General features: G+C 35.4%; 2 protein-coding genes across 3 annotated transcripts; one reads left to right on the top strand and one right to left on the bottom strand.

Moving 5' to 3' along the window:
- The first annotated feature begins 36,508 nt into the window (after window positions 1-36,508).
- On the top strand, window positions 36,509-39,653 carry LOC145689905 (V-type proton ATPase subunit S1-like). The gene has a single exon (XM_081764237.1). It carries the CDS (start codon window positions 36,535-36,537, stop codon window positions 37,831-37,833), a length of 1,299 nt encoding a protein of 432 aa, XP_081620363.1. The 5' UTR covers window positions 36,509-36,534; the 3' UTR covers window positions 37,834-39,653.
- Window positions 39,654-54,367: 14,714 nt separating this feature from the next.
- Window positions 54,368-114,413, bottom strand: Letm1 (Leucine zipper and EF-hand containing transmembrane protein 1). 2 transcript variants are annotated; one of them, XM_081764213.1, is made up of 12 exons: window positions 114,063-114,413; window positions 109,491-110,056; window positions 101,903-102,046; window positions 96,352-96,495; window positions 92,410-92,613; window positions 82,498-82,749; window positions 81,334-81,477; window positions 75,483-75,584; window positions 74,872-75,000; window positions 70,985-71,181; window positions 55,844-55,994; window positions 54,368-55,085 (listed from the first exon to the last, which is right to left on the bottom strand). In XM_081764213.1, the coding sequence occupies exons 1-12, from the start codon at window positions 114,121-114,123 to the stop codon at window positions 54,864-54,866; spliced, it is 2,316 nt and encodes a 771-aa protein (XP_081620339.1). In that variant the 5' UTR covers window positions 114,124-114,413; the 3' UTR covers window positions 54,368-54,863. The 2 variants fall into 2 exon arrangements, with proteins under 2 accessions (XP_081620339.1, XP_081620349.1); XM_081764223.1 differs by lacking the exon at window positions 109,491-110,056 and having other exon boundaries at window positions 114,063-114,410.
- Window positions 114,414-126,289: the final 11,876 nt, after the last annotated feature.

Raw genomic sequence — 126,289 nt, 5'->3', positions numbered from 1 at the left:
CAGTTCTATTCTAAATGACCATGCACTTAACAGTTTCCAGAAAATCATATATATTTATTAATCAAACTTGTAGTCAAGGACCATTCATGATTCCTGATCAAACTTGTCATTAATCCCTCCAATCAATCACACCGGAAGAGTCCTTTCTCCATGAACTCCCGTTCCAACTTTTATTTTCTGATGACAGCCTAAATGCTAAAATACTGAGTTGGTTTAGGTAACATACATCAAGGTCTTATATATATATATATATATATATATATATATATATATATATATATATATATATATATATATATATATATATTCGTAATACTTAAATTACGAGTATTACTTGCGCTTATTTCAACAACGTAATTCATTTTCTAAACAAAATATAATTACTATTTAGGAGCAGAAACCTTGTTAATTTGTAGAACTATTGCGGACTATACTGTATGATAGAAATCATTCTTATTATTACTTAGAAAGGGAAATTAAACTTCACCCTCGAAGTGATTTGCTCAATAACCTTAAAATATTCGAGATGATTGAAATATACGTTAAATGATACTTTTTAATGAATATTTCTTCTGCTTAGTAAAAGTATGAATTTTATTTAAATAATTAATAGATTAATATATTTTGTGTAGACAAACATATTAACATATTTCGCTTAGACACAATTGAATATATTATTTGTTCGTTTTGTCAAGATCACCCGCGCTACTGAAATTAAATCTGAATAGCTTATTTTAATATGCAGATAGTATCATGTATCATATGAGGTATACAGAAGCCTAAAATATTTATGTCTTCACATCATTTGTACTCTGTGTTTCTGTGCATACCTTTTGTTATTTCACTTTCAGATAGTTGTCTGAGTGTATTTATAAAAACTATAAAAATACTGCATTATTTCATGCTTCAAAAATATGATGCTCTTTAATCCATTAGTACAAGGGTAAGTCAATAAGTATCTGTAATCAATTTTTATTATTTATTACACAAGTGTACAGTATTTTCATTCGTATCATTTTCAATGCACCTGGTTCACCGTTGCACAAGCATTCCGATACCCTCTGGAAAATAGGTTTTTGGTTGCGAAACAAGACATGAATGCACCGTTCCCTTCACCTGTTGATCAAAGCTGAATCGACGGCTTCTGAGAGCATATTTAAGTGAACCAAACAGATGATAATTCGACGGAGCGAGATCGGTACTGTATGCAGGATGCTTAAACACCTCGAAACACAGCGTCTGAAGAGTTTGAGCGGTGTGGCAGGCAGTACTTTGAGGTGCATTGTCATGCAACCCAAGAACGCCTTTCGGCAATCGACCTCTGCATCTATTACGAATTACAGGCTTCAACTTCCTTACCAGCATATCCCTGTTCCTTTAATTGTTTATTGTTGACCCCTTTCTCAGGTAATGTTCCAGGATTGGTCTTTGTGACAGTCCCAAAACACCGTGAGCATCACTTTCTTGACTCTTGAATTTCTTCTTGACGAGAGATCCAGGGTGTTTCCATTCCATGTTCTGGTGTTTGCTCTTTGGTTCAAAGTGATGAATCTATGTTTTATCTCCAGTGATGATTCACCTGCGAAACATTTCACCTTCGTTAGCATAACGATCCAGTAGGTGCTGGCAGATTCTCTACATTGTTTCGCTTGTGCTCTTCATCGAGTTTTTTCGGAACCAAACTCGTACAGACTTTGTGAAAGTTGAGCCTGTTATGCATGATGTCATATGCAGAATTACAAAGATTTTGAAAGTAGTTCTATAAACTGGATTTAAAAGAAAAATCAGCTACGAACAGGCCTAACTCAGAGATGGAATTGGTAAAGAAAAGGTTAAATAATTATTTTACAGTTAAACTGAAGTCTCGATTCAGGTATATTCTGATGGCCAACTACAATCTTCCTGTTTCACATGCAGGTTGAAAAGAAAAGAACAAATTATACATTTCCATTTTTATTCGCGGGCTGGATGAAAAACTCTATTATTTTTTTTGCTCTACGAGTCAATTTTGAAAGTTACCAAATGCAAACCTTCACAATATCTACAGTCTGAATAACAAATGGGAATAAAATCAAGACGTCTGAGGTGAATGGAACAGGCAGCTTATATATGATATATGGGCGAGATGCATATAATCCTAGTCGAATGTAGATTCAATGAAGTCTTTGTTTCTGCGGGGATGAAACTTCGAGTTCCTTGTTAATCTATAGTTACCCATGTGACTTATTCTGTAATATGCTCTTTGTGACAGATTTACTGTTAATGGTTTCGGCTTTGACCTCCGGTGAATAGTGCCTCAGATTAATGGTGTACGGAAAGGGAGATTACAAGGTTTAATTCCAATTTCCACAAGGTATTATGCAAAACAATATACATTTACTATATTAAAATACTAGCAGCGTTCACCCCGCTTCGCTGCGGTCACCCCGGAACGCAATAAACGTTGTTACTTAGATAATTTTTACTTTTTCGCTTTCAAGTGATATGATAAAAACCATAGAAGATTGCAGTAAATGTTAACATTATATCGCCTGTCATTTATGTTAACCTGCCCCGCTTCGCTGCGGTCACCCCGGAACGCAATAAACTTTTTTACTTAGATAATTTTTACTTTTTCGCTTTCAAGTGATATGATAAAAACCATAGTAGATTGCAGTAAATGTTAACATTATATCGCCTGTCATTTATGTTAACCCGCCGAGTGACACGGTCATGCGGGTTGCATATAAATACGTTTATTTTTATACCTATGATGAACTAACAAAGGATTTGTACGTTATGGACACTTGAATGGTCAATTATCTCAAGACACTGGTAATTAAAAATTAAAGTGATATGATAAAAACCATCTAGGGTCCAAATCCTAATAACCCCCCAAAAATGAAAGAAATTGGTTCAGCCGTATTAGCGTGATGAGCTAACAAAGGATTTGTGCGTTCTCTTTTATATAATAGATGAATAAAACTTGAGAGCGTTTCCCAAATGATGAACTAGGATGCTTGAACCCCTCCCTTGATGACATGCTGTGTAAACCACTGCCTTAGATACAACTCGACTAGTAGCTCGGATACCACTTCAAGCAATAGGGGCTGAAAAGGGGCGTTAAACTGTATTCTCTTAGGCACTAGTGTCTCTGGCATATAAAATTTTGGGGTACACCAAAGAAAGTTATTTAAATACCAACCTGTTTATTATCTTCGATTTCATTTCTTACCTTTCTGCTTACTTTCACGTTTCCCTGAGGTATATCAAGAAATATGTTATAATCGTTTTACAGCCTGAATATTATATTCCAAATAAATATAATTATTATTATTTATATGTTATTCTGTCGTTGGTAAAAAAATTAAATTAGAATAAACTATTGAATATTTTGTACTTCAAAATATTGGGGGAACTGTCCCCCTCGTCCCCCCGCCAGAGATGTCCGTCCTCTTAGGTCATCAAGCCTCAATTTAGAGAGGACACTTATGAATTCAACCCATATGCGAATTCAAGCACAATCCCAATACTTCAGTTGCTTTGTTGTTTGTTGTTGTTTAGCGTCCTTTTTCAACGCCGAGACGTGTATCTACATTTCGAACCACCGTAAGGCTCTCTCACCGGGAATTAAACCTGGGACCCCATGCACCGAAAACACACCCGCTAGCCACTAGACCAGCGGGAAGAGCTCAGTTACTTTTTAGTCTAAATATATTGTACATGTATACAGGGTGTTAATAAACTAGAGCGACCAACTGAAAAGATTGCTAACATCAAAATAAGAGAAGAAAAAAGTTCGTATGGACCTATGAGAGGAAAGTGCATAATTTCGGAGCTAGAACACTCCAAAAGCATGGGGAAAAATATATCAGAACACGCACTCTTGCGAACATGAGGAACCGTGGAGCTGGCGGTCCATATAAGAGTTTCTACTTCTCGTCGACATATCCCGTATTCACTGTTATCAATGTTTGCTTTGTGTATATATGTGTGTGTGTCTACTTTGAACTTATCTTTAGGTTCGAACATACCTGGGGATTCCTCATGCTTTGTGGGGAATTCCTGTCGCACCTATTGCACGTTGCTGAAATGTGCATTTTTGGATAATATTGTGTTGTTACTTCCCGAATGTTGTCATGTAATCGTCAGCTATTGGCGGATCTAGAAGGTAAAAAGTGGAAGGGGGGACAGTCACAACCCAGACTACGATATGCATATCATGAGTTTAATATAAACTTTCAAAAATATATAAATAATAGCTGTAATTATTTTTGCCACTCAAAAAACTCTGTTACCTAGGCCCCAGGCTAGATCCGCCACTGTCGTCAGCTCCACGGTTCCTCGTATTTGGACGACCCCAGTTCCGAAACTATTCACTTTTTCTAACAGGTCCATATGAAATCCCCCTCTTATTTTAAAGAGAGGAATCACCTCTTACAGTTTGTTAGTATCGTTTATAAATATCCTTATAATAAATTCGTACTTAGGGCCTACTAAAACTGAAATTATAACTAATGAATAGCATTACGTAATTAACTATTAAATAAAACTAATATACATGAGTTTTCTCGGTGGTCTCCCGTTCCCTTCCACTTCCTTTCCAGTTTCCAGCATTTTTTATAATTATTTAGTTGCATTTATCATCCGTCCCTTTCGTTCTAGACTAAGATTTCATTTCACTACTCGCCAGTGATGTAATGCTAGAATTTTTGGTAAGTATACTCTCGATCAGTTTCAAAAGTATAGCGTATACGCAACATTAGTTGGCATATACGCACCCCAATATATTCTTATTCTTTTGTAAATTTAAGGTTAGTATACGCTGGACTACAAAAATTTTAGGTGAGTATACGCCGTATACTCCCGTATACGCCGTATACTCCCGTATACGCCCCATTACATCCCTGCTACTCGCGAATATTTTACTTCGATCATCAGCAGATTTAAAGAAAATAATACATAAGTATTAAAATTAACTTTCAAAGTTTAACTCGACTTCTAAAACAAACTTTCTTTTTTTCTTTTCTTTGTTTCATTTTAAACTAATGTTCGAATGGGAATTTCACCCACTTCCCAACTATGCAAATTATGTCACATTTACCATACCTTTTAATAGTTGGCACCACTGCTCAGTTGTACTCCGGTGAGCATGGCAGTCACGCGACTAGCGAAGAATGACTAATATTATAGCGGGAAAATTATTTTCATTTTCTATAAAAATTAAATATTTGTAACTACAAATTCCATAAATCACATATTATAATGATTTCTAACATATTGTAATATATTTGACATGTTTTCACCCATGACGAAAGGGATGGAAATATTCGAAATAAGATAGTTGCCAAATGATTACCGTAGTAAAGAATTGCTTAAGACTTCGACGAAGAGGCTATGCTTATGCTATGCTGCAAATTTTTAGCAAGGAATGGTTGAAGGACGTTCTTTGTATAAATTAAAGAAGGCTTATATACTATGAAATTTGTTATTTATAATCTCCATGCTTTAACCATGTCGAACTAAATAAAGACCTAATTCGCCTGCTTTAAACTATTCTGTCTACTTGAGGTCATTAGCCCTTGAAAAATCTCGAGATCGATTCGAGATGAGTCACACATAAAACAACGCAGTTAGAATACATTTTTAAAAATCATATTACTGAAGGATACTTTTTTTTTTTTTTTGCCTAAACTGCTTAAATGGACATCGAAAAGAATTCATTCTTACTTGAATACAAATAGATCAACTGCAACATTGACACGAAGAGAACTATTCCCGCATTCTCTTCTTAAGACTTCGATTGAACACTCAAGGTGCGTTCGTCCCATTATCGCGGGACAATCCCGTATTTATTTCGTTCCACCGATATGTCATTTTGTCTCGTTCTTTGTAATTTACTTCCAGGAACGCAATTAGGGGGAGCAAGTGGAGCGCGTATCCCTGGCTTGTGATTGAAGGCACCTAAAAGGCAATAGCAATGACAAGAGTCTTAGAGATAGTATGTAGACTAATTGTTTCTTTAACAGTTATTTCAAGCCAAAGAAGTTTTAGTCAATTGAAATCTATTAATTACTTTAAGAAGTGTCATACCGCAAGAAAGAATTTGCTTTTGGCTTTAGCGTCCCTTTCAGCAGCGAGGCTACATGAGACGTGGACCTACACAGTTTACCGTGTAATCCGAACCACATGGGCTCCCGCCGGGAATCGAACCCGGGTCTCTCATGAAAAAGGCGCGTGCGCTAACCGCTTAATCACGAGGAAGCTCAAGAAAGACTTTGAAACGTGAATATTATTACTAGCGAGCACAAAAGAGTCAACTATTTTTTATGGTAAGATAATCAATCTTTTTGCTGCGATACATAATAAAAGCTCGCAGGTTAAATAATTACAATTTACAATTAATACCATTGCAAATGAAGGGGGACGCGAAGGAACGGCGTCTCCTTGGTAAAAGTTTGACAAAGAAAATGAAATGTAAAAATGATTAGAACCACACAAAGATGTGGATACAGGAAGAAGTATTCGTTTTATTATTTATTTCATTCCCTCTTTAGTATAAAAGGAAACTGACCCCTAGATTTGAGTTTTGGTGACGTAGCCTGATCAGATTATATCCACTAATGACTGTTCTCTTAGTTTTGGGATTCCATTTTCATCTCTGATTATTACTACTCTACTAATGATTATACTTATTTTGAAGATTTATACTTGTGTGATTATAATGATCCAGGCACATTTTATTTTATTTCGTTAGTAGTTTCCAATTACAATACAAAATGAAATGAAATCTTTAAGTTTAACATCCCACGTTTATGCCGGTTAGGCTAAAGGAGACTGTAATAATGAGAAATGAGTGAAAGGGTGGAATGAAGAAAGTGGGAGGATACGGGTGAACCCCGAGAAAACCCACGAGCACGGTGTTTGTCCACCACAAAGTCCACACGGCGCGAGCTGGGATCGAACCAGGGACCCCAAGACCAGAGGTGAACGCTCTACCACTGAGCCACCGCGCCCCCTCCAATTACAATACAAATACTGTATTATTCGCAATGAAACAATTTATTTAGAATATACTTAATAAGTTTGTGTAATTACCACCTCTCTCAATAATAACTTTATAATGTAGCAGACATCTATATTATTTTATATTGATTTCTAATTTTTTAAACTAAAACTTACGTAACTTACAAACTTTTGAAATTCATGATAAATTTATATTTCTGTTATGTATATACAATGTATGACACATTCAACCACTTGTGCTTGCTTTGGGTATATCGTACAAAAACAGGTGTTTAAGTTTAACTTGATTTTTCTCCATTTTAAAAAATGTGCGTTAGACCACTGTTGCGCTAACCCCCTCAATTGTTTTATTGTATACAAATATTGTAAAGCATAACTAATGGTGAACAAAATGTCGCTCATGCGTACCAAGGTCGACAGCAATCGGTCACTGACACTTGTATAAGCTCTTACCCTAGTATCGCATCTCTATACACATGCATAAGTTGGTGCACATCTTTCTGTTCCGTTCCAATTGTCAAGATTTGATTTTCGATTCCAAGTTAGCACTCCTGTCACTCGTACACGCCACGGAATTTGACAACATGCAAGAGGACTTTTTGTCTTCCTTTCATGTCACAAATCACCTCCCGAAGTATGCACACATCTTTCTGTTCCATTCCAATTGTCAAGATTCGATTTTTGATTCCAAGTTGACATTTCTGTCACTTGTACATGACGCGGAATTCGACATGCAAAATGATTACTTTTTGTCTTCTTTTTATGTCACGAATCGCCTCCCGGAGTTTGTGCACATCTTTCAATTTCACTCTGTATATTTCGCTTTGTTTTGGCCTACAGTATATAATGGCATACCTTTCGAGTCTTCATATGGAGACGCGAATTGCACTGTAGGAACGTTGCAAATAAAGAACCATATAGTGGATCTACATACCAATCCATCAAAAAGTTACATTGATTCTTTCCACATGTCAATTGAAGTCACTAGACGTTGACACTAGCACCACTTATTAGTGTAACAATCGATGTACTGTACATAACTATTTGATGGATTCGTAGAGCAATGGTAATTGTTGCAAATTAATCTATGGCGTTGCCACATAGTAACATTTTTTATTCCTCATAGCGGCAGAAGGAAACCCCGGAGGATATATCATTATAAAGCATTTTCACCAGGGTGCGAAATCATTTAAAAATGGTGGGGGGGGAAGAAGTTCAGCAGTCCATACTAATGCCTCACTGTGCTTCACACATGAAGTGGGGGCTCCAAAAAGTTGAAAAATTCATGTATTATTATTATTATTATTATTATTATTATTATTATTATTATTATTATTATTATTATTATTATTATTATTATTATTATTATTATTATTATTATACATGTTCAAAGTAGTCGTCGTTGTTATTTAAAATACTTTAATAATGGTATTTATTCATTTAACCTAAATCAGTACACTTATCTACTGCATTTAATATACAATTCGGTGCGTATGGTCCAGGGTTAAGACTCCCATGGGAGCACAGTCCCCTTGTGTTTACCATCATAAGGAGGACTACATTCACGAAAATAGTGGTGTGAGATCTAGAAATCAGAAATAATAGCGCGTGAGAACCGATGTGCTAACCAAGCATTAGACATACGAAGTTAGACGCTCCACCTGACCAGCTATAGAGTCCCATGAACTGTAGAGTCAGAGTATAGTTTTTATTATTATTTGTGAAATTCACGTTTCTTCACTGTATTTAGTGTTTCAGTTTGGTCGCTCAGATATCCGGCCACCTATATAATTCTAAATAACACTATGTATCTATATCGTATTATTAGGAAGAATGTATTATTTTAAATAACATATGATTTCAACACAAATACTTGAAGGCACAACGAAAAGCCGCGTTATCTCAGTGGTAGAGCGTTCACCTCAGGTGCATGGGATCCTAACTTGCAGCAAATTCTGCTTATGGTATATAAATACTGTGTATGGGGGTTTTCTCGGATCCTACCGTTTCGTTCCACTTTCTTAATCCACCATTATTATCTATCTCATCATGACCGCCTTCCTTAGCCTTGGTGGATATTCGTAGTACGCTAAACTTTAAAAAATGAAAGCACAAGCAGAACAATACGATTAATTTGGTGATTTAAGTTTACCATTTCTTTTCAGCAGCGAGGCTATGCGATGTGGACTTACAGTTTAAGGTAGAATCCGAACCACTGTAATCGTTCAAATTTTTGTGAGGCGCTCCCACTAGGAATCGAATCCGGGACCCCATATACCAAAGATGGTACGCGCGTGCTAGCCACTAGACCAGTGGGGAGAGCCACAATAATACGAGTATTGAATGATTTATAGACCTAATATATAGTTTCCAATAACGTATTACGTTAGAGGAAAAATTTAAAATTAGACTTCTTCTCTTCACTTTCTTTCCGTGTGTAACGAGAGTTGGACATGTGATGGTCAGACGAAACCCACGTATCAGCAGCAGTAACAGCATCCCATAATTTTAAAAGAGACCCATTCAGGGGCGGATCCAGGGGGCAATTGCCCCCTCCCAGAAGAGAAAACTTTCTTATTTTATATAAAATAAAACCCATCCCAGAATTTGGTGCTCTTAAAAGTAGCTCTAAGTAGCAGTATTACAACCTCCTGCCAGAAGTCCGTCCTGGATCCGCCCCTGGGTTCATTGAATTCAATTGTCAATAAAGATTGCAAGGTACTCATCAACGTACGGTTTCTTTCGGAACTTTTAATAATATGAGCAACATTGAATCCACGTTCACACGAGCAGTTGATAATGGCACAGAGCTAACTTTCCTCGTTAAGGCTTTACGAAATGGAAAATCATTTACCGACTTAGAACTTGACTTGTACTCTCTCCATTCTGACACTGCATTCAATCCCAATAATTGAACTGCATTATATAGACCCTACGTCTATGTTACCGTATAAACCATGCTATTACGATCTTTATTTTCAAACACTGAAAAGCATTTTAGCATATCATTTGAACGGAACCTTCTTTCCACTTCATCTACTAAATCCTTGATTACCTGCCCCTTTATTTGATCAAACTCCCTATCATTACTCCCTGTACCAGACGCTTGTCTGCTGTGCACTAAATATTTTTCTCTTATAGAAACCCCTTATAGCCTATAAGGACATGCTACTGATTTATTTTAGCACTATTTAGGTGTGACTATGAAGTTTTTTTTTTTTTTTTTTCATTTTTATTAATTTATGACATTTGCTTTCCATCTGTCCTTCGCCACCTACAGATTTTGGTGGGAGGGAAATGCAAGCATAAAATTTTTGGTGGTGGGGAAATTCCCCCGTCCCCCCGCGATTTCGCACCCTGATTTTCACTCTATTTTGAGATGTAGAATGGCTCTGTTGTCCGTAGGTGTCATTTTTAGAACGCCGATATATATATATATATATATGTGTATGTGTGTGGTTGGCCTTATTATTATAGTAAACACATAGTAGGGGATAACCTGCTGAGAAATAACTTGAATTCTAGACTATAATGTGAAGTTACGTAAACATTTATTTGAATATCTGCATAGAACTATAGTAAATTAAGATAGATACATACATTTGTTACAGTTAGTATTTAATATGTCCGCCCCAGGGCTTGATAACGGTCAATTTCGCTGTGGCATGCTCAACATATTTGTTTGTATTGTCTCCTTGATTATATCGTTGTGTGTCAAAATTTCAACAATTATATGCATTGACATTATTTTATTTATGGACAAACTCCATCCTCGTTGACAGCATCCTTTAAAACTTTCCATACACTCTCGATTGGATTAAGATCTGGGCATTGGCAGGGCAGGGAAGCACTTCCAGATCCATGCCCGTGTGATCTTCTTGGCGATGTGGGCGTCATCTTGCATGAAGACACAGTTTCCGTCCGGATATCATTCTTCTAGTTGTGGAAGCAGGACATTTTCATCACTATCCATGGTGCTTTATGGGATGCTTAACTTTCTGCACTGTGCATGCATCCAAGAGTTCCTTTCCAAGTTTTCTTCATGCAAACTGGGTTCTGTCGTCCATTAGTTCAAGGATTGTTTCGCCAGAGAAACACACCTGTGAGCAAACAAAAATCATTTTGTGTTGAACCTTCCAATACAGTGTCTGCTATGAAACAAACCACAACAAATTTGACTATTACCCTCCCCTACAAAAAATAAAAAAAAAAACAGTGACTGTACTAAGCAACAGTTGCTTCTTTCGTAGTTTACGGGACTGTTCTGCTACTCACTTATATTTCGGAAGTTTCCACTTCAAGTTTGAGAAGTTTGGAAAACATTTTTGTATTCTTCTGGGTTAGGCGGATCAAGACACCATCATCCTGTGAGGTTATTGGTAAAAAAATAAATAAATAAATAAATAAAATAAAAAAAATTAAAAACTCATTTTCATCCACACTTGCGCTTTTGGTTTGGGCTCCCGGAACACCCGGATTTCAGTGAATGGTTTAATTTGGACACCACTTGTTCCGAAACAGACACTTTGGCAATTTCACTTTGTGTCATGGAGATATTCTCCAGCAGAACCTTGATCTGGCCACGCCTTCTTGGAGAAAGGTCTGCTCTCTTCTCCATTTTAATGTCAGAACGTTCAGGCTCAATAATGAGAAAACAATTCTTTCCTTATGAGCTTTTGCTTGCATACTACACGTAATAAACACCTACGCCAAGAAAACACAGACAATTTCACAGCATCATCTACATTGCACCATTTCTTTTTCTCGACATTTGCCCACTTGTTTTTCCAGCCAGGAATAGTGTAAAATTTACGGAACTTTTGAACCTATTGATAAAAAATAGATTTTAAGGGTTTATTCTCAGAAAAATTGAAGAAATTGGGAAAAGAACAAATCCTTTGTATTAGGTTAATTTTACTAGCAATGGAACCGTTTTTCTCGAACGATGAAAAATCTAAGCTGAGAAATTGCAATATTGCGAATATTAAAAACAAAAAACAAAAAAAAAAAAAAAGAAAAAAGATAAAAAGATAAAAAAAAGAAAAAAGAAAGAAATTCGAAAATAATACTGTCTCATTATTCTTGAAAATTAATAGTCTGCACTTATTTCCTTTATGTGCTTTTTAGTAGTTTGTTCGTGGATGTGCATTAATTACAGAACTTTTACAATTACATACAAGTCTACCATCATGATGCTTTTCTGTTGCAAGAAATAGGGCTCTTGAATGAAACTGAGTTCTTAATATGCTCTTTGATCTGGTGAAGTCTTGTTAGTTTTATCCAAATTACTTCTTAAAAGAAAGAGCAATAGGTAAATTTCACTAATAGTCGTGCACTAACACACATAATTACTAGGAATATTCTAATATAGACTTTTATATAAATTTTATGTACAGAATCTAGCGTGTAAACAAATACCTGTTTTCTAATGCGACAAATCATCTATCTATCTATCTATGTATCTATCTATCTATCTATCTATATCTATATCTATATATCTATATATATTTAAATATATATATATATATATATATATATATATATATATATATATATATATATATATAAAGATATATACGTATATATATATATATATATATAAAGATGAAAATGACTATGTTTGTAACTTAATTACTCTTGAAGCAAACGACCGATCTCGATAAAATTTTCAACATAGATGAGGTTAGGGCTAGGGATAGTTTTTATCATTTCACTTTGAAGGTGCAACTTGGGGAAAGGAGAAAGGGAGATATATAGAAAAAATTACGATATTAGTGTCGAATCCATAGCTTTCGGGATCGCTGAGCTGAACAATGACACTTCCGATACCGTTCAAATCAAAATTCAGCTTCCATTAGTACTACTCTTAAAGAGGATGGTGACAGGTAAAAATAATTGAAAATGGCCGATATTAGTGTCGAATTCATGGCTTAAGGGTTTCCTAAGTTGATTGGTGAAAGTTTTGGTGCTCTTTATGTCCAAAATGAAACGTATTCTTCAAGTGCAAAGAACGGGTATTCTGCAAGTCTGTAATAATAACGAACGGAAGTTTCTCACATTCAACCTTTTAATATATTTGTTGCTGCTCAAATTTACTCACTTATGACGTGTATGTGTGTATGTGTAAATAAGATCATATCTCTTTTTGAGTTGTTCGAAAAATACACAAACAATAAAGAGAAATTTTACCAGAAATCAGAAAACTAAAAAGTAAAATTAGAAACCTGTTGCTTTAAGCATTTTTCCTGTTAGCGAAATACATTGTATATATGCTGCACAGGTTACAGCAACTAAGATTAGCATCAGGCGAAGAAATAGTTTTTAAATTATATTTTCGGGTTTTTGCCAATATTCAAGAACAAATATTTTTTTCTAATGGGTTTAAAATTTGGGAAATTTTACACAGCACAAGGAAGATATCCCTATATACTATATATTTGATTTTAACATATTAAATAAAATGATTCTGGCCCCGTTATTTTAACACTTTCCTCTCATCAAGCGGGAACTTCATGAGATTGCTTAAGATGATTTAAATATGTTTATATTAATTAATCTAACTAGGATTATATTTTAGTTTCTTTTGTAGCGATAACTCCATTCTATCACGGTGCTAACTTTAAAGAGTTTGGATGAGTGGTGCACATACATTGGTTGCCACAACATTTTCCTATTCTAATACAAGAAATATAAGCACTCAATGATCTTAACTGTAAGCTAGTAAATGTAAAATAGTTTTCATTTTTAAAGCATTGTATAGTAAAATATTCGATAATTTTAATTTTCCCAAACTTTCCGTTTTTTTCAATAGTTTTCATTTTAAAAACATAATGTAGTAAAATATTCGAAAATTTCATTTTTTTCCGAACTTTCCGTTTGTTTCTAAGTTCGGGAAAATAACGTAAAAAACTGTTTTTTAAAACCCAAAATTTCCGGTTCTTTCCAGGTCTCCTCAACACTAGCCAGGAATACGCTAGATCTTACCAATGCGGTGATATTGTGGCATTATTTCTCTGCACGGATACTCATCTGCCAGCACACATTTCGTGTCGGAACTGATATTTCTGAACGAATTGTTCTTAATGCAATGCTTAGAAAACGACAACGAAATACACAAACAACACATAAATACATTTTGCTATAATAATTTGGTCAAGACTTCATATATAAATACTCTAATGCGAGCAATTGCTTCCTCGTAAACAGCTGAGAAGCGAGGTGTTTAATAAACCGCTAAATCAAATAAAAGTGCTTATTTACTTTTGCTACACAAAATAAACGTTGATCCATGTTTCTATCTTCATGACCACTCTAGAAGGGAAATAAGTTATTCCTGCCAGGGATGAAAATTTTCTTCTCCAGGGGAGAATAAAATTTTGTCAGGATGGGAAATCTCTGGAATTCCCTTGCCAATTTCTACACTGATGTTAGCTCTCTAAGTAGAGATGGGCACGAGTCGAGCTAAAGCTAGAATTGGACTCGAGTTTCGAGTCGAGTCAAAGGTAATTTTCTCGAGTTGAGTTCCGAGCCGAGTTACTGTTTTTGAGGTCGAGTTTTGAGTCGAGTCAAGTTTGATAAATGGCCCACTCGTTCTACTCGTTTTAACTCGTTTTGAAATTATGGTTTGGTTATAGACTAGCGAAAGCCACGAGAAATGTAAGAAGTAATGTGGAATACTTTTAGTGTTGTTCATGACAACTTCTCGACGACCAAGATCTGCAGTCAACTAGTTTTTAGTATTCAGATACAAACTGCCTACCTTCCATGGCTATACATGGCATTGTAATAATAATAATAATAATAATAATAATAATAATAATAATAATAATAATAATAATAATAATAATAATAATAATAATAATAATAATAATAATAATAATAAGTGGTAGTAGTAGTATTTTGGTAATTATATTGTCTATGTAGGATATTTCAAGAGAGTACTTGAAGAGAGTACACTTAGGATTTAGCTCGATTTGGCTCGTTTTAGCTCGATTCGACTCGAAACTCTACCCAATTCGAGTCGAGTTGGAGGAAATTTTGTGAGCCGAGCTCTGGAGTCGAGCTGAAAGGTGTCTGTTTCGAGTGGAGTCGAGTTTGAAAGAAAACTCGTTCGAACTCGCTCGTGCTCATCCCTAACTTTAAGCCTATGAGAAACGCAATCTATATTTTTAGAAAATAACATCAGTAAAATTTAAATGTTTTAATAGAAGCATCTACAACTTTATTTTCAACTTCTCTCCGAATGTAGGTACAGAGAGGAAAAAGAGAGAAACAAGATTAAATGACCTTGTTTATATACAAGTCTTTCCTTTCATTACGTAACATCGTTAGTACAATGCTATTACCTGTTTCTCGGTTACATGATATGCATTTTAAACACTTCAACAGGCTCTTAAAAGTAATGTCTATTGAATATTTAATAATAATAATAATAATAATAATAATAATAATAATAATAATAATAATAATAATAATAATAATAATAATAATATGTATCCCAAGAAAACTCCCATTTAAATAACATGGGAATTTCTTCATTCCCCTTTTGATCCCCTTCGTCCCCTTTAAAAACCAAAAATTATTCACTTTTGGCAAGCTTCTTTTCGTATTTCAACCATCTAATAAAAAACAATATTTTGTATCCCAAGAGAACGCCAATTTAAATTACATAGGGATTTCTTCATTCCTCTTTTGACCCTTTAAAAACTAAAAATATTCACTTTTGGCAATTTTCCTGTAGGTTAGTCCCAGAATGCTACAATTATGTATAATTTCATCATTCTAATCCTGCCAGAAGTGCCTAAACATTTTGGGGTATAGATGATATGCCATATAAATAACATGGGAAAGATTTTTCAGTTCCCCATAAAACCACTCTACAATTGGAAATTTTATTTTCGTTGGTATACTTAGATAACGTTAACGAAAACGTACAAACATACCGAATTTTAAGTTTTTATTCCAATTCCAATTACCTAAAATATGAGATTATAGATTTAAAAAACAATTTAAATAACATGAGGAATTTCTTCATCCTCCCTTTAGACCCCTCTAAAATTATAAATATTTACGTTTGGCAATTTTCCTATGGGTTAGTCTCGAAAAGGTACAATCATGCCAAACTTAATCATTGTAGCCCTATAGGAAATGCTCAATAATTTGGGAGTGTAAAAGGTGTCCCATATAAATAACATGGGAAAGATTTTTCAGTTCCCCATAGAAATACTCTAAAGTTGGAAATTTTTATTTTTAGTGATTTTGTTAAATAATCCTATAGAGAACGTACAAGCATACCGAATTTCAAGTTTCTATTCCAATTCCAAGTATCTAAAACATGAGATTATCGTTCCAAAAACGGCCCATTTAAGTAACATGCGGAATTTCTTCATCCCCTCTTTAAATCCCCTAAAAATTAAAAATATTCACTTCCGGCAAATTTCCTATGGGTTAGTCCTGGAAAGCTACAATCATGCCAAATTTCAACTTTCCACGCCAACCAGAAGTACCGCTTTATTTTGTCAGTTCATGTAGTTTTATTTATAGTCAGGATAAGATGTGTATATATTTTAATATGTAGCCTTCTGTAGGAATAAGAATAACAGTTTGAAAATAAATATGGTAGTTAAAAAAAATCCTATTAAATTAAGAAGTTCAAAATAATCTATAAAACTAATTCTTCCGCTACTAAATCTCAACTACTTTAATCTTTATCACCTTTCCTTGCGACTTTCAGGTTGAGAAACCTCGGCCTAAACACATGAAACAAGGTACAAGGTACGCAGAATAAATCAAATATATATATATATATATATAAAAAAGAAGTATGACTAGCGCAGTAGTTCTCAACAGATGTTTCGCGACACATTGGTGTGAAGCAGTTCCCTAAGGTGTGTAGTGAATTTTTGGAATTTAAAAATCATGAAGAATTAAATAATAGTTAGTTAAAATCACGACAGACTTCAGCGGTAGCAATAATGCTCAGTGGTATATAAAGTCATTATAGAAACTAATTGGTTTCACTGTTATAATAGATATATTGGGCCTAATGCAGAGTCGTTTTGAAGCGCGATTAGTGTCATACTAAAGAGTTTGATTAACATAAGTCTCCTGCAGTAGTCAGTGGTTTAGTATGATGTTAATCATACGTCGAAACGACTCTGCATAAGGCGGATTATTATTAGTTGTAGTAGTAGTAGTACTAGTAGTATTTATAATACAGTAATAAAAATACCAAATAAGTGTATCGCGATGTCCTCGACGTTTAGTAAAGTGTGTCGTCTATTTGGTATAGACCCTAACCGCCTTATGCAGTATCGTTTTGAGGAATGATTAGCATCATACTAAAGGCCTGACTACTACAGAAACCTTAGGATAGTCGAACTTTTTAGTATGGCACTAATCACGTGTCAAAATGACTCTGCACACGGCCCTAAATGTCAAACATACCCTAAATGTAGAACTGCTCATAGCAAAAAATGACACCTAATACAAATTCTCAATATCAGTAACTTTTAGATATTTATGATATCTTTGGCAGGCAGTCTGCACGCTAAAAATTACAGTATAGATGTACTGTGATCCGAAAAAAAAGTTCGTGTATACTGTAACTTCCACATTTTCAAGAACTCAGTTTTGTTCATTTATTATTGCTTCTTTGTGCTTTCTTTAGCAAAGGAGTGTAGTAATGAATAATTATTTATGATTTTTGAGGAAAAATAAAGCAAAATAAGAAAATTATAAGCAAAAATACTTTGATTGTTATGAAACTTTAGTCTGTCAGATAATTACGCGAAGAACATTCCGAGGGAAATTTGAGGGAAAATCACTCCACACACTGCACGTGTATTAGGAACACTCACAAATATGTAAAATTGACAGAACAGAAAATAATGAATTTTTGATATGAATATACAATTCACATTCCACACGAAATTCCAATATTGGAAATCAATCAATATCTTCAGTTGAAATTACTGAAAAAGACAGAAAATGGCTATTTAAAACTCCAAGGGTAAACCTGCGCTTGGAGTGATTCTATTAGCGATATCACAATGCATTTTCGTAAGTTACCTCTGTGCTCAAGCATGTTTAATAATGGTGTTGAAGTTCTAGAAATAAAGTGCGCCGGTTCGAGCCTGAGTACATAAAGTTCTTTTTCTCTCAATATTACGAATGTTTTTTTTTTTTAAGTTCTATTTATTCACCATGTCCACCAATTATACGAAGACGTTAAAATAAGGAACATTAACATTCTTATAATAAGAACAAATTTCGATTCACGGCGGGAGCTCACATTGTTCGATTTTTACGTTCATCAATACGTCAACGTCTCATATAGCCTTGCTGTTGAAAGGGACGTTAAACTCCAAATCAACTCAACTCATTAAGAACAGATTTCTGAGTTAAATACCAACTTGGAACCATGTGTCCAAAATGAAAATTATTCATGCTTCTGATACCTATTTCTATATACAAGTATATATATATATATATATATATATATATATATATATATATATATATATATATATATATATATATATATATATAGATAGATAGATAGATAGATATAAGTATATAAAGGAAACGGTGATGATAAAAAATAAATGAAAATGATGGAACAAAGAAATTGCGAAGAAACGGGAGAACGCCGAGAAAACACATGCACACGGTGTTTCTTAACCACAACTCTCACTTTGTGCAAGCTAAGATCGAACCAAGGACCTCATGCACCACAGGTGAACACTTTACGACTAAGCCACCGCCGCCCTATGAAATATAAAACCATATTTATTCTCTCTCTCTCTCTCTCTCTCTCTCTCTCTCTCTCTCTCTCTATATATATATATATATATATATATATATATATATATATATATATACAGGGTTTGTCCGGGAAGTAATAGGACTGATTTTATTCCGCCATGACTGTACTTCGGAGCGTGCGCGCACCGACTGGATCCGGTAGAGGGCGTTCCTAGCTAACGAACGAGCGGCTGGTCAGTTGTCTCCAAGCACACGGAGAGTCAGGACAGACTTTTTCGCACGACGTGTTTCTGTGAGTGGTGCAAGCCGAAAATGCAGCGTTCGTTAGAGCAGAGGTACGCGATTAAATTCTGTGTTAAACTCGGTAAATCTGCGACAGAGACGTTTGATATGATCTAGCAGGCTTACCCAGATGATGCTTTAGCAAGAAGTGGTGTGTTTCGGTGGCACAAGGCCTTTTCGGAGGGCCGGGAAGAGGTCGCCGATGAAGACCGTGCTGTAAGACCTTCGACTTCGACAAACACCGACAATGTGACTCGTGTGCGCGAAGTTTTGAACTCAAACCTTCGACTAAGTATTCGTTTAATTGCCCAGATGTTAAATTTACCAAAAACTGTGGTTCATGAAATTGTGACGGAGCATTTGAACATGCGCAAGGTGTGCGCGAAGATTGTCTCAAAAGTGCTCACTGACACCAGAAATTGCGGCGAGTGGAATTGTACCAAGAAAATTTGAACATGTGTGAAAGTGACCCCCAATTTTTGAATAACGTAATCACAGGTGACAAATCATGGATCTTTGAGTATGATCCCGAGACAAAGAGGCAATCTTCCGAGTGGCACACGCCGGCGTCTCCTCGCCCAAAAAAGGGAAGAATGAGCAAATCCAACGTGAAAACGATGCTCATTGTCTTTTTTGACATCAAAGGCATCATCCACCATGAATTTGTTCCTCCTGGACAATCCGTCAACACCAAGTTTTACGTGGAAGTGCTCAAGAGACTCAAACGAAGGGTCAATCGGGTCCGACCAGACATCGGAGCCGACTGGAAGCTGCACCACGACAACGCCCCGGCTCACACTGCCTTTCTTGTGAACAGCTACCTGATCAAGGCCGGCATCCCAACGCTTCCGCAGCCGCCCTACAGCCCAGATGTGCCCCCCGAACTTCTTTTTGTTTCCTCGCCTGAAACACCCGATGAAAGGCAAGCATTTTGAGACGACAGAGGGGATCCAAGCAGCTTGCACCGCGGCTCTCAAGGTTATTCCGGAGAATGACTTCCGTGACGCCTTCAATGCTTGGAAATCGCGCTGGCAGCGCTGCATCGACGCAGAAGGAGCCTATTTTGAAAGTTTTTAAAGAATTGTAACGATTGGCTCAATAATTTTTTTTTAAATCGACTCAGTCCTATTACTTTCCGGACAAACCCTGTATGTAGATAGACATACATATAGATATCTCTTTATATATATAGATTTTTATATGATACATTTATTCATGAAAATAGTCATTACTTTTTACGTACTCAGTTGGTCTTCCATTCCTGGCGGGAACTCATGTGGTTCGGATATCATGTTAATCAGTAGGTCCCGTCTCATATAGCCTTGCGGCTGAAAGGAACGTTAAACTTTACAAAGAAATGAAATCTTTAAGCTTTTCATCCCACGGTTATGCCCTATGCTAAATGAGACGATGATGATGAGAAATGAATGAAAGGGTGGAATGAAAAAAGTGGGAGAACCCTGAGAAAACCCACGCACACGATTTTTATCCACCACAAAGTTCATTTAGCGCGAGCTGGCATCGAACTAAGAATCCCATGCTCTACCACTGAGCCACCGCGACTCGGTATAAACTCTACAAGTCTAAGTCAGTTGGCCTCCTTCTCTAGAAAATTCCCAGTAAAACATCTTCCACTAGCACCACATTCGCTTTCACAGCAACCGGATTTACTTTTAGATTTAAATTCAGATGTCATGCACCAAATAGGATGCTAATAATTTAAAAAAAAAAAAAATCATTCAACATATTTGCTCCTTGGCCTTATATTTGCTTTGAAACTTCTACACCTTATATCCTTTTATTACAACACATTAGAAAAACATAATTTTAAAGATCCACTCCTAAAGCCCAATTCAAACCAACGACAGTCATAGAATGTGTTCTTTATCCGAAATTTTGTATCTTTACGATTATATCAGGATATGAGATGAGTTGATTTTGAGTTTAACGTCCCTTTCAGTAACGTAGGGGGGAGGGAGGGGGAGATATACAGGGTGCGGAAAATGTCCCGGAGCGGTGCAATATCTCGGCAAATATACAGATCACTAAAACAAAAATAACAGGTGTTAAATAGTTTTGAAAAAGCTATCCAATGATACCAAACGCAACTCCCTATCCCCACCCCCTTCAGGGGTATGAGGGGTAACTTTAAAGTTTTAAATGGAAAGTCCCATTTTTTATTGCACATTTGGATTCTCCAGAAAAAGTGTCAGTGATTTGTCCCAAAATTGAAAACAATGCTTTCACGGATGGCACTTCAATCGACACACAAAAAAGGGGGTGGTAAAATGTTATGAAAATGTGGCATCTTACTCTTTGGCCATATGGTTAGTGTACTGTACTACGAACTCAAAGATCGTGAGTTCGATTCCCACGCAAAATAAAATTTTTATGTGAATTTTTTATACCCAAATACTTCTTTTACAGGTTTAAAGTATTAGATGCCATGCTGGAAAAATATGCCTCACCTCAACCTGCTGAGGAATAATAGCAAAAAAAAAAAAAAAAAAAAGAGATACACGAAAATAAAAGTAAAGAGAGAAAATAAAGGCAGAGGCGAAGTTGCGACTGCCCTGTAATAAGTCCAAAAGTAATTGGCAACGGCAGGGGAATGTGGAGGCCTTAAAACAAAACAACAAACAAACAAAACAAACCCAAATACTCTATTCAATGACCAATATTAGTGTCTAATCCATAGTTTTCGGGATCATTCAGATGAACAGTGACATTTCCGATCCGGTTTAAGTCCAAAATCAGCCCCGCCACTTGGGGGAGAGGGAGAAAGAAATATATAAAAACGACCGAAAATGGCTACTATCAGTGTTGAATATTATAGTTTTCTGGGTTCCTTAGATGAACAGTAATACTTTCGATCCCGTTTAAATCCAAATTCAAACCCGCAACTTGGGGGAGGGAAGAAAGAGATATTTAAAAATTACCGAAAATGATCAATATTAGTGCTGAATCCACATTTTTTAGGGTCGCTGAGATGAACAGTGACACTTCCGATGCCATGGACCCCAACATGGGTGAGGGAGAAATATATATATATATGTCAAATTGTCAAAAATGACCGATATTAGTGTTGAATCTATAGTTCTTGCGGTCGCCGAGATGAACAGTGACATTTCTGATGCTGTTTAAATCCATTTTCAGGCCCGACACTTGAGGGATGAGGAGGGGTGACATACATTAAAATGATCGAAAATGAACAATATCCGTGTTGAATCCATAATTTTCAGAGTCAGTAAGATGAACATTGATACTTACGATGCAGCATACAGTAGATCCAAATTCAACCATACAACATACAAAAATGTGCATTTAATTTATTTATTTCAATCCAGCGAAGCGGGTAATATGTGCTAGTATATTTTATTTCTGGAAAATAATTTGCAACAAAAACAAATAATAGGAGTTTTCCATACACTAACTCACCTACTCCTCGTCCAAACAGGATAACAAGGTGAATCTTACTTCATTGAAGAAGTGGATGGTTCAGAAGTACAGTCAGGAAATGATTGTAGTGCAAATATTACCTAGTCGCCAATCTATCCAGCAGAAAGAGAGTACGAAGTTGTCTATCGAAAACGGGAAAATCTGGTAATTCCTGCTCAATTGTGCAAATGATTCTAGCAGATATTTCTGAAGAAAAAAATATGCTGTACGATTTCCTATATTCGTAATGAACAATTTGTAAATTGGTTAAAAACTCGTTGCTACAACTAAATATCTCTAGATGTTGTAGGCTAGAACAGCCTGTCTCAAGTGGGAGTGTACCTTCTGCATACTTGGTTTGGAGCGTTAGAACATTGCTGAATAGAAATAATATAAGACACCTCGATAAACTTATCCACCCTAGCTGAAAATCTTATCTACGCCGCTGCTAGGGAAATATTGAACGATACCTGTGCTGTGACTAGTAGTTTGATAATTGAAAATGGGGGGGGGGGGGAATGCTCTGAATTTCCTCGGTGAATATTTTCCTGAATATGAGTGAAGAAGTTCAATTACATTCTCAGGTGAACACAATTTTACTTTTTCATGTGAGTCTATTACAAAGCATTATATTTTGATAGTATTCTTTTCTTTTTTCAAATTTTGCTGCGCATTAGGCTAGTTTTAGATGAAAGCACTTATCGTAGCAAAAATCGTATTATCGATATCCTACCGTGTAACGTAGCAAATGCTATAGCATTTCACATGCCATGGCATATCCTATGGCATTTCTTGCCGATAGAACCTGCTCTATTTCGTAGTATTTTCCCCAGTATTTCTGGTCCGATTGCAGCGCCGTGGTGTGCTAAAAGGAAGTGAAAGAATTTGTGCCAAATATCTATTTGTGTGGGAAATTGAATCGTATTAAAGAAAAATGAATTGGAGTAGGATGCTATTATTATGCTGATTGAAAAATATGAGAAACATCCTTGTTTGTACAAAGAACTTCTCGAAGGGTTCATTATCCATACACATACACAAACATTATCCATACACAAACTAATATATCAGGATATAATTTTAGGAAAGCTAATTTCTTAGAGTTGTATCTTGAATTCTCATCTATTGACTGGAACTGCCTAAAGAAATATGAAAACGCCAATGACCTAGTTGATAATCTCTATTATATTATTTATAGTGTATTTGACAAGTGCGTGCCACTTAAAAACAACTCAAGAACAGCTTATCCGTGCTGGTTTACACATGAAATTATCAAAAAAATCAAAACTAAAGCAAGGTATCATAAAAAATACAAATGTAATAAAGAAGTAAATTATCTCAATAAATTCAATGAATTGCGTAGGGAAATAAAGAAAGAAATTAAGCTGGCATACAAAGCGTTCATACAAGATTCTGAAAATAACATTAATAACAATGCTAATGAATTGTGGAATTTTATAAAAAATAAGACTAAGCATCTTCTTGGGGGGAAATTAAATTATGAGGGACGCGAACTTTATCATAATGATGAAATAGCCAATGCTTTTGCACAGTATTTCTCGTCAGTATATGTGCCATATACAGGTTTCACTGACATTCCTACGAATAAGTAACAAACTAGAGTCACTTACCATTGAGGAAATCACTCAATCTGAAGTAGTAATGGCAATCAAAAAATTAAAGCCCAGAACTGCTGTTGGCCCTGATGGAATACCTCCATATATCATAAAAGGTTGTATAGATGCGTTTACATATCCGCTAAGGATTGCATTCAATCTCGCTTTAAAAACATGCGTTTTTCCGGATAAATGGAAATCATCTATAGTTTGCCCAATACCAAAAACCAATGATAAACACGAAATAAATAACTACCGGCCTATATCAATTTTACCTACTTTTGCACAGATATTTGAACAAATCTTAAACCGACGGATAATTGACCACATCCAACCCGTAATCTCACCTTATCAACATGGCTTTATCCCACACAAATCAACAACAACAAACCTTGCACTTATCACAGACTTTATAGCAAATTCGTTAGATGTAGGATGTCAGGTTGATGTAATATATATAGATTTTGAAAAAGCATTTGACAGTCAATCACAAGGTATTATTACATAAGCTAGGCGAATATAATTTCTCTTCTCCCTTGATCAAGTTCTTTTCATCATATTTAAATAATCGTAAACAAACTGTTATCTACAAGGAATATAAATCATCTGATTATATTGCATATTCTGGAATTCCCCAGGGCTCTAATCTAGGTCCGTTATTGTTCCTTTTATTCATTAACGATCTCCCTGATCATATATTATTAAGTAACAAATTGCTTTTTGCTGATGACCTCAAAATATACGGTAGGATAAAGACCATCCATGACTGTCTCGATTTACAACGTGACATGGAAAATATTGCTAATTGGTGTTCTCTTAACAAACTTAATGTAAACATAAACAAATGTAACATTTTATCGTTTACCAGAAATAAAAGTCAAATAGAGTTTGATTACTCAATGAATCAGATCTTACTAAATAGATTAAATTCAGTCAAAGATCTTGGAGTTATATTTGATACGAAACTGTTATTTAATAACCATGTAGAGAACATAGTTAACGAATCTCTCAAGATGTTAGGGTTCATAATTAGAACTGCAAAGGAATTTAACAATAGTACTACACTAATAAAAATATATTATGCCTATGTCCGATCAAAACTGGAATATGCTGCTGTGATTTGGAACCCATCACAACAGCAATACAGACACCAAGTGGAAAAGGTCCAATCTAAATTTATCAAATACTTGATGTACAAGACAACTGGAATCTATCCATATTATGAAAATTATCTAACATTAATAGACAACTTCTGTATCCCTACACTTGAGCAAAGGCGAAATGTGACAGATTTGATTTTTCTCCATAAAATAGTACAAAACGAATTTAATTGTACGGATCTCATATCAACATTAAATTTTCATGTCCCGACACTTAAAACTCGTGCTAATAACTCTGGTCTGTTTTATTGCAAAAAAGCAAGGACCAACGTATTATTGAAATCACCAATTTGGAGAATGTGTTCTACTTACAACAAAATATGTATCAAACACAAAGAAATTGACATCTGCAATATGAACTCTATGTTTAAGAAAACTATTGTAAATGTATTATGTAATACACCAACACTATAATTGGGCTTATGCCTGTTGTGTTGATGGCAAATAAATAAATAAATAAACATGAAGTTCTTGAATGCAATAGGATCTGTTGTGTTCTTGCTTTCTTGCCGCGGCAATAGGATCCTCAGGCTTCAGTTCTTTCTCTACCATGGAAAGAATTGAAATATTATCATCAATCCGCAACAACCAATTCTTTGCCCACATACTTCTTTGTGGTTTTCGGTTTTTAATATAACCGGCGAGAACTGTTGTCACAATCACTATAGCTTCAGCTAGGCCTACTTCACGCTAGTTTCGGATTCGGAGCCATAATTGCGCTCTTCTCCAGTGATTTGTTTGCACATCACAATAAGATGCTTATCAAAATGCTACCGTGTAAAAGGACCATATACTTTCGATGTCATAGAATATTATACGAGATTTTTGGCAGCACATCTTTTACGAGAAGTGCTACGATAAATACTTCCGTCTAAAACTACCTTAGATTTGCCGCCCTGGGCGGTGACACTGCTCGAACCCCTCGCGCCGGTCCTGTTGAAATCAGGGCATCTGATACTGAAGGCCAATATGCTAATCGTATGACCACGCAGCGCGGGCCTGCCAACCCACATTTTCATAACTTTTAGTTCCAATCCTTTTAAAGTAGCATCCATGAAGGAACTGTCTTCAATTCTGAATGAAATCAATCACTTTTTTTCTGGAGAATCCAAATGTGCAGTAAGAAATGGGGGTTCCACTTTAAAACTTTAAAGTTACCCCTCATACCCCCGAAGGGGGTGGAGATAGGCGTTGCGTTTGGTATCATTGAATAACTTTTTCGAAACTATTTAACACGTGTTGTTTTTGTTTCGCTGATCTATATATTTCGCGAGATATTTGACCGATCCGGGACTTTTCCGGTCTCTATATACAGAGAGAGGGAAAGAGAGACGTGGATCCTATGGGCGCGAAGCCTATGGGGTAGAGATTAAAACCCTTATACATTCGTGAATCCGCCCATGTATGTTTATCAATAATTAGTGCTCCCAAACGGGTCGGGTCGGGTCAGCCCGAAATCTATGAGTTTTACGTCCCACGGTTATGCCGGTTAGGCTAAAGGAGACGGTGATGATGAGTAATGAATGAAATGGTGGAATGAAGAAAGTGGGAGGAAACGGGAGAACCCCGAGAAAACCCACGTACACGGTGTTTGGCCACCACAAAGTTCACTTGGCGGGGGCTGGGGATCGAACCCGGGACCCCAAACACCAGAGGTGAACGTTCTACCACTGAGCCACCGCGGCCCCGGGGTCAGCCCGAGTCGGGTTACGGGTCGGATCGGGTTGTCGGGTCGGGTTGTGGGGTCAGGCTACTCCGGTCGGATTGTCGGGTCGGGTCAATTGAGTCAGCTCGGGTAGGGCTGTCGGGTCGGGTCAATCGGGTCAGCTCGGGTCGGGTTGTCGGGTCGGATCAGTCGGGTCAGTTCACTTTGGTCAACTGAGTTTAGGTGGAGCTTAAACTCGGATGGAGTCGAAAGCTGCTGTTTTTCACTAGCTGCCTCATTAAAAATAGCAATTTTCAATTGATTTTATAGAAACCATAAATCTATTTTGAACACTTGCAGCTAGTGTTTTTATAGTAAATGCTTATTTTTGTACTTGTGTGTACTTTAATTTTTAAATGTGGAAGATTGATTTTACCAATCGACTGAAATATTAATATCTACGCCAATACGGAGTCTGGGTTTAGAACAAAACTAGAAGTTGTTTAAGGAAGGCCAAAAGAAAGATTGGATATGGACGACCAAGCCCAAGCAGGGCCGCGGTGGCTCAGTGGTAGAGAATTCATCTCTGGTGCATGGTGTCCATGGTTCGATTCCAGCTTGTGCTAAGTGGGCTTTGTGGTGGAGAAACGTCGTGTAGTGGGTTTTCTCGGGGTTCTCCTGTTTCCTCCCACTTTCTTCATTCCACCATTGCATTCATTTCTCATGGTCACCATATCCCTTAGCCTCGGTCCAGAATCGAGGGACCTTAAACTGAATATTTCATTTTATTTCACCAAGGCCAAGAACATCGATACAAGAATAAGATAAAGATTGGATATGCAAGACGAAGTGCATAGTAATCTTGCTCTTGGCCTTGTTTTGGTGATCACCAAGTAACGATGAGCATATTTTCTTGCTTTCCGTATAGTATGAAAGATCATAATCAAAATCACACTTGGTCTTCATTTGTACCGATGAGGCGAGCATTCTTGGCTCTTGTATAGCATGAAAGACCACCAAGACTACGAAATGCAGGACCAAGACTTGACTGTGCAAAACAAAGAATAAGACGCAGTATTGATGACCAAGACCCAGGGTGCGAATTGTTTGAATTTCATTTGTTGGGCTGAAAGTAATGAAATAAAATTAGTACTTTATAATTAATTATCATACTGTATTTTTAAGTTTTAAATTAAAAAATTCATATCATGTATCTTCTTATTTGCAACTATATATACTGTAAAATACGTTTTAATTACCGAGAAAGAAAAATCAAAGTTGCGGTGTTCCCGGAATCATAAGAACCTATTTTGGAATGAAAGTTGAAGGGTTGGAAATATCACAGGTGTTCTTCCGTTTCCTCAACCCTTATCATTGTAGTTAAACGATTTCCTTTTGTCTCCTCCAAGAGACTCTTGCTACTGCCGTCCGAGCAGGTGAGAACACTGATCTTGAATAAAAATTTCGTAATATAGAACTAAAGCAAGAAAAAAAAGTAAATTTCTCCCACGTAGGACATTGGTAACAGTTATAAAAAGAAATAACCAAACCTCAAAAGTGCCAAATATTCATTAAGATGCATATACAAATCCCCCGCTTGATCTAGCTAGTGGTTAACGTGTAAGACTTCGGTACACGTGGTCCGGGTTTAATTCCCAATGGGAGTGCATCTTGGCGTTCACCCAGTGTCGTGACCATAATGCTCTCAAACGGGTCAGGCTACTCGGGTCGGGTTGTCGGATAGGGTCAGTCGGGTCGGGTTGTCGGGTCAGGCTAATCGGGTCGGGTCAATCGGATCAGATCGATCGGGTTGTCGGGTCGGGTCAATCGGGGCAGCTTGGGTCGGGTTGTCGGGTCAGGTCAATCGGATCGGATCACGGGTCGGGTCGGGTCGGGTCAGTCAATTCGGGTCATGGGTCGGTCTTCAACCCGGCCCGACCCGACTCGTTGAGAGCATACAATAATATAGACGGTTGGTTTCAGATTGATATCCATATCAGAAATCTATTCTCTCTAACAGTACTAGAGTTTCTCATGCCATCATCCATTTGGCAGGATAAATATTTCTAATACTACGCAAAATCTATTTCAAATACAACCATTATTCTCACACACTTGTGTTTGAAAGCTAAAAAGAGTTACTTCCTAATTAAATTCAATTTATAAATAGTTGTATTTTACGTATCAGATATTATACATGGTATATACTTCAATATTCTATTGAATAAATTAGTAAATATATGTTTTGGTCACCCGACTAGTTTGTTGCAAATGCATACGAAAGCTAGCTATTTTAAGTGTATACTAAAATAATGGTGATTCAATTAATATACTTATTGTTTATCTTTGCTTTACTTATATTTTTGTCTACGTATTTACTTTGTCGTATTTGTATATTTGTGTTTATATTAATCATGGTATACCTTCACAGTTTACAAGCATATAAGATCAATAAGAAAATCATTTTTATTTTTATTTTTATGCAAGTGAATTGTGTAACAGTGCTCATACGCACGCACCTGTCTCAAGACGTTTTATATTAATCAGCATAGGTAAAATAAAACTTTAACTCCCTGTAATCCCAGTCTTTACTATTTAGCTGTTTCTAACCCAACAAATATTCTTGGTTATTAGAGTTTTTCAGGTTATCTACAGGTAAGAATCTCTCAACACAAGAAAAGGGCTGCTTTCTGAATACTCGTTGAGTATTCAGGCAGCAGTCTCGCTCAGGTCAGATTCGTTAGTTGCTGTTTTTATTTAATTTCATTTTCAGTGCAATCAGTTTGTCTGGTTTTCTTTTATGTTGAATTTTTTTCTTTTTTTGGTTCCTGTGTTCATCTTAATACACAGGTGGCGACCCCCCTTTCCTATTAACTCAGTGCTACGGTGCTGAGCGTTGAACTTAGCCGTGGCTTCCCAGAGATCAGGGCCCTTTGGGGCGCTACATGCTCTTGCCCTCCTCAAGCGAAGATTGTAATGACATCTTGCATACATCCAGTATTACCAAAGGGGATTTCCGCTCATATCGCTTGTAATTCGCAGTGTTCACAGATATGGACACGAAGCGACAAGAACATTTTTTGCTCAACGACTGTGATAACCATATATCTAGTGATATCAATATATTTGCGGATACAACTGATTTGAACATTTCTATTGCTGTATGCATTATAAACATATGGTGAATTATGTAGTGTACGTAAATTTTCATATGATTTTTGCTTTATTTATTTATTTTTGCATTTTTGTTACTGCAACCGAATTAGTATTTCATTTACTTCTTTTAAAATACGAATTCGTGTTGAGTGTTTTTGTTCTCTTTTAACTAGAACGAAAGACTCTTCGTCTTCCAGTGTCTCGCTTCTTATCTCCCCCTACTTGACCCTAGAATTCAACTCTCTGGTAAATGTCTGCCTCTATGTCTAGTATATGTGTAATCTTTGTATTAGATATATTTTTATTATTAATGGTGGTAGAAGACTTTTAAAGAAGTCCATATAATCTGTGTTTAAAATCTTTTCGTTTTTGCTTCTAAAGAGAAGATTCTTTTTCTGTTCTCAAACTGCAGATGTTCATATATATTATCTTAGAAGGATCTAAAGATAAATTACAGGAAGAAGATCCTTGGTTCGAACATATATAAAATCTTGGTTGTTTAATACTTACAAACCTTTTTTGTTTTACATTTTAAGTGAAATTATGTATGATTATTGTATATCTCGATGTATACTGCTTTGCCAGAGTTTGGGGGCAAAACATACAAATTCGCGGAGCACATATACACGCATGCTCACCAACAGAATATTATCTTTTCATCTAGCGCCGCCCAGGCACCTTATTGTAAACCAATCTTGCTGTTAAGATTCTGTTATCAGTAAGACGTGTTCCAATCACTACTCTCTTCGCCCTAGTAGAAGAACTTTTCTCAGCTGACTTTGTTCTTAGTGTCGTGCGCACACCAATCAGGCTGCAGACTACTCTTTGGTTCCTCTCCAGGGAACTTCCAGACTACCACGCATGTCCAACCTCTTACCTCACGGTCCGAGTGCACGTCTACACACGATACAATTTTTGCACCCGACACGTAAATTCGTTCCGAATGCAAAGCCAATCGAGCCCCATAAAGCCCCCCATTTTCGGTTCGATCTTCGGACTTGGTCCCTTGTTTCTGGCCCCCTCAAAGTCATGCTATCTAGACGGAGTAGGTACGACTTAGGCCAGAAACTTCCGAGGAATCCTAGTAATTCTTGCCATCACTCTGCCTCTCACTCTCTCGGCTTCTCCGGAAGCCTCCCTACTGTCTTGGTTACCATCCATTTATCCCAATGGCTAACTTAGCACTCTGTTTCTGAAAACTTGACGACAGCCAGGGGTCTGTCCATAATTGCTGGTGGCTTAGGAAACTGACGGTCAAAGTTACCATCCTCGAACTTGGCAATCTACTTCTGCAAGCCTAGCTCCAGCCGGGACCTGTGCGCCCAGAAACTGCTGACGAGCTTAGGAAGTTGACGGTCGAAGTTCTGTTACTCCCCTATTTTATGTGTGTTTTGACAGACTAGGTTTATTGCCTAGATGGCCTAAACACACCGGTACGATCAAATAGTTACACCTGTGCACCTACCCTTCCACTAGGACTGACTCGTGCCCTCCCAGTCTAGTGAAGTTTTGTTTTATCTTGTGAGTTTTTCTCTGTGCAATTATTTTGAGATTGGAACAAGCCACGTGAGTTTTAAACACATTCTCTATAGACACTTAGTTACACCTAGCGCCCAAGTTCGTGGACTTGTAATATCATTAGGACCAATAAATTGCAGGCTTACTGCGAGGAACTTTATTTTTGAGTTTGCTTTCAAGAGATATCCCAAAGGGTTGGTAACCATCAAGTTTTCGTCGAGAAAACGAATTCAACCGTTCTCTATTAGAAGTTAAGTCTTGGCCGAGGCCAACGCTACCTTGTATAACTAGAATCTTCAGATTGGCTGTTAGCTGAGTTCCTGTTCCAGTATAACTTTGCCGCTCGAGTTATAATTGGTGATTTTGTAGAAACTTCATTGACCAATTAGGAGTACCGGTATTTTGGTTAATTACTAAACTCTCTTGTGTGGGTGCCGGTCTACGCAAACGCATACCGCCGGCTCGCCACAATTAATATTTTACTTATAGTTTCAAATAACTATTTTATTGGTAAAAACAAAAAAGACTCAAGCGGGAATCGAACGCGGGACCTTTTGCGCGTGAGATATAGATACTACTTACTCTGCCACTTGATAACGCGTCCTATCATATATGCGGAGAGTCAGAAACTTTAAGACGGGTTTTCTGGCTATTGCGATCTAGCAATTTGTAATATCGACACTTTAAATGTGCACTACTACCTCGAGAAAGCTGGCCCCAAAATTCATTTACCGAAGTCTGCTTTCCCCTTGTCAGTAACTTGTGTAAATTTCCTACTCGGTTATACACTTTTACAGTTATTTCCAGTAACCTTGAACGACAGGGACACGAACACAGACACACTGAGAACATTTAAAATTCCAAAAGTACTCCCACCGCGAATCGAACCCGGGACCCCGTACACCACAGACGCACGTGCTAGCCACTTTTTAAAAATAAAAGATCAACCGATCATACCTCAGTTTCCTGAGCACCTGAGTTTCCTCGTATACAAGACCTCTTTGACCTTTACCATATTTGACAGGGATACGAACACATTCATATCCAGGATAGTTAAAATTCCAAAGACTCTCCTACAGGGAACCGAACCCGGGACCCTCATTGATATTGAGGGAGATGTTGTTTGGAAAGACAATGGAAAATATTAGAACAAGAGTTAACATAAAACTAGCAAGTGATTAAAAGAGATATGAGAAGCTTGTAATGAAACTAAACTCTAAAAACACCACAGTATATACAGGAAACTTAGTAGCTGTGCATATGAACAAGATCAAAACATTATCAATCCAAGCTATTTGGGTATGTCGATTTTAGATTTAACCAAATATTTTATGTATAACTTCCATTATAATATGATGAAACGAAAATATCTAGACAGAATGGAAATCTGCTATACAGACACGGATAGTTATATTTATCATATTCAAACGAAAGATGTGTATAAAGATCTAGAAAGTTTTATTAATTACTTCGATACAAGTGATTATGTGCACAATAATAGACACGAACTACTTCAAATGAATAAGAAAATACTTCATAAAATGAAAGATGAAGGTATATTTATAGAAGAATGTATTGGATTAAGACCGAAAATCTACTCAATAAAAGCATCAAAAATCAGTTCAGCAGATAAGGACTTTAATAATAAATTTGATAAAGAAAAATGTGAAAAAGCAAAGAGTATTAAGAGGAATGTTGAGCTTAAGTTTAGAGTTGCCCCTCCAGTCTGAAGTTGCCCTTGGACTTTGCAACATACAAAAAACAGTGCTTAAAGTATTAAACATTGTTATATTTCACTTCATTTCAATACTCCGTGTGTTTCACAAAAATTTAAAAGGTTTTCTTCATTAATTTTGCGCATTCGTTACACCTGTTCGCCATATTCGCCATATTTTACAACTACCATGCTGCTGAAACCTTCTGCAATGCTTCCGCATCCGGCAAATAGTACTAACTTCCACATATCTTTTCTCGTATTAAACATAACTCTCCTGCCGAACTTACATTCCTAAACATCAAATAAAAACTTCAAATTATCTTTTTTTCCTCATTTCTCCTGTAAATTTTCCTGACTTTTATAAGAAGCGGAGGGGTAACTCTAAACTTAACCCGAATGTTGTATAGGAAGAGTTCACATCTAACTAGTAGGTGCAAAGATTGTTTGTTCCATTGAAAAGAATATTATAAGAAAATGAACTCTATTAGATGTTGAACCGCTTACTGCAGAAAGCAAACATGTCCAACATTTACACATTTCCTTTTTTGTGACGATAAATAATTGTAATAGGTCAATGAATCGTTTAGCATCAAAATGACACTTGTCCGCGCAATAACAATGGGCATCGCGACGCCTTAAATTTTTATGTTATGGTGGAAACATCGTAAAGATGGTCTTCTTCAATTCTTTTGTCTCTCCTGCAAATATTACAAAATGTGGATATATTTGCTTTCTGCAGTAAGCGGTTCAGTTAGCGTAGAAGTAAATAAAGATGACAAAAGATGTTTATTAGAAAATGGGATAAACAACTTCCCATGGATCATTGTAAGATAAAAGAGAAGTAAATGTAATAGCCTATGTATGTAGTGTAGTAGCTTTTATGTTCTTTGTGATTTAATGTTCTGAAAGGATATAGTATACGACAGTACCTCATCATTTAGCGAGGACTCACGAAGTGCAGTCTTTTACGGATTATTCATTGAGGATCTAGGAACTTGAAAATGAGGTACCAAGGCGACTTTCATTTAATTACTGAGTAATATAAAATAAAATGTACGTCGGTTTGCGTTGCGTTGCGTTGTGTTTTATGGTATGCGAAGAATAATAATGTGCCTTTGTACGTAGTGTATGAGTATATGTGGGGGATTTGAAACACATATCGCATGTCACGTGCACGTGGATGCTTCTAACTGTTGCACTACGTATAAAAATGATTTTATTTCATGTAGAAGTGGTAATGGAATACATAAGAAACGCAGATCACGGTGTATTCACACTTCATGTCGGAGTGTGAATACATGATCTGGGTTTCTTGCGTGTTCTATTACCACTTCTAAATGTAATAAAATCATTTTTATACGTAGTGCAACAGTATGAAGTATCCACGCGCACAGAAGATGATGAGGTACTGTTGTATACTATTACCTTATGAAACTCTATGTACACTTCAATATGCTCATTAGTAGCTAATTTAATGAATATATTTTCATAATAAGCAGTTTGGTGCAGCATCCTTTGTAAAAATATTAAAAAGATGCAAAAATAATTATGCTGACTTTATATGTAAAATTGTAATGTAATGATTTGGAAAAGTTTGGCCCCGTACCCCTATATTGTATCTACTGCACTTTTTTTTTTTTTTTTGTATACAGAAAACAATTTTATTTTCCTTTACTCACCTTAGAATATAACATGTCTGGGGAGTATCCGCCTCTTGTTCGCTCACTGAGGAGGAGCTCTCTTTCATACGTTAGTAAATCGTTAAATCAAAGGGAACGATTTGAGTTTTCTTTTTAATATCTTTGCTAATTAGAAATATGGATGTATGTGTATGCTTTCAATTAATCAGTGTTCTGAATTAGCATTTATTCCGAAGTTGGTCGTCCCCCTAGTTTTGGGCAAAAAGTATAATAATTGGTTTCTTTCTGCCCCAAAGTTTAATATTTAGTTCACATAATATTTCCGAGCGAGCGTTAGCGAGTGAAGTTGGGTTAGAGCCCCACAGGGCATGTTGCTTTCTGTCTTTATTACAGTTAAATGGGAAGGGGGACCTGTGTTCTAGAATCATGCCGCCATGTTGGTTATGTTACTTACCGTTACATTGAAAAGTATAACTTTCTCCATGTTTTTTTTTTTTTTTTTACAGTTATTTCCTTACCGCATTTTCTACAATTTATTTCTAGATTTTTAAGCCATGAATTCACTTTTTAAAAATAGATTTTCCTGATTATCATCAACCATGTTTACAAAACAAATGCCTACTACATTCCCATATTCCTACCATGAAGTAACCATGCCCCAAGTATTTTCCTCCGCTTGCCAAATAGTTCTATGTTCAGTACCGTTTATCTAAGAAAATAAACACAACTTTCGCTCTCCTTCTAGATTATCAAGCACACAAACAAGCAAATTATTCACTCCTTTTCGGTAAATTTTCAAAATATTCCTAGAAACGGATGACCAAGTTTGGAACTTAACCCTCTGAATTAATAGAAAGAAGCAAATTAATTTATTGACGTTTTATACCTTTCATGTTTCTGCCTTCATTGCTTTAAAATGAATTAGAGTACTATAGGTAATTTATTTTGCCCCAATTTCTTGTCCTCAATTAAGCATAAATAACCTGTAAAATGAGAAAATGGAGCTAAAGAATAATTACATTTTTAAGTATTGTTGCAACTAGTAAACAAATTAACAAGAGGTGGTAATAGAGATGAACTAAAGCCAATGACTTACTTTAAATTGTACCATTGGATACACGTCAGTTAAGCGTTCGTTTTCATTGGCCCAACTCCGTAACAATTTGCGTCAATTCAAAGCAAAATCTGCGTGTTACTTTACGATAATAGGCATAGCAGTTATAATTGATCCGCTTAGGGGATAAAGGTGTTATGCTACATTTTGTGAAACTGCATTCTGGCGGTTCATGCACGTGTTGTATGATAGTCATATACGTAACACATCATTTAGTGAGTACTCGTCTGAGTGCAGATATATAGGAACGATGTAGGAATATGTTAACGGACAAGGTTGTTAAAGTCAATTTTTCCGAAATGTACAATTGGTTACTTACGAAATTTATTCTCTAACCGCTTCATTTCATTTTCTTAAGTTTTGCCTTTCTTTACGCTACCTAATTTTTGCGATGGTGTTCCGGAAGTTGACCCATGTGTATTAATTTATATATAAAGTGGCAACAGTGATTCTAAAATCACATGAGCATTCTTGAAGATGGTGTCTGCAAGGATGGGTCGTAGCTGTATGTTGCTGTTTTCTGTATTTTTTATTAGTTGTATATTTGCAGAAGATCATGTTCCAGTGGTTATGTGGCAATCTTATAATGACAATAATATCATGGACAATGTTCCAGCTCTAAAGAAATGGAGTTCGGATGACTTCAATATGTTTGTGTTGAAGAAAATCCAGCAGAAACCTTTCGTTGCCCTATTTATGGAAGAAAGTTTGAGTGTGGAAGATTTTAGTTGGAAAGATAGTGATGGACAAGGTTCATTTCCAGTATTACAAAACGTTACAGGTAACTCAGCATCAAGTGTGTTTTTTTCATCGGTAGGAGAACCGTTATCTGCGTTCCATAACTTAAGGGAACACGGGTATAATGTGCATCGCGTAGTTATAGGTCCCGGCAGTGACGATTTGAGCTCTGTGCCCAAAGAACAAACTACAGTTTTGGTAGTTAACATGGATGATGCATCAGGAACGGAAGACAGACCAGATTTGTTGAGCCGGCATGATGAAATTGTTGGTAGCTATTTCCGTAAGTTGGTGGATAAGTATGAGAATGTTCTTGCTCTGTATACGGGATCACACTCGTCATGGGAACCAGCAGAGGTGGAACAAGTTGTAAGAGTACGAAGGGCAGCAGAAAAGAACACTACAGTGTCTTATGGGCCACTGTATAATACAGATAATATTATGCTGTATACTTCCGCTCCACTGCAGTTTCAGTACAAGCCCACAGGGAAACCAAACAGTACAGTAGTTACGTTTTCAAAAGATGCCATATCTGTTACAGATAATACGGGGAAAAATTTTCAGTCCCTTACACTTAAGTTGAAAGTTGAAGGTAGTGATCGGCCTGCTACTCTGACACTCTTTTTCTCGCTTTCGGCGTACGGTTACTGGAATTTGGAGCGAGTAGCAGTCGATTTAGTCATCGATAACGATGAATTGAAGGGTAATTTGACAGCTGCTGATCCTTATACTGTGGAAGCTCCACAAAATTTTTCATACCATTGCAGCCAACAAGTGATATTTCAAGGTCCACAACATAACATGAAATTAATTTTCCGAAGCATTCAGGTGCAACCATTTTTAGGCTCGAAATTGGTCTTTGATGATGGATATGATTGCGTATATTTCTTTACTGCACCCATTTGGTCAGGATTGTTTGTGACCGCTATATTAGCCCTTATTCTTGGGTGGGGTCTTGTTATGATCATGGATATAAGGACAATGGATAGGTTTGACGATCCTAAAGGGAAAACAATTACTGTATCTGCTACGGATTAAGTACCTTTTAAATGTGATACTGTTATTTGTCATTCCAGTAGTAATGTTGATTTAGTGCTTAGAAAATTATGAAGCAGATTTTGTACTGTAGCGAGAAAGTACTTGTGAGCACACTAGTTCGTTAAAGAATTTTCGAAATTTTATTATTAATCGTTAGGGCCGTGTGTAAATTCAATAATTGCAGTTTTCTATGTTCGATGTGAATAATCACTGCGTTATTTCTTAGCTGAAACAGTCGTTCTTAGCAGGAGCATTGAAAAGAAAGGGAAAAAAAATGTCAGAACTAGTGAAACAGTTCCAAAGTTGATCATCCGATGAATTACATAAACATAGTAAAAAATGGTACCGACCTGACATATTAAGTGTAAGTGCAGACCTTATTATAAAACACGGATTACAAGTACTTTATTGTATGTAGTACATTCTTCCTAGACATGAATTGTAAACTCCGCAGCTAAATTTTAACGCTGTTTTATATTTCCCATGTAATTTTAACCACTTGCAGTCACACACGAATATCCGTTGTCTAATATGGGTAGAAGTGAGAAGGGGAGTTACTTCCTCTTTTTCTTTTACCTTTGATATGGTGTTTACTGATTTGCTTTCTCCTTCCCTGTGTATTCATCACAGCAACAAATGTTGTGTTCGGTTTGTAAGATATTTTGAGAGAACCTATACTACAGAAATCTGCTAAAATTTTCTAAAAGGTACAAGAAAGAATTTTGTACCAACTTTCGTTGACTCGTTGACTATAATCGTTTAATCGTTTTTACTCGAGAAAAAGAAGTGTTAGTAGGTTACCTACATGTAACAAGTCTTGCTTTAAAAAAGAAAAAAAAAAATGTTCGAGCATAATTCTTATTCTGGTGGATGATAATTACCAATGCTTTGTGAAACACCATTCATAATAAAAGATGTTGATGTCAAATTTTTGTAAACGTTAAAAAAAATATAAAGAAGAAGGAGTTGTGTGGTAGGAGATTACAGCGCTAGGTTTATGTTGTAGCTAATGAGAGAAGGAACGGTTTTACGTAGAGTATCTGTCGTATTGTGTATAGTATTTTAATAATATGAAGGCAGGGGTTTCTGAGACAGTATTGAACTAACTTTTCAAATCACCAGTATATAAGTATTAATATTTTCACTTCTTAACATATAAGTTAAAGAATAAAAGCTGGACAACATGATTGATTGTAAACTTGAGCTGGACATTACATTAAACACACGTAATCTGTATTTTAGATTAAAATGAAAATGAAGAAGTTAATTGCTATATATTTTTAAATGTAACTACCTTCGTCGTAGATAAGGGTTCTAGAAAAGAGACAGATATTCTGGGTTTAAATTGAGAAATTCTGTTCATTTTTCAAATAAAACTAATGTGCAACTATTTATTGTTTAAGAATCTCAAAAGTTACAAATTTCCTTTGTTAGAATCTCGATAATTAAGTAATTATTTGGGCACTGGATAAGTTGCAAAGAAGTTTGGCAAGTAAATGTACATATTATTGTAAATAATGTTTATAAATGTATGGTAAATCTGTAAATGTAATTATTTTATGTAAACAGTACTCTTTCATTGAAAGTGAAACATTCCATGTTTGCGTGCACAAGTTTGCAAGGAAATTGTTATTAGTTTCATATTATTCAAACCAATTCATAATTACGTGTGCTCGTCACTAGATTGTGTGATCTCGTATTGTGTATGTATATTTGTTCTGCTAAAACGCCTTCTCTGTAGATAACAGTAAAAATGATTGTTCTGTTGCATATGAAGACCTGTAATTTATTTCCATATAAATAAATAGTTTTGTTGAGTAGATGGAGTTTACATAGCTAAGTCTTCAAGTACTTTTCAAATGTGTGAACCATGGTTTAAGCTTCGTAATTTTATTTATTTGTTTTTACTTTTTTTTTTTTTTTTTTTGTTTTGTTAATTTACAAAATATCTCAGGAATATTTGATCGATTGGCTTGTATTTTAATACGTCAACATCGATTTTCATAGTGAGAGAGGTAGGAGGCAAATTAGTTCGCTAGACGAAATGCTAAAATATTTATTTACTTTCCAGAGTATATAACTGGTTTCAAAGCTAGCCTGATTCCTCTTAACAAGGGTCTGATTGTTTCATTCTTGACGCTAGATGTTTATGCTTTTTTTGTTGTTGTTTGTTTGTTTGATATACTTGATATGGTAAGTAAGAGATCATCTGAACACATAGCAGCGAAACACACTCACGGCACAATTCCAACTTGATGCTTAATTTCAAGATAATGCACAACGGCTTCAGGTGGCAAGGTTCTAGATTACTGGTCCCCCTTCCCATTGAGCAGTAATAAAGACAGAAAACAACGTGCCCTGCGGGGCTCTGACCCGCCTTCACTCGCTAACGCTCGCTCGGCCGTACTGTGTAAATTAAATGTATAAACTTTAGTACAGAAAGAAGCCAACCCAGTTACTAACCTACATGGGGGACCAGTAATCTAAAACCTTCCCGCTTCGGGTATATTGTATTGTTTGCAGCAGTTCAGTTACTAGTTTTGGTACTGATACCTATAGGAAACACTTATTCTAAAAGAGATGAATAGAACTCGTGACTTGACTGTGAAAGCGTATGTTTAAAGTAATTTAACTGTAGTATAGATTAATGCTGTTGAAATTCGAATAATTATTCGGATAACTGTGACAGTGCCAGTATAGACTTAAATACGGGATCCAGATTTGCTGAAGTTGCGATACTGAAATAATCCCGCATACTAAGAACTATGCGTAAAGTCAGGGTTGGCAGAAACCATTAAAAAATAATGCTTTTTTTTTGTTTAAATATATTTGGTTTATTTGCTGAGCAAAATAATATATTCACGTTAAATATATTCACGATGTCTGATGAAGCCAAAGTGTTAGTTGGCGAAACTGTCACACGTTATGTAGTTTTTTAATGTGAATATGTTGTTTTGCTCAGCAAATTGTTTGTGTTTAATTATATACCAAGCAAAGCTTCTGCTTATGGAAAATATCACAGAAAAAGGTTGTTTGGTCGTAATGTCCTTAAGCAATAACGGAACCTACAGCGTATGTTGCCATATTTTACGTTTCTTTCTTTTTTTTTTTTTTTTTATCTGTTTTACGTTTTTATTTTCACCGTGAAACAAGTTCGTATTTCTCAAATTAACAGAAATGAGAATACTGAACATTTTAAAATTGTTTTTGTACTTTTTCAATTAGTGGAATTGATTTCTCACAGTGTTAACGCAACCTACCGATGTAACTTATTATTCAGAGAGAAAATAAAACAGACTGCGTTTTACCTCCTATATAGCTGGCACTCTCACCTTATGATTAAGAAAAATTTGGTTTACAGCATGTTAACATTGTCTTGATCAGCCGTGATATACTGATATGAGAAATAGAAGCTGCTGTGAATTAATGGAAACAAAACTCCAAGTGCTTATGAATTTTGTAAGTATGTATGAAAAATAATGTGAAACCGTTAAGAGGTGCAATCTTTATTAAAAACAGTGAAGAAAAAATGCAACAAGGATTTGTCTAATACACTTGGTTAGTTGTATTATTGTAATATCTTTCAACACCGAGGTTATATGAGACGAGGAATTGTGGCTTCAATGGAATCCCAGCAAAATGATCTGCCACTGGGAAATGCAATATACTTTTTTGTGTTGCTGTTGCTTTTTAATGAAAATACATATGATTTTCCTTATTTTTTAAAAAAAAATGGCAACTCTAAGCTTAAAGGGATCCGAACTACTACTCGGTTTGCACCCAAAAGACACTGTCCGTCTAGACTCGAACTTGGGACCTCTTAACTACAAAAGGCGACGAGTCTTATCAACCTATCCAGGAAGGACACCTGATAGAAATATCTTGTACTGGTGTTGTATACTTACAAATATTTTAAGAGTCACTTCAGAAGGACAAAAAGATGCTCAACAGCACAAGTGAAATCACAGCACAGGTATATACGGTATGTTACTAAAATAAGTGGACAATTTCAGATCTAATTTAGTCTCCGTCAGAAATACGACGACTTAATTCAATTTGCATACCAGTTAAAAATAATAATTTTAGTTCATTTTGTCTCTTAACCATTCACACATACATGTACATACACGAGTATGTATATGTATACACGGAAAGTACTTTTTATTTTATGGGTTTGTAATGTATGAGAGAAGATCTAAATGGTTTGAGATGCGTGAAAATTTCACCATAAAGCTCACATGATTTGTGGCATTTTTGCTCTTAAATTAATTTATTCATTTATTTTGTTTTGATTTTTTTTTTTTTTTTTTTAACTATATGGCTTAAATCAGCCAACACTGCGAGAAATATTTCTTCGATATTTAAATATTGTGATTGAAGGAGGCCTTGAGGCATCTCATTGTACGTGATCAGTCTGAGTAGGCTAGGGCTCTCGTATTTCCGAATTTTCAGTTACTAAGCCGGTGAATTTCCGGAGACATTATTGCTGCACAGTGAGGACATTTTGTGAAAAAATTACTTCATTAAACAAGTTCTAAATTCACATCACACATGGTAAGTTAACAATAGTGGAGTATTTTGAAAGGAATTCGTTCTTGATCATTATAAAGGTACCAACTCAAAATTTGTCTAGTAGAACTTGAAAAAGAAATGATCGATTATGGAATTCGAACTAGGCACCAGCCGACTGCGTAGCGCGAAAGCTAGCTGTTCATCAAGATTTTCGCTCGATGTAGATGTCCTTGTTGAACAGATTTTTGCGTTCAAAATCATAAAAGTGCCAGAAAAAGTATATAACTAATTGCAGACTTCACAAGCTAGCTCAAAAGACCTAACAACACTAATACGTATGTACTGGTACTGAAGAACAACATTGATTCCTTTCTATAGTATGAAGATAGTCTAATTCTCGAGTGTTAGCTACTTTCTTCGTAATCAACACTAGAAATTAGGAGTTCTGATAAAATTTATTGTGCTACAAAATTAGGAATCGATCTCAGTAGCTGTTACAGGTTAAAAACTTGTAGCACTGCGTCAGGAACCGTTTAGAATATTCATATCCAGGCTGAACTGGATCAAATACATGTAGTGCACTGCGAATTGCTGTTTTAATCGTCCATACGCAAAGTACAAGCTTCATTCTGCTAATAGCGTTCAGAGGATCAATATGTAGGAGTGCTGTGAGGCATGTGAAAACTGTGTAATTCGAAGGGACGCCATTCTGGACAACTCTATTGTATTACTGTACAAGCCACTTCCTGCTGGAAATGAGTTCCAGTTGTACTCAGATCCATTGTTGTTCATCTCGTGTTTATATCAAACTGATTTCTCTAGTAATGTACATTTGGGTCCGTAGTGGCGCGATTTGTTTTTCGTAATATGGCTCATGGGCTCAATCAGCTTTTGTAAAATAGGTACTTTGGAAGTAAAGGTTGACTAAATCACTTTCCGTACGTACTGGGATATGGTAAGAGTGCCACATCGCACTATCCCGAACGGTGGACGAACCTTATCGGAATACTGTTCATTCGTCAATCTTAATACAGCGCGCTACAAGTAGATTTTATTACTGTTCTTGGCATTGTGTTTAACTTAACGTCCGTTTTCATTACTGAAGCTATATGAGACGTGGACCTCAACCACTGTGATGTGGTCATGTTCTTACACTCAAGGAATCGAATCTGGAATGTCCAGTGGAGTTGAATCAATCAATCTTCACGGAACTTTTTATTGTTACTGTGTATAGGACGCCATTGCACTCACAAGTACCTTTTTCTGCTATAATAGTTACGTGCAAAACAAGTCTTAAGCTTTTCTTTCTAGTTAGCATATACTCGTAATATGTCGCCTAAACTAAACTATACTAATACATACCTGCTAGCCACTGGACCAGTGGGGAGGATCAGTTCACACTTTTCGTGATTTTTTATTTTATTTTGTGTATATACATATATCCAACGTAAAATTGTGTGAATATATGTATTCAAGAAAAACTTTCGAGAAGACATTTTTTTTTTTTAATTTGATTTACTTTACATGTGATATATATAGGTGTTCCATAAAGTTTATTTGAGGTACTTATTCTTGAAAATAGCTACAAAGACGTATTTTCATGTAATCTATACTCATATGCTCAGAATGTTCTTAATAATGCATGTTTTTTTCCTTGAATGTGGTTTAAGCATTGAATTTTATATTTTCAAATAGAATAGCCTATAAAACAAAAGCCAGTATCTAGTTTCATTGACGATGACTCGCTGGTATTAGGCAATTGAATCTGTTTCTAGTATTAGGCTGAACTTAATTTAGGGGGGCGCGGTGGCTCAGCGGTAGAGCGTTCACCTCTGGTGCTTGGGGTCCCGGGTTCGATCCCAGCCCCCGCCAAGTGAACTTTGTGGTGGACAAACACCGTGCTCGTGGGTTTTCTCGGGGTTCTCCCGTTTCCTCCCACTTTCTTCATTCCACCATTTCACTCATCTCTCATCATCACCGTCTCCTTTAGCCTCACCGGCATAACCGTGGGACGTAAAACTTAAAGATTTCATTTCATTTTTAATTTAATACTAATAAACAATAGCACACTGAGCAAGGCTGTGATAAAATGTAAAAAACACTATCACGTAACAGTTTCAACACAATAACTGTCTCTTCATCAGTGTTGAAACTTTTACGTGAAAGTGTTTTTTACATCATATCACATAGCCTTACTCAGTGTTATTGTGTATTAGTACAAAATGGAAACAAGGCCTGATAGAATAGTTACTTAATTTAACCAATTGAAACTGGTACTATGTCTACCTAGAAGATATACAATACATTAAATTACATAAGGCGTGTATCAATCATTGTGACACAAAAAAATCCTTAATTGTACAGTCGCTTTCAAAATTTTTACTCTATTGATGAAATTTACCATCAATTCTGGACAAACTGAACAGCTAGAATGGTTATTTTGTACCGTAATTTGCATTCTATTACATATTGACAGGGTTTCCCCAGAGAATTCAGCTTACTCGTAAAAAATCCGAGAATTTTAAGTACGGATTTTTACTTCTCAGAACTCATTTTTTTTTTTCGCCTTACACGATTATTTGGTAGGGTATATTTTATAAAGTAATTAGTTTGTTTTATAAATTTTCTCTTGCTACACACACTATATACAGAGACGAGAAACCTCTGGTCGGGAAAAATATAGTTTAATTTTTATTTACGTTATATGTAGACGTGGAAATTTGTAAATTGTGACCTGGAAACGTCAGGGAATTTGTGCCTGCCAAATAAGTGGGAACTCTGATTAGTTATTCGATCGATTGAAAATTATACCAGAGGAGATAAAGCGTGGACATAGCTGTTTAATTTATTCGGAAATTCAACTCTACAATACCTCTAACTGACCTCTTGCAACTTCAGAGGATTGGTCGATTGTCAAGGTCAAAAGTTTTTATGTGGTGAATTGTGAATAATAATTTGTATCGTCAATATTAATATATTACAAATTGAATTTTGGAAGTCCGGTGGAGTTACAATCAATCTTCACAAACTTTTTAATGTTATTGTGTATAGGGTTTCATCGCGCTTACATGTATCTTTTAGTGCTGCTTCTTAAACAGTAACATCCAAGAACGATACAATGATTTTAGTTTTTATTGTGTAAAATAATGAATTTATACGCGTATTACAGGTTATGACTTATATATACAACAAAAACATTACATCAGATGGTAACTCAAGATTTTCAGAAATAATCCATATCAAACACAAGACATTTTGTTTGGTATAGGGATGTTGTTTTCTTATGATACTTGGGGAGTGTTCTATTATAGAACTGGAAAAATCCATTGTCTATTTTTTGGTTTTGTTTCGGAAAACCTCAGATAAGTGTTCCAAACATTTCTGCGCAGATATAGGTCAATCAGCATTCTGCAACATAAGCTAACCTGTGCCTCACCTATACAGAAAAAATGCGATGTTCAGTACGCACATAGCCGACTCTTTCCATTGAAAAGGGACACATTAAAACACGCACACCTGGGATACACACAATAACAAGTCTTAACCTTTTCTTTTTGGTTAGTATATTCGAATACATCGTCCGAACTACGTTAGTACAAATTCTGTGTGTTAATGTTTCCAATGTCTGGATGAGTATTTGTCTTTCTTTATGTCGAAGGACTGATTCTGAATTTTCAGTAACCTCAGGATCTTCAAACGTAAAGTTCTCTAATTTTGTAGATTATTTATCATATTTTGACTGTTATGAGTATTCTGAAGGCATTGTGTCTTATAATTTGTGGTTCTCACGTGTCCTACATTACTTACGATTGTGCCTATTAGTACATTCACCTAGAAATGTCGATAACTTACATCATAAAATATTCAACTATCACTTATGGCAACACAGTGAAACGATTCCATGCGCTACGTCCTTAGCTCACTTCTTTGTTTCTATGTAGCGGGTATACGTTGTAGCCTTTCATTAATCGTGATCTTTCTACCTATATTTTTCCTTCAGTTATCTTTCTATATCCTCTCTTCATTTATTTTTATGTTATTTTTTTAACTTTAGAACTCATACTCAATAACCTAAACATCTTACATAATAGAGGTTTGTAAACTTGGAAGTACATGAAACTAAGGACGGAAAGACTCCACAATTAGTATTTGCGCACTTTGCACCTCAAAAACCTATGTATAATATAAAAGTAGAAATAGCCAGCAAGTTCCGCCATAATACACATGTTTCAAATTTGATGAAAACAGTAAATTTGTGTTAATTCTGGCAATCAGTTATTTTGGCTGAGCGCAGCATTGTATTTGTGATTTTACTTCAAATGAACGTACTGTCATGTTTCAACAGTCGGGAGTCAGTGTTAGCAAACAAGGATGAAATTACACTTTAATACGAATAGACATAAAATTATAGATTGTATTAATTCATGACGGACCACTTTTTATCTTACCTACACTAGCTTTTAACTAATGAATCCTAATACACGTAATAAATTGAACAATATAATAACTAGCAATGGATAACGTACTGGTATTCACGAAGATTTCCATTGGCTTTTCGCTTTGTTCATTTTAAAGGCATTACGCAATTTGAAGTTCTAAGAAAAGAAAATATATCTTTCTATTGAAAAAATGGCAAGAGAAAGTTTATTTACACAAATATATCTGAAAAAAAAAAAAAAGTTTAGGCAATGTATCAATTATTGATCTACACTTCCTTGCACACAGTTATAGGTGACAAAGTTCGTTGTGGAGTGCATGATTACATATATATATATATATATATATATATATATATATACAGACTCACTCAGAGAGGATCAGTATAATGTATAGTATCACTGGCCATCGTTTGCAATATATTACACTGCACAACAGATTTGAAGTCCTGTTCTGTCGTTTAGTTGAGAACAGGTGATTTTAACTAAATTAGAGGTGCTAAGTCGATATGTGAAGTCCGTTTTCGCCTAACACGTGCTACTTTTATTGTACAATCACATGGCATTTTGTTACACAAACATGAAACGCCATACTACATCACATAGCATTTTTTACATTTTACGTATACAAGTAAAAGACTAGAAATTTTACAAAAATGTCCTTTAGTTAAGAACATGTGAATTTAGAGATGAATACTGTTTTTAACCATCTTTACCTCACGTAATGGTAAACGCTCTCATTCACACAGAAAGCAAAATTTTGTATACCCTTGTTGCATGCCTGTAAGGATTCCAATAACTTTAAGTTCTCCATAAATTCACCACTTGAATGTATTATATTGAATGCACTGCAATATGCCAAACATTACCTTATATGTTTCCTTTGTGTAAATAGCATACGGCACTGGGATGGATGGATAAGTATTACCAGTATGGAGCAGCACTCCCTTCAGTCTTATCTTACACAAATCAATGAACAATCGTCATTCTGCTGGATTGTGTTCATGGTCAAACTCCTGAAATAAACCATTAACATCATTACAAATCACAATTCCTCCAGTCTCCGAAAAGTAAGATGAAAGTTGCTGTCAAAACTTGCTGATTTTCCATTTCTTTCCAATACATTCTACTCCTGAAGTCGAGAGCCTAAGATTTCTGCTTTTGTTTCCGATAGACTTAAGTCCCGTACCAGATTGTTTAACTCTGTGTGATGAGATGTGGTACACATGAGAGGGATAGTGCCTCGAAGTCTACGTCCTCGTTGCTTAAACATCCTTCTTCTACATCATATGTACAATTTTTGTGAGCTTTCGAGACAGGTGGCTCTTTACTATGAGGCACTGCGTGCCTTGCTGACTCCAAATTACGATATTGGATGTGATGCTTTGATTTTGAAGAGAAGCTCTTTACATCTGTCAAACAAAATTAACAATCACTTACGTGGTCTCTGGGCATCCTCCAAACTATTGATACAGTAAATTTTAGCCCACTTCGCTTTCCTTGAATCCAGTTTCGCAAATCCCTGGAACAAGAATTACAACAGATACGTAGTGCCCGTCGCTTATCTTAATCCCCTACTTGGCATCCAAAATGCAGTTCATATGCTTTTTTGATAACAGAGATAAGGCTACTTTGACTCTTCAACGTCAGTTCACCGCATATATAACAAAATGAATCAGAATTATTCTTATACTGAATACAACCTCCTTTCCGTACACACCTCATTGCCAGAAATAGAAAACACAAACAATAAAACTGTATAAATAAGTTACCAACAATTGCAAAGCACAATCTTCATGTTACATAAAACAAAACAGATAGCAGCGCTTGTTCGACAGTGGTGCCAACACGGTGATTGGTATGTAACGAACTTATCAATACGTGATACAGCATATCGTTTCTTTTTTAAGAATGCTAAACTGACAGTCTCTTTTATCAAGCACTAGAGAGAAACCTTTAAACGAATTCAAGCTCTGTACGTAGTACACGTAATGTATAAAGATGGTGCTTTTTGAGAAAATTGTATGTGATACGAAGAAACTAGTCGCAGGTTTTTGATTTGCTTTCAAAAATACATTAGAAAAACATTTTTAAGTGGACAAATTTTGTGTTGTACAGTGTTATCATAATAACCAATTATTGGGAAGTCAACTCTTAAAAGGTAAAGAGGTGATATTTCATTTCTAATATATGTTTCCTTTCAACCATTGAACGTAAAGCTAAGAAAGTAAACACAATATGAGAGCCATTTGATACAAGGATGCGAATAACTCAATTCATCCCACTTACACGAATTCAATATGGGGTGACTTAGAGGTATGGGGTAGGGATTACAACTGTGTCCGTAAACCTCCTCATCATGCAAAATTTGTCGAGTGCAATAACTTTCGGTGTAATGACAGTCTTCGTTTGGCGAACTTAAGTATATGCGTCACTTAAAAAAAAAATCGAAGAACAGCAAATACAATCTGCTACTTAATGGTCCATATTTTTCTTATTCAGTACAAAAATTAGTAATGAAATAGCTTTTTCTTTAGCGGAATAAAAACTTATCAACTCCATCAGACTGACAAGGAACGACATGCATTTCAACACAATCTCGACTTTTTCGAAAACTACGCATGAGGATTTACATTCACCCATATTTTGTTCAACTCAATGAAACGTATCGATTGTTATATGTATAATCTTTCGAATGGATCATTTTATTAAACGGCAATATTATTGTAGAATATGCAACATTTACTGAATTACTGTGCGATGAGCTTTCATGAACGTTACCGGGATTTTCCTTTGCTTTTAAATGTATCGAATAATTATAAGTGTTAAGCTCCATTTTGTCATTTTCCAGAAAATATATTTGCTTCTTAGAAGCACACTTCATCATTAACCCCTTGCGTTCCAGGTGCCATTTTCCTATGTGCGTGCTGTAATACCGGTTTTACTTACTGTTAAAAAACTATCTTCAGCGTTATATAGGGCATATTTATTGTGCGCGTGTGAGGAGCATTCACATTACTGATAATAACAATTATTTGCATTGGGGAACATTTGAACTGAAAAAGGGAAATTCTGATGTTCTGAAGGAATTTTATGCTACTTAAGGTTGGCAACTCTGATCGGAGATCACAGACAAAGGTTTTCCTTTTCCAATCTCGAAGTTGCTAATTGTTTATCGTCAAAACAAACACATGTGTGTTGTAATTGCATGCTCCTTTAGGCTTATGCGACCCTTAATAAGGGATATTGGATGTCACTGGTACGCAAGGGGTTAACTCTTGCGTATCAGAATCTAAAAATCAAATCACGTTTCTACAATAACCTACAACTCAGAAATTAGAATAATTTGAGAAAACTACATTTAATTTCTTATTCCTACACAAAAACGACATTATTGTTGTGATTGGTTAGCAGATAAAATAAAATCGGGGTATTTCATGTGCACCTACCCGTTCCTTTACAGAAACTTTCTCTCTGAGATACAATCTCCAGGTAATATGTTATTCATTCTTGTTAATATGATTTAAAGTTTATATATATTCCATGTTTATATACATATAATGTTTCTCTTCATTTTTTCTACAGATAGTTCTAATAATTTATTGCTTTGAGTACACTGTGTATGTATTTATCTTTTAATAGTTTTAATAGTTGTATATTGTATTTTAAACTATGTACTTTTGAACTAATCAAAATGGTCGATATAGTGGAATTCAAACTACCTATATTACGAAATTCTGATTACTCTGTAAATCCTCCTCTATGGTTTGTAATTTTGAAAAAGATACACGAACAACGGTGAAGACCGAATTAATTATAAATGTTGCAAGATATTAAAAGAATATGGTCTTAACTGTTAGGAGTGTGTGTCACTACTAGGAGTGTCTGTATCAGTGAAAGAAAACACAATCTAATATTTAAGTTTTTTTTTTTTTTTAAACATATACAGTACATAAATATAGCTATAAACAATCTGTTTCAGCAGAACTATCAATTATTATTGGCAACAAATGGCATACTTTTTAAGCGTGTTAAACGTTTCTTTTTGTAAATTTTGTCGGAAACAAGATTACAATAATCAGTCTTCCAGTTTTACGGTACGGTATAGGGTCAGGACAATTATCAGGTGATTGTATATGAAATGTCTAGATTTGACAGTGAACTGTCAAACAGCAGCAACTCAAGAGCCCTCGTCGTTAGTCTACTGGCAAGCGCGCACCTTTAATGCGAGTGGTTCTGGGTTCGACTCCCGAAGGAACGGTCGTTCGAATTTCTCCTTAAACTCTAGATCTATGTTTCATATATCCTTGATGCTGAAAAGGGGCGCGAAATTTCAATAAACAAACAAACAGTAACTCAGTGGATAGAAATATTTATTGCTCCAAATAAGCTGTATTAAATGCTATATAATTGTTTCAACGAGATTACTAGTGCACTTTGATGTCACTTTGGAGTAATCAACGTTCTGGACTGAAACTTCTCTAGGTCGTTTCTGACAACCGTTTTATTCATGGATCTTCTATCCCTCCCCCCTCCCACACACATACGAAAATCTTCAAATACTTAAGCAAAATTGTACTCGATGAGAAATCTGGTGAGTATGATGGATGCGGACGACTGTGTAGTCTGTATTCTTACCATATTGGGCTTCGCAATATCGTGAAGCAATAAAAACTTCATTTCGAGGCCACTTTACTCGTATTTTTTTATGTATTTCATCCTGCTGGGTGCAGTCCGTAGAACCCTTGTCTACTTAACTTTCTCTTGTTCCCAAAAATCTTTATGTTGGTTGCAAGTACAATAATACGTAATAAACACGTTATTGTATAAGCACAAGAACGAAATCACCAGGGAAGAGCAACAGTGAAAGAAAAAATGCTCTATGTGGTTACTGAAGTGAAGGCTAATAATGAGGGTGTGGCTTACTGTGAAACAAAATGATCAGACTATCACAATAATGGAAACAACAACTGTAGTTTGCAACATGTTAAGATGTGTGTGTTCGTTACGATAGGAATTAGATTCCTAGGCTTTCGGCAGCTATTACCATGTTGGTCCCTCATGTATGAGTATGACGTCCCTCGATGATCACACTGCCGAAGGAATTGGGAAGGAAGAAAGGAAGTAGCGTGGGACCATTATGTTAGGTACCATTCCAGTATTTGCTTAATATGAATGACGAAGACCTAACTCCTCATGGTTGGCCTGAAAAGCTTTTACACTTCTTCGACCTAGAGTCCTATGTATGAGTTCGTAACAATGAGAACGTGTATGCATCTTCTGGCTCCTGTTAGTGGTTTGTTGAGTGATCATCGACAGTACATACGGCGGGATAGAATGGAGGCGTGTTGAAGCAGGCAGACGGTAGTTATGCAAAATTTGTTTCTTGACGCAAGTATATCTAATGTAGCCAGTGTTGCGAAGAACAGTGTTCAAGTTGATGACGGCATACGGGACTAATGGCGCAGCAAACAACTCTTGCCGATGCGGCGGTTCAATGGCAAAGTGCTCACCTTTGGTGTGTGGGTTTGAACAGGTTCTCCTATTACCCCTCTTCATTCCACCATTTCATTTATCATCACCACAGCCTCCCTTAGACCTGGAGCATAAACTTGGGACGTTAAAAAAGTAACAAACTCATAAGAATTAATCCTAATTTATATACATCCAATCCGCGAGGAATCAGAGCTGTTCTGCAAGCTATTTACTGAGATCCGACTCCGTATTCGGCTGATAAATTACATTTTCTTCAAGTATTTCCATTATTGCGGTAATTATATACTAGTATGCAAAACTTAAGGACGAAAGTAAGCTTTGCATGCAGTATTACTCCAACTGGCATAGATCGATGAAACTTGAACCATACATTGAAAGAAGTGCGATAGTATAATACAGGAATAAACATATGATTAGAACAAAACTGACATTTTTATATAGAAACAATGAAGTCAGTGTGAACATAATGGCCCCTCTGACATTACAGGAGTGAAATGGTTGTCAGAAGGGTTATTGATCATCACGGACAACGATACATGCTCTGCAACGTGTTCCCATGCTGCTCACAACATTGGTAATGAGATGATGTGGTATGAAGTTTCATTCCTCCACCAGCGCTGTTAACTGCTGGATGGTCCTTGGTGCATCCAGACGTTTTTCTGTAACATCCCCACACGTACTCAATGGAATTCAAGCCGAGCTAACAAGAAAGTCAGTCCATTCGCCGAATATTCTCTCGTTTCAAGAGCTCCAACATCTTATTTGTTCGATGCGGTCGCGTATTATCATCCATTAAGATTAATTCAAGGCCGACTGGAGCTCAGAAAAGACGGAAGTGGGGACGGAGTACCGTCATGTGTCACAATAACGCTGACCGGAGAGTGTACCGCGTTCAAAAAGTTTGGAGATCGGTATGTCCATGCAACATTACGGCTCCTCACACAAAAACACCTGGACCATCAAAATGATTATGTTCGACAATGTTCCTGGATTCGCTGCGTGTTCCCATCTCTCACCACATGAGAGTATATACAGCATCTTAATCAGACTGGGTCTGCTGTCATCTAAGAAGAGAACGCAATCTCAGTTTTCTTCGATCCAGTCCTGATGTTCTTAGCACCACCGCAAACAGTGTTGCCGATGTGTGTGTGTCAACGGAAGACAACGTAGACATGACAGTGTAAGGTGTAAGATTGGGCACCTTGCAGTCCTATTAAATGTGTTTGCAGTTGCACTCACTGTTTGACGTCGGTCCCTTTTTAGCTGTTGCACAATGTAGCGATCATCCGCTGCGTGGTTGACCGTGGTCGGCCACCATTTCTCCTTTGTACAGCATTGTCTATGGTTCGGAACGCTCCCCATGCACATGAAACAATGCTGTGGGCAATACCAAACTCCTGGGCCACACTTCGTTCTTTTCCAGTTTTCCGATTATTCTTCCCCAGTGAAATCATCCAAATGTTGATTCCGGGCCATGTTGTTGTGAGCAACACTATCAAAATGCAACTTAACACCTCTCTGACTGGTTCACACACACACTGCCCGATTAATTCAACTGCTTCGTGTTGGAGGAGCAGGATCATTTGGTCCTACGGTTGCATTGACACGCCATGCAATGCCCTACTCCGTATGCACGTGTGGGAGACCTCTGGCAATAGTGCCAGGCTTTCCTTAATTTCCACCGACTATGTAATGTTTTAAGTTACTTTATCTGGTTCTTAAGTTTTGCATACCAGGCGATTACCGTAAATCTTTAACGAAGTGCATGAACTCTATTTTTGTACCTTGTTTACATTTGAACCGAAAATGATATATTTCACCCCATCACGACCCACTCCACTTCATACAATTCATCCCTCAATGGCCCCCAGAAAATATTCGTACCTTTACTCTTAAGAGTTTGGTGACACGAAAATTTCATGAACCAGCGAACATCAGAACCCGACAGTATGTCGCAACCTGTAGAATGATAATCGCTGTTTAAATGTATTCTGTTCAAAGCAGCCTTGGTTTCAGTTTCTTGCTTTACAATTTGCATATTTCTGGTATATAATGATAAAGGGATGGTGTAAAATGTAAATAAAAGAATATTCTGATTGTGTTATGTACTTCATTATTTGCAATTAGTACCATAAAATCTTAGACATCCAAAAATTATCTAATACTTTATACATATACATATGTATTACATCGAAACTCACCACTATTATAAGCATCATCAGTCAATTATTTATGCAACAAAATTAGGCACAGCAATTCACTGATTTTAGCTTCATATAGCTAAATTACATATACACATTATACACAATGAAGTAGCACATTTTTCACTTCACGTAACAAAATCACTTATTTTTAAATGCGGGTCCTGCCCATTAGATCATAAATACTATGCATTATCACATTATTATTTTTCTTTTTTTAATCCTACACAGATACCATCTGCAGTCAAAAATAAGACACTGCAAGAAAGCAGTCACGATTGCACCAGTATTCTTCATTATATACAATTATTATTAATCATCTTCGTACTATACAAAGAAATGTGTATTATTTGTCTCACCACAAATAAATTCATTAAAGCTTTATTTAGGGCATGTTCTGCCCATCAGGTGTTTCTGTACTCTTGGACTCTGCCTCCTTGTCCCGTTTCTCCTTCTCTTTTTCAATATGACGTCGCTTTTCTTTCTCCAGTGCTTTCTCGATTTGTTCCTCCAAAGCCAGAATCTCTTCCTTCTCCATCATGGTAACGATTTCGTCAATTTGTTTGCGGGTCAATTTTACGTTCTCTTTTCCGATCAACTCAACCACCTGTAAAAAGCAATTTTACATTAAGATTTATGTTAGAAAACGCCATCTTAAAATTTTACCTACTGTTATATACGCAGAGAGATTATTATTTTGATGTATTTTGCTTTGTTAAACGATAAGATAATACTGCATACAAAATTCACATTTATATATAAGAAGAAATGAAGTAATATTATATATATATATATATATATATATATATATATATAAACTGGAACACCTAAAATCCACAGCAAATATCGTGTATTGGTAAGGATTAGGATCTGCTTTATTTCCCTTTACCTTCTTGTTTTACTTATTAAATTTGTTTCTTAATCTTAACTTCGAATCCGAAGAAAAGATTGCAAATAGCGATTGAAATACTGGACATACTTAAAATATATGTTAGAGTAGAATAATTATTAAAGCACAAATAGTTTTACGAGGCAAGGTTAAATTTTACTTACTTTAACAAGAAACATATAAACCGACACATTAAATTTTATGGCGTCATTAGTCTAAATCATTGAAGTAGACAATGTACAATATTAAAACTATGAACAGATTTCTCCAATGTGCATAATACTTGTATCTATTTTCTGCAAGCTGTACTCCAGGTTCTTAAAATATATCAAATCATTACAAGGAATCTTCACTCTTTAATTTAATCTTTCAAGAACAAAAGTTCATGAAATTGAAATAAATCAGAAGCTAACGTAAACTTAAAAAAACGGTTACTTATGAAAATGAAATCTCAAGACATAAAATGAAAGGCTTACCTTCAAGACGTCTTCTACACGAAGAGATCCATCACGATCACTGTCAAACTTCATTAGTACATCAGTGATTCTTTCCAATCTAGAGTCATCTGGAGTCGTTTGAATGGCCTTAATACCTTTGATAAGTTCTTCAATTGATACCAGCTCTTCTCTGAAAAACAGACGGAAGAAATAATTAACATATAGCTCCTTAATTAACTTTCTGGATATCAAGTTTCGTAAGTTACGTCATTTGCCGAATAAAGTGTGTTAAATAAAGTTATAAAAAGAATATATTAATGACAGGAAGAAACAACCGAATTTTTTACACACCATTCTTCTGTAAATGCGAATTCAGTAACACACAAAGAGTGAACAGCTGGACAGGAACTCGAACCCAGGATCTTAGGCATACCCACGGCATCGTATCGGCACGGTATGCCGAAAATCCTGGGTTCGAGTCCCGGTCGTTATTCATTTTTTAAAAACTCTTTGTGTGTTATAAAAAAATGTTCATTACAAATATTTTAATCGTAAACAAACACATTTTGATTCTAACACATTAACGTCAGTATTTCAAGGGTTAACTGAGGAAAAGCACTTTCTGGAAAGGTCAAACAAGGAAATATAGCTACTCTCATTGTTAACTAATCACGAACTATAAAAATATTATTCAGAAAGCTGGATTTTACTCTTATTTAATACATAGTCAATCCAATCAAATAAAGTATGTGTTTGACCTCACTTGATAAGTAAAGCGTTCCTCATGATCACCACATTATGCACGAGACATGTAATGTTATATCAATTTCTAGAAAAAATCTATACACTTGAAAAAAGGTGCATCTTATATTCTCCCTTTCCCCTGTCAAAAATATTTTATGTTGACTGCTCTTAATTTTTATCTCATCACCATGGCTAATACAAGAAAACGTTAATCGTTATAAACAAATTAATTAAATATGATTTCGTGTTCAAAATTCATGAAGTTCTCAAGCTGAGAACATGTTATCATAGTTACTTTCTGTTCACTTGATTTTTCCCTGAAAAATCAGTGCAAGGACCTCAGGGTGTCTACAAGTTTTCAGAATCCAAATTTCTTTACCTTTTCTTGACCAAGTACTACAGTATTTTACGGTATTTTTTTAAATCCCCTACTATGAAAGCTAAAGGTACGTATTTTACACTTTTGTCTTAGCAATTTGTAATTAATAAAGACTGCACACCTAATTTACTGAATCTTATCATCTCAGTATTACCTCTTAGAATACACTTTAGCTTTCATCCTGAATGTGGTATAGTTTATTTATTGTTGTCATAATTAATACTTTCTCTGTGGATAGATTACTACTAAATGACAGAGATTACAGTGATTTATAATATTCTAATAAGTACAAATTCTCACTACTGTGACCCCCCCCCCCAAAAAAAAAAAAAAAAATCAGTCACCAATACATATAGTAACTTGCACATTTGTACTTGCATAAAACACTTATCTTCACTCATCTTATAAATAGCTTTTTAAGTAATGAATAATACACATTACTAAGCGCACACATATACTCATTTTCTTTTTTAGATTTGTAATTTCTTTGTCCAAATCAACATTCTTCATGTGTTTGCTGCGTAAGTCTCTTCTTCATCTCCAACAAACTTAATTCTTGTGCAGCCTTTCTCTTGCTGTCCATCACTTCCTTCTCTTTGCTTTTCTTATCCTTTATAGCTTCCTGTCTTCTAGATGACGAATTTCTTACCGCCAAAATCATTACTTTAGTTATCTCAACGTTAGAAATCATTCCTGTAGCTGTAACTGCTCCGTACACTGCTCGTTGAGCAACAAGCGACTCTTCTGTCAAGTTTTCTACCAAACACTCTTTATGAACTGAGAAACGTCTTTCCACAGCAGCATTGCCGTGAAACAAGCTCAGAACCTGGTGAAAGAACTCAGTTGTCGAAACACTATTCACACCTATGTCACGGAGAACGTTATAAAGAAACACATCCAATTTGTTTGTCTTCCAATCAAATAACTGCTTTCTTAAAACACGGGGAATCGCGAAGTTGAAGGTAGTCCCGTTTCACACAATCGGTCAACGATGGAGATAAATGCTTTTTAGACACAAACTCTTCAACGGCAAGGGTTACACGAGACACTCGTAATGCCTATTTGCCATTACATTTGGTGAAAAACAAGAGGCCCCTTTAACAATTCTGCAGGCCAATGGGCACTTTTCAACCAGTTTCTTGAACATAGTGGTCAAAAATGTTCTGCACTGCTTACTAAAACAGTACCTCCAGATCCTTTAACCCTTTGCAAGCAGCAGAAGCACCAAAACGAACATCTACATCTTGAGCCATCTTAATATTGGACGAAATTGTCAAATCTATGGTAGTGAGCTTTCTGGCGTTTTTTATTCCATTGTGACATTCTTGCGAAATAATCTGGTTGCAATACTGTACAGCAGACTGTACACTTTCCTGTACATGAGTGGCAAAAGTGATCACTAGACTGAAGTGTGGCAAGAAAAGGATCCAACTTAAGTGCAACTGACTGAAGAAACCCAAGCTTTACAACTAGAAACTGATCCCGCAGCAATTCTTGTATTTTTACGAAGTTCTTAGTTTAAGGACACCACTCACATTTTTCCTAAGAGGTATGATCATTTCTAAGGGTCAGTATCTCAGCTACATCATCATTATATCTGTGTATCAGCAGGTAGCTGTATATCATTGGGATATAAAACACAAATTCTTGACCTGCCGTGCCATTTCTTGACTTTTCTTGACATTCTTGACCTAGTGTTCGATTTCTTGACTTTTACTTGACTTTCTTGACCTGTAGACACCCTGGACCTATATTTTGTATGAATTCAACCAAACTTATTCGATCCGGATACATTTACATAGTGGTAGACATTCACCTATGAAATATAGTATGTAGATCTTCGACTACTAAGTTACACGGAAAATGAAAATCAAAAGCGGAAGGATTTTTTTTCAACTATGTATATATTTTACTAGTTTATTTTAGAATATGTGATTAAGAAAACTAAAGATACCAACAAAGGATCTGAGTTCAATATTTTAAATCAATCATCCGTAACGCTGATGATGCACGATTAACAGGATATATCGAGAGGTTAAATTTTGATGTTGTTATCGATATGACGAAAACTTGAATTTATTCACTTCCCTACATTATTTTTATTGTCTGCAATGTTTCTGTAGGTTTCACGGTTTTGACTTTCTATCATTTACTTCACTTATTTCCAGATTTTATTTTAACATGGTGCCAAGAAGGTGATACTTTTCTTACTAAACTAGCTCATGACGTTAAACTTACGCGAGATTATTGATCTATAGCCAGCTTTTCAAGATGATGTGTGGTCAGTACAGCTATTTCCGTCGCCGTTATTTTCGTTTTCTCGACCTAAGTTCGCCACCACCTCGTACTTCCAATAGATTTCCAATTGCTTCATAATACTGGACTCCGAAAGTTCTGTCACCACTGCGCACCACATGGAAACTCAGTGTGTATCTGCAGTTTTTTCCCGATCGTGTCACCGAATTTTCGGTGTTGAGTCAACAGCGTAAGTAATTGGCGAGCTGCTTGAATTAAAAAGTAGCGAGTGCAGAAAGCCTGAAATAAGGAGATGAGAGCTGCTGCGCTTCTCAACAAATGATTAGACGTCAGGGAATTCAGTACAGTGAAAAGATTCTAACCTTTCTGGAAGTAAGCATAGATAAGAAAGTACATGTATGTAAAAAAAAAAAAATAAGCACATCAACGAACCAAAGGGGAGGTGAACTTTTATAAAAAATTTGAGTTTATACGGAGAACAACTACTACTGTATATAACGAATTATGAAAATTGCGATTGTGAATGTGATGACCTCGAACTACTATATAGGTTCCACATCACTGATCCATACTCAAAGTAAGATAAAACACGTGGGCAGAAAACTAGTCTTCGTGAAGGTATCTCCCGCTGGAGATAATGCTTTGCTATCCACTCCTAAAGGGAAAAGAAAGACTAGATAGCTTCTCTAGAATTCTCCAGATTTTCAAAACTATTACGAATAGAACTTTGAAATTTAGAATAAATAATATTCTCGTACTCTTAGGTTACAGATAACACGGGATGCTGCAAGATGCAACCCCTGAGGGTAGAAAGAGAGTCTCGAAAGTTCTGTTCTTCATATCTCCAACACTATCGGCGAAGAACTTCGAAATTTTGTATAAATGTTCCCCATGCAATCTAGCTGATGATAAGATGGAGTATTCTGAAATGTAATTTCTAAACGAGGGAACTGGAGTTGAGTTGATTTTGAGTTTAACGTCCCGTTCAGCAGCGAGGCTATATGAGACGTGGACCTACTGATTAACGTGGAATCCGAACCACATGAGCTCCCGCCGGGGATCGAACCCGGGCCTCCCACGCCAAAGGCGCGTACGCTAACCGCTTAGCCACGGAGGAGCTCACGAGGGAACTGGAGTGAGTGACTGCATAACTCCAGTGAAACCGAACTTGCATCAAGAACTACTCAGATTTAACCGCACTCTATAGGCCTTTTCGCACTGGGACTTCATTGTATTATTTTTCAAGTTTTTCGAGTTCATATAATTTCAAGTTTTTGTTATATTGCTATCTTGTATCTGAATAAATATTATTTTCCTGCTATTTAAGGAACTTACATTCCGTTTGTGGGGGATTAAGTTTTCTCTAAAGAGCCATGAAGACGCCACTGCCCATTTCACTGATATTACTTTACGCTATAATATGTCTGAATACTTAATATACGTAATATAAAATGAGAAAATTATAAAATTTTAGAATTTAAACAAGTCAAATAGTTTATTACACATGCATAGTCACGGGTTAGATATTCAACAAGCGGAGGTAATGCTAATATGAACAGTAGCGAATATAAACAGTACTGAATTCAATTCAAATATTTTGCTCATACAGGCATAATAAAATACAAAATCATTTTTATTATTCCCGTACTTTCTAAAATATAGATTTACACTTTACTTCTATAGGCATTTCCCGCATTGAAAACTACATCGCTTCGATTCTAGACGACGCCTATTTGCACGAGTTTGGGCGAACAATCCAGCATATTTTCGTCGGTCTTAGTAATTTACAATTACATTTGGGTTCAGCGGAGGCGAGTGCGAAAGGTATTGTTGATATTCGTGCCAATCTTGCTGAGATGTATTGGGGCAATGCGACTCGATCCGAGCCGTGCTGTCCAGCGCTAAAACACCTTATATGACGAATTTTCTGTATTATAATTTTATCCCATTTAGTCCTTCATTTAATATTTCTTTTTAAAAATTAATTCTCGAGGCCAATATATATTGTACGTAGAAGGACTCGTTGTTTTATTTTTCGAAGGGGAGGGCGCAGAAGACCGACACACAAGCGAAGTTGAAATATACACACTGCACATAATACTTCACGCGAAACTACTATTGAAGTACATTGCATAACTTTATTAACTACGTATATTATACACTGTCGTGGGGAAGTAAGCTAATCTAATAGTTTTGACATGATTTTGAAGAAGAGAAACCTTTTTAAGATCCAGAGGGGTCAACTGACCCCCCGCTGCGGACGCCCATAATCGTCCGCAATCTACAGAATTTATTTGCTCTGAACCAATCTTGGCATGAAAGTACACCTCTTAGCAAGCAAAACATTTTCCTGTGCAAATCTTTGGTTCCTGATGTATTGGCCATCAAAGCTTCATTTGGACTTAGTCAAATTTTCGCAGAAGATCATTAATTGCTATTGAGGACAAGAATTAGCGGAAAATACATGAGACAAACTGGTAAATGATAAGTAAAATGCACTGCACTTATAACCAAGACTTGTTAAAATCAATGAAGGACGAATTTTCCCGCAATCGGAAACTAATTACTCAAATATTAATGACAAATGAAAGGCTAAAAGAAACTACCTTTGTACTACACACGAACTACTGCTTACGCCATTCATTTGTTGAAATAGTAAGGATACGACATAAAAACGTTGTACAGCTTCCAACTAAACAGTCACAGGTAGTTTAATGTTTGCGTCTGTGCCAGCCAGAAAATAATCCGAAGGTTATTGTTCGAAGCTGAAACATTGTCCAGCAAGTTATTTCCTCTACATAAAATGTGCAAAATACTAATTTCAATTCATTGTTTTTAGCACAACCTCAGACATACCAAAAGAGAGGATAAAAAGTAGGTTTGCACCATCAAGTAGAAAGGGGTGGGGGTATTCTGTGAATCCATATGTTTTTCGGATAAATGCAATGAATATCACATACGACCTTCTTCAAATAAATAAATAAATAAATACGTAAAAATTTTAAAAAAAGTTTTGGCCACACACTTCCCTTTAAGGCCCTGTATTCTCAGAATCATGCATATAATTACTATAGAAAATTTGTTCTTTTAAAAAATGAAAGAGTACAAGACCTAAGAAGAGGAGAGTGGCATCATTTTCTCAACAAACTACACTTCTAAAGTGATTTCAGTGTTGCTCACTCAATAAATACAGGCCTAGTAATATATTTTTGCAAAATGTTATCTCATATAATTTTCGAGTGTCTGAACGAAACTGAATGATTATCATCTATATTATCAGTCATTCACTTATGTTAAAACACCGTAAATTGTAAATATCTTTGGTACATGTCTCCCGGATTCGATTCCCAGTGGGAGAACACAAGAAAAATTAATTTCACAATCATTCGCTTTCATTAATCTCCTTTAGCCTAAGGGCATAACCATGAGGCATTAAACTAAAGATTTTCATTTTATTTTGAACTGTAAATATAATACTTTTGACTAGAGTTGTGAAAGAAAAAAAAATAAGAAAGAAAAAAAAAAAAGCTTAAAGTTTGATAAAAATTGAAATTTTAGAATATTTTACTATATTATGTTTTTAAAATGAAAACTATTTAATATTTATTAGTTCGCAGTTACGGCCAGTGAGTACTTAGGTTTCTTGTATTAGAATAGAGAAACCTTATGACAAATAAATAAATAAATAAATAAATAAATAAAAAGAATAAAAATAAATAAATGAAGTAAAATAGGTGCACCACTCATCCAAACACTTTAACGTTAGCACCGTTATAAAATGGAGTTACGGCTACAAAAGAAACTAAAATATAATCCTAGTTAGATTAATTAATACAGACGCATTTAAATTATCTTAAGTAAACTTACGAAGTTCCCGCTTGATGGTAGGGAAGTATTAAAATAACGGGGCCAGAATCATTTTAATTAATACGTTACAACGATAATGTATATCTTCTGTATTTTTAAGTATAATTTGTATTTACGGACAAAATGAGCTATTTAAAAAGGCACAAGCTATCAAGAAGAAGAAGAAATTATATAAAGAAATAATTTAAATATTTTGTATTATATTGAGATTTTGTTATCGTTGCTATGACGATTTGTTTACTTGTTTTAATGTCGTTGCTATAGTAACTAGAAAGATATAGATGTAACGAGGAACCATCTTGTGTAATCTGAATGTACAATATTTTACGGTGTCGAACAAGATATAAGTTGAAGGATAATATAATAACATATATATGAAGTGCATTAGTGTGTGAAATTATTCTAGATAATCTCGTGTATTGCATAAACATTTAGAATTAGGGCATATATAACATAGTTCACGACAGAATTAGCGTTACAATGTTTTATAGAAATATCCTCCTTGTGCTACGTAAAATTTCCGGAAATTTTGAACCCATTTAAAAAATCAATTATTTAGAAATAGCGAAAACCGGAAAATATAATCTAAAAACTATTTCTTCGCCTGGTGCTAGAGCCTTTCTATTTTAACTATGCGCCTGCTGTCGATGTGGTTTTCCCATACTTTCCTCGAAAGAGAAGGGACAAATTGCTGTGCTTCTGGTAAAATTACTCTTTATTATTTGTATATTTTTCGAATAACTCAAACAGAGATATGATCTTATTTACACATACTGCTCAAGTGAGTAAATTTGAGCAGCGAGAAATATATTAAAGGGTTGAATATGTGAAACTTCCGTTCGTTATTATCACAGACGAGCAGAATACCCTTTCTTCGCGAGGGGTTTCATTTTGGACATAAAGGCAACAAAACTGTCACCAATCAACTTATGAACCCTCAATGCTATGAATTCAACATTAATATCGGTTATTTTCAATTATCTTTGCATGTTACTATCCCCTTTTCCCTTTTTAGGAGTACTAATAGGGCTGAATTTGGATTTAAACGGCATCGGCTCTTCATCTCAGCGACCCCGAGAATTATGGATTCGACACTAATAACGGCAATTTTCGATCAATTATATATATATATATATATATGCCCCTTCCCCCTCCCCCCAAGTTGCGGGGCTGAATTTGGATTTAAACGGCATCGAAAGTGTCGCTCTCAGCGACTCACAGTGGGGCCGATCCAGAAAATTCTTGGCAGAAACCCGAAAAGTGATGTAAAAGATTGAAGGGAAATAATTTGTTATAATGAAACCTTAATAGTGTACACATAAGATAGTGTGCAGGAATGGAAGTGGTAGCAGCTTACAATGACTTCATAGCACGAGTAAACTTGGTTATCCGCCGAAGACGGAAATTTGCTGCTTAGTGACAGAAGATAGGAAGTCGACTTTGAATGCGACTATCTCCAGAGCGCCTACAGATATTCAGCAGCTGTTAAACATGGTGACACGACCCACAAATATGTTTCGTTTTGTATAAGATAATGATGATGATAATGTGCTGTATCATAATATCATATTTGGAAAATGCTGTCATACTGAAAGCATATGAACTATGGTCAAACGATAGAATGGCATTTTAGTAGAAAACATAGCATATCATGTCTTGATTTTTTAATATATCGTAGCGGAAACATTGTTCTTACTGTATGCAAAGAAACCTGCACATATTTGCACTTTTGGGAAATATATCGCATGAAAACGTTTCAGTAAAAATGTATTCTGTGTGTAGTGCTGCTTTTGAATTGAGCTTAGGCGAATGTGAGAGCATATGTTGGGCAGGAGTAAAAGTGGATCTTAAAAGGTGGGGGGACGGTAGGTAGCAACATGACGTCATGCCGCCCCCTGCCCATCTTTGTCCATTGTAATTTTTTACGGACTGGAGAGACGCCATCCATACATATTTTTTTTGGAGGTGACGGGACCCGTGTTCCCCCGCACTTTTACCCCCCTGATGTTAGGTTATTAGACGTGTAATCCTCATGCACGCACTGACAAAGTTGAATATAAGTCGATTCTGGAAATTTTACCCCCAGACGTCGTTGGGGTCTTCGCCCCCAGGCCCCATTTTGTTCCCAACATCTAATCATACTTCTCGGGCATTCACCCACAGAAATAAACTCTAGTCAACCACATTTGATTAATGGTAGCAACATTTTGAAACGTCAATGTTTGCTAAGCAATCTACGGACCATATGGTAGCACCACATTAAAAATGATGTTGATCAATTCAGTGTTTTGTTCTTTTGTGATGCGTGCACAGAAGTGAGATTGGAATCAACTCTAACGAGCTTCCACTCGCTCCAGCTCAACAGTGTTCAAATCAAAACCCTGAAATGAGCCCACGTATTGCATAATGCAAGATATGAAACAACCAGAACAGGGTACCGATGCGTGTAAATCATAATATGTTTAATATATCTGACAATGTATTCGTATCGAAAACTTGTGGTGACGAGATAATTTTTATGTATTGAAGTGTCCTTGTCATAACGAATCCTCCATACTTTGAAATAATTTTGAGAAGCAAGAAATTTTCTTTAATTTTATTATTCTTCAGTTTTATTATTTGATGAAATAATGTCGAAATAGCATAAACAGTTCAGTCCACAGACTTTCTTTTACACTTTCAAAGATGTTTATATAGTATATCTTGATGACTACCACCTAATAACTGTGTAGTTATATTCTATATATATATATATATATATTATTTATTTATTTATTATTTGCTTGCAAATTCATTTTATGTTCAAATCTTTCTCCTACATATTGAATACATTATTATAGCTACCGCACATACCGAGCTAATTGGTTTTCTTACAATTTTCTGCTTCATTTGCACATTCCTACTTTTTGCCGAGAATTTAGTTATTTGGTCCCACTGTGCGACTCCAAAAATTATGATTCGACACTAATATCGGTCATTTTCGATATATTTCGCCCCTTCCCTTTCCTTAAGTTGTATCTTCAAAGTGAAATGATATAAAAAAAAAAATCCCAAACCTCATCCATGTTTTATCGAGGTTGGTTGGGTGGTTCAAGATTTATTAAGTTACAAACATATTAACTTTCACTTTGATATATATCACCCAACCAACCTCGATAAAACATGGATGAGGTTTGGGATTTTTTTTTAATCATTTCACTTTGAAGATACAACTTAAGGAACAGGAAGGGGCGAAATATATCGAAAATGACCGATATTTAAAATTTGTCGCACTAGAAAACAGGTATTTGTTTACATACAATATTTTATACATAAAGTTTATACCAGGTTATAAAATAAGTATCGCTGTTCAGAGAAGTCTGGAGACGTAACCACTTGATAGAATGCAACCAAACTTGGTAGGAGTATATTTGGAAACATGCAGAACCGATCGGTGTAGAAAACACAATTAGTTCCAATTTTCACCACCAGAGGTAATTGTGGCGCTGTACAACACCAAGTAAGTGCAGCGTGGAAGGAAAACGACACTAGTGATGCTAAATGATAAGAAAGGCTGTACTTACCACTCCTGTGGGTCTTGTGGCATTGATTACTAATGTTATTAATACCCCGTGGTCAGTGGCGGATTTACAGGGAAGGGGGCTTTTGAACTGAAGCCTCTCTTTAAAAAAATTCTTGGATATCTTACAAAAACGAAGTTAAATGTTAGTCTTGCCTGTGGTCCCTAAAATGCAAGCTCCCTCCAAAACTCCAGGCAAAGATTAGTATCAAATCTCGCCTTCAGAGGCTATTGTGTTTCTGTTCACTGTTGAGTGTGGTATGGAAGTACGGTGAGTGTGGTATGGAAGACAAATGATATTGATATTCAATGAAGGAAAGGCCGTAATTATGCCCCCATGTGACGCGTGGCATTGATATGTACTCCTATTAATAACCCCGTGGTGTAGCGATGAGTTATGAGCGATCATGATGATGTGAAGGTCCCTGAGCAAGGAAAATGCATGGTGACTAGTACCGGGATGGTGTTCTAAGGGCGGGACCTACAGGGTAACGTGCGATCCGACTCATGTGTGTCTTCACCGGAAATTGAACCCGGGACCCCTTGAACACAACGCAAAGAGTGTGGAAATAAAAAAGAAGCAAACATCGGATCACCATCAATTCACTTCTGGTACATGGTAGCCCTCAAACCCGTATCACTGAAACATATGTATGCGTGAGTAAGCGCCTGGAGAGGTAATTACAGTCTTTCGTATCATTTAGCATCACTAGTGTCGTTTTTCTTCCACGCTGCACTTACTTGGTGTTGTACAGCGCCACAATTACCTCTGGTGGCGAAAATTGTTTCTAATTTTGTTTTCTACACGAATAGCTTCTGCATGTTCCCAAATACGCTCCTACCAAGTTTGGTTGCATTCTGTTTAGTGGTTACGTTTCCAGAGTTCTCTGAATAGCGATACTTATTTTATGATAACCTGGTATAAAAGTCTATATTAGAGTATTAAATAATAGTAATTATATATTTTAGTGCATGAGTATTAGTAAAATTTGCCTACTGCTTTCTTTTAAGAAGTAATTAAATGAAAATTAACGAAACTTCACCAGATCAAAGAGCATACTAAGAACTCAGTTTCATTCAAGAGCCCTATTTGTTGCAAGACAAACGTTTCATGATGGTAGTCTTATATGTAACCATAAAAGTTCTGTAATTAATGCACGTCCACGAATAAACGACTAGAAAGCACATAGCGGAAATGAATAAAGACTAGTAATTTTCAAGAATAATTGCAACAGTTTTATTTTCGAGTGCTTTTGATTTTTTAATATTCACAATGTTAAAATTTCTCAGCTTATATATTTCCGCGTTAAAAAAAAAAAAAAAATCCATTACTAAAGTGCTTTCAAAACTAGAAACAAATTGACAGCTCAAAAACATGTGTAGATTTGTTTTGAGAAAGTGAATCTACGTCACATAGTGATTGCGGTCATTCTGCGACGGTCGAATCATAAACGCCATTTTAGCAACTGTGGGTGGAGGGTTTCCTTGGCAACAGTCCTTCCGCTAGGAAACACGTCTTTTCATAAGGAAAGAAGCTATTTGTGCCTTTCGTTTCTTTGTGCGTGGAAGTGATTTCAAAACACACACACAGCCTCCCCCTTCCCAACATGCACAAACTGGGACGACAAACATATCCTTTCATCCATCCAAACAAACCAATATTTAGAGATTTTTCTTTTCGTTATTAATCAGAGGACAGTTCCCGCTGATGACTCAACGGGATGCACATGAAGTGACAATAGCGTACCACGTGCTTCTCCAAACGTCAGTTTGTTTCTAGTTTTGAAAATACTATAGTAAAATTAACCTAATACAAAGATTTTTATTTTTTCCCCAATTTTTCCGGAAAGAAACCGAAAAAAACTTTTTTATATATACCAGCAGGTGCAAAATTTCTGGAAATTTTACAACACTACTTTTAAAGTTATAATACTTAATTAATTTTCATGTGAGAAGAAAATAATTAGACTCTAAACTTTAAACCATTAAACTCTAAGTTAATGAACAGCCCTTTATCTTTCCTCCAAAAACAAATTATTTTCTTTGAGTATGTTTACTTGTATTTGGGATTGGGTGCTCAGAATGAATTCCGCCTCAGGCAACAGTAGAAACCCGTAAAAACTTTTCTCACGGACTTTTGAAACAATAATCCTGACTTAAATGAAGCCGTCGATAGAACAGCTCTACGTGGAAGGGCATTATCTTATACATGAAAATGAATGTATATTTGCCAGGTATAAAAATCAACACTGTCAGCTTGCCATACTTCTAAATACCTGTATTAAAGAGACCGTAGATAGTTTAAAATTTTTTGGTGCTTGTCAAAGGGGAATAGACTGTTTAAAATCGATGTGAAAAATAGAACATTTCACGAGCTCCTCATATTATGAAGATGAAACTGGTATATAAACTCATTTTTGAAAACATGACTTATATGGCTTACAATCTGGATAAAAGCACTGTAGGAGTAAGATATCCCTAGTACGTCTAAGGAGTGAGTGAGAAGGGGTGATATGTAAAAATAACTGAAACGACCGCTTTTAGGGTCAAATCCATAGTTTTTGGAGACGATGAGATGAATAGTGACACTTCTGGTGCCGTTTAATTCAAAGATCAGCCCTATCGGATTCCCCATCACACTTTCTCGCTTCAAATAGAACAGGATCACACCAGTGGCCACGGCCTCAATGATGCGGAAGTCGGTTGTACATGTTATCTTACGTTTGGCTTTTGCCAGACGAGTACACTTTCGAGATTCGTCTATAGATTGAACTCTGACTCATCTGTAGATAGAACATACGATCAATGAACCTAGGTCAATTACGATGTTGACATCACTACAGATGGCATCTTTTGGGCTGGTCAATGGCATATATGCTCTGCAGATCTTTGCGCTATATCACCAGTCCGTTGGATGTGATACCACCTCTCTGAATTCTCTTGCCTGTGTTGGCGTTGGTCATCTGATCAATCGCACTTTACTTCGGAGCAAGAACTGAATGTCGTGTTCAAGTCACGTCAAGTGAATAACACAATCAATGCCATAAATTCTTTCTATTTGAACTTAGGGCTTTTGCTATGCATACAGAGACGTGTTTTGGCCACATCCCGTCATTGTAGCTCTGTCCATTTTGACGTTCACATGTCTCTTCTGTTTACACCTCCTTTTCAGCCAGAAAATATGAAATATGATTACACAATATTAAAGAAGGTATACCACCAGTACTTTCGCTAGACCTTTCATCACACACGAAAAGGAAGAAGTAGTAGGATGAAAAAGAAGTATAAAGAATATGCAGATAACTACTGGAAGAATAATATATAGCAGCCTTTCCCAACCTGGGGTCCGCAAGCCAATCTTAGAAAAGCACACACAAAGGTAAGAAATACACTATTTTAAGGTAGATGATCGAATTAATAATGACAAGTCAATTTGCGTAAGTAATATTTGACCTAAAAAGAAGAAGTTGCCTATACTCGGAAAAAACTTTTTTTCTATTGTGGTTTAGTTTTATTTACGTACTGGAATTATTTATATATTTGGAACATCTTAGTCAAGGTGTCCGGCTCCAGGTTTCAAAACCAGGACTACCCGATTACGGAGTACGCATCACATATGCCATTGGAAAGAAAAACAAAAAAGGCTCTTATAAAGGAATGCAGTCACGTAATATATGTGTATGAAAGCTACAGTTAGCGCTGATCAGGTCGAAGAAATCTGGATGTTCCTCAGCAGCACTGTCAATAGAGAATTTGTTACAAGTTCATCTTTATCATCATCATTATTCTCACTAAATGGCATATGAATAATGTGTATAAGTCTCTCATCTGTTCCTAATTTGAGAAATTATATTATTTTTAAATCATGACAAGAACATAATTATTACGAAAACTGATTCTTACTATGATTACTTTCAAGATACTAAATATTAATCATCACCTTTGAAGGAAGAGAAGGAAGAACAAGACTTGTTCCTCAAGAGTGGATCAAAACGAAATCTTTCACTTTGCAGTTATTGGTTACAGCCTACTGAGTCAATTAAAAATGGAAGTATGACAAAGTATTAAAGGGAAGAAGTCCCTCTTCAAGGAAAGCCCAAAAACAAAAATTCTTTATAAATACGTGCATTCCACTACTTACTCGCCGGGTAAATCAATTTCTTTCTAAAATACGCTCCTGGGTAGCGGAAAAATTAAAAACTTAAAAGGACAGATTAGTCACATTTTCCGATTTTATATCTGGATAAGCTCTTTTATTTGAGCACTATGATCACAAATCAATCTTTTGTCAGCTGCATATTACTACCATCCTTGATAACTAAATTTTACACTTAGTAACCTAGTTTTTAATTAAAGCTTGGATCTTGAAACTTACTGTGTTCTATCTGAGTCTGGACTTTGTAAATCTTTCTTCAACTGCTCTTCTTCTTTGTGAAGTTCACTCAACAACGCATCCATATTTCCTATCATACGGTTTACCCTCTTGAACAATCTCTTGGCTGCTTTCGATTCTTTTATTTCCGTTCGAGCCTTTCCAGCAAGTTTCAGCACTTCTTGTAAATCAGCTAAGTCCTTAAATAGATATAGTTTAAATTAATTTAATTACAAGCAGTAATGAATACGGTACTTTTATTTTGTATCTACAATATACATGTATCTTGTACTTGCAACATAATGCACTTACTTACAAGTATATTACTAGGTAGTTTTGTCAACATACAGGTATGCTTAGGTACAAATCATTGTTTATATCGTATTTTCTGGTCAATCTATTCCCTGCTCGAATCGGAAAGGTGGTTTTTCAACAATTTATTAGGAACACATATGCATTTAAATTTAGGGGGAGGAGAGGAGATTGAAATTTTATTTCATTCACTGGAAATAGAGATACAGTACATAAATCAATAATTACAACTAGAAATTGATAGGACAAGAATTAGTGTCACACATTTATTTTATTTTATTTTATTTTTCTAAAGACATCTTTCAAGAGTACTTTTGCATAGTATTAAATAAGGACTTTTACTAACTTTAACTCTTGAGAAATGAATTAAAATACTACGATCTGATTAGAAATGCATTCCAAGGAAGTGAAAATATACTAGACTACACTCAAAAATGACAAATCATTTATTGAAATTGGTAAGTGCTATAAAAAGATAGTCATGGAATCCTGTGTTTACAGACACTGCTTAAAAATCTGTTACCTGAATATCTGATTTTATCTCACATACTATACAGAGTGAAAACAAAATAGTGCATCGTTAACCTTTATGTACGCAAGATGTTTTGGATTTTAATTTTGAGCACGGGGAACAACAAGATTTAGTTACTTCTACATACATTTTGCAACACTGCTATGCATTTTAAAGCTTTATGTCTACAACCTATAAATGTGTTAGTGTGCAAAAACAATGATTTCTTTAGTCCAAGCTCACTGAGAAGCTTAGATTCAGCGCTTTCCCACCAAAAGTGTGGATGACACGTAAAAAAGACTATTATCTCGTGAGTCACATGTTACCAATTCGTGTAATTAAGAACTAGCCCGCTACTTCAGGTAGGATGGCGTAGACTTCTTTGACTGTGCGCCATGGAACGAAAAGAAGCAGTAAACATGAAACCTAGCTCCATATTATATTTTCAAAAAGTTATTTCTTGTATTGTGGTACGATATCTCAAACCATTCATTTTGGACTTCAGTAAGTAATTTATTTACCTGCAGGACAATCTTAAATTATCACGGAATCAGGATTACGCCGATAAATGTAGCTAAAATTTTTATATATGAAAGGAAAAGTAGTCTAGATATCCTGGTAGTTTTATACTAGTGGCGTGAGTAATCGTAATATTAATTTAGGAAAAAGTACTTTTTAGAAAGAAATAATCATTTTATTTACTAATTATTATTTGTACAGTGAATCAAAAGCACTCATATACACTTCTATCGCTATACGACGAAAACTATGGAATTCAATATTTTTATTGGGTTGACCACATGTGTTAACAAAGCTTCTACCATTCGTCTTGATTAACATTTGTGTTTCTGCCTATCTGCCCGTTCCACGATAACTCGTAACTTATTCGATTTTGATGAAAATTGGACTTTCCTCCACTTACAGAAATATCCCTTCGGGGAAAATTCTTTGGGGTTCTAATCACTCCAGCATAAGGGGAGAAAAAGAGGAAATTTACTCCATATAGCAAGTTTACACACGTACATGCTAAATAATTTTTAAACTTTTTTTTTTTTTTTATTTTTAATACGGCAAAACTTACAGTATATTTTCTTTGAGGAATTGGGATTATCCCCTGAGCCTAGAGTTGAAATTTGCCAAGACCAAAAGTATGAATTCGCCTCACCCCTCTTCAATTTCAAAAATATGTTCGATTTTTTCGTTAAAAATGTTCGATTTTGTCAAAATATGTTGTACATTTTCTTCAAGGTTTTCTGTAGGGAGTTAAAATCAGTAAAGAACGAAATGGTTTTACCTCTTAGTACATCTTCCCCCCTCCCCATTTCTTTTAAAGTTCCACGATAAATTTCCTAAATTTCATTTGGTTTTGTTCTTTGGCTCTTTTTCGTAATTCCCAGTGCTTGGAATTAAAATCAGTCAAGAATAAGCGGTAAATTCAGTGCCCTTATGCGAGATAGATTACTTCCTCCTACCTTTTCGATTAAAGAATATGATCCAAGGTAACTTTTGTAAAAATATTACATTTTCATAGCATATGGCGTATACTTTTTGAGGCTTCACATCTCCTCCACTCAGATTTAAAATCAATTGAGATCGAGAGTGAACCTCCCCCTCGCACCACAGGTTTACAAAAAATATATTCTATGATAGCTTTCGTAGATATTATTTGATTTTAACACAATATGATTTATGTGTCTACTGAGGTATTCACATCATTGTTACTGTTGCTTATACTTACTCTTATTCTTACATACAGTCTCGACTTCGCTTCTAGATTTGTTCTGTTCCTTCACCTGAAAAGGCAGTTCGCCTCTCTACGAAATGTATTGAAATTTTACTTTAACGTTCCGAGCTTATGGAGCTAAACTCTAAAGGAGACGAATGATAAATGAAAGTGAATGATTGTAAAATTAAATTTTTTGTACACTACAACCAGAAATCGAATCCGGGACCACGTGTATCCAAAGGGCATGTGCTTCCTAATATTTCAATGACAGTGAAGTTCTCAAGACATCAGTTGTCGACTGGATGGAGTTCCATGCGGCAAATTCCTACACAGAGGATCTACCAAAGCTTGTGTGACTCTACTAAAAATACTTGAAGCTTCACGGTAACTGTGTAGAAAAATATTTAAGATATGTACTTGTATAGAATCAACAATCATATTTTTGTCATTTTCTTTTTCTTCTTTGCAATTAACCCATCTGCCTTTTCTTTTTCAGAAATTCCGATGAGAACTTCAGACGAACTATTTTCATATGTCACCAAGCAGTAGAGCTGGAAGAAAAACGTCGAACTGGTAGCGAACAGAAAGTTGGCTCGGATGCAGGTAAATCTGCGATAAAGATTCGCCTTGAAAGAGAATGTGTAATTCAATTCACGCCAGTTCACTGATATTTTCTTGTATTTCTCTTTCAAATTTGCCATCTAATTCTTTCTAGTCATTTTGTTACTATTTTAAAATTTCCACAAAGTAGTGGAGAAACTACAAACCACGATAATCGTTTTTTCTAGAAGACAAAGAGTTAATAATTTTAACTTTCTCAGGTGTTACAAAGTTGAGTAGATTTTGAGTTTACCGTCCCTTTCAGCAGCGAGGCTACATGAGACGGGACCTACTGATTAACGTGGAATCCGAATCACATGAGCTCCCGCCGGGAATCGAACCCGGGCCTCTCAGGTGTTACAAAAAATCGCAAACTGTATACATAATGTGATTGACTGATTGTTAAAGTTTAGTGTCCTTTTTCGACACGATGCTACTTGAAACGTTAACTACAGTTTCGTTTCACTCTAATGCGTTCAATGCTCTCCCACTTAGAATCCAATCTTGGACCTGGTGCACCGAAAACACACGCACTAGTCACAGACCAGCGAAAAGGGTTCACACAATCCCAGTTGAGACCGAAAGAGGACGGGAATATTTTATTTTACTTTAATGTTTAAAAATTTCTCCTCGCAAACACCACTCTTGCTTAGCAGTAATTTACGGTAACTTTAGAATGCCTACTTGATAAGGAAGTTGCATGTTAAGACTAACTAACTAATTAAAAAGAATAAAACGTACCTCCTGATAGTCCGCTAATTCCTCCTTGAGATCATCAAGAGCTTCCTTTTCTATAATTAACTTCCTCTTCTCCTGGCTTATATTACTCAGCGCTTCTTCTAAGGCTTTCACGTCTGTTGAACTCAATTCCTGATAAGAAAGCAAGGTAACGGTAATATGTCAGCTCACAAAATAATATGCAGTATTGTTAGCCAGTTTTCTAAAACAAAATGGTGTTATTCGTTTTGCAAAGTAGTTGTTAGTTTGCGTAAAGAAAAGAAGTCATTTTCGAAATTTAAATTTTATGTTATAAGCTTTAATTACAGGTAACACCATTTGTAATTCGGTAACACATAGAAAAGTACAAACTTTAGTAAACTTTACAATTATATTGCTTATTTTGAAGGCACAATATTTTTCTTTTTATCCTATTTCATGTTTCAAATGTTTATTTTACCTTGTTTAAGTTTCCAAGTTTCTTTTTCTTTTCAAAATCCTCCTGCAACTACAGTTACGTCAAATATGATTTAAAAAAAAAAAAAAAAAAAAAAAAGCTTATGAATGACAATTGTTATAATACATTGTGTAGTAAAACATGAAACACTAATACTTAAGCACTGAAAAAGAGTTACCTCATCTGTCTTCGTTTCAATCACTGGTTTTTCTACTACTTCTTCCGGCTTAATTCCAGTTGTATCCTGCAGAACTGGGGCTCTATCCTCAAGTTCGTCTGCCTGTTGAAAATAGTCATTGTAAGACGTTAATATTAATGCAGAACTTAAAAGGTAACTTTACTTTAATATTGTGTTTATAGATGTACAACACGTACTTTTTGTCCAAAACGTCTATAGAACAGTATTAAAAAAGACCACGCATTTCGTACGTAGGACAATCTAGTATTGACTTTTGGTCTGTATCATTTGCATCAGTTTATGGATAAGAGTGCAGTGCGTTTTAGAGAATGGTCTGATTTTTTAACACTTTCACTGCTGAGGACGCCCATCGGCGTCCAGTACTGAATTTGGCATATGCGCAGGACGCCGAAAGGCGCTTGTTACTGCACCCGCCAATACCTGCATGTGCACACTAGTGCACTCACACTTTGTACAGTGATTACTAAGGAGCGAAGGTACCTTGCAGTGTCCTTCGTTTCGATCTACAACGCTTTGTGTTTATATAGGCATTGTTGAACAAATTAACATCTGTTCTTGAACTTTTGAATGATGATTTATGTTTTTGTGCCAGTGAAATACATATTATACTGAATTTTTATTCAGTATTTCTTCCTTTGTGCCTACGTCATGAGTGGGCCTTCCAAGAGAAAGCAAAACCCACAGTATATTAATGTTGATACATTTTAATTTCCAAACGAAAAAAAAAAAAAAAAAAAAAAAAAACTTTGTCAGTTCCATGAAGGGTGTTGGTCGACAAAACCAAATGGTGGCCTATTATGCATACGAACGGAAAACCATCACACGGAACAAGAAATTTTGTTTCCACTTTTTACAGTTACTGTTATTGAATTCTTGGTTCCTTTACAGCAAATACAATTCGATGAACAAAATGTTGCTGTATGATTTTCGCCTACAAATTATATGCCACCTTTTGGAAGTGAAACAATAGGCCCAAGTAACTCCGCCATTGGATGTACCAAAAAGACAAGCGGAAGAAAATCACCTGCCAACTGAATGTTCTGTTGGCCAAAAGGATAAATATTGATAAAGAAATGCAGGAAATGCAAACAGAAGAACATTGGAAAAGATAGCACCTACCATTGCGCGAAGTGTCTTGGACAGCCTGGATTGGGTTTGCAGCCGTGCTTTAATGATTACCATGATAAAATAAAAGTTGTACAAGCTGTTCTGAACTATATATGTGAAAATTCTTATATATTATATTTCTTTCAGGTTATAAAATTGAAAATAACGAAGGACGCCTATCGGACATGGGATAAAAAGTTGATGGCATATGCTGCGGACGCGCTTCAGCGTCCTTACAACAATTGCGCAATAAACATACATATTTGATGTAAAACTGTTATATTGTTGTAAAACAAAGCAAAAGCATCAATATCCAACAATAATTTTTTTTTAGCATATCCGAAGACCTATGCGACCAAGCTCAGCAGTCAACGTGTTAAAAAAACAAGCTTGTATGTGTTACATACGTATTAGTTCCGAGATCAACCTGAATCAGCCCGTGCTTCCCGTAATTCACTGCGCACACCATGTAGATGTCAACAAACGAGAATATGAATTTCGCAGGAAATTAAATTAAGCTCTTCCGTGTTAGTGCACATAGTGACTCACACTGATGTCAAAATCCTACTCCTTTTGTTTCTTCGCACCATTCGTTTAAGCTCTGCATTGGTGTGGCGCCCAGTGTTGAAAACACTACGTTGTCAGCGCAGTAGACTGTTTCTTTGGGTCCTAACCATAACGTTTGTATGATAAATTCAAGAATGATCAACTTCTGGGAGCGTGTCAGATGCCCTTAAGTGGCAGACCATCGGTTCTCATCAAGGACAAATTGACAGGTATCACTGCAGCAATGAGGAATAGTCAGCAGAAGTTTTTGTGCAGGTTGTCTAGTCTGAGTGGTGTGTCTTACCGTACAACACATACTGCTACGAGGAAAACTGTTACAAATGTTTTCGTACAAAATCAGAGTTGAGGTAATTCAGGCAACCTTGTTAAGTAACGTCAGCGATTCATGGAACATGTGCGCCTAACGAGAAGTCTGACGATTAATATTGCTTATTTACAAGCTCTTGTACTGCGCTGATGTCTTCGTTTGTCACCACTCGGTAAGTCTGACCGACTGCCACTTGCCAATAACTTCCAACAACGGTAACTTCGGTCAATTTACAGATTAACCGTACAACTTTTCGGAATTTTATCGCACTTTTATGGTTTCCATTCGAATCTTTTTCGCAGTTTTACAATGAACTGAATATATTACATACCAAGAGTACTTGCCTATTTGTATTCTTCAGCGCAGAATAAACTTTCCAATATTTCGGTTACATACACAAGTAACCTTTAACAAGGATTTATGATGCTTAATACATGTTGTATGTTGACATATTCGCATGCTCATTGTTTTTGTAATACATCGCCCCCCCCCTCTCTTTCCCGCCACCATACCCACTAGGAGGTCCCTCATGATACAATTTCTTCTCAGGCAATGTCCCAACCAGTTTCTCTTCCTCTTTTTAATATCTAAAAGTGTTCTTTTCTCTCCCACTATTTCTAACACACTCTTATTCGTTTTCCGTTCGACCCAGCTAATTCTTTCCATTCTTCTCCACACCCACATTTCGAAGGCTTCCAGTCAATTTTCATCACTTTTACGTAATGTCCACGTTTCCGCCCCATACAATACAACACTCCACACGAAGCATTTATGAATCTTTTTCTCAATACATGTAAAGAATAATTCAAACAACTGGCTCTCCCGAAATTGATTATGTATTTAGAATTGACTTCCACAAACTGTATTTATTAAAGCTGTTATTTCTATTTTTCAGGCGTATGCAGAAGATATATTTTCTCCTCATAATCTTGATATAACTTTCCACTTTCTTAAAACGACCAATATGGATTCCGACATCAGTTCATTGTTGTCTAACATGCGTTTCCAAACACGCAATAATCCGTGATTTTGTAGGTACATATAATTATACAAAACATGTAGACAAAAACTGCGAAGTAAGAAAATTATAATGTAGTAAACTTACGATGTAATATACCTATGTTAATACTGACCTTACAAAACTGTACATTTGAAATCAGATTTTAATTTAAAAATTGTCTTGGAGAAATAGAGAAATATGTCCAAGTACATACTATTTTATGCTTGTTGATAAGAAATTTGATATGATGGTATCCCGTTCCTGGTCTAGGTTCTCTTTTTCAATATTAAGTTTAGGTTTTATCGTCATAATGAAATAGGCCTCAAAAGAGTTATTTTCTATTGTTGACGTTGCACATTGTAAAACCCTAATGTCTTCTAATTTGAGGCCTTCATTAGGGCGAGAAAACAAAACTTAATACTGAAAAAGGGAAGCTGAAGCGGGAATGAGATACCATGATAACGAATTTCATCGAATAAAAATTAAATAGTATATACTTGAACATATTTCTTTATTTTTTTCCGTTTTTTTTTTAACTAATAAATAAAATAATAATAATAATTTTCTGCATAGGTCTAAAAATAGAGTAAACAGCTTTAATAGAGAAAACAGCTGAGAGTGGAATCTACACGAATCATCAATTTAAGGGGAGCCAACTGTTAGGATTGTTCTTCAGGAAGAGAAAATTCATCATACAAAAAAATACATTACTTGGCACATAAATGTGAAATGTTCATCGACACTGAAACAATAAGCATGTGAAAATCTTAACATACAACATGCATTAATACTCGTTAAAGGTTACTCGTGTATGTAACCGAAATACTGGAAAGTTTATGCTGCCTTAAGGAATACGAACAAGTGAGCACTATAGTTATATTGAAACGTGCATTTCATACGTTTTATCAGTCAATATGATTAGACGATAGCAATTAAGGTTATCTAACCTTCCTGTACTAAACTGAACTGTGATATTTTGTACGCTCACTTCGAATCCTGCTAAAGAAAATCGCAGCTTCAAGTGTATAGTTTTAAACTAATATATACTGCTAATTTTCAAAAACGCGAGTAGAACAAGGAAAAATCCTTTACAATACGAAGTAGACGAATTTGTTTCATACTTTAAATAGAAGGGAATGTGGCTCTACTTTGTGGCCTGTCACTATGTGTCCTATTTAGTCTTGTTAATCGAAAGAGCAACCATTCACTTTTATTATTATTATTATTATTATTATTATTATTAATAATAATAATAATAATAATAATAATAAGTATTCTTTTCTCTAGGCTGCAAATAAGACAAGTTTTTGGAATTGCATATTCTTAAGGGGAATATATAGTTTTTTTTTTCTTTCTTTCTTGCTCACCAGATCTCCGAAACTGTAAAGTTCAGAAAATCGAAATTTTGTATAAATACTCTTGTTCCACCCAAGGTTTTATATATATATATATATATATATATATATATAAAACGAGGTTTTGAGAGCTCGGTGTGCTAAGAGTGATGGAATGCCGATCACAAGATCTCCGAAACGATTATGCGTTGAACATTGAAATTTTGTATAACGTTTTTCCTTACACGCTAGACTGCAGATAAGTCGGAGTTTTTAGAAATACGACTCCTAAGGTGTGTATGTGGGGGGTCGGACGCTCGAATGCCTTTTTATCATTCGCCAGCTCTACAAAACTGTCCGGTGTAGAACACAGAAAATTTGTATAAATGTTCTTGCTCCGAAGATCTAGGTTAGACGGGATTTCAAAAATGCGAACCCTAGGAGGGGAATGTTTTTATTTAATACTATCACTGAAACTATTGAGCACAGAACCATAAAATTATGTTTGTGCTATTCACTTGCGTTCAATATCGAAAATGAAGAGAAATTGAACGCAGGAAAAGAGGTAACACGCGAAGCATACGCTAGTATAATAATACAAAGCAATCGACATATTTTCAAAACAAAACAGAATCTTGTTTGCAAACTAGTGTCCAGCACAAAAGCAGAAAGGTAGATTTTCAGCTGCCACGTATTGGAGTCTTCTTCTGAGCAAATGCTAGGATGAGCTATGAAATTTCGGTTTGTTTTGGACTGAACTGAATATAAGGTAACACAATAATTAACTACCTAAATTTAAAAATAAAATTTGTTTGCTAAACGATATAATCCAAACTTGTTACCACTGTCTCTGTTCCCACTGATCTCCAACAAAAAATTACTGACTGGAAAATCTGCACTACTCACTTACTTTTAAGTGGAAAATTCCGTTACCGTAAACGTGCTGGTAACTGTGTGTATATGTAATCAGACAAATCAAAGCATAAAAATGTAGTAGTATCATACCATCTAGCAAGTAAAATGTACTGGAACGCAGAAAATTAACCGTTGAGCAATTTTACATTCATTTTGGACGAAAACAACTAAATTCTTAACCCATCTTAACACTAGCTTAGAAGATAACTGCAGCACATACTTGTTGAAAATTTACAATGCGGTTTTCGTAATGGGCATTGCTTTATAAGATCAGCAGTGCAATATCGTGATTGAAAAAAAAAAAAAAGTATCAGAATTTAACTAATACGACTCCACTATAGCTGAAGAGATTGTCAGATCAGCTAGTGAAAAAAAAAAAAAAAAAAAAAAAAAAAAGCATCTACATTACTTCGTAATCAGCACTTTACTTCAGTTATTTAGTTGAGCTAAATAGAACCAATTGTTTTTAAAACTCGAAACTGATTTCGTAAAATTGTCGACTACAATATAATGTCTTGTGTCATAGTAAATTAATTAACACTATTTAAGAAACAAGAAGCAAAACAGATTACAACTGTTTTTCGGTAGATAAAAACTCACCACCTTAATCTTCGCCTCTTCCTCACGCTTTTCTTCGCGTCTTTCTTCCCTGATCTTCCGCTCTTCCTCTTGAATAATTTCCAATTTCGTTTTGTTATCAATTATTCCCTCACGTTCATGGATCATAGCTTTAGCTTGGGTAGTCTGGAAAAATAGAAATATCGAACATTCATATATAGGTTTCTATATTTACGCAAATATATTTCACTTAAAATGATCTAAAACTAAATACTGAACACAAACTGCGTATATTCTGAAGTTAATTATATAAGTTTATATGCTATACATAGATACTAAAAAAAAATCTCGGATGAAATCAAAGGAAAAATTATCACTAGAACGAAACATGATCTGATTTTACCAGTAATTTCTTCAATATTGTTAATGGCACGTAGTAACGACAGCAAATGTGTTGAAATGTTCCGCATTTAATGACTACTCTGCTACAAACTGTGTTTTTAAGTATGTCGCTTAACATACTTGAATAAAGAGACATTGAAAGTATTTTGTTTGGCAAGAATTTTCATGAAATGAAAGAAAGAAAGAAGAAAAAGAAAAGGAGCAGATGAGATTTCTTCTCATTAGAGATAACTATCAAAGATCGCATAAAGAGAGAAGTTATTAAAGAAAGAAAGCAAGAGATGTGCATTGGTTATTTCAAGCAGGTGTGCGCTCACTTTCTGCACATTTTTGTCATTATACCTATTGTACGTTAAAATTATATACCATGTTTATATCCGAGACTTTAATATTAGGAACAAAGAAAGAAAGGAAAATACATACTATTTTGTAGATTGGCATGATTCAGCTAGAGATACGTATCACCGAAACGTGTATCTTACCAAGAGAAAATGTGAAGAGAAAGTGTTCAACAAAATTTAGTTCTTAACACATTCGTAAAATGAGTATTTTTTAAAGCATTCAGTTATATTACATGTATTGTTAACTATTATTCAAATTTTAACGCAGAAAACACAACGCTTGATAATAAAACACCAACTTCTTTTCAAGTCTTCTACGTACATTATTTTCCGAGCTGATTTTTCATACTCATTTAATAAGCAAAAGGTGGCTGAACCCCCAAAAAATAATCTATATAGAATACTTGAAGGAAAAAGTAACAACACCGGAAATGAGTGACGACATTTGACGCCCAATACATACCGCAGTTTCTGGCAGTGATGAAATTGTAGCCTGCAGTTGATCACTCGCTGGAATGTTATCTGGCAAGTACAAAGCACGAGATAATAACAATAAGGACGTTGGGACACGCTCGTTCAGGTGAAGGTCCAACCACTGCTGAAGCTGCAACCGAAGTCTTGCTTCAGGCATTCCCAATGATCTCATCCCTCTCGCCCTGCAAGCTTGTTGTAGTTCCGCTAATGTTAAAGAATCAACGCCCTCCTTCTGGATGACCTGCAAAATATTAAATAAAGAATAACTCTGGTGATAAACAATAAGTACACATGAAACTGCAGGTTCATAACAAAAGTAACAATACATATATATAACAGTGAATGACGCATTTGCCAGGTGTGAATGAGGAAAACCCATAAAAAACCTCTCAAGAAAGGTGATCTGAGAAGATTTTTGTACCTTTCCGACCGAATGTCCTCACTGGGAATCAAATCCGGTACCGTCCAAGCCACAACCCCCCCACATATATATATATATACACGTAGTCTAGCCATAAATTCTGTCTTATTTGTGAATATATGAAATAAGGTTTGAGATTTTTCAATTTTCTTTTAATATGTTATAACCACATACATTCTTTACAATTGGCACCTATCAAACTTATTGGCACTTACACAGACTTTGAGTCTCTTCGGCCAGTCATCTATTGCAGTACCGAGAGTATCAATCGGAAAATCCGCCACTGTTGCCATCAAGGAACGCTTCAAACTTTCAAATGAAGGGTATCTTTTCTTGCAGACCATGTCTTCTAACACTGCTCACAGTTTGTAGTCCAAAGATTTAAATTGGGGCTACCAGAAGGCCACTCAGAACTGGAGATGAAATTTGGTACATTAACCTCCAACGACTGTTGTGTAATCCTTGCCTTATGAGCTGGCGTAGAATCCTGCTGGAAGGTCCAGTGATCATTGTTCAACATGGTGTCACTCAAGTCCTTCACAATAGGCTCCAGAACAGTTTCCACATATACCCTAGCACTTGTTTTCACACCTTGCTCACAAAAGTGAAGTCTGGTGTGACCTTCATAGCTCACCCCCACCAAACCATGACTGAGGAGGGATGGTGACCTCTCTGAACCTTAGGAACTTTCCCACGAGCTTCTCCAGAGCTTGCCGCATATATCCTATCATTTTGGCGTTAAAGCTCTCTTTAATGGTAAAGATTTTCTCGTCGGTAAAGAGGATTTACCGATGTCCATTGGTGGCGTATCGCTATAGGAACTGTCTTGCTTTCAGTTTCCTCTGCTGCTTCAGCTGTGGTGTCAAGAAATGCCCCGTGCTCCGTCGATAAGCTCTGACCTTCAGGTTTTCAGAAAGTAACCTGGACATTGATCTTGGGGCCATGTTAAGCTCCCGTGCCATAATCTTCTGCTTCCGGAGTGGATTTCGCCGCACACGAGCAGCCACTGCTTTAACAGCTGCCACTATTCTCACACTGCGAGGACGACAATCCCTTGGCCGGTCACGTACACTGCCGGTCTCAGTAAACCGCTGGATTGTCCGGTAAACACGTCTTTTGCTCATTTTCAGATGTTTCAGCAGTTTGAAAATCTCACTTGGTGAATTTCCACCCTTATGCAAGGCAATCACTGCAACTCTATTTTCGTACTCACCCCACTCCATGCTTAAGCGAAGCAGATCCACCCGTTCTCTTTCCCTGTTCGACACACTGGCCAGGGCTGACGTTGAGCTAAATTGTACCTTGCCACCAATCACAACAGATTCTACAAAGCCAAAAGTTTTGACAGTATTTATGGATATATATATATATATGAGATGTGGGCAGTACTAGTTCTAGTACTGTGAGGAGTACTAAACGAGAAACGTTATTTAATTCTAAATTAAATAAGGAGTTAATTTAATGCGCCGTAGTGCAAATCCAATGACATTCGAACTTAATGATTATAATGAAAAGACATTAAAATGAAACGTAGCACATTCAAAGCATCATTTCAGAGCTACATGCATGCATTTCACAAGGTAGTAGGGACAATTATTGAAATCATAGTTGGATTATGATGCAGATCGCTATTTTTAATCTTTTTATCTTCATTCCCTTGTTTATTATCCATTTCCATCAACGAACCGAACATGTTTATGGGACGTTTGATTTCATTTAATTTTCTACATGCTGAAAAAGATACCAAAATCCAACAGAATACAGATACCAGAATCCAACAGAACAGAACAGAATAATGAGCTGTTGATGCATCCTTCATGATGCTATGTTCAATTGCACCAATCACTTATATTTAGCTTTCGAGAGATAATAAATTGTAGAGTGACGATTTCTGTTAATAAGGTGTTGGGAAAATTACACTGGCAAGAAGCTGAATATCCTTTCTATTTGTCGAATATTACCCAGCGAAATTCCAACCCTTTAAGTTATGGTTTTTATGACAATTTTTTTCATAAAAAGTCTGACTGTTTTAAAATAAGAAAAAGAAACGAAATTGTTTTTTTAAGCTTTTTTTTTAGCTTTTTTTAAAATTATGATTTTCTTTATTCAAGTATTTTTAGGATTGCCAACTCTGGAAAATAAAATTACCGACACTCCCTCAAAATTCCTACGATAAGTATGAAGTATTTCTGTTTGGACTCATCCATGGAAAGAAAATGTACTATCATGGACAAACGTGCATATTCACTAATAAGCTTAATAGATACATTGTGCTAAAAATGAGAAACTGAAGTCGGTATTGACCATTTTATTGTATTTATCAGTAACTGCCACTTGCTTAAAGTTACCAAAACAGATGAACAAAAATATATTCAGCCTTACATCACAATTTTGGATTTACAAAATGAAATTTACTCTTGAAACTTATACTTCAATTACAGGAAATTCCTTTAAGAAGTCCTAAAGAAGTAAGTTGGAAGTTTAAGGAAAGTTACCATATGGAGCAGCTGGGAACAAGCAACAAACATTGTACTAATGAAATACCTAAGAGGTATTTGCCAACAAACGATGGACAATTTACTGCTATTATTTACAATTTGCAGCTGAAAATTTATAATTTATCGATATTTTTTTTTATGCCGCCCAATTATGACAAATTATACATTTCTGTGTCTATTGTTGAAAACTACGTTGCAGAATAAAATGTAATTGTTATGACATTTCTTATGTTAAATAAATAAATAAAAAAAAAAAAAAAAAGTGGTATAGATTTAAAAAAAAAGATTAATATTTACCACAAAGGATATTTGTATTTGTAAAGGTACTTGTTTAAGAATTTGGATGTTCGATGTTTTGTTCTGGATTACAGATTCCAAAATACCGGTGATAAAGGGGCTGGTCAGAAGTTTGTACCGGTCACCGGCCTTAATAAAAATAATAGCAATATTTCCGGCCACGCCGCGCCGGTGTAATACCGGTCAGTTGGCGACCCTAAGTATTTTCCTTTATGTTTTCCTGTAGATTCTATAATTAAAAAAGTGCCTTTACAACATTAACTACTTGTCAGTCTAATGCTCACTCCGGAGCTGGCTATTTTAATTGGTTTCCAAACTAGTCAGTATAAGTTATGCAGCCCTACATATATATAAACTACAAAAGCATTTTTATTTTTATTTTATTGTAACTCAGGTATTCTATTAAAACCTAATATAGAATCATTCCACGTCAAATCATCGAAAATAAATTCACTTATCAGGTTCATATCAAGTAACTTAAATAAAATTTATAGGTTTGACTCTACCCATGAAATGATACAGGAAATATTTTTCAATTTGGTTTCATTTTAAAGGTCTTGGAACGGGCTTTTGTCACTTGACAAGGTTTTGTAACTTTAATATTTCAAGGTCACCAAAAATGTATTTGACCTTGAGTATATTCAAAAGTGCATTTTAAAATATTCTGCTTTTCTTTTTTAAATAATGTGTTATACATGTGGTGAACATTTCATAATGGGATTGCAATGGCAATATATTAAAAAATAATTCTGAAACAATTAGGTACAGCAGAATATTAAACTATTTTCCTCTGAGGCCACTGTTAATTAAGATTCAATTTAAGAAAGGCTTTCCCTCCCAGTCTTCCTTTTTAGTCCGATATAATATAAAAATTAAATATACTTATTATTTACGAGTGTGTGTGTGTGTGACTTTTTTTTTTCTGTCTGTGTTTCAAGAAGATATTTGATAATTCTTTACCTTTCTCCGTTTACAGATTTTGGAGTTTTAAAACTTAGCTGATCACACACAATTCAGTGACCAGCATGGAACCATCCAATTTTTACACCTTCAAGGAAAATGTACTGTTGCAATCCATTTGAAAAGTCAAATCATAATTCCCTTATATATATATATATATAAACTTGAAAACTGTAGCAAGAACTTAGTGCAAACATTTACTTTTTCTTTTCTTAAATAAGGTTACAAATTTTGTGATACTTTCTGCAAACAGTTAGAAGCATCTGCTAAAGAGAAACGTAAGTTAGAATCTAGTTCTGATGCAGAATTTCAACAATTAGATCTTCTGTTTACCCCCAAAAAGATAGTCATAAATGAACTGAACAAAAGATTGATTGCCTTAAGTGAATAATCTCTTCAGAAAAGATGATTATATGAGAAGAAACACCCTCAGGAAAAGCTTAGGAAGCAACGAGAGTGTTCAAAAAGCAGAGTATTGATTCAGATAGTGATCAAGATGCTGTTCCTCCCTCCTATAGGGTTACTACCTATTGTGACTTGTCAAAATTATTAATTTAGCCAGTGTTTTTCTGGAAATGCTTTTCATTAGGCCTATATACGAACCAATTTACAATATACCTTTGTGTATTAAACAAAATATATTTGGGAATTTAGACGTTAATGCTCCTACTTCACTTGATTGACGTAATACAATTAACCTTGTTCTTTGCATTGAGCTATTAATCATATATTGAACGACCCTTCCATTTATTCAAGCCAGTCTGTAATATTACACGGCTCTTGCACCAGAAAAAAAAAAAAAAAAAAAACCTTCTGAACAGCGCTGAATATGATTACTAATTCGCTGTACTAAGAAATCAAACGTTTGTTTAGACATGCGAAAGTAATTTAAAAATTTCGAATCATATTTCTGCAGCTTTTCATATAATGTATAAAACGAACCTTCCACATGACGCACTGTCAACAATGGATGGATCCAAATCTTTTTAGTGCTGCTTTGTTTCCTCTTTCTTCGCCGTAAGTACAGCAAGGCAAGGAGATATCGTTTATTTATTGCTTGACTCATGTTCTCTCCTTCACGTTCAAACTCAAACTACCCTTTTGGCACCGGCATTACCAAAAGCTGTTTTTGGATGTGTGTGCAAAACAGCGCCAGCCCCGACATTTCCAGCTGCGTGTGCAAAGCAGTCCCGGTTCCGGTTCCGGCATTGTCGGTTGAGTGTTGAAGGAAAGGGATTTACCGAGAGTAGACACTTAGCATTTCCAGGGCAATTACTCATTCACACCACAGATGCCTAAATGCATTTTAAAAAAACTCAATTTAATTCAAATGTACTGGCAGTTAATTGGTGCACCCCACTCAGAAAATTCTGGATCCGGCTCTGTATATATACATTTCCTTCTGAGTCTCCTTACCCCGTACTCATTATCATCTCTTCAAGTTATTTCTAACTTCCTGTACAACTTAAATATTAAAAAAAAAAAAAAAGGAAAAAGGAAAAGAAAAAAAAAGAGAAAGAAATTAGAAGAGAACAATACGGGAGGAGAAAACTTGTAGACGGACTTGAGGGACTCGTTTTCAATGAAATATTAAATTATATCTTACAATTTAAAATTTTTGAGAGGACCTATGATGGGTGGCCCTGATGGAAAAGCAGAAGTGAGTGTACAATTTGGAACAAACATTTAATGAAACACAAACTTAACCAGCAGATTTGACTGATAATACTGTTGATTGCAATAATTTGAAACAAACAAACAAACAAACAAACAAACAAAAAAACACACACACACACACACAGAGAGAGAGAGAGAGAGAGAGAGAGAGAGAGAGAGAGAGAGAGAGAAAGAGAAAGAAAGCGAATTAAATGGTATAAAAGGACTTTTGTTTTAAATCATTAAATCAGATTTTATAAGCAATATATTGAACGTTTTGCAGTATATATATATCAACTTTTGTAATATTTCTGAATCACATATGAGCTTCTTAACATACGTTGTAGTCGCATCATAGTATCAACCGTCGGGAAATATGATTACAGCCAGAGGGTTACCCACGGAGCAGTCGTTCTTTCAGAAAAAATGTCCTCGGGGGGCACTGCTGGTACTATTCTATTTATTATTATATTATAGGCGTATTATTTTGGTCTCCTCGGGGAGCACTCTCAGAGCTCCGGGGGGCTGTGCCCTCCCGAAAACATGTCTGGAAGAAACACTGCCACCGATGTGTCCACCGGATCCGGACCGTCAAAAAAAATTATTTTTTAATAATTGTGTTTTGTCTATACCAGGACGAACTCATGGAAAGTCCATCCCATCTGGACCGCATGCAATCTTAGTAACTTGACAGACATTTGTGCACTTTCTTAATAAAACTATACTTACTTTAACAGAGAAATTATTAATGCGGCTTATACTGCTTGTAGACGATCCAAGAAAGCTTGAACAAGACTCTTGTTCAAGGCCATTCAAGACTATTTGATGGAAAAGACGTCAGTACTGACGTCATTTTTGTCTTGAATTCAATAGTTTCGTTCAAGAAATTTCGTTTCGGTCCTGTTCTAAACAATCCAATTCAAGAGCATTCAATAGCCAATCAGCGCTCGAGTTAAGTGCAGGAAAATACAAAACAAGTGAGACAGAGCTGCAGTTGAATAAATATCTTTTCGTTACTCTTTTCCATAATTATCTGATATTCTAAGTGTGCATTATAATAATAAACAAAAGCTAATATTTGCCCTGGAAGATGTTAGTATTTTTTGTTGATAACATACACGACTTATATAGTTATAATACTTGCATGCCCATAACTTTTGTTAAATTTTGAGGCAATGAGAAGTATTAATTTGAGAATTTAATATACAAGAATACCGGGTGTAGATTAAGAAAGAAGAGTCCATTAAATAAAAAAATATATATATAACTGACTTTTCTTGATTTAATAAGACGTTTTGTACTGTTATTAATCTCTGATAATATCAAATAATTGCGTACAGATTGATAATATGCTCGCAAACTGAAGTATCCTGGAAATGATTACATGTTATCCTATTGTAATCCAATTATTTTATCACGAAATCCACACGTAGTATTTTAGAAGTTATTTCTTAAGGTAGAGGTTGCTTTCACGCGTGCAGATTAATTTTACCAGTGATTTCCCGTAAGGTACAAACGTGTATCCTAACATATGCTAGATACAAGACAGTGCAAAAAAATATTAATAAATAAATAAAATCGAGAATGCTATTTAACAGTGTCGGGGTAGGAGCATTGAAGGGGGTCCACGGGAAGTACGTCAATACGGAGCAGGCGCGTCATCGACGGAGGTTATAATGCAAGAATAAGAATCATGTATAAATGAGAATAGTGCAACAAACCCTTGACATCGTATTCACTCATTTGAACTAAACTATAGCCCTTGTAATGATTTGATACTAGTAACATTGAACTTCTAAACATAAAATATTGGTTTCCTACATTATACAGGCATTTTCCGACAGTGGGAATTATTACGGTATCTCAGATAATTCTCCTTCATACACGCTCACACATTTTAACAGTAAAATTATCTTAACCAGTACCAAATCAGGGATAGATTTGTGAAGAAAGTCTGATGCAGATATGGGCGGCAAATCCAGTAGCTGAAAAAATATTATGCCATAGCATAAATAACATCAAAAAGCAGTCATTGCATCGTGATACACACAATTTTAGGAAACAGTTTGCTTTTTCCTTTTTGAGTGTGGTTCTGTCATCAGCACGCCATTTGAGGAATCAGATTTTTATAAAAGAGCTTAGTATAGGGAACGATTTTATACCTAAGTAGCACTTTAATTTTTTAACTTCAGCTAACCTAAGTCGCATTTAATGTGAAAGGGACTAACTACTTAGTGAAAATTCGATGGGATTGCTGCAAAATCAATTGATTTGTTTTCTAAATTTTTTAATATAATCTATTAAATTACAAGTGCCTGCAGAAAGTTACGAAACATATGGTAATATTATAGCTATTCATGCGCAGGTCTGAAGTAAATCAGTACGCAGTTTCGCTTTCATTTGTTTTCATATTTACAGTCACTTGTTTTGGACTGCCATCTATTAACAAGAATATAAAACAGATTCAATACCTCTATGATCGTGTAAAAGTTGTTTCAAGTCCATTCGAGACTCTTGTTCAAGTGTCTTGAACAATACTCCTTTGAAGGTGTAACTTTGAGGCATTGAATGGTCTTGTTTAAGCTTGCTTGGATCATCTACAAGCAGCGTTACACTATATCTGTATTCTTTCCTTTCTTATAAAAACAATCAAGACCTTTAATTTTTTCCTGGGGATATAGGTAAAGTAGGGGAAGTCGTGCTTTCCAGGACACAATGTACCAGGGGACATGGCACCTACAGCTCTCTTGAATTTCGTACCAATTTTGCCTTCCTATTACTGAATTCAGTTTTCTATACTTCATTTGGGCAACAAAAAGTAATTGCATATAGAGAGAAACAAGTGAACTGGAAGGCAATAAATGTTTCTCGTATATCAAAGTTTTACCCCTGACATTTAGAGAGTTTTTCTTGGTGCGCATAAGTGGAAGTAACAAGTAAATGCTCAGCATATTTAAGATATCTATGTATTGCTTCTACATTCTGATAACTTTTATTTATTATGCACTCCTGTTAAACTTACTTTTATTTATAAATAGGGTGATCCAAGTACTAAGAGACACGAATTTTCCTGTACCAAGGGACAATACTTTGCATATGATGATAGCTATTTGATGTAGAGCTAATAAACTTATGAATCTGCATTTTTTGAAACCAACATCGTCGCTGTGACTCGAAGAACCGCTGTGTGACATTTTTGTCGAAAATGAGTTATGCCGTGCAAATAAATCTGAAAGCTGTCAGGCAGAGTACCTTAAATTGTGATAAGTGAATATTCAATTGTTTCATCACAACAATGAAAAAATAATAGGAAATTAAAAGCTTCAGGTTGTCATCACGTACGTATTGATTAATGTATACAAATCCTCTATGTGCTTATAAAGGCGCAAAAGGTAAACTGACATGTGCTATGTAAACATAAGAATAGTAATATAATATTGTTGAAGCAAGCCACAACAATGTGCAGTGCATAATATACGCAGAACCAATTTTATTATATTTTTCAAGTGTTTCCGTGTATATCTGACAAAATTTTAAGAGTGGAATGTTTTTTGCTTCTACTGAAAAGTTGTGGTTTTAACACATAGTGGTTCTTCAAGGTGCAGCGACGATATGCCTAGTTCCATACACATTTCATGGTATTTTAGCAAATAATGTGATATAACTGCAATATTATTTGTTTTATATTCCTTGTATTCACAGTTACTTGACAATGCAAAAATTCCCAATCTATTGAGAATGAGGAATCAAGCTATGATTTCTGTACGGTTGTTTCTAGGTACAATAATTTTCGTCCAGTAGAAAAATTCTGGGAAGGGCCAGCTTTGCTTCTGGGGAGGGCAAATTTTGCGATCTACCTAAATATATTTTACAAAAGTTTAATAAATATAAAATTCATATATATATGCTGGTTGCCCAAAACTTGCGGGCCATGTTACATTATACCATGTATAAGGTAACAAACTAAACGAGAAATATAAATTTTCAAAATTTAAGTAGGATCAAACGTTTTAATTTTACAAAGGAATGTAATTGTTAATCATAGTATTATTTAATACATATTACTTACCTTATCATCAGCAGCCAAAGATCGCAGTTTCATTTTAAGCTGAAAGCGAAGAAAATTATTTGTGCCTAATGGTTGTATTTCCAATACACGGCATAACGCTGTCAATTGCTGTCGTGATAAAGAATCCAAAGTTATTTCGTCTTCAAATAACTTAGAAAACTTTAGAATCTCTTCATTTGTCGCTCTTTCTCCTGATTCTCGAATCTGCAATAAAAATCAAATCATTCATAAGTACGTGTTTCAATTAACAATCACGAACTTTTATAATTTCGATGCCCCCTTTTATAGCGGCACTTATAGAACATATTGTCTTTATAACTTGTGTTTGCAAAATTTATATTTCGAGTAATGCAATAACTTTTTTTAAAGTAAGTCACTAACTATTCAGTGTGTTTCAACTCGCTCAGATCGTCACTCGTGTCGCTTCAACCGATCTCCAACCAAGAAGGTATGATTCGGCCTGCACTGTTTCGAGAATTTGAAGTTATTTCCTTATCCTGGTACAAGCTCTGCAGGATTCAGGTACACATTCTTTCAACAGAGGATCATAATTCTTGAAAGACCCTCACATGGCTTGAGCGGAACGAAACATGTGAAGAATGATCATCATCTCAGCTAAAGAGGGTGGGGAATAAGTTTCGAAGTTGAGGAAAGAGCTGGGTAGGCAAGACTGGTTAGACATTATCTACTTAGTTCTCGATAGATCCTCACAAGACTGGAGCGGAGGGAATCATATGGAACGAGACATATGAAGAATGAACATCATCTTAGCTGAGGAGAGTGGAGGATAACTTTCTAAGGAAAGGGGTGAGTAGGCAAGACTGATTAGAATGTCACCTACTTACAAATGTTTTTATTTTGTAACAGGTTTTGTAAAATCGCAGGTCATTTTCAGTAACTTTTGATCCACTTTTACTGTGACTTAAAAGAATATCTACATATTCTATCTATTTACAGCATATTCTATACAAGTAAATTACGCATTAAAAAAACATCCTTTATTTGATTTTGATTTTAACGTAATCACAAACTTATTAACTGTATATGATTTTCATTAGTGGAAAATTTAATCACCACTTGTAACAGAATTATAAAGAATTGATACAGTTCACTTTTACCGTAAACTGTAACAATATAGTTTCATATGTTCGTATATACATAAAAGCGTACATTTTATATTATGATGTAACACTGAGAAACTTATGGGTTATTTTCGGGAGGAAGTATTGTAGTCCGCATATCCTTAATATGCGCCAGCTGGTGAACACTACTACTGCTGACTATGTTTATGATTTAGCATTACATTACCGGTATTTAGGCTTACTTCTCAGGCTACAAAATTTCCATTTATAGCAAGTAAATAGGGTTCCGAGGACAGTTATGACGTTGGTTAGACATGCAGAGCAGAAACACATAATATGCATGTTAAAGAACCGAGTGAATTGTATTGGTGAAGTAAGCCTATCTGCGTTAAACGTATATTAAATTTCTATAGTAGGTTTTCTTCGTAAAATTAATAAAATTTAATTTCACTTAGATTAGGGAAACTTACGAACTACTGCAATGATTTTTGAGACTGCATGGTCAATTTAATGATAACAGCGACGGTTGAGGATAAACGAATATGTTTTGTTTATATAATTGCCAGATGTTAGAAACAGGAAGTGTAGTAGTTCAAATTAAATATAAAATTTATAGTGGATATATATATAATAGTGATAAAAGCGGGTTGCTAAATTTAAATTAGAAGTTTAGAAAATGAAATAATACAAAATTTAATAATAAAGTGTGTATATATATAAATATGGAAATATGTTAGAATAATAATAGTTGTCCTAGAGGGCGCTATGATATCCGGTGCAGCGAAGATGAAGTAAGAGGTAAAGTTAGTGCGTTTATGTAGGGCAGTACCCGATAATCAGAAATTATGGCCAAAAAAGGCCATTTGGACCACGAACCTTAAGTAAATTTAGTTTAGAACAATCTTACAATATTTTGGAAATAGGGGTACTTGCCAATTACGTGAGTGATACATAAAAATTCGAACATAAATTTCCATGGAAATTCGTAAGTTAGAAGCCATCTTGTTATGAATTTGTGACTTTAAGTAAAAATAACTTTGTGATTATGAAAACTTTTTCGTAATTCTGGAAATTTTACGGAAGAAAGCTAAATATTTGACCATGGATAGCTAAATTCCTTTAGTTTGCACAAATTACCGGGTAGGCCTATGGGGAGAAAAAATTAACTTTATCGCTGACAGGTCTCGGAATATTTATGTGTCCTTTGAACATAGTCATCCATTTTATCAATCTCAGATATTGAATACGCTGTTGAATATTAACAGTAAAAATTATGAAGCAACTCATTATATTAGGTATATGCTATAATGGAGTATGGCTCTGAATGCCGCTGATTCTGGTAATAATTAACTGCTAACAGAGATAGTAATTGTCTCATATGCTTCTTCGGTCTAGATAATAATTTTATACTTCGTTCACGGTTAATATTTCACAGAAATGTAATAATTTGAATGTGCTAAGTACTTGTACTTTGGATAATATGTTTAGGTTAAGTTAGGTTAGGTTTTTTTTTTTTTTATTTTTTAAAGTTAATAATATATGATTGATTTAAATGTGTTAAAATGTAATGAATGCAGGTGGTAAGGTGTAAGAATAATGTTAAGTTGAATATTGAAATGTGATGATATGCTTGAATCTACGAATTACATGTAAACTGAGCGCTTTAAGGATAATGTTAAGTTGAATATTGAAATGTGATGATATGCTTAAATATGTGAATCACCTGTCAACTGAGCGCTATTTATTGAAGACAATGAATTTAAATTTTGAATACTGAATAATAATAATAATATGTTTGACTAATGTGAACAGCCTGACAAACAAATGCAACATAATTAAGAAATCTGTGAATTGGTATTACCGTGAACTTTTACTCTCAACTTCAATGTTGACATGATCTATATGATCAAAATATACTGAATATCTCAATAGACGGATATCTAGACTGAACAAAGCGATAAATACGGTAGTTTCACAGCTAACTACTTAAATGATCAGAAATATATTTAACAACTAAAATTGTATGTCTAAATTATGATCTTCCTCTTGAATTTAACGCCACTGCTATGAATAATTTTTTCTTCTTTCTTTCTGCCATGAGTATTGTTTTGTGTCGCAAACCGTGATACGCTGATATACGAGTACCAGTCAAAAAGTTCCCGGAATTGACACAGCTGTATTACCACAATATAAATACACATTTAGTTAATCGCATTCAAAGTTGGCACTTTGGAACACACACACACACACTTGTTCTACCGTTCCTGCGATTGGTGGAAACACCGACGAAAGTCCTCTTTTGGTCCTCTTCCGAAGTTCAGGCATCGTGTTGGTTTTGATTTCTTCTGCGTTGGCGAAACGAAAAAGGCCCATTTTTAGCTTTGGGAAGAGCCGAACATCTGATGGTACTAAACTATTTTTAAGGCTATCTGGTACTAAACTATTTTTTTTAAGACTATCAAAGTCTCTGAAGTACTTTTCCCCCAATTTACAGATGAACTTGACGTCTGTGTGTTGCTCAATCTGTGAAACTGCACCAACTGATCACCACACACTCTTTCGTTCAGCTACCTTACTCGTACACTGCCTGTTATTACATGTTAATACTTGTCAAATTCATAATTAGGCAATCTAAGGACTGTACTGTACAAGATTCATTGTGATTGCTCACAAATGCCAAAACTAGAACAACATTCAGAGAACTTTTTGACTGCTCTTCGTTATATATGTATAAACTGGTCGAATTGAGAACCATCTCCTTTTTGTCAGTAAAAATGTAATAGTGTTGGAGAGTAAATGAAAATTATTGCTATTCTTACATCTCGATGATAATTCACATTTAAAATAAAATGCTACCAACCTTGTCAATGAAAGATACAAATTCTTTGGCTAATTCTGATGACTTGTGTCCTTCTCCAGATTGAACTGCCATGTCATCTAAAGTTTTCTGAAGAAACCTTGCCATTTCAAGTTTCATCTTTAACTCTTTCTTTATTTTGTTTTCCTATGAGAAACACAGAAATAAAATAGATAAGTCAAAATTGTCAATAAATGATAGAAAAATTACATTTATATGACTTACCATTCTTTAAAAATTTGCGCAAAAGTATTTATAAAAAACTATTTCTTATTCTGTTCTTCGCCTATAAGCTATCCCCATTATTACACGAGAAAGAACAAATTTTAGATAAATCACAGTAAAATAGCTTTATACTCATCAAAGTGCACAATAACAGTAAACTCAAAATTATGAAACACTTATACTATGTCCGAAAAATCGTGTTTCCTGCCATCTTTTGCTTGTAACAGCAGTATAATGATAATTTCTGAATGGAAATTGTAAGCAAATAAGTGTCATTCTTGACATATTTTTTAAGAGATATTCGAACAGCCTATAATGCATAACATTGAATATTTGAGGATAACAATACTTAACACTGGCAATCACAAAGTTACGAAAAACCTTGTAAGGAGTTATAAACATACCTAAAATGATAAAATTTGAGTCTTTTTTGATTTGCTTTTAAGTATAAAGCATGTTAATCTAAAGAGCCATAGCAATTTCTCGTGTTTACGATATTTGGACTAGTTTCTAATTGTTATATCTTAATATAAACACATTTCCCTATGTTAAAGAAACACAAAAAACTAATGGCTAGTTTGGCGGACCTGGACTTGAAATCTAATCTCCTGCTTGTCTGACGAATACCTACGAACTGAGTTAGCATCTACAAGCGCATATGATATTTTTGAATGCTTTACTTCCCAGACCCTGATACAGCTGTTGACATTTATTTGTAGAGGCAATCCACTACCGTATATAACTGAAATATTTATATACAGGATGATTGAAAATTAACAACCCTATTTTAAATTCTTTATAGTTTGTTTCTTAACCGTAATTTTTTACAAGAAATGTATATAAGAAAAAGATTCATAGCATATTCATAAATCGCAACTAACATGGTTAAATATGCTGCAACATTTTTCAAGTTACAGATTAGCAGTGCTTTTGTCCTGGCAGTACGCAACGAAATGCAGTACTGGCATTTTTTTCTGAAGTTAAAATTGCGATTTCTCTTTCCCTTTTTTACCTTTTGTATTTATGGAATGAATTTTTCAATTTAAATTGATTTGAAAACTAGAAGAGCATATTGTATTTAAAATGTAACACTATCACACTTTGTAGGAACTGCAAATTCCTTTTACTTGTTTAGATTTTGAACATTGCGTTCGCAGCTGCTAAAAGTTTTCTTAATGAAAGATAAGCGGTTCAGGTTTCTGTGACTATCTTCAGGAAAATGAACTCCCGGACTTCCCCTAAAAAACACTCCAATCACATTGCAATATCTTCCAGCGAACATGAAAGGGAGTTATTTTAGATTTTATCTTGATAGTAACTTCGTCTAGGTTATATTTGCTTGCAAGGACAACAATTGCAATGGTGTTAATCAGAATATTCGGACTACCCTTCACATAGTTTAACCTTACAATGGACATTACTCAATTGTCCGGCTCCGATTTCAATGGAATTTTTCTAGCTGATAAGAGGACATATATGTATTATTTGTGATGACAGAAATTTTTGCCATGGTACATGTTTACTATTTTTTTTTTTTTTTTTTTTTTTTAATAATTTTTAAAAGTTGTGATGTAGTTATTACAGATTACTGCAAAGTCCCTTACTAACCTTTGTAAACGGAACGTTAATGAAAGAACAACCATGTAGATACATATAAGGTCTAGGGGGAAGTTATATGGTGGGTATGACCTTGACGGAAGCCATCTTGAAATCCACCATTTCGAATTAAGGTTAAGTTTTTTTAAATGGGAGTAGGGTAATATGATACATAGTTTCGGGCTAGAATTTAATCAGGAAGACAATGGTGAAGCTAGTTTTGAGATACACCTATTCGGGGAAAAGTTACAGGCATTTAATTTTTCACATACTACGTGTGAAAGACCCTTACCTCCGCTTCTAACCCGCGTATTAATGATAAGTGGATAAAAGCTTCGGTAATACATGTTATGCCTCGAGTGAAGTGATAAGGTTAAGGTAACCTTGACGGCAGCCATCTTGAAATCCACCATTTTGAATTAAAGTGAAGTATGAAAAATGAAAATCATAGCATGTGACACCTTACTTTAATAGCAAGTTTTCCCAAAAAGTCAATGGTATGCTTATTTCTGTTCTATAGTTAACCAGTATGAATTTCGATCCATTATTCGACCCTTCAAATTGGCAACCAGTAACGTCCATTATTCGATCCTTCAAACTGGCAACATTCCTAATTTTCACCGCATGTTTTAAGATTCCAACTGGCACTTTGCAATTGTTGTCATGGCTCATATTTTCTAAAATTTATTACATTTTTTAAGAGTTGTTATTTGTCAGTTCATGAATAGTGTTGGAATAAGCATCCAGCAATCTTTCTGAATTTTGAAGACTTGCTATGTAATTATTTATTTCCTATACCTGCCCTTCAAAAACTCCAACTTGTAATGCCGAAGACATAGCTTGTATAGTAGATGAGACGAAAAATCAAATGATACTTCACTTCAAAAAGGAAAACGAAATATGATTGTTGTGTAAATCTAGGGTCTTTTGTTTTGTTTTATATTTATTTCTTTATTCTATTTTTATTTATTTATTTTCTATGGAATTTTTTTTTTAGCTAGTCAGACAAAAAGGTAATTCGTTTTCTAGCGATTGTTGTCGATGATTCATGTTTGTAAGATTTATAATCAATATTAATCAGGAACTCAATTAAGTTACACTCCTTTATAAACAAGTTACTTGTTTTCATATTATGGTTATGGTACAAACAATGTTTTGGGAACAATCATATTATGCCTCTTTGATATTTTCTATCATTACTACTGTTCCTTTAAAGTTGTATTTATTAAAAATATTCTATTGTTTGTCGTTTGCGCCAACAGGTAGGCTACATTTCCTGATAATTTTGTGTTCGTATAACACCAATTTGTTATAATTTCATTTGTATTTCTTTACGACACATCGGTTCATAGGTTTCTCATATATTCTGGTTTGAAATAATTACATTGCAAGTCTTCAAAATTAAGAAATATTGCTAGATATTTATCCCAACAGTATTTATGGACTGACAAATCGCAACGCTTAAAAAATGTAATAAATTTAGAAAACATGAGCTATGGCAACAATTGCAAAGTGCCAGTTAGAATCTTAAAACGTGCGGTGAAAATTTAGGAGTGTTGCCAATTTAAAACATCGAATAATGGACGTTTGGTGCACATTAGAAGCAGTCCTAAATTGATACTGGTTAACTATAGAACAAAAATAAGCATACCATTGCCTTTTTGGGAAAACTTGCTATTAAAATGAGGTGTCACATGCTATGGTTTTCATTTTTCATAATTCACTTAATTCAAAATGGCGGATTTCAAGATGGCTCCCGTCAAGGTTACCTTTCCCGTATCACTTCACTCGAGGCATAATATGTATTACCGAAGCTTTTATCCACTTATTATCATTACTACGCGGGTTAGAAGTGGAGGTAAGGGACTTTCACACGTAGTAATCGAACAATTAAATGCCTGTAACTTTTTCCCAAATGGGCGTATCTCAAAACTAGCTTCACCATTGTCTTCCTGATTAAATTCTAGCCCGAAATTATGTATCACATTACCCTATTCCCATTTTAAAAACTTAACCTTAATTCAATATGGCAGATTTCAAGATGGCTTCCGTCAAGGTCATACCTACCATACAACCTCTCCCTAGGCCTTATATGTATCTACATGGTTGTTCTTTCATTAACGTTCCGTTTACAAAGGTTAGTAAGGGACTTCTGCAATAATCTCTAATAATCACAACTCTTAAAAATCATATATATATATATATAAAAAAGAAAACATGCACCATGACAAAAATTTCTGTCATCACAAATAATACATATATGTCCTCTATCAGCTAGAAAAATTTCATTGAAATCGGAGCCGGATAATTGGGTGATGTCCCTTGTTAGCAAATATGTGAACTCGTGGATGCTCCGATGTTGTCATTCTGCAGTTGATACTAAAAGCAAGAAGCAACCTAGAGACAAGGGGATTATGTTTAACGATATCTTATGTGGAAATTGTTGTAATAACATATTCCTACTAAGTACCAGTAACTTTTCTTCAAAAAACATTGGAGATTGTATAAGGGGAAATTTAATTGGCACCTTTTCATGAAATATGAAATATCTATCTCCTTAAAGTGCTTCAAACGAGTTATAAGGCAATTTCCGTACATTTCAGATATATGTCGGCCGAAATACAGGCAAATCTCTTATAATCATCTAGTTCGGAGAACAGTATTTCATGTTCTCCGCACTGTATTCAATTTTTAATGAAATGTTATGTCATGATGTAAACAAGTCTAAAAATTGAGAAACTGTGTGATATTGTCCAAGCTATATAATGTAACATTGCAAATTATGTATATCTTTTGTTGACAAACGTTATTTTCGAGTCTTGATTTATCCTTCTTTAATAAAAATAAGAACCATTACGCCATACAATCTGTCACTTATATTAAATTTCCTTAGACTATGATTCGAGATTTTTGTTCTAATAAAATAAGCTTCAAGGATACTCCTATGTATTTGTGGCTGTAACTTTCACACATCTGTGTAGAAAGATTGAAGTACGTATGGAGTTTACAAATTCTTTCATTTCATCGGACTATTAGCACGTACAGAGTAATATTAAAAAGAAAAGACTGGTGGGACCCGAATCTCGATCTTCAGGAGATCTGCAAGGGGATGAATATTAAGCAAGCTGTAAGAATAGTGGAATGAATACTGTCGAGAACTCGACAGAAACTCGACACAATGTTGTCCACCACAAACTCCCATGGCTTGAGATCGAACAAAAAACTCTTCGCAACAAATATGAGCACTCTATACCGAGCCAATGTCCTTTTCATGTAAAGAATACGTTTCTAATAAATGTATGTATATGAACAAAAATTTAATTTAATTTTTTGAAGTAATGTTACGCGAAGAACTCATTTTTAATAATATTCCCCTTCCCTTTTCTTCGGTATTTTTTATTTTCTTCATTTGTAATTCACTAAAAAGCGAAAGAAAAAAGAAAAGAAACAAGAACAGGAAGACAAGAAGCAGTAAAAATCGAATTTTAAATTTAAGGTACTTATTGTAGCTTGCAGCGAATTCTTAATTACTAACCTAATATATATCTAAACCCTAACCCTTTCCTAGTGATATGCCTGGAAGAATGCATCAACATTAAGATAGGAAAAAATACGCTATAAAGAAGAATATTACGAACACTGAAGGAAGATGGACTAAATATTACAAATTTGTAATACTGTAACTATCACCAGAAACGAAGTTCGTCATAAAGCAAGTGTACTGAAGGCTTACCTTTTCATTAGCAGTCTCGAACGTGGAAGGAAGCATTTGTGGGAACAGTTTCAATGCTACAGGAAGAAGCAGTTCCATAAATGGAACAATAATAAATATAGAAAAGGGTAAGAGACGAAAAAGGTCTGACACTGTCCTCACCAACTGAAAAATATAACAAATATTTGATATTACTGCACTTGTTTAATCTATTCTTATGTAACATTACGCATGAAGATTAAATTAATTATTCATTACCTGACTTCAAAAAACGTATCCAGTGATCAGAAAGGTACTTTGAGTTGTCTTGATGCATCCTTCTCACTGCGTATAAATGTAGACAGATGCTGAAGGGATTTTTCATTCTTATTACTTTTAAGTACTAACGATATATAATAAGCAAGGTGCAATTACATTCAAAAGCGGACTAACATCGGTTATTTTTCTTAAGTAATAATTTAGAATGGATCCACCATTTCACAAAAATTCTCAGTAGATCACTGAGAAAATGATCCAATTGAAGATTAGTAACAGCGTAATCTCAACGATAATTTTGTTGACATAGGCAAAATAAATTTTATCACAGAGTCCACCTTTGAATGTATAACTAAAATATAAACTAGGTGAATCTGAAAACATGTTCAGCATACACAATAAAATGCTATTTCTCTATACTAGACCTGCTCTTGTGACCAATGATACTTTACAAATTTTATGTTTGATGAATTCATTTTCTAACTGGTGCTACACTGTGTGAACATGGTAGGAAATTGCATTACCTGCTTAACCATATTTAATAGGAAACAGAACGTATTTGACTAGGGATGTACCGATATCACTTTTTCACCGATACTGATACTGAAGAGGCCAATACTGCCGATACCGATACTTTTGGACACGTTTCTTATATATTATCAGGAATTTTCAGAATAATGAAATGATCAACATTGTAATAGGATATATTAGATATAAGGCCAAAATTTAACGTACAAAGACAAAAAGCAGAATTTCATATTAGGTTCCACACAAAAAATATATTTCCTCTAAATTTAATCCAGCTCACATAAAATGAACTAAAGAAAAACAAATACTTGTATAGTGTAAACTTAATTCTAAAAGTCAGAGATTGATATTTAGAGTGATATGTACTTTGATAGTTACACTGTATTTACTAGTCTCTATTACATACATACAGTGGCAGCGATTGGAAGTTAAAAGTGGGGGAGTAGAACATGATCTGAACATTTGTATATCAATGTTAGTTTTCCTGATTGTTTCTAACATTTTTGTTTGACGAAAGGTTGTATAATTAATAGGATACTGTGAACAGGTCTTCTCGGGCTAGCAGCCAGGTAAATACTGTTATATCTTGCGACGTTTCGAGGGCTGACATCGTCCTCATCTTCAGGCGAGTATGACGGTGCAATGGAGTGTATGGAATATATATACTCATGTATGTGTGATTGGACTCTTCTGATTGGTGGTTGAAATGGCGGCTTCTGATTGATGCTTGAAATGGCGGGATATGATTGGTGTCCATGTTTTACTCAGTTGGAATCCTGTGTCTCTGTTATAACAGTATTTACTTGGCTGCTAGCCCGAGAAGACCTGTTCACAATACGTCGCCAGGAAAGCTTCAATAGATATAATAGAATACTATTTTTCAGTTAAAATACCGTGTATCGTATTTCATATTTTATTAAGCAAATTGACAAGAGCAACGCAAGTAGGTACTAGCCCTTTGTATTCTTAAACAATGAAGATCTAAGAAGAGATTTGATTCCTTCCTTATGAACATCTTAAAAAACTGTCTGGAAAACTGTGATTTGGCCAGTGGCCACCGGTCACTATTTGGTACCAAAATGTTCACCATCCTCTTAGGTATTGATCAACACCAATATCATCTCTCTATGACTTACCGTTCCCAAGATATTGCCAAAAAAGTTCCGATTTCGGGAGATTTAAGAAGTCATACCTCGAGAACCGTAAGTCATAGAGAGATGATAATGATGTTGATCAACACCTAAAAGGATGGTGAACCTTCTGTTAACAAATAGTAACCGGTGGCCACTGGTTATATCTTCATTTTCAATATATATACGGTGATAAAAAGTGACAGCTAAATATAGCTAATTAAATAGATTTCCTAATACATAGGCTCCAAATATGTAAATGTATATCTATTGAATTTAATCAAATACATTTAATATACAATTTCATATAAATTTCGAAAAAAAAAAAATTCTTTTTAAGTTCGCTCTGGCAATGTCTTCGATCATTCTCAACTGTTTCTTTCCTGTTTACTGTTCGAAAAGAAAAGAAAAAACAAAGAAAAGGGCTTTGTTGTGTCTGGGAAAAGAGCATTGTTGTGTTTGCTATTAAAAAATAAACATTTTTTTCTCTCACCACCAATTTGTAACTGCGGAATATTATAAATGCAGTAGGCAAAACAATAAATTTAAAAAAATAGAAGTTGATTCTTATTACTCTCTTTTTAATCAATATTCCTTACTATTAGAAAGAAGAAAAGACATTTTAGGAATTGTCTATTTTTGTGCAATTAAAGAATAACTTGTGAAATACTTTTCTTGTTTTGGGAAATGTTCTCTCAATTAGTTCCAAAGCTGATGACTAACATATGGAGCCCTTGTTAGAAGAAATGAAAGTACGATAGAATTATTGCGCTCCAAAAGGTTAAATTTGGACCATTTTCCGTGGCAATTAAAACGCAATTAATGTACCACGTTATCATAAAATAAGTATCGCCGTTCAGAAAACTCTGGAGACGTAACCACTTGACAGAATGCAACTAAACCTGGTAGGAGTACATTTCGGACATGCAGAAGCGATTGGTGTAGAAAACAAACTTAGGTCCAATTTTCGCCACCAGAGGTAATTGTGGCGCTATACAACTCCAAGTAAATGCACTGTGGAAGAAAAACGACACTAGTGATGCAAATAATAAGAAAGCCTGTAATTACCCCTCCTGTGGGTTTCGTGGCATTGATTACCCTGTGGTCTGTGGCGGATTTACGGAGGAGGGGCTTTCTGAAGCGTCCCTTTAAAATTCTTGGATATCTTACAAAAACGAAGTTAAAATGTTAATCTTTCCCGTGGTCCCTAAAATGCAAGCTCCCTCCAAAATTCCAGGAAAAGATTAGTGTCAATTCTCGCCTCCAGAGGCTATTGTTTCTGTTCAGTATTAAGTACGGTGAGTGTGGTGTGGAGACAAATGATATTATTGATATTCAATGAAACAAATGCCGTAATTATGCCCCCATGCGATGCGTGGCATTGATTAGTACTCCTATTAATAACCCCGTGGTGTAGTGATGTGTTATAAGTGATGATGGTGATGTGGGGTGCTGCCCAAAGGCAGATCTTTGACGTGAAAGTCCCTGAGCACGGAAAATGCATGGTGACTAGTACTGTATGAGATAATGGGACCCGTTCTAAGAATGGGACCTACAGGGAAACATGGGATCCTACTCACGTGTGTTTTCACCGGAAATCGAACCCGGGACCTTTTGAATACAAGGCAAAGGGTGTGGGAATAAAAAAGAAGAAAACATCGGATCACCATCAATTCACCTCTGGCACATAGTGGCCCTCAAACCAGTACCCCTGAAACACATGCAGGCGTGAGTAAGCGCCTGGAGAGATAATTACACTTTTTCTTATCATTTAGCATCAGGAGTATCGTTTTTCTTCCACGCTGCACTTACATGGCGCTGTACAGCGCCACAATTACCTCTGGTGGCGAAAATTGAAACTAAGTTTTTTTTATACACCAATCGCTTCTGCATGATCCCAAATATGCTCCTACCAAGTTTGGTTGCATTTTGTCAAGTGGTTACACCTCCAGAGTTTTCTGAACAGCGATATTTATTTTATGATAACCTGGTAGCTTTGTTAACTCCACGGGAAGATAAATAACCAATACGTACTCACGCCACGGCAAATATTATATGACACCATTTTTTCTATGAACCAGTAATACGTACAAAAACTTTACATTTCCAAATGAAACTATATACTTTAAGGGGTCACTTCAAAAAAGTGAAGGGCAACTGCTCCCTCCTGCCCCCTAATTGCCGCCCCTGCATACATATAGAATAATGCAAACGGATACTATCTTTACAAATTTTTATTTTAAAAAATTATGTGTGGTGAACCAGGTGTTGCTGTGTATATCATAAAAAAATAAGAGGGTTATTTAAGCGAAGTCGAAAACGATAAAACTACATTAGAACTAATTGTTTTTAGCCAGTAAGTAGAAGAAATATCACAAAGTGAGCGTCTTGTAGGTTTCTTCCATAACATTTTCTTCTGAATCGAAACCTCTGTCCCATTTGAGATAGAATGACGGCCCCCCGGGCTCACGAAAATGTATACGTAATATAGCAAACCACGTATATTAAATACCAAACGTAATATAGCAATCAAGGAATGGGTCCTCCCTATAAAATTTTCTTCGGGTGCCCATGATCCTGACTGGGGACCTTTGGCTTTTCTTCACCACTATTTTGTCATTGAGGGATTAAAAATACCATTTGAGTACGAGTGCAAATCAAAGGTGTACAAATGCATAAAGAAATCGATTGTACAATTCATAATTTATATCAACTTTAAGCCTAAAAGAAATCGATAAAATATAAGTTTCACTGTTAATACTAAACAAGTTGAAAATAATTCGGAAAATGTATCGGTAAACATCGGTGTCCATCTGCCGATACCGATACTCCCAAAAGTGGCCGATATCACCGATACCGATACCGATATATCTGTACATCCCTATATTTGACACATAATAATTATTAAATTAAAACAGTTATCACTTACCAACTATTACAAGAACAACGAAATTCCTGATCACTCTCACAATATAGAAGTTTCCTGAGAAGAATTCGTTATTAAGTACAGTGTCAGTAAATTACTCTCAAGATAAGTACTACTACCATTAAGATTGAAAAAAAAAGCAGCTGAAACAATTTTGTTCTACTTGGAATAATCGGCACAATTCGTAAATGGAAACTCTCCTTTAATTTTAATCATATCTATTTAATCAATAATACAGATAAGTAAAAGAAGTTTCAGTCATTAGACTTCCACTTTTCCCGAGATATATTCCAATATTGGATACTGAATTATTCTGAACGCTGAGCGTCACACTTGGCTGCTTCAGCTCATTTTGGCCAACAACGTACCGGTTTCATACTCGTTGCGACTAATGCATAAAACGAACATCGCAAATTGGCTCTACCGACTAAAATATATTTTAAAAAAGTAAATAAATAAAACACTAAAAAATATTATACTAATATCTCAGTATTAATGTAAACGGCTTTGAAAGCCTACATTATGCATAAACAAACAGCAACAAACTTGCTCTACTATCCTGTATTCTAAAATAAATAATTTCACAAAAAAGATTATCAAAGACGTTGCTATTAACAGAACAATCAACATTAACAGGTTAAGAATTTAGAGTTCTCTCTCTCTCTCTCTCTCTCTATATATATATATATATATATATATAATCTTGCTGTCAGAGGCATAACCAAAAATTGGCTGATTTTTATTCATTCATCTATAGTACAGAAGATAGAACAGCACCTTTGTTTGCTGTTAATTTATGCACAATATCTCAGAAAAAAAAACTTTCAGTCTTACGTCCCACGATTATGCCGTTTAGGCTAAAGGAGACGGTGATGATGAGAAATGAATGAATAAAGTGGGAGGAAACGGAAGAACCCCGCGAAAACCCACGTACACAGTGTTTGTTCACCACAAGGTTCACTTTGTGTGAGCGGCGATCGAACCAGGGATCCCACGCACCACAGGTGAACGCTCTACCATTGAGCGACCACGGTCCTTCTCGAACATACAAACGATAGAAAGGTACTGACTAGAAATCATAAGCCTAAGGATGGTATAACAGAAATTCCTGCTAGTCTAACTTAACGAAACAAAAGTTGGACTCATGAAATTCTACTATTTTCTTCGTTAAAAATAGTTTCTACTTTTCAGCATGCAGATTGCTTCTACAATTTACATTTATCATTACCTTCGATCTACAACTACGCAGAACGTTAAAATAAATATTTAATATCAGTTTAGCTCTAATCTATTCATAGTTTTAAGTTTTTTTTAACGCCTGATGCAATTACATCAACTATGGTATCGAAAAAAATTATTATTTTTTCTTTATACAATTACAGCCCTCTCTGAGGCCTTTCTTAGCAATGTTATCTCTAGTTGCTCTTCTTTCCTTACTTTTCTACGAAAAGGATATTCCTGAAATATTTGAAGATCAAAGAATCATCCAGAAAATTTTTAAATTTGTAATATTACAGAGGATCCTCGTACTTTCCTCTATAGAAATTTGTTTTTGAACGTTAAACTTTTAGTTTATGAACGCCACTTTTAGAATTTAGAAAAAAACTATTTTACAAATAATTGAAAAGATACGTTTTACTATTCCAATGACGTGTCTTGAGTTCTATTTACAAATAAAAACTTTTATTTTATATCTTTCCACACTCAACCTGCAGAACTGAACACAAAAACGCACTTCTTTTCCTGTGGAACTCTACATTATAAAGTAATTACACAGTTATTTTGAAAATTTCAAAATGGAAATCTTAAGTCTATGTTTTAATTTTTTTGGTTAAATCACTAACGACAAGTATTCAGCTTTATGTCAGTTGTCTGTGTTGTGAAACAAAAAGTCATCTGTTGTTCCACTTACTAATTCAACTTTGAGCAGAATGATGATTGAGTTTGAGTTTTAACGTCCCTTTCAGCAGCGAGGCTATATGAAACGGGACCTACTGATTAACGTGGAATCCGAACCACATGAGTTCCCGCCGGGAATCAAACCAGTCTCTCCCACGCCAAAGGCGCGTAGGCTAACCGCTTAGCCACGAAGGAGCTCCTTGAGCAGAATGAAGACTTATATTTTTCTTCTTTGATGTGGAAAATTACTGTAAAAATTCATATATGTACAGTTGAAAAAGAAAATAAACTTTTTTTTAAACTTGACTTGAGATTTTTTAAAATTTACATAAAATATCATCCCGTTTGTGGTCGAAACTGCCTTTATCGAGATTGTGTAGTGGATTTTTGCCCGAATGAAAAAATACTCGAGCACAATAAAATTCTATTTGCATTTGTGGAACATAAACTAAGTAATTTTACTCGATGTTGTTAATGTTCTGTTTCTTGTAGGTGCCCACATGAACCTGAAACAGGGTGACTCTTCGCCTTTCGAATTCCTCGTGTGTTCTTTCACTCTGATAGAAATGTTTCTTTTAGTAATACCTATGAATAAATCTTTAGGAGTGAATAAGTATGGACAGAATAGTGACTTTAGTAGAGGTAATATTACTAAGGCCCAAGGGAGGACCGAACTTATACAAAGAAGAATTAATTATTTTTTAAAAAACACAAGATGTGTATCTGTTATTTAATCACGTATGGTAAAGTTTAACTGAACTAAAGAACCAATTAATGTAATATATATGTTACAGTTCACCTATATTTTTTCCCTTCTTCTTCCGCTGTTAGCAGGAACTTGGAATTATGGTCTTTCTTCAAGACTACCTACCTGTCTATGTTCTCGCCTTGTGAGTTCTTTTCCCCTTAATATTCTCCATACGTATTTCATCGACACACGAATGTCGATCACTAACAAACGGAATCCATGATAGTAGTGTTTGACTTCGTCTACTATCTTCGTCCATAGACTCGTTCTCTTTGGTGGTGATGGTTTGTCAGGTACTACTGCACCTTCCTTCTTCTTGCTCTCCAAATCTTCAACTATCTTATTCACAGTCTCCTCCACTTTTGAAGATGGCTTCAGTGGTTCTTTCTCAAACACAATTCGAGTCAAATAAAAATGTCTTCTTCCAATGAAACTACTATACAATACATTATGCTCACTACTTCGAGTTTGTAACAATGGATTTTCATTCACGCACACAACACCGCTCACCCTCACCAACGAATGACAAAAATGAATATTATGCACATTTGGAATCTTTGTCGTATGTTCCAAAATTCTTACTATAGGTCTACAAAGTATATAAGGTCTCGCGTTCCTTGTATGTATATCTTGCACTCTGGTACTGACAAACTTAGGTCTACATATTCCTTGATGGCATAGACATTCATCTGGAAAATAAAAGAAAGAAAAAAAAAAAAAAAAAGAGAACATGCTTACACAGTAATCTATTTCAACATATATAAGACTGAATTCTATTACATTTACCTAATAATATACCAACGTTTGCTAAAATTCGAGAATAGTTTGATAAATCATCGAACTCCAAGTGCAAACACATCATAAGTAACGACGATCCCTCATTATGTACGAGGTGTATCCGTAAAATAAGGTTACAACCCTTGCAGGTGGACAAATATTATTTTCGTGCGTAAGCTGATTATACTGGCTCTTACTGTCAACGTTCCGCTTCCCTCTCGTGGCTGTTCCTCATTGCTACGTGCATTTTAGTGCGAGTAGCACGTGTTACAATAGCTGCTCACATTCAGAATCCCGCCAAATATGAAGTATACTCCGTCATACGTTTTCTCCAAGCACGAAGTAAGCGCCCAGAGATATTCGGAAAGCACTTGTTCCGTTTATGGGACCATTATTAGTCGAAACATATAACGAAGTGCTAAAAAATTACGACGAAGTGTTCTAGAGCAAAACTGAAACGTGGTTCCAGCAGCAGGAGCAGAATTCTATGTCTGTGGGGTACAGAAGCTACTACCTCAACTTAACAAGTGTTTGGACAATGGCGGTAATTACGCCAAAAAACAATCCTTGTATTACTAATATGTTGCAGACAGCATTTTGTCAAATATATATATTTTGAATGAATACTAGCCGTTGGGTCACTCCATGTCAATTCACTCAGAAATATGTGAAAATGAGACCCACCGATTCCGATTTTTATGAAACTTCGCACAGTTGTTAGGACCACAAAATTAGTCACCAATGTAAAATTTTTCTTCTCTAGCTTGTACAGTCTTGAGATACAGGTTGTCACAGCTTGAGACAACTACTCAAATACTGTTTACCAGCGCCTGGTTATAAGTATAGCGTTAAAGGAAAAACGACATTACTCAGTGACTAATGAACTTATCCACTTCAAATTTTTACCAATTACCAACCAAAACACACAGCTTATAAAGGAGACCGTTTCATCAATCTTGGACATGTAAAAGGTTTATTTAAAAAGTGTACTGAAATGCAATACTTTTTCAATTACGTGAAATTTTTTGAGTCAGAAAATGAGCTTTATCTTCAAAAGGCACAAGAATGTTCTCTTTCCTTTTTGTTCTGTAATGGATTTGAAAGTATGCCCGAAAATCCTATTAAATAAAAATACTGGATTTTCGAATGCCTAAGAGCTGATAACTAATTGCGTTATTAACAGTTTGCTAAAAAACAGTTCGAGGCAAATAATCTGAAAACACTCTTGTAATTAGAGAATTGTTTGAGAAATTTGGCTCAAACTACAGATAGGGATACAAGAGGTAGAGTGCTACGTTATAGGGATATATGAATATCATTACAGTCACAGTGAAATCAGTCATTAGACTGGGTTTGAAAATGTTAAATCGGAAGGGGATCGACTGACATATTGTTTCTTCTAAAAAAAAAATCAAATATGATATTGCTTTTACCTACTGTAATTTATTTATGAGATAAACCAGTTTATATGAAAAAAGGCCAAAGTCAGCCCGGTAGATCAATATTACACACATGCAATATTTCATGCTAATACCTCATGCAGTCAAAAAACCAAAAGGAAATTTTCAGTTATTTTTTAACACTCATATAATGTAAAGTGTATAGCCTACTACTTGCATATTTATTATTCTCTTCATAGTGAAATTCACCTTTAGATGCGCTGCTAAACCTACGTGTTCGTCTACCCTAATATTTCTGCTAATAAACATTCATTTTTTAGTTTGACGTCTGACGATTGTGTTCCAAGGCTAACGAAGATAGTGCTGATTATAATGAATGAAACAGTAGGAGAGTTCCTGAGAAATCCCACGCATATGGTATCTGTTCACCCACTTATTGCGTGAAGAAATACTTATGTTTATTACAGACTAGCAGCGTTCACCCCGCTTCGCTGCGGTCACCCCGGAACGCAATAAACGTTGTTACTTAGATAATTTTTACTTTTTCGCTTTCAAGTGATATGATAAAAACCATAGAAGATTGCAGTAAATGTTAACATTATATCGCCTGTCATTTATGTTAACCCGCCCCGCTTCGCTGCGGTCACCCCGGAACGCAATAAACTTTGTTACTTAGATAATTTTTACTTTTTCGCTTTCAAGTGATATGATAAAAACCATAGTAGATTGCAGTAAATGTTAACATTATATCGCCTGTCATTTATGTTAACCCGCCGAGTGACACGGTCATGCGGGTTGCATATAAATACGTTTATTTTTACCTATGATGAACTAACAAAGGATTTGTACGTTATGGACACTTGAATGGTCAATTATCTCAAGACACTGGTAATTAAAAATTAAAGTGATATGATAAAAACCATCTAGGGTCCAAATCCTAATAACCCCCCAAAAATGAAAGAAATTGGTTCAGCCGTATTAGCGTGATGAGGGAACAAAGGATTTGTGCGTTCTCTTTTATATATATAGATAACAAAATGTCCTCTCTTAAGAAATCACGCTGCATGTAGAGCTAACTATTCTGACCAGTTTCAGTGATCCCTTAACGAACGTGAACTGAAGATGACGACAATTATAAAGCTGTAAATACAGGCATCGAATTGTTATATGAGTGCTTTGGTGATAAGTAGTTAATTTATGCCGACGACATACACGTAAGGTAAGAAATAATAACGAACGAACGGTATGTACGATGAAATGCAGTGCGCACTGATTTATCTTTTTATGTTTTTTATGTTTAAATTAGCACGCTCATTATATATTTTTTAAAAAGAAGTTGCTGAATGAAGTTACCGTAATTTTGTAAGCGGAATACTATACTGTTAACTCAGCTGGGATTTGAAACATACAAACAGCATAAAAATATGCAGTTTTATTCCCAAGTTACCCTCTAGAGACCACCTAGCAAAACCTAAAATGTATTTTTTGAGTTTGCTTTCGTTTACAACATACCCACCACCAGTTCGCGCTTCCTCCCGACAGATTCATCCCCTCGGTATCATAAGGACGCACATCCTCACCCTACCCTCAACTGGTATATATATAATAGATTTTGCTTGTAGTGACCACCTAGCACAGGCTGTTAAGCGCATTTTGCACTTGCTTTCCTTCACGACAAATTTTATCGTGAACTTTTAAGAGGATGATACTGTAAATCTCTATTAAAATAAGGGCCTATGTTTAGCAGAAGGGGTCCAGCTCTTTTCTCTAAAAAATGTTACAATTTTGATAATTTCTGTTCACATTCGGTTAGTTTATGGTAGGTTAGGTTAGGCTAGTGTAGTTTATGTGATATTAGTGTAGGGGTCCCGTATAATTTTCCAAAAAATGATAGAATTTCGCTTATTTCTAGCAATATTACGTTAGTTTAGCTTAGTTTATGTTAGGTTAATTTGGTTACGTTATGTTACGTCTAAGTACTTGCATCATTCATTTCTCCTGTAAATTTTGTTTTTTACATGCTTCTGGACCCCTTGTACTAAACATACTCCAAATAAAGATCCAGTGCGGAAGTCCCATAGCATGATCGAACCTAACGCGTAGAACGAAAAGTACTGCAATAGGCGTACCATTCTTTGAACCGACGTGTACTGTGCATGCGGCAAGGGAGTAATGCTATTTTAATTAATATCGTAGTTATATCAACTTATTGGTTATTCTTTAAATTTTCACGTTGAACACACTATCATTGCCGATAATAGTAATTTACATGAAATTAATTTAGCCTGTTCGAAACATAAATTACTAATGTTCAATACAATTAATAAATCAAGGGATCACATAAAATTATCTTTCGGCAGATATATGTTATTAGAATTATGTAAATGAATGAATAGTTACAGTAACACAGGCACAAAATATCACCCACTAACTCGAATCGCTACACTCACAAGATACATATTTCTGTATGTCATAAGATACAGTTACATTCGAATTTTAAAAAGAATAGGAGTCTTACTTCTAATTACAGTTCTGGACTTGATAATTACAGATTTTCGAACACTTAAAAATGCATACATAGTTCGGTATTTATCTCGACTGAAGCACACATAAGAACACACAACCGATTGAGTATTGCCATCCACATAAAAGAATACTGCTTGATTTAAATATATTTGATTTAATATCCCACTTCAATATATTAGTTCAAATGCAACAAAAAATATTTCATAAGCAACAAGATGTTTCGAAACTTGTAGATATTTTATTTTTACAAAAGAACAAATTGTCTCATAAACTAAAAAAGTGATTATTGTATTACGGTACAAACAAAATAGTTCTCGAGATGAATATCTGCATTGGCAACACTAAACACAGAATACAGCTGACACAACTTCGGTGATGATGCCACTACTTAATATTTCTTCTTAGCAGAAGAATCATGCTATTTTAGAAATGACATCATTATTTTTCTTCTAGTTTCGGGCCGCATTCCGTAACGTTTTACGTCAACGCAACGCAAACTCTCAGCCGTACGCATAGTCATTTTGACGAATGATTAGCGTAATAATAAAGGCCTGACTACTCTTGAAACTTTAGTAGAACTCTTTAGTATGACTCTATTCATGTATCAGAATGACTCTGTATAAGGCCCTCTGAGTTTTAGGTTGCGATAGTAGGCATTGGAGTTATAATTGATTTTTATAAGTTTTACGTTGCGTTACGCTCCACAATTTGCATAAAGCCTTAAATAACAGGCTCGTAGTTCTACAAACATGAGATAAAGCTAGGCAGAACTTTTTTACAAGGTAAGTAATATAAGTTACCTTGTACTTGTGTATAAGTACCTCGTAGCCTACTTAGAAGCATGTCAACCTAAGTGAACGAAGGTGGCTGGTTAGGGTCAGGATGCAAAAGAATTAGTGGCAAGTGGAATTTCAAGTCATTGTAGTTTAAAATATCTATCACAATTGCATTTAAGTTGATGAGAATGCTATCTATATGCAGTACTTCTCTTACGGGAGGTTTCATGTTATTGGTGCTTAGTATGATCCCGAAAATTATTATCCACTTTGCGAAGAGTTGTATTTCGGATATAGATTTACAATAATCCGTCATTAAAATTGTAATTTTACTGTTAAAATAAGTAAGTGAATAAGACAGAAAAGTGTATAAGATATTAATGTCCACCGACAGAGTATTTCTGAACAATGTAGGAAAGTTTTATTTTATATTTACTAGAGTAAAGTTACTAGTGTGAAACCTTTACAAGTGTTATTGTATATCTGTTGAAAATTCTGACTTCTTGCAATAATTTTTTTCAACAGATAGTTTCTTTCTGTCATTAGTGTTATTTCCTGTCACACAAGTTGAAGCATTAAGAAAATCACATTGTGATACAAACCTAACAAAGCAGCACAGAATGATGCATGTTTCGTGTTTTCCACATGAATACTAGTTTTTTATTATGCTACAATCGCTTCGGAGATTCTCCCTATTGAAGCATCAACTAGCACGTCCACCAACTACGCCCTGTTCTGGTGCGGATAGACAAAATTCCTGCTTGTAGTGGCTACCTAGCACAGGTTGATGCGTGGAAAGTGAGGAAATGATCATCCACGAATATCTGCACTTCCGGAAAATCACAGCAAGATGGGTCTCAAAAATGCTTATGTTTGAGCAGAAGCAATGTAGGGAAAGCGTCTCCTCTCAGCATCTGCAGCTATTTGAGAGAGAAGGCGAGAGTTTCCTTGCAAAGATAATCACTTGCGATGAGAGCTGGGTGATCACTACACTCTGGAGTCAAAGCGCTCCAGCACGAAGTGGAAGTAGTGTTTCTTTCAGAAAAATATGTTCCGAGGAGCGCACTCAGTATTCGGAAGGGCACATATTGTTTTCACACATCACTATTCTATTTATTCTTTATATTATAGACATATTATTTTCGTCTCTTCCAGTGACACTCTCAGAGTTCCGGAGGAAGTGCCCACAAAAACGTGTCAGAAAGAAACATTGAGTGGAGGCAGTGGCGGATCCAAAAGAGGAAACTTTTTTATTTTATATATATAAATAAAACCCTCCCAGAGTTTGAAACTGTTAAAAGTAGTTCTAAGTAGCAGTATGAAAACCCACCGCCCCCCCCAGAAGTCGGTCCTGGATTCGCCCCTGAGTAGAGGCCACTACCGAAAAAATTCAAGACAGAAGCGCTCACTGGCAAAGTGAGCAGACTAAATTCTAGAACAAAGACTGAGTGATAGGCAGTAATTTCTTGGCACATGGGACCACAGTCGATGGAGCGTACGACAGCAATCTCCTCCTTACCAAAGTCGAAGAGGTTTGAGAAGAAAATGTCCGTAGACGGTGAAGGATGGCGTCATCACCCTGAATGACAACGCGCCTCCTTATAAGGCAACGACAACGGTCACAGTTATCACCGAACTTGGTTGGAAGGTCCTAGACCATCTCCCGTATAGCTCAATCTGTCGCCTTGCGACTCCACCTTTCTGGTCCCTTCAAGGAGCACTTGGGAGGACAAAAATTCCACAGCGACAACAAAGACAAAACTTGTGCAGAAAGGCTGAAAGATCGCTCTGAAGAATTCTATGCCGCAGGGATACGGACACTCCCAGGCTGATGGGACAAGTGTACATGCGGAGTACCTTGAAGACTAACAGTAATTGATTCGCATGTTGTTTTCTCTATGTAACAGACAACAGAGAAAAATAAAGTGTGTTTTTAAGCTTTGGTCAGTGTTTATTTTGTTAAAGTATATACCACTATAAATTTAGGTGGTCCTGCTTATTGTGGGTAAAAAATTCAAAATATGAGTATCGTCACGTTCAAAGGTGTCCAAACTCATGAGATCGGCGCTCACGAATTTGGAACTCACGCTCACTCGACTTCAACCTCACGAAGTGAGTGTGAGATCAGACTGGTTATGTGAGCGTGAGGTCAGACTAATGATGTGAGCGTGAGGTCAGACTGATGATGTGAGCGTGAGGTAAGGCTGGTGATGTGAACGTGAGGTCGAGTGAGCGTGAGGTCAGACTGGTGATGTGAGCGTGATGTTGAGTGAGCGTGAGGTCAGACTGCTGATGTGGGCGTGAGGTTGAATTAACGTTAGGTCAGACTAATGATGTAAGCTTGAGGTCAGACATGATGTGAGCGTGAGATCGAAATAAGTTTGTGAGCGTGAGGTTGGATCAAAGTAGACACATGGTTCTTCCAATAGCAGGGAGAAGTATATTGTAATTCGAAAAGACTATAGATTTTTTTCTCTACACAAGAGCTTCTTTTTCTTTATCTGAAGATAACACCTGCTGTGAAACGACCATAGGTAAGCAGGGAGTATCTTTGGTCCGCTACCTTTTTTTTCAATGGTCAACTTGGGATAGAAGTTTTAGTTTCTTTGTCATCAGGTATTTCTTAGAAGCACGTAGAAAATGATCATGGGATGTCTTGATGTTTTGGTAGGCACACTCGTGCCGCACAGTGGAGTATTTGGCCTCAAAATCCGGTCAAGAATATTCATCATTTAGTATGATAAAATAACCGATTAAATTAAATTGTTTTGTATTTACCTACATTTTTAAAGATACATTACCGCCAAAACTGGTTTGAATATTTTCCTTTGTCCCTTTAACTATAGTTTTCACTTGTGATTTCGCTTGCCATTGTTTAATAGGGATTTTGTAGGCTAAGTCAGTGTTTTATTTACGAATTTTCTACAGGGGAGAGGAATCTTGAATCTTGGGCTAACAGTTAACCACATAAGAATTGCAGCCCTCCTTCGCCCTCGGCCGAGGGGAGCCCATCTCTCCAACTTCTTGGGCGCAATTACCCCCGGAATATACTATTCGCCCCCAAAACCGAGTGCTTAACTTCTTAGCGATATTCACCCTCCCCAATGAGTTTCCACCTGGTTTGCATGTCGAATACATTGCAGGCTACATCACTTAGTAGCCCGTCCATTCTTTCTAAACAGGATCAGTGTAGTCTATACAGTATTTTCTTCCACCTTCCGTCATAATTTTATCCTTTCACACCACAGAGAATACATTCATTCGCCTTCACAGTTGTCGTTCTTAAAAGGAAAATTATAGTATAATTAAAAGTGCGATTCTGTCATTTTGAAAGAAAATATACCCTCTACCCCCCCCCCAAAAAAAAAAAAAGTCTAACGGGTGCAACCAACGCCCTAAAACCAGCCTGTGAGCACCCCTGCCTGCTCCAAATAGAAAATAGAATTTACATGTTTTCTGGGCGAGTATTTGAGAGACATTATTACAGCTTGATAAGTATATAGAATTTCACATACACCGACTATTTGCTTGGAAATAAAATTCATATAGTTAGCAAGTAATTGTTCTTGTATAAATATAACTATGCAGAACAGCCATAAATAAATGTTTTGTATTACAAGGGTAAGTGTGCCAGTCCTCGACTACTTAATTCATTTTCGTATAATCCTTAATCGTTGTTCAGAGAGCGGAACAACTTAGGAGGATGCAACTAGCTCACATGTGTTCCTAAAGCTATATTTCATCTATATTTTATTCAAAACGGAGATAACTTATACCATTTATGTAATATTAGTCGGCCAATCACCGAAGATTTATTTATTTTTAGTGTTCGACCCAGGACCAGATTTAATGTTTTGTCGCCCTTAGGCCCAAAAGCGTTTGGTGCTTCCCCCCCCCATCGATGTACAAAGTTTTAATAATACAAAATAATCATATAGAAAACACTTATTTTATAAATATCTTCGTTTTTGTACAAATTTTAATGCATTTTCACTTTGTATCCTATATAGAAAGATTTGAATTGTTACAAATTCATTTTTTAAAGTAAATTTACAGAGAATGTTTAATTTGAGCTCTATAATACGAGCTAGTTCAATAATACAAGAAATTCATTTCGAATTTTCGACTGTACGTAATATTTTTAATATTGAAACTACCGAGAGTGTCTCTAAAATGACCAGAATAACTGTTTGAAATGTTGAAATTTATCTAGATATAGATTGGTAAGGTGGCAGATGTCGAGGGTCACATGCGAAAGAGAACTTAGGGAAGGAGGCGAAGCGCATCATACTGACCGGCCTCTATGCAAATGTCTACTGCAAGTATAAGGTTAAATTTCACTTAACTTCGACCAATGATTCGACCAAGCCATAGATTTGCAAAATCAATTATTTCTTAGAGAGCTTTATTTTTACTTTTACCGGTATTATTATTATTATTATTATTATTATTATTATTATTATTATTATTATTATTATTGATGATTATGATTAATAATAATAATAATAATAATAATAATAATCTAATAATACTAAACTACCTGAGATGGTAATTTCGTACTTGAGAAATCAGCCTACAGATCATTCCCTGAAATTATTACTGCCTTTTTATTCAAAGTGTCCCCCGTGGATGAGTGGTTACGCTCGTCGCCTTGTAAGCAAAGGGTCACGGGTTCGAATCTCACGTTAAGCTGCAACTCCTTTTCTGCTCTCTTTCCTTTTTGATTAAAATATTTCTCTTTGGTTGAGATAGAAAAAAAAGAAAGAAAAGGAGATGAAAAGAAATTTTACTTATTTCCAAAAATCAGAAAGATTTCATTCAATTCTTTCTGGCCTTACTTTTATTTCTTTTTTGCTACGTGAAATCAGTGGAAGTGACAATACCAATGAGCTGACGAATGTAGGTTGACACTACGGTGAAATTTTTCGGCAGTTGGAAACGCTATCTTTGAGCAGACAGTTTTAGTCACGTACAAATGGAGCGGCAACGTTCTAGCAGCTATTACGCTTATCGTGTCTTCCCCCTTCAAGTTTAAAAATCAAAAAGTAGCTATTAAAAGCTAATTAAATACTTTATAAGGAAAATAGAAGTTATGAAAATTATTTTTGTATCGTCCGTAAATATTTAACATTATTAAAGATAAACTACAGTAGTGAAATCTGTTCTCTTTAAGGGGGTAAGTACGCAGAAGTAAAATCCCATAAGCAGCCATAGTACAGACCAAACGCTGGACGAGGTTTAAAGCGACTATAGATGATACAGTAGGTAAGCAATTAGTCCTACCCACCGCAACAAATTGTCTCCCTATTTCCTGGTGTAGTTTCTGAAACCAATACTATTATAAAACCCAACAAAAATCGGTCAGTTTCGAACTTCCAAAGAAATTTCAATACAAGATAAAAGAAGAAATATGAAATGTGTCCTACAGTAATTCTTGCTAAAAAAATCCTTCCCGACGAGGAATATATCTAAATAATCGAACTCAGATGTACCGAGAAAAATTTCATGGATCAGTGCTAGGCCTAAGAAGTTTTATACTTAGCGTTTATTTTTAATACAAATAATAATAATAATAATAATAATAATAATAATAATAATCTAATAAAACTAAACTACCTGAGATGGTAATTTCGTACTTGAAAAATCATCCTACAGATCATCCCCTGAAATTATTACTGCCTTTTTATTCACAGTGTCCCCCGTGGATGAGTGGTTACGCTCGTCGCCTTGTAAGGAAAGGGTCACGGGTTCGATTCCAGGTGCGGATGCATGTTGTTCGAATCTCACGTTAAGCTGCAACTCCTTTTCTGCTCTCTTTCCTTTTTGATTAAAATATTTCTCTTTGGTTGAGATAGAAAAAAAAGAAAGAAAAGGAGATGAAAAGAAATTTTACTTATTTCCAAAAATCAGAAAGATTTCATTCAATTCTTTCTGGCCTTACTTTTATTTCTTTTTTGCTACGTGAAATCAGTGGAAGTGACAATACCAATGAGCTGACGAATGTAGGTTGACACTACGGTGAAATTTTTCGGCAGTTGGAAACGCTATCTTTGAGCAGACAGTTTTAGTCACGTACAAATGGAGCGGCAACGTTCTAGCAGCTATTACGCTTATCGTGTCTTCCCCCTTCAAGTTTAAAAATCAAAAAGTAGCTACTAAAAGCTAATTAAATACTTTATAAGGAAAATAGAAGTTATGAAAATTATTTTTGTATCGTCCGTAAATATTTAACATTATTAAAGATAAACTACAGTAGTGAAATCTGTTCTCCTTAAGGGGGTAAGTACGCAGAAGTAAAATCCCATAAGCAGCCATAGTACAGACCAAACGCTGGACGAGCTTTAATTGTAACAACAGTTCTCGCCGGTCATATTAAAAAACGAAAATCACAAAGAAGTATGTGGACAAAGAGCATCCCTACTCCAACTCATTTTTCTTTACTACAACTCAATTTCCCACACAAAACAAAGAGCATGGATATTTGGCACAGAATCTTTCGCTTCTTTTTAACACACCACGGCGCTGCAATCGGACCAGAAATGCTGGGGAAAATGCTACGAAATAGAAACAGGTTCTATCGACAAGAAATGCCATAGGATATGCCATGGCATGGAAAATGCTATAGCATTTGCTACTTTACACGGTAGGATATCGATGATACGATTTTTGTTATGAGAAAAGCTACGATAAATGCTTCCGTCTAAAACTAGCCTTAAAGATGGAGATGAAAGATTTGGGAAGCTGGATCAATTGCAAGAAACCATGTTTCGCTGTGTGTTACTGTGTTTGCTCTATAGTAATCAACCGAAAATTGCTAATTTCTACTTCTATCCATGGGTAAATCATTTTCATTAAGGAACTTTTCGAAATGATCATTTTAGCTATCGATCCCAGGAGACGGAATTGAATAATTCCCGGCGGGAGCTCATGTGGTTCGGATTCCACCTTAATCAGTAGGTTCACGTCTCATATAGTCTTGCTGCTGAACGGGATGTTAAACTCAAAATCAACTCAACCCAATAATTCACTTGCATTTAGTAGATCGCATGAAAGCAAAAGTCGTACGGGCATATGAACTAATATTACCATATTGTAAATCCCACTTGGTTGATCCTGATAAATCTACGTGTGTTTGTCATATTTGGTTGTATTAGGTAGTAATCCTGTGGAACAGAGAACGTTGAAGTATTGAAAGTCTGGGTAGTGTTATATGAATAGTTTTCGTTATATTGAGAAAGTGGTATCGGTATACCCTGTTATTGAAAACAAGATAACATCGAAAACTATCAAAATACTGAAAACTATTGAATAATCGACATCGAAAAATCCCGACATTTCAAACTATCAATCGATACATTGAAATATCGCAAGTCCTACCCACGACCCTGTGCACAAAGTGCGCGTGCTAGCAAATAGGCTCGCGGGAAGAGCTCTGCGCAACTCACGAAATCGGCTATTACGAGTTCGGAACTCACGCTCACTCGAACTCAACCTCACGAAGTGAGCGTGAGGTTGAGTGAGTGTAAGGTCAGACTAGTGAGGTGAGCGTGAGGTTACAATGACGTTGTGAGCATGAGGTTGAGTGAGCGTGAGGTCAGACTGGTGATGTGAGCGTGAGATCAGACTGGTTATGTTGTCGGTTATTGACCTAATTTATGCACTTTGATGAGCGTTTAACTTTATATGATGATATGGTTTAATACAGGTATCCATTCTCTTTTTATAGGACATATGTACTTTGAGGCTACATTCTTAAAAGTTGGGTGGTGTGCATATGAGAACTCCTTAAATTTGGGATTGTCAAAAAACAAAACTTTATTTGTTAATTCAATAGTTGAAAACCAAATTTAGTTTGAAGATTAACCGTGACACGTGGAGTTATACTTGGTGCTACCTGATTCGGTGATCATTGGAAAGTTATTTTTGATGCAATTTGATTGTTTGATCACTTTCAATTCTTTGCTTAAAAAATGATTCAAAAATTTATGCTTAATATTTTTTCGATTATAGTTTGCGAAGTTTTAGCTTGAAAATTTTATCATTATGATGCAGTAATATATATCAACAAGCTTACGAGACGTCAACAGGATTCTATCATTCGTTTATAATTGCTTTTGATACATTTGGATTGTACTTGAAATAAAAATAACAATTAAATTAAAATCATAAACACATACTGCACTGGCTAACCATATATATCCATTCCAGATAAAGAATCTGGATATTCTTGATACATTTTATTTTGCACTTCATGTTCGTGTACCAGTTTGTCTTTAGCATATAATTTCATTCGAACTGAAGTCTTCTGAGGTTTATGGCAATATCTATAGGTGGAAAATCAATGTCTCTACTGTCAAAAATAAACTGTCTCTCAATGCATGTATGTATTTCACGAACGGTGTTTACAAGTTTCACATAATCTACATAAATGTTGTACACTCCGCATCAAAAAAATTGCGACAGCTAACGCCAGGCAGTCAGGTCACCCAATATACACCTTATCCCATAATCAGGTCAGGTAAAGAGAACCCATCTGTCTCCTCCTTTCTTCTCTCCCATACTAAAATTAGCTAACAACATGAACGCAATTCTAATTTTAAACTACATATGTATTAGTTTCGATAAAATTAAATAACAAAACCGAGACGAAACAAGATTCATAAGTTGATATAGGGAGAAACTGAAACATACACAATGAAAAATTTAAAAAAATGAATGTCTATTACACAGAGATTCAGAAATGAGGCAGAGAGAGAGAGAGAGAGAGAGAGAGAGAGAAGAAAAATAAAAGGGAGAACAGATAAAACTGTGGAATTCAAACGTAGTAAGAAAAGAACCTAACACTACAACGCCCCGTTTCCAGAAATCCAATAGTAATATAGAAATAACGTTTGTTTTTACATATTTTTTCAGAACTAATCGAATATATAGAGGATACTTTAAGCACTCATTATGTCACTTTCATAATGGATAGCATACTCAATTTCAAGTAGAACTGTAGATCTCCGAGACACATCTAGGATATTGTCAAAAGTTTAACATACATGCTTTGTTTTCCGCGTGCTTCGATTGCAAATTCGGTAATGTTAATTGGATGTACTGATCCAAAATACATTCTAATATACCCAGTAGATAGCGTTGGTCATATCCTCCATTTCAGACTACTAATGCAAACTGAACAAAAAACACATAAAAGAAACGAAAAGAAAAAGAAAGGAAGAAAGAAAGAAAGAGAAAATAGAAGAATGCTATTTTACTGCTAAATTTCTATCAGAAATATCCTATATTGAAAGTCCAAAGTGTATCGTAATTAAAAGTTACAAATGTTCGAAAGGAGAAGTTTATGTTCCTCATAGATGTAGCATATTTCAAATTTCAACGTGAATAAAACACATTGAATTATAGGATGGGAACAAATTTTGTGTCGAACTAGTATAAATAAAATTTTGTTTTCAAATAACCAAAGAGGTTACCATTTTCTAGTCTTTTCCGAAGATTTATCTGTTCCGAACATCCAGCATTGATTTCATCTCTTCCGGATATAACGTAATTTGCACACATAGAATGAACATGCTAAGAGCTCAAACGGATCATCGTGACAGTCGGATGATGTTGGTTAGGTTATAGACTACCACTGGGACGAGGATTCAAATCCGTAGTGCCCCGGAAATTTGACTGAGACTCGGTAATCCAGAGGATAAAAAAGAGATTTTACTTATTCCCTTGCGTTTAAACAGTATTTCTGACAGAGATAACCAGGACTGGAGATGTTATCCCCAGAGTACGAAAAACACGACACCGAAGTTAACAGTTAATTAGATTCTCCCGACCAGGTATATCGGGCTCTTGCTCCGTTTTAACTTTAGAACATGAAGTGCATGTGTGTGTGAGAGGTAGAGAGGAGGAGAAGTGAAAGATGCAAAGACAGGATAGGGAAACGTCAAGAAAGAGAGGGAGGGGACGAATATAAATATGAAACATACTTATCATTGCAGTGTATAATGTAGAACGCACACACTGTTTACTCGAACTATCGCCAGTGATGCCTTGTAAGTTCTCCATCAGAAGATGAATCTCTGTTTGCAGCATTCTTTTATGCGAAAAATCATACTACCTGATGGGGAATCGAACCAAGATTTTCATTTGGAAGTCTGGCGCGTTACCACTACACCACCGATTGCTTTAGCCAAACGTTGTTTAACAAATGGTGAAGTGTTTCTTTCTAAAAACGATAACACGAAAAGTGTATACTGCAGATCAATGATGTCTTTGGAATGTCCTGGTAATTCCCTTTCCTCTTCCAACTTACATTCGTAAATCGTCTCTATCATGATGCAGGTGTTTGTTTCCACATTCTTATGTATTGCTTGTCCAGTATGATAAGTCGATTCTTCACAATCACTTTGTTAATAAAAAAAAAAACTTTGGCGTGGCGTGAATATGATTTACATCTATGTTAGATAGCTGTATTATTCATAGAGCCATTACATTACCCCTACACTATCATGCCATCTAAAATTAGAAACTAAATATTATTTACTTTAGCCTTGATCTTTGGAGCGAACTTTCTTCTTCCTGTAACGTTATTTGCTCCAAAGTGCACAACGAAATGGATTTATTCGACGGCCTAGAGAGAAATTAGTGCCCACTGATAAAGGAAAAACATACAATCGAGGAAAAAATAGAGAAATAAAACTTATTTTGCAGTAATTTCGTCGTGCAAATTCAAAAGTACGTGAATACTACTACTAGTACTACTACTACTACTACTACTACTACTACTACTACTACTACTACTAATAATAATAATAATAATAATAATAATAATAATAATTGTTCACATTCACAGTATAGAAGTCTATTATTATTATTATTATTATTATTATTATTATTATTATTATTATTATTATTATTAGCACCAATTACCCGCTTCGTTGGGTTAAATAGAGAAAAAATAGTAATATGTTCCGTTACTCAGTCACTGTTTAGTAAAGCGCTCTTTGATATCTGTCATTTTCGATGAGTTTTATGTCTCCACTCTACCCTATGTTGTAGGTCACGGCATCTGCAGTGTCATTGTTGATCTCAGCGAGCCGGAAAACTATGAATTTGACATTGATATTCCGATCATTTTATATTTCTCCCCTCCTCCAAGTTGAGGGGCTGAATTTGGATTTAAACAGCATCAGATGTGTCACTATTAATTTCAGCGACTCCAAAAATTATAGATTCACCACTTATACCGGTAATTTTTCGTTCTTTTTTTAATTGTCGCTCCCTCTCCCCATCTCTTAAGTTACACCGTCAAAGTGATATGACAGAAACCATCTCAGGTTCGAACTTCATCTAGGTTGAAAATTTGATCGAGATTGGTTTGGTGGTTCAAGAGTCATTAAGTTTTATTTATTTTTATATATCTCCCTCTCCTATTCCCCTCTCCAAG

The sequence above is a fragment of the Thermobia domestica genome, chromosome 1 (assembly GCF_964235325.1).
Source record: "Thermobia domestica chromosome 1, izTheDome1.hap1.1, whole genome shotgun sequence".
In the NCBI taxonomy this organism is placed as follows: domain Eukaryota; kingdom Metazoa; phylum Arthropoda; class Insecta; order Zygentoma; family Lepismatidae; genus Thermobia; species Thermobia domestica.
This window is presented reverse-complemented; position numbering and strand designations above follow the sequence as displayed.

Coding starts and splice junctions, on each gene's coding strand:
- Letm1 (XM_081764213.1), bottom strand. CDS start 114,123: ATGTATGCATTTTTAAGTGTTCGAAAATCTGTAATTATCAAGTCCAGA. Junction 102,047..109,490: donor CAAGGCGAGAACATAGACAG/GTAGGTAGTCTT, acceptor TATATTTTTCAG/TTGGTGAGGACAGTGTCAGA. Junction 75,001..75,482: donor TTGAAACGAAGACAGATGAG/GTAACTCTTTTT, acceptor CTTTCTTATCAG/GAATTGAGTTCAACAGACGT.
- LOC145689905 (XM_081764237.1), top strand. CDS start 36,535: ATGGTGTCTGCAAGGATGGGTCGTAGCTGTATGTTGCTGTTTTCTGTA.